The sequence below is a fragment of the Alnus glutinosa genome, chromosome 11, assembly GCF_958979055.1.
Source record: "Alnus glutinosa chromosome 11, dhAlnGlut1.1, whole genome shotgun sequence".
NCBI lineage: Eukaryota > Viridiplantae > Streptophyta > Magnoliopsida > Fagales > Betulaceae > Alnus > Alnus glutinosa.
Window position 1 is genome coordinate 27,039,202 of NC_084896.1, and position 142,525 is coordinate 27,181,726.

Here is a 142,525-nt window from a genome sequence, read left to right on the forward strand (position 1 = left end):
AAGAAAAGAAAAAAAAAATCTTGATTGGAAATTAACTACCATGCTACTTGAAATGTTGTAAGTAGCTTGTATAAGTTAGGATGTGTGAAGGTGGCATTGGGGCAGCTAGTTTTAATTTCAGCAGAAGTTTCTTGTGGCTATCAGCATGTTTGAAGGAAGATTGGTTTTCCGTGATGAGTGTCAGAACAGATTCTAACATATGACACCAAAATTCCAGGTTCATGCATTTTGCAGTTTATGACCCATATTCTGCAAAATGAGCTGCGGTCACATATTTCATTTGGATAGTGGCATGAGAGAAGATTATAACCACAGGTCACTTGATTGGCAGGATGCAGGTTGTCACTTGGTGATCTAGAAATTCCTTTGCCTTCCCAAGGTGTGAAATTTTAGCATCTATCTCATTTTGGACTGCTGCCATTAAATGATTTTTTTCCACTAAACTTTCTATTCGTCACCAACATATTAATTTCTACCATTTGAGGCTTTCCATGTGTCATTTTAACCATTTTTTTCCAACAATCAATTCAGAAGGCTTCTTAGATATTCAGTCAACTAACCGTTAGGCCTAGCAAACCTCTATGTTCTCTTAACCATCATCAAGACTCGCCAAATTTACATGAATGTCTAAGAAGTCTTCTTTGACAAGCCTCCATATATTAGAATCCTAGTGTTGTTTCGGCTCCATTGATATCTATCAATCTCATGCATCAGTATGGCCATAAAACTCTTACCATGAGCCTAAGCTGCATATCATGATCTTTGCCCTTTCAAAACCCAACTTTACACATCAAACACTTGCGATCCAGCCTCAGCACTTTTTATGTTCTTTCAGGGTTGGTATGCTAACACGTGCACGCGCACAGACATAGGAAGAGAGAGAGAGAGAGAGAGAATATAAGACTTACAGAATCAAAAGTCTCTAAAGGAAGATTCTCTAAATGCCGTCGAATGACAGCATTTCCCTCACGGTGTACGAGTTTTATGTTCTCTAATCTAGATATTTCAAGGCCACCATCAGTAAGCTTCTTCTCTCTCTCTTTCTCTGGAACCTCATTAAACATCCACAGTTCTGAACCTGGAGCCAGAAATGCCTCTAGAACCTGAAAAATGGCAGTGCAGACCTTAGATCAAGTTGGAGCTCCATTTTCAAGGATTATGTGGAGATTGAGCAATTATTTTTTCTTCTTCTTGGGGGGGGGTTGCTAAGCATGCATGAGCAAATTACCAGGATCATATCATCAATGTCTCGGCGCCAGCCACAAAACAATATCTTCTCAGGGAATTTTGGGGGGTCAGGTATTTTTGGAAAAAGCCCGCAATGTACCTGCAGGATGGAAAGCATCAATGAGATAAGGAAAGACAACTGAAAAATTATTTCTTCAGCAAACCATCAAACACGATGAGAATAAGACATTTAGGAGAAAATATAATAGAAATCACGCTCAATGGTTCCTGAAAAAATATTTTTACTGTTGATAGGAAATTTCAACCAAGAAATTTTCTCCATTCCACAAAAGAAAGGAATGACAAAGTATGTTCCATTTAACCATCTGGTTATCCATGAACCAATTTCTGTCAGCCTATAAATATACATGCCTATAGATAAATCACAACATGGAAAAGATCAACCTCTTCATATCAGTTTCTATCCTTATGATATAGAGATAAATCAGCAATAGAACTTAATACAAAAAATATCTATTACAAGCAGGTAATACTAAATAACGTGTAAATGGTGGGCATCTGCGCTTTTGAGTTTTTGATCGAATGCAATAGCAGCCCAAACAAAAGGGGTGCCCACCCTCACCCCAAAACGCTCTCCACTACCAGATTTAGATCCTAGAACTCCCCTCCTTAAAGGCAGAGACATAACACTCAGGAAGAAAGGCTAGTGATCATTGGTTCTTTTCATTTTTTCAACTGAACATGATGAAATTATCAAAGTAATTGTAAGTTAGTCAGGAATACAGTTTTTGTAACTTTCCCAGCTAAAGAATTTTTATTTTGAAAAAAAAACCACACACACATACACACAATTTGATGCTACACGGATTTAGACAAGAATAAGAAGGAAAAATAACCTCTGGAATGGGACCTGGAGCATATGTGTCATCATCTTCGGCTATAACAAGGACTTCATCCCCTTCTTTCAAAACATACTTATCATCTGGATTTAAGATTATCTTTCCACCATCAGCAGCCACCTTAATTCCACAGGGAATTGCATCAGGAAATGAAATAAGCACATCTTCAAAACGAAGACCATCCAATTGAGGCCACCTTTTGATATAAAACTCAGCATTCTCAAACCCCAATATATCCTCCCATATCTGCCAAAAGAAGGGAAAAGTAAAAATAAAGATTAAAAATCTGTAGTTTCAATTTATGAAATTAAAGTGACAGTACATGGAGCTTAAAATCGCAGAAGAGAGGCTGTATAATCCAAAGGCTTTATGACATGTAAGAAAAAGATTGTGCAGATGGAATGCAATATTTATATAATTAGAAACAGAAATAGTAAAACATAATATTTTGTCACCAATAATGCAAAAGTAGGGAGATCACACATAGTGTGAACAGCCTAGATGAAATGGAGTTCCAATTGATTTCTGTTCACAACTATCAAAACAGGAGGGACAAAAGCATAAGGCAGCTAGCAAAATAGCCTTGCTCCATTATACAAACTGTTGGGTTGTCAAAGAAATAACATGGTTATAGAGTAAGCATCGTCTAAACATGGATGTTGATGTGGATGAATGGCAAGACAAGAAAGGATTATCATAGAGACAAATACATACCTAAGAAGTTGGGAGTCAATAGAGAAGAAGTTAAAGAATCAAGTAAATTGGTTCAGACAATGGATAGTGAAGACCAATAACGATAATGAGTTACATCCTCAGGTTGGGGTAGTCTCCGTATTGTGGTACATCCTTAGGTTGAGGTAGTCTCCACATTGTGGTTGCTTATTGCACTATGTTTCCTTTGTGATACTTTGTTGAAGAATTTTTAACCAAAAATCAACTGATATTCTAATTAATCTTATTAATAATTACAATTATTAAAGTCACATCAATAAATCTCATTAATATTTCTAGATCTCTCCTCATGATCAATGGCTCTACTTGACTCTTCCAATTAATTGGCTCCTCCAATTATTTGGCTCCTTTCTCTCATTAAGGCTTTATCTAAATATGATAATAAACATAACACTACAGCTCGGTTATTTAGTTACAGTCGCTATATACCTATTTAATTTGTAGTTCATACTAAGAAATTGTTTCATTTGTACTTCAAAAAAAAAAAACATCCAAGTCAATGTCTTTTTTCATTTTCTTATTATTTTTATGTACAAACAATTTGCTTAAGGATTTAATATTATTACCTTGCATAACTTCATTACTATTTCTTTGCTTTTTGTTAGGTTTAAATAACATTTAGTTTAAACCGAATACAGAAAATTATAAAATTGATGAATATAGAACCTTGTGCATCGTCTGAGGCTACAACCCAGTTTAGAAAATAGAATGATGCTACACATACAAAATTAATTTCCATGGCCAACCCCAAAAAGAAATCCAAAAGCGCATACATCTATGCACAAGTGGCTTTCAACTCAAAGTAGGTCCTCCTATACAGGGAGTAGTTTGGTGGATTTTGAGGTATTGGATGTACTGGATATTAGGATTTTGTGCGTCCCTCACCTCCATTGTACTCCATCTTTTGTTAATCAAATTTCTCCCTACTCGTCTCCACTATTGGTCATATGCATTTGTGCTAAGCTATGGATTTTGAGGTTTTGGATGTACTGGATATTAGTATTTCGAGCGTCTCTCACCACCATTGTACTCCATCTTTTGTTAATCAAATTTCTCCCTATTCGTCTCCACTATGGTCATATGCATTTGTGCTAAGCCACATAAATATTGCATCTCCTAAGTGATTGATTTATTTTGCTCTCTTATCTACTTTTTTCCATCTAAAATCTTAACTTGCCATAACAGTAACAGAGTGATCAAGTACAAATTCTAATAAATATGGCTCCCCTTATGTATTTTCACCAAAAGATCATAAAGTTCCCACCACACAAAGCAGAGTGCTGGATCATAGGGAACTATGGGAAGGCAGCATCTTAAAAGGGTAAGCAGCTCATTTCTGGAAAATAAAAGTATCATAAACACTAGCCCTAATTACGAAGTGAACATGCAATGTCAAACTTATTATAACTTGAAAGTATTAGTGGAGCGCACTAAGCATGATTTCTCACACAAGACAGAAAAGTAGTTAAATACGGAAAACAGTGCATTTAAAAGGACACAGACCCCTCGTCCCCAAAAAAAATCAAAAGAGGGCATTGGCACAGTCAGGACTTCAATAAACTTTAAATTTGTGAGAGAAATGTAACCAGAGCTCATTAAGTAACCTGTGCAAGGCCAGGTTGCAGTGCGCATTGTATCATCAAGCGTCCAATCACGTCATGTGCAACTACTGTTTCAATAAGTTCCCCTCCAACTAACTTCACAAGGGGCTCATTGTCAAGGTCACTCATCTCCACAACAACATGACCCCTCAAACCCTCTTTCACTCCAGTGAGACTGAGCACAACCCTCAAAGCACGTGCATCACTCTGGTAACAAATATATCAACATAAGAACTGTTTCACAAGAAACAATATAAACCACAGAGAAGCATAAGAACATTGAGAATTGGAACCTGATCGGCATTTTCATCTGAAGCTAACACAATGATTGCACGAGCCTTTGAAACTGAGACCTGCAAATTGGGTTTTAAAAAAAAAAATAGAAAGAAAAAAATATCCTGAATGACATGTATAGTATTAAATAAAACAATAAAAGAGAGAGAGAGAGAGAGAGAGAGAGAGAGAGAGAGAGAGAGCAACCACAGTTCGGGAAAAAAGAAGAAGAGAAAGGAAGCATAGATACCAAAGAGTACCTTCTTTAAGTCATCCAGTAAGAGCAACCACCATTCGGGGAAAAAAAGAAGAAGAGAAAGTAAGCATGGATACCAAAAAGTACCTTCTTTAAGTCGGCCAGTATAAGAGGACTGCCACTTCTGCATATAATAGATGTCCCCATCAAGTCAAATTCTAGCTTTGCTATATCCATCTCCATTTCCTCCTTGTCTCGTTCCGCAAGTACAACAATGACTCCACCACCAATGCTCTTGTTTGCTATTGCTAGTTGCTTCAAGAGTGAACCCTATAGCCAACACATCATTTGTTAACTTTCATTTTGAGAAAGAATTGTTCAGTTAACCTAATTCATCAAATCAAAAAATGATCAGGTTTAGAGAAGCCAGGAACAAAAAGGGCCAACAGCATATGTGTTCCAGTTTTCACTTTCAAAGAGATGCATCTCTGAGGTTCACTTTGCACTTTCAAGAAGCACATAGATGTACCATTAGATAACATTAGAACTAAAAACACTAAAAATGCCATAATGGGGCACTAGCAACAAATCTAACCTCACATTTTACCCTGTCTAGATCTGAAACCAATTTTTGGACAAAAAACCTTTCACTTACAAGACGACACTTAACTATTCATATCAACTAATTCTCCTTTTTCAACTGATATTAAGAACCATAATAGCATACAATTCCATGGACAGCTAAGTTCATGCTTTCTACAAATCCTTAAGTGATGAAAAAAGTGCACCAATAAATTGTATAACTGACAATTAATGACATCCTAAAAGTTTTATAACAGCTTGCCAAAAGGAAGAATTATAAATCACTTGAACATTGCCAGTGAAAATTAAATACTTTTTTTTGATAAGTAATTGCAATTCAATTCATTGACAGCGCAGAGGGGCATGAAAATTAAATACTGGAGGTGCATCAAGATCAAATGTACACTAGGATTACCAATTTGTCACTCCATCCAAGAATAAGTATATGGTTGCTTTCAATGACTTCACTCTTCCCTTTCCGCAGTGAATCCACCTTCTCTGAGATAGCATCAGAAACAAGCCCAAGCATCATTGCAAATATCAGCATGCCTCCTGAAGTTATAGAGACAGAAACAATCCTTGGCCCAGTGCCAACCCTGTCAGCATGATTCCCTGAGTCAGCCACGAAAGACCAGGAAAGCCAAAGAGCTTCAGCAAAACTACTCTCACTGACCGCATACAACGCCAATCCACCAAATCCTATAAGAAATCCAGTTGCAAAGAGGAGTGCAAGCAGCTTTGCATAAGGGTATACAGAGAAACAGACATCCACCATGTATGCAATTCTCTTCTTCAAGGGAACCTCCTCCTTGTTAATCTTTGTCCTCTTCGAAAGACTATTGATTTGGGGAAGATGATCAAGATATTTGTACAGCAGAAATGGCATAACAAGTGTGAACACCACAGTATACAAGGCAACAGTTCTACTGTCAGCATTACCAAAATAAGAAATTGAATTAATATCTTCAAATGGCAAATCCTTGATGCTGCCATTACAACCATTTTTGTCACCGCAAAGTCTACAGAGATTACTATTCTGTTCCTGCAAGCGAGCAATACCAAATTATGAAAAATTTTGTATAAAATTGAAATACAAAAACCAAAAGGAACATTCAACTTTTGTTTAATAAAACACATACCTGAAGTTTTGCGACTCTGTTCTGCAGATAAACTGCATAAGATACAGATAATATAAAAGTGAAACTGAGCTGCAACAGAAATTTGGAACAAAATTATTAAGACCCCAATAACAAAAGAAATTGAAAATCAACTCATCAGCGCTATCCAGATACTAAGAAACTCAAAACAAGAAAAGGAAAAACAATTTGACATACATAGGTTATTGGCTGTCTAGTTTAAAATAAAAATGGAAATCAATTGTTTCTTTCTCTGAATGTGAATCCTAGTTTCCCTAGATATTTTTCCTCGGTACAAATAGAGCTTTCCTCAATGGGTTAATATTGTATTCTATTATCATATTCCCTGATAGTAATAAGAGAAAGCATTGTTCATGCTACCCGTGGAAGTGAGCAATCTTGTCATCACGATAAATTCTATATGTCTTTATTCTTGATCCTTTTCATTGTTATTATTTTTCTGATGCATGTACTGTAAATTATAACGTAACAAGCAGGTGATATATTTTTTTGATAAATAATAAGAAGCAGATAATATATGTTAGGGAGATAAACGGTTACGGAGTTTTACCAAAAGAGTACATTAATATACATATTTGGACACCACTCTAGCCCAAAAGCCTAAGCAAATGGGCTTTGAGTCCACTTAAGTATATTAACTACTCTTTTTCTTTATACTTTCTCAATGTGGGACTGAAAACTCACAAGTGCACTCATAACAATCTCCCCCTCACTTGTGAGTCTCTTCCACATGGACCAAACTCCCCCTCGCTTGTAAGTCTTTTTACATTTCCAAGAGTGTCCCGCGTCAAGAGTTTTCCCGAGGACCACATAGTGCAACTCCCAAACCAAACGCATCCAGACACTTGTCCCAGGAAGCTAACTATGGTTTTGATACTAATTGTTGGGGAGATAAACGGTTAGGGGATTTTACCAAGAGTACATTGATATACATATTTGATTATTTGGACACCACTCTAACCCGAAAGCCTAAGCTAATGGGCTTGAACCCACTTAGGTATATTAGTTACTCTTTTTCTTTATACTTTCTCAATGTGGGACTCAACACTCACAAATGCACTCACAAATGCACTCACAACAATATATGTGTGGGAAAATTGATATTATACATGGGTGGATCCATCCAATCACACACATCATTGTTTTTTAACTTAATTTTGTTCCTTGCTTTCTCGAGAACTAAATTACAAAACGCTCAAGCCCACTTTTTCAATGATAAAATTCCCGTGTAAAAAAAAAAAAAAAAATACATACGTACATATATATATATATATATATATATATATATATATTAATTAATTAATTAATTTGGTTAATTTGATCTTCTCCATTAGGCAACCAAAACGAAAAACACCATGACATTCAATCTTTTTATCATCATCCTCTCTATTCCTCTACTTTCTCAAAAACCAACCACATTCCAGCTGAAACTAAAAAGTACGTTAAAAAAATAACTCATTAGAAGATTAAAAAGCTCAACTTTCTTATCTTTTCATCCACTTTCTCAGCAACCAAACAGAAAATACATCTAATTTGACATACAATATTTATTATCACCTTCTCTATTCTTCTACTTCCTCAGAAACCAACCAGAATCTAAGCTATAATCAAAAAGCATACAAGCTAAGCTGACTAACTAACTAACTAACTCAGTAGAAGATTCATAGCATTCAAAAACTTAACTTTTTGCTCTTTTCATCCACTAGACAACAACCAAACAGAAACTACAGTTAATTCAAAAAAAAAAAAATGAACCTGAATAATAACTTACCAAATATAGGCTCAACAACAGCTTAAACTCCCGAGATCTCCCTACAGCGAGTTGACAAACTGAACTCGTCGAAGCCACCGAAACTTGGCGTCTCGGCTCCACCAACGGCTTCTTAGAGTCCGAATATCTATTATTATTGTCATTATTATCGGTACTATCAACAGGAGCTGTAGTACGGCGCGTTTTATCCGGCAATTTCACGTCGATCGAACGGCCACGGCGGCTCGAATCCGACGCCTCGGGCTTGCGCTGCTTCGGTTTGAGCGGGACCGCTCTGCCTCTGGCGGGATACGCGCCGAGGAAGGGAGGGTAGATCCAGTCGCGGTCGTTGGCGTTGTTGGGGTGGGGCCAGGAGGGATCGTTGCCGCCGGTGACGGAGACGCGGAGGTCGGACGGCCGTGGAGAGGCGTGGGAGTTGGGGAGCGTGGAAATGCGGCGGACGGCCGGGAAGAGTGGGCCCGGGAAGTGCGGCGTGGACCCCGCGTGCTCCGCGATCGTTTTGGACTTCTTGAGCAGCCGTCGCGTCTCTGATTTGTTCGGTTTCGGGTCCGGATCCTGGTCCGGGTTCAGAGTCGAATCTTCATTGGTATCAGTCATTCTCAGAGAGAGAGAGGACTGGTTTGCTTCTGCTGGAGCAGGTTCACTCGGAGCTTTGAGATTCTCACTCTGAGAGAGAGATTGGATTGTATGCGTGGAAAGCATTGTGCAAGTTAGTGGGGGCTGATGTGGGTGAATCTGGACCGTGCGGGGGGAGATTAGGTGGGTCCGGGAATGACGTAAACGGTGGTGATGGTGAAAGGGGAGTTTGTCCGTTGCTTTTCAAATTTTCAGTTTTCAGTTTTTATAGTTCTTTGTCTTACAGTTGTTTTGTTTTTCGTACCAATAATTGGAATGGGAAGGACTTGAAATTGAAGCAGCTGAAAAAAAGGTTGATTTGGGTGCCCACAAATTCTTACATTAACCCAAAGTACAAGGGCAGGAGAAATTACAAGAGGAATGAGAGGGCCTTACCCTGAGCGGACTAGGATCCGATCCAATTGAAAGGAATTGAAAATGAGCCAGTCTTTTATGTAAAATTACAAAATTATCCTTCAACATAAGGGACCAGTTCTTCTCCAATTGAAATCCAACTGGAGAGGATTCTCAAGGGTCCTGAGCAGGGGCTTCTTTGTTCGAGTAACTTTTTTGGACAGATAGATCCCTTTTCCCCTTTGGGATAGGAAGTCTATGTTCGAATAGAAAGGTTACATAAGGCTCAATTCTAGAAACATTGGAAATTTTGGTATTCCTAGGTACGTGATTATTGCGGTTATTATCTTCTATTCGCATGTTAGGTAGGTACTGAGCTTATTTTATTCTTTTGGCCCATCTTTTAGTTTCTATTAGAGCATATTTTAAACGATTTTTAAAATAATTTAAATCAACTTTTAGTATTTTTGACTTGTTTTAATTTTTTTTAAACCTTAATCTTTTGAAAATATATTGATTCCACATTACTTTTACTTTTTTATCCAAGTGTTACACGAGAAAGTAACACAGTCAACCAAATCAATGTAAACATAATCTATATCTAATACAAAACGACGTTCTTTTTATGAATTTATTAAATACAATACATATATTATACATAAAAGATATCTGGATGCGGTTCTTAAAACCGCGATCCGCATCCACACATGCGGATAGTGATTTTTGCTAACTGCACCCACATGCACATGTGCAGATAATTTTTGATAGCGGATGCAGGCATTTTGTTTAATATTTGCCTGCATGTACACCTTTATCTTAGAGTAATGTTTCATGAATACAAAGTATACACATTAATTGTGTCAAGTAGATTTTTTTAAAAAATAAAAATAAAAATTTGAAAACTATTTGCCACGACACACTTTGTGTGTAAGAAACATTACTCCCTAGCTTAGGAGGGCTTTATGAAAGTTATGGTCATGAAGTTTTTTACATGATTTTGCATGCAAGTCGAAGCCTATACTGTTTTGCATGATGGAGTACACCAACGGGAAATTTGTGTTATTAAGCTACTCGAATAATACAGAAATTCAAACAGCTTAAGAGACGGAGTTGCAGGGCTCCTTTGCCTGAGACAGCCTAAGATGCAACCCTAACAAACACCAACGCACATGATTTCACTATGATTGAGACAAAAAGAGAATTGGATCATAATGATCTTGCATTGTAGTACTCCATCTTATAAAAGTAGACATTAATTCTTCCCTTGAAATACATAATATTGCTTATATAGATGACGCTTTCAAACTCAGTCTTGTGGAAACTCATGCACATTTTTAAGTGCATTTTCATATTTGTAAAAATAAGATTTTAGGTCTAAGATATATGTAGGAAAATGTATATTACAACTCCTTTACAAATTGACGTGACCATCCACGTAATACTGGTAGGTAAACCACAATCAAATTTAATTATTTAATGGTTATAAGTGTTACGTGGACTGCTACGTTACTTGTAAGGAACTTGAAATAATAATTGCAGTATTCCTAGTACCACTCGTATATGTATTACTTCTGCTCGCGGCGTTTCGGTTACAACTAATTGATCGACCCGATTTAGATAGATAGTAATAATTAACATTCTGCCATAGAAAGCCTAAAATTGTGCTTGACAACCTCTATCGGCTGTATGGGAAAAAAAACATAACCTAAACGTGAAGGGAAAGGTGAAAGAGTAGAGCTATGATCTTGATTGCACCCACTGCCTATTGTTGCCTCATCGTCCTCATGTTGTCATAAGGAGATTTCTTTATTAGCCTGCAAACACAAACTATGCAAGTATTAGTGAGAGTGGTGCCATGCCAATTTGTAGCGTTAAATCCCAAAAGTTTAAACTGATAAAATTAAATGATATTATGCTAAATCACAATTTATTTTAAAAAACTAAATTTTTAGAAAACTGTAAATTTAATTATTTAATTAATATTCTAGCATATAGTGTAAGATTTGTTGAAAAGTCAAATGTAGGATAGGGATCGGGATCCCTTGAAATTTCTTGCCCGAATTCAATAGAATTTGGGTAAGAAATTAATGAGAGAGGGGGTCTCAAGACCAAGGTGCTTCGAACAAGTAAGTCCTGACACTCTGAATTGCTTGGAGCACCTCAGGCCCGACCGCCTCTCTCATTTCCTGCCCAAATCCCATAGAATTTGAGCAGAAAATTTTAGGAGGTTTGGATCATTAGGTTAGGGGTGAACTTTGATATGGTTTATGTGCTAATTAATTATAATCAGACATTTTTCTTAGTAACCTACACTTTTGGATTGGATATTCCAATAAAATTAATTGATGATAACATTCCCTTTTTTTTTTCATGATTTTATTAATCCAAATCTCTTTGTTTTGTTGATAATAACGACATAAATATGCTGCTTAATTATGGATGTGGAAATCATTGTTTTAGAGTTGAATTACCTGCCACGGCGCTTTTCAAGAAAACATTGGATAGAATACCTTCTTGCCATTGGAAGGCCTGACAAGGGCAATGATAATTAGGGTTTTTTAGATATAATAAGTTGTGAGATTAACTAAATATGTATTAAAAAACATAACATGCTTGGAAGGTAATCTGATGATATGCACCCATCCATAAATTTAAGTACAAGATTATGAAGAAAAATATGGTATTTCCATATGTTATAAGATCAATTATTTTCCAAAACTAATAATGAAGTCGTGATTTAAAGTAGAAAGTTCAAGCGCAACAGGAAATCAACATACCTTTGTGCTACAGAAAACATTTGAGTACTACAACTTTTATTATAATCTTATGCGGCAAACTACATTTTACGGAAATGAGTGTCACGTGATGGCCCACATTTAATTTAGTAGTTGATGTGATAAATGTATGCTAACATGTCAATTTGCAAACACAGTAAATGACATATGGACTATTGCAATCTACATTTTAGTAGCTAACGTGGTAAGTATCTCGTAAACTACCATGTTAGTTTGTAAGAGACTTATAATAAAATTTAGGGTTAAATACATATTTGCCCCCTGTGCTTTACGACCTTTATTTTTTGCCCATTTAGTTTCACTTTTTATCAAATTTGGTACCTGTGGTATATGAAAAGACGGAAATGGTACCTCCGTCTGATTTCCCGTCCAAAACTAACATCCACCTACGGCATTTTCTGTCATGTTGTCTGGATGTTGTTGGAAACGATGTGTAAAGAATTGGGTTCTGGGCTTCAAATTTTTAGGTACCCAATGACGTGGGTGGACATTAGTTTTGGACGGAAAATCAGACGGAGGTACCATTTCCGTCTTTTCATATACCACAGGTACCAAATTTGATAAAAAGTGAAATTGAAAGGGCAAAAAATAAAGGTCGTAAAGCACAGGGGGCAAATATGTATTTAACCCTAAAATTTATATATATATATAGTATTCCTAAAAGCATTGATGTGCTCAGGGTAGAATTTGGTTCGATTCTTATTGTTGAGCAATATGTATTTTATATAGGTTCTCTTTAAATTTTTTAACACATAAGTTATATATGGTTCAAAATTGATAGATTTTATTAGATCACTAAATATTAGTAAACATTACTAAATTGATAGATTATTGATGATTGTGCTAGAAAATTCAATATATACCTGCTTTTAATTTGTGAAGTGATGGTGAGTTGGATAGACAAGAAGGTGTTCTCACTTCTGTTGTGGGCATTTCTTGGACAATAGGTTTTGCCAAAGAGCTTTCACCAGCTAGAAGCATAATTGCTTGGGCCTGCAATGAAAATATGATAGCAATTAATTTATGTGTAAGAGCAAAAGCTTGTCTTAAACTAGTCACATTAATTAGATTTTATAATTACAAAAAATAAATAAATATGGATGTAAGTAGTAATTAAATTGAGGTTTTTTAATATAATAAATTGGGTAATCACTTTAACCTAAAAGATTAAACTTAATTGATCTAATTATTTTACACCAATTACTCACTCGTTCTATAATGGGAGGCTATCTATTGTGAGGGCATTAACATGCATGCTTTTATCCACTCTACCATGGGGAATACAAAAAGTAAGTTTGATCTTGATATAACATGTTGAAATGTTACTTAGACTTGTTAGTAATAGTTGCTTGATTTGGAATCTAACTTCTAATGCTTAGATACTTCGAGATACGATAGGTTGTAATGTTTTCGTTCAAACTAGGTTAAAAGAAATTTCTCTAATTCAATCTGTTAAATTGATGTATGTTTTTAGAACATGTGATTATCACATGCATTTTTTTTGTGATTTTCATATGTTATAAGGATATATGTCAATTTAATTAGACTAAATTAAGGAATTTCTTTCGACCCTATTTAAAAGAAAACTTTGTTTTATAGGTCCGGTTGCAAATTAGGGAAAGTTTTGGAATTCAAAAAAAAAATATATATATATATATATAAGTTGTGCACCTTGTCTGCAGGTACATTGTTGTAGAATGTAGACATTAACACTCCCTGCATAGAATATTGTGAGCTGTGACGTTGAAGACTTGTCATCCTGCAACTCTGATGGTAAAGCATCACACCTATTCACATCAATGAGCTAAAGAGATCATTTTTGCTAATGGATAGTGTTTAGGGGTCAATCCGGCCTTTATTATAGCAGTTCATGTAATACTTATCACGTCACTTACAAATTAAATGTAATTATTTAGTGACTGACGTGATAAGTGCGACGTGAACTTACAAACTAACGTGACACTTATCATGTCAGCTACAATCAAATTTAATTGTTTAGTGATTGATATAGTAAGCGTCATGTGAACTATCCCATCAATTTAAAATAGACTTATAATAAAAATTGCAGTGTCCCTAACAGCACTCTTGCATTTAACAAAAGTTAGTCAAATTTAATGTCACATAGATTGTATCAAATATGATATACCTAAGTGCTGGAAGTATGTGTTGCTCTAAGAGAGAAGGTGGTCGATTCAAATTATTACAACCAAATTTTGGTGGCAACAAAGGGTGGGCTGAAGTCCTCCTCTTGATAACTTGTGATTCTTCCATGTTGGTCTTGCCATTGTTATGCTTAGATCTTTTAAGAAGATATTTTCTAAACAAGCAAATAGTTTGAGACATGTTAGAATCTTCTATTTTTGTGAAATTCTTTCTCCTAGGACTGCTGCTGCTGCTGCTAGGCATGTTGTCCACCAAAAACAACCATTCTCCTGGGGAAGAAACAAAAAGATTATATAAAAAAAGGAAAAGAAGTGAGATTGTATAACTAATATAAAAATGAAAATTCATCCAACCAAACGTATAAAATTTGAATAAAGTTTTTCTTTAAATTGAGTTGGAAGAATTTTCTTAAATTCAGTCAATTAAACTGATATTTAGAGCATGTGATTCTCGCGTGCATTATTAATAGGATTAATAGAACATGTGATTCTCATATACATTTTTTTGAAAATGAACGTGAGAATTGCATGCTTTAAGGACATATGTTACTTTAATAAACCAACTCAATTGGGAGGAAAACTTTATCTATAAAATTTTCATTTGACAAATATTTAGAACTAATTCATTTTCATTTTTAATTAATTCGCAATTACTTGGGTTTTAATTCCATAGAGCTGATAAATCTTTTGCCTTTAAATTCAATATTCAATGGGATAAATTACGTCTCGATGATATTGAATCGGTGCAATTCAAGTACAAGTTTTTGCTTGCAATCGTGCCGGAATCTGTGTTTACATCTTTGTTGAGGTAAAACTAGCTACAACACCAATTTAGATAAACCTATGTATATGAAAAACAAAATGTGCCAAAATAATTATGAATCACTTTTTAACTTGACAATGGTTGGATCCAAGAAGCAATGTTAATCGAAATGGATCTGATATATTGAGAATTTAATGACCATGATTATTAGTTAAATGTGATTAACATAATAGTAGAATATACAGTATATAATGATGGGACACATCCTTATCATTATAGATGGGATCTCACCCATTTTGATACTCTTCTGTGAGATTAATTATGGATCAAAACCGTCCAAATAAATTTGATTCTTGTTGGTACAGTTTCCGGTATGGTGACGTGTCGCCTAAAGATTTGCTGTTGATTTCTACCGAATACCTCAACCCTGCAAAAAGGAACAAACAACTCGTCGGGGGTGCCGACCACGCCCACTCCGATGCCTAAGTCAGTCTAAAAAGTTTTCTGCAGAGTATTCTGAATATTAATCTCAGGAGCTTAGAGAATTCGTCCCTATACCTGATGTGACGGTCTTTATTTATAGGCCGGATCTTCTTGACACCTAATTGGATTAGGAGTTTGAGTCCTAGCCTGGTTGAACTTTAACTATATCCTCAGGGAATTCGAGTAGGAGTGTGAAGTCCGTAGTTGATCGCGTTTGTACTTCTTTAAACTTGATTCCATGTCAATAACCATTTTATCCCATAAATTATGGATCTGTAGTTTATCCCTGATCTTCTGGCATTCTATCTTTATCTCACTTTAAGACGGACGTGGCGCATGACACCTTTCAGAAGTCTGTAGCACATTTCAGCTAACCTCCGAGGCGATGATATTCGAGACGTGTTCGCTCCGACCCGGAGATCTCGGGATATATCTGTTCCACAACGGGGCTGTGTAAGTCCGAGATGTTGACACATCCGATAGATATCACCCCGAGGATATATCACACCGACTCGATATCATACCGAGACGTTATTACTCCGAGACACAAATATCCGAGATATGCTCGCTCCATTCAGACTAGGAGATCTCGGGATGTTCCATATACCGTAACCTGGAGTGTTAGGACCGAGATATCGTTTTGCCTCCGAGATGTATTTGTACCGAGATGTCGTTATATCTTCAAGATCTATTTATACCTAGGCAATCTTTTCTTCGCTGGCCGAAATAAATGTCCGAGACATAGATCCGAGATGTCTCTGAGTCCACGTGTCTCTAGGGTTAATTTTATCCCTAACAATTCTGATTAGTGAAAAAAAAAAAAAAAACACTTCTTTAATTTACTAGAATTTGAGTGATGAATATCAATATGCATAGGGGCAAAACCAGAGCATCTTTTTTTTCTACAAAAAAAATAAATAAATAAATTGTTATGTTCTAATTAATCTATTATCTCTTGTATGAGAAATGAGAATCTTTAATATATTAAATATCTCAAACTATTATCAATTTAGATTAAAATGGATAATATCCTATTAACTATTATCAATCTTTTATTATGAATGTATAATACAAAACAAGGAAATGCATCTATAGGATTTGAAGACTCACTAGCACTCTTTTTCCCTAAATATTTCCAAAAACAACTCTAAATTAAATTTGGGATAAAGTTTTTCGCCAAATTAGGTTAAAGAATACTCTTCAAACCCAATCCATTAAACTGATATATGTCATTAGAGCATGTAATTCTCATATGTATTTTTAATAGAGCATGTGATCTCTAGCAATTTGCGCCCAAATTGCTAGCGCAAATGTAAGAGAGCTCCAAGGAGCCTACTTATCCGAACATGTCTCAGGTAGCCCGCTTCTCTATTCGGATAGATGGACCCCAAAGAATCTCGCTCACATTTATTGTCTAAATTACCGGGATTCCGAATCCTTTAGCATCCAATACTATTAATGCCTATATGTTTGTTTCAAGTATGCCATGGTTCTTAAGAAGCCAATGAGTATGCATGAGCAAGTTAAAAGAAACAATAGAGGTAGAGAAATATGCACCTGAAAAGGTTGTTGGTGGAGAAGAAGTAGTCCCAAATGGTAAGTAAGAACTCAAGCTAAACTATTGAAAAGGTGTTGTATATGTAATGGGAGAAAGAGAGAAATTAATTAAGGTTGATTGGGAATACCGTCGAGGAGGGGAGAATGCCTTCGATGTATTCAAAATCAACTTTTTTTAACCCATATTCATGTCTGGATGTGGAGACTTGGTGTATTCACCAGTGAGAATCTGTTTTTCCATGTAATTGAGAGGGTAGCCAACAATAGAGTATTTAATATAAATTTTCTTTTTTTAAAAAAAAAAAAATCAATTTTCAGTTATATTCTTTGTTTATTACTCAAATCTGGCCTTGGCTAATAAAAAACGGAAGAAAAAAAAAATTATCTAAAAAGCATTAACAAATTGAACAAATAAACAAAGTGTTCTGATGTGACATAAATGTGAAAGTAGCTTAGAGTGTTTGTATTTTAATGTTTTTGTTTTGAAAAAATTATGCAAGAAAGTTGGAGCAACAGCATTGAGGTAAATTATATCAGATCATAATTAGTGAGGCAGCAGAAATTCTTTATCATTCTGCAAAAAAGGAAAAATGTACAATTTTTTTCTTGGGTTTATATTGAATTGGGAATCTTTTTTACCTGTTATGATGCAGCCTAAAATGGTTAAAGGGTATGTGGGCTTAGGATGATCTGTTGACTCGAACATCCTTATACACGATTTTGATGGGTGGAGTCGTGTATCCAAGGTTTACTCTCCAAGGGTGGGTATGGAGGGCTCAGCTTTGGTGCGGTTTCACTTCATAATTTTTTTTATAAAAAAATTATTTTCTATTCTCTTTTGTGTAAATTATTTGTCATTGTTAAAGCTCCAAGACAAGAAAGGTGTTGAAAAGAACATGTACACGTGAGGAAAGCAATTCACTTGTCATATTCTGTTGGTATTCTAGCGAGGAAAGCAAATTCTGTCTCTGTCCATGACAATAACATTTTGTTTCTCACGTCCATTTCATGTCCCTCTACAAAAGGCCAACAAGAAGACGAAGTACAAGGAATTCATGTTTTCTTCTTCTTCTTTTTAACCCTGGAATTATGGTAGATTGATCTAGATTTTATCACCTGCATATCTTTCACAGGTTATTCTTAATGCATTAATAATCTGAGCAAATGGTGCCAGCAGAGTCAATTCCCATTGAAACTACAAAAGTCAAAAGGCAATTACGATGCCCCCTATTGGCAATTACAGGCAAGGGGTGAGCATCGGAGATGGGCATGATGGCGGAGGCCGAAATGAGCTTTTCGCTTTCCGCCTCCGTCATTGTTAGAATGTCAAAATGACCTTCAACTCTTTTGCAACAGAAGTCATTTTCGTCCAGCCTCCGATTAAGAAATGTTAGAAGTGGAAGTGTCGAAAGAGAATATAACAAAGAGAGATGTCTGATCTTCAACGAGACAGAGAGAGACAGAGTGATACGAAGAGTTAAACGATGTACTTGGCGGCTGGTGCAAGGAAAGGAATTAAGGTAGTGTGTCTTATAATTTTGTTAAAAATTTATGTTTTTTAAAAAGTAAAGAGGTATTAAAGTTGGAATATTGTCGAAACAGAAACCAACCTATGTTAATAATTCCATTAGAGAATCTGTAAAAACTTAAAAAGGGGTTCAAAAGTTACTAATCATCAATTTTATTAGCTTTAGGGCTCTTCTCTGAATCCGAAGGATCCTTGTATCTCCAAAGGAAACCCAAACTGCTACCCATGACATTCATAATTACGGCAGACACAGCTGGAGGTACTGCAACCATTGGTGAGGTGAAATGGGACGATGCTAAAACCACGCCTAAGGAAGAATTTTGCATGCCAACCTGCAAAGAAATGTCACAGATAGAAAATTACTGGTTGTTATCAAATATCATCTCCTGCCATTATAGATCAAATGGAAGCATAGCATGGTCTTAAAAAAATTTGATGTAATTTTGATGTTTCAATTCTGATTATAGAAAGCCAAAAACTTCAACAAGACTTACAATGAAGTTAAAAGCTGAGGCAGTTAAAAAAACAAAGTAAAATATTGAGATTTCAAAAATTACTTCTGTCAATTTTGAGCAGGGCTCAAATGGAACATAAAACCAAGATTTTAAATGCCTAACCATATTCGAAACTGGTTTAACAATCTACCGCATATACCTCGATTGATATTGCTCGTCGCTGTGGTTCTTTAAACCCACCAATAGCTGCTGATATATACCTGCAGATAAAGACCCAATTGATTGTATGGAATAAAAAATTAGACTACTAATTTAACCAATACCAACACGAAAAATGCACATAATAAGAACTAGTAATTTTGGAAAAACCAAGTTTTAATTAGTCACAATCACTGAGAATATATCATACACCATATATTGCATGGAAAATGAAAATTTTGTATGTATAAAGAAGAGGGTATGGATATGCTATAGCTCAATAGATCTCATCTATGACGTCAAAGGGATGTGTGGCACTTAAGGTCTGGACCATCTAGTTTACTAAATTGCTGTACTCGAATGCAGTAAATGGTGGCATTTTTTCCCAGTCAATTTTGTACTCAATACAATTACAGTTAACAGGAAGATGAAGCAAAGTAATTGTATATAGTATGCCAAGAATAAAAATTAAAAAAAGAAGAAGAAAGAAACAGGTAAAAGATCAAAACACAATTAGACTTGCAGTCATTACAGACTGAAACAAAGATATCTATCACCATCAACTCAACGAATGATGTGCACATTAATGGATTAAAGTCATCAAAATGAAAGGTAAAACTCACCCAAGTACAAAACCAGCATAATGTAATAATGCCACAGCAAGCATTACAACCCCGAGTTCACCAGATAATAATGTTCGAGCATACTGCAGTGGAGAAAGATCGGATGCCAACGGTGCACCAACCATTGACTTGAGCCGGACAATATTTTCAGAAAATACACTGTCCCCAAAATAGTATGGATATAAGCGCGTGAGAGAGAAAGATTATCCAAAATGAACTATCTTCAAGACAAGTAATAAAGTGTAAAAAAAACCAAAACCTGCATGCAAGGAGTGATGAAGCCAAAACAGCAAAAAGTGGTGCGAAAGGCGTCACAATTTTCACCGCTGCAGGAACTGCGGTCTTTAGATAAGAACCTAACAGAATTGGTGCAACCACCACCTATACAGGATAGAATAAAGATCACAACATGATTTGTACATGATATTATATAACTGAAGCTTGTTTAGATTTGGTTCACCTGCAGGGTGCTGATAGAAAGTTGAATAGCATCTACAGGAACATAAGTTCCTGCTAGTATCTTTGTCAAAAGAGGAGTCAAAAGTACTGCTGCAAGAGTAGTGCACGACGTCATGACAATAGACAAAGGAACATCCCCTTGAGCAATTAAGGTCACCTGAAACACTAAACAGAAATAGGTAAATGGGAAATCTCATAAACTTCAAGACCTTGTGTTATATATATTAGCCAACTGATTTAAGTTTCTATATCAATTAGAAATAAAACCCCTATCCATTTAACTAAATTAACAAACTTTGATGGAGGCTCAGTTCAATTGGCTTCAGCAACAATACACAACAGTCTATCAAGCTTTAAATGTACCTAGATTTTGAAAGGTACAATTAACTCTTAAGTTATAGAGTAATGATTTTATATAAAAACCTTTTTATTATATTTGACAGAAATTGTTCAAAATTGTGGTCTAAATTTTATATCAGGCCAAATTGCACCATTGGCCACTTTAGTTGCTATCGAGTCTTAATTTTAACTCTAAGTTATGGAGTGATTATTTTGTATTATTTTCTTCTCTTCAGTTCTAAGTAGGTAATTCTATCATTTCAAGATTTCTGGACTGTAGGTTTCGTTCAATGGTTCTTATTATGGGTTTTCTGATGTTATTAGGCTTTTATGTGTGGATTTAATAGTCAAAGCCATGGAGTCCAAGTCCTGTTACAGTTGGGCTAGAAGTTTATAACTGAATATATATACTTCCAATTCAACAAGTTTTATGAGAATTTTCACAGTAATTATCTCTAGGAGTGCCGCTTAGGAGAATTAGGTGAAATTACCTTCGACTTCTTCATTTCTTTTAAAGTTCCCAGAAATTTTTTAATCAAATTCCAGCTAAGATTAGATCTGATTTTGCAACAGTCTTTTCCTAAAATCCTACTCATAGAAACTTAATATCCCTCATCCATTAAATAGCTTCTAAACTATCCAAGCAATTTTACCGTTCTTGAGTTCTGTTCATGGCATCAAAACAGAAGCCAAAACTTGAATTGGACCTGTTGTTTGCCTTCCAAACCCCACCCTTTCCCTTTCCCTATAAGAAACCCAAATTCTCTAACTTTTATCTGCCTTTGCCTCCATAATACCTTAGCCTGGTCCTTCATGAATCCTACAAAAGTTGCTGCCCAGAAATCTTCCAACCTTTCCAGCCCCTTAAAACAATCTATCCTACCATGATTATTACTTGCTTGTCCATCCTTTAGAAATTCAAAGCCACAATCTTCTCCCTAAGCTTTATCCTATTTACTGTATAGAAACTCCCCATATTGCTGTCCTATATCAAACTTGGTGTCCAAGCCCTTTGTCCTATGTCAATTTGGCATCAAAGCTTCTTGTTCTACATCATACGCAGTAAACTAACTGGATAAACATCAATTGCCTTCATGATGCATATGTTTGTCACAAAATACATAGTGTTATTGGCCCACTGTCCATTTAGCAATATATTTGAATCCCATTGCCAAATATGGAACAAAAATGGCTATCCAATCCCAAACAGTAAGGACAAGCTTTAGTTGAGCTAAAAATTGAAATTATGGACAACCATGAAGTACGTGTACAAACATCTGTAAACTTCTTCTACAACTGGCCAACATTATGCCTAACAATGAATCTTACAATCTTGTATAGCCCTAACTAACATTTTGGTTTTAAACTTGCATATGTATACTCATGTTCATGAAGTTCTCTAGGGGCTGAAGGTCAACCCTAACACAATGTCCAAATAATGGGGTAAATTTTATTAAAAGAACTAGTTGTGAAAGTACAATTTTTCTTTTAGCACATGAGCCATGAAGAGTACAAACAAAATTATATATATATATATATATATATATAATAAAAAAAATAAAAATAAAAAGTTGAAAACTCTTTAACGGCAACAACAAAAAAATCGAATCTACTTCTATGGTGGAGACCAACATGATAATCAAGAAGTTTGTGATTCTCATCCAAGTTGGAGCTGTTAAAGTATTGATAAAATGATTAAATTTACGCATTCCCATTAGCTTAAGCTTTTGGGATAAATGGTGATTTAACATGGTATCATAGCCAAACGTCTTAAGTACGAACCCTATCTCTTTCATTTACCTCTCATTTCAATTCAATATTCCATGTGTTGGGCATCACCAATTAAAATAGAATTTGAGCTCACACACGAGGGGGAGTGTTAAAGTATTGATTAAATGATAAAATTTACTTCTTTCTTTCATTTTAAGCTTTTAGGATAAGTGGTGATTTAACATGGTATCTGAGCAGATGTCCTGGGTTTGAAACCTGTCTTCGTCATTCACCTCTCATTTCAATTAAATATTCCACGTGTTAGGCCTCACCTATTAAGGGGGAGTTTGAGCCCACACGTGAGAGGAAGTGTTAGAATATAAATTAAATTATTAAATTCATCTTTTCCTATCGAAGGAGCTTGGTCAAGACTACCAGGAACTTTTGTTGCAAGATGGTGGCTTAAAGTCCACCATAATCACAGGTAAGAGATCTTTTGTGCTAACTGGTTCGCTAAAACTGCTCTCAACCATAAGCTTGGCTGGTGACTTACAAGTTACCTCCTAAAACCTAGATTTTCTTTTATCCTGTAATTGCACTAGACCCAAGGTTTATTGGTGGGCCTACTTCCCCTTAAAGAACCACCCTGTAGGCCCATGACCTAACAGTAAATATATACCTGGATAATGGAAAAGTGATAATTTTGTTGTGGATTACATTGCAGTGTTATCATTGACTAACTAGAGAAGTAATGAAGCCAATCCGATGCGGCAGTACTAGGGCCCATGAAGTCATTTTTTGACAAGTCAGTTGTCACAACAACTATTCAGACTAGCCCAAAATCTATTCCATCTCATCATCTCATAACCACCAGCCCTCTATCTAGCTACCACTCTGTGAGCTTTAAAGGATTAAAATTGAATTTCTTAATCATCTGTGATTAGGTATATAATCTTTAACATTACTAATTGGTAAGCAAGTCCCATGTCCTTCTTGAGACATAAGGCCTGCACAAGTTTTCTTGCCTCAAATGCTATCCATTGGAATCCGCTAGAACATAAGGGAAATAATAAATGGATAAGTGGTTAAACAAGATCAGGCATGTCTTACTCAATAAAGACATAAATGAAAACTCTGATAAATGGGTCTACACATAAAATTCCATATATAAGTTCAGAAAAAAGAACAAATGTAAGGGGAAAAAAGGTAAGCATACCACATTGGAGGCAGTACCACCAGGGCAACAACCAAGCAATATTAAGCCAACTGAAAGTGATGGCGTAAGCCCCAGGATTTTGCTAATAAGCAATGCAAAAGATGGCATAATCGTGTACTGAGCAGCACAACCGAATAATATCTGAACCAAAATTTAGAAACAAGAATCTCAACAACTGGAAGATCATGTTTAAGAACAGAAATCTATAGAACCAGACAGAAGCAAGTGATCCAACAAAATCTTGACCAGGCCAAGAGAAGATCAATGGAAGCCATCAATAAGAATGTATGAAAACTCCAAAAAATTTAGATAAATTATGTCATTCACCCTTTTGCTTTGGGTCGTTTATAACCACACCCCCACAGTTTTCAATTGTTCTAAGAATAATGCAAGAAACCACACCACTATCCTACAACTATCCCACCCAGCTAACATAACAAGGTCTAGTAGCCTTTGGATGGCAGTGTGGTTTATAGCATTTCTCTTGTTTTAATCACATGATGTCAACCAATTGATATTCAGTCCAATACCAAATTCCCAATGAATTGATTTCTTCAAAATTGTTCGACTTCACAATGGTTTATAGTAAGTAACACAATATTCCAAACAATCGCCAACACCATGCAATGTACTGCTGAACGATATTGTAGCAAAGTCCTTCACATTGATGATGCCAATATGTAATAAGGAGTTTACCAACATGACAGTTTCCAACATTAAGCATATCCATTATTCAAATTTCACCAAAAACCCCATATTATATGCAATTTCATAACACCATTCCTCAAATATCCATAACCATTTTGAACAAAATCAAAACTTACTGAAAGGGGCCTTTCCAAGAACAGACGGATCAAGTCCTTGAGCTCTAGAGTGATACCCATTGCCAACATAATCAAGGAAAGAGACAAGCTATACGATGCCGGGCCTCTCTTAACAAACCATGCAAAAGCAGACGGCTTAAAGCAAGCAACAAACCATCCAACAATCACATAAAGAGGGTACAAGCTCGCTGCAGTAGCTAAAAAGTTTTCCCATCTGGGTTTTTCTGGAGTTACAGGTGAATGTTCAGAATCTCCATGAACAGCTTTTATCATGGGTAAATTTCTGAGCTTTGTAGTATACAACAAGTTTTCCCATCTGGGTTTTGACGGAGTGACAGGAAAATGTTCAGAATTCCCATAAACAGCTGGGATAGTGAGTAAATTTGTGAACTTTGGTCTTAAAGAAATAACGGGTGTTTTGTGTCTGACGATGAAAATTCTTTGGCGGAGTTGTGGAGGTGAGGTGAAGGGACTGGGTCTTAAAGAGAGGGACATGGTTGATCAATGTAGAAGTGAAATACAGAGTCACATTCTAGATTTGCATGGGTTTCAGAGGTCCTTTAGTCTTTCCTTGAAACTGTGATCGACATGGAAGGTTGGATTTCAATCCGGTGCTGCAGTACCTCTGGGTATTACAGTGGGTACGATAGATTTTTTGCGGACCTAACTTAAAATGAATGGTTCAGATCATAACAGCAACAAGCAAATGAAAACAAAAACAAAAAAATGAAAGGACATTTTGGTGTTTATTAGCGGTGACCGAACCACCGTTCCAAAAGATGGTTCGAGATGATCGCAACCACCCCTAATCATCAAAGAGTGATCGCAGCCATCTCCAGCCCCGTTTGGGAGTGGCCGGACCCAACAATCATCTTTCAATTTTTTTTCTTTTTCATTACCTTTAGTGTCATGATCTATTATTGCACGGAATCCAAATCATGGAAGGCTGGCCTTTTTATCACGGATTCTGAATTTCTGATAGACACCATGACCCAAATCACATGCCAAGTACGGCAAAGGGAATCCAAAATGACAGATTTTGGCCGTTCAATGTGGCACCGTGTCTCAAACACAGTTCATGAGTGAAAGAGATATGTTGTCATATTTTTTTTTTCTTTTTTCTTTTTTAAACCTATTATTAATTTTATAGAATTTACATGTAGTTTTACTGATAGACAGAATTTTTTTATTTTTCTTTTTCTTTTTTAGTAGCCTAGGAGGTATATGTTTGAAAGAGTAATTTATTTAGTAGATTGTCGTATAATTATCATATAACTAGATGATGTACGTGCTAATAATTTGAATCAACACCTTTCGTTTACAAACCGCACGTTTTGAAGCTGTTAAATCAAACCGACACTAAATAAAAAAAATTATTACCCAATTTTATAGCTAAACTTTTCACTTAAAAATATAATGAATAGCGTCCTTCTAGCCTAATTGCCTAGAAAATATTTTGCAACTGATGTATTACCAAGCCATGGTATTTGGCCATAACCTTTGGAACAATTTTCTTGTTCATGAAAGATGATGAGATTGGGGTAAAGGGGAAAATTCCAATTTAATTTTAGGGACGACTCAAGGATTGTCGCAAGCTTTTGACATTGAGAGAAGTTATTCAAACTCAATACATAAAGCTACCCGTAAATAGGAAACATGTTACAAGTAAGATTCTTTTTCACTCTTGATTCGAATTGGAGAGAGTGGAATACCTTTTTAAACTAAACGTTTCAATATTCATGAATCAACCAAAATTGATCCCAAACATTAAGATCTAGAGACAACAAATTCCTTAATTACATTATCTGAGAGAGTAAAAGACCTATAAAAATAGGAAGGTTATTCAAAACGAAAATAACGGTGCAACAAATACATACAAACATTAAGAAATTGGTTAAAAAAATGATTCAATCCTCTTAATAAGAACCGCATAAAGCGCTGAAAACACTAAATCAGAAGATTCAGGCAAAGACATGACCGTCTCAAAAGCCTTCCACTTTCCAAAATTTCTAAGTATATAGACGGACATGATCCTCACAATAAGCACAGTCAAAATCCGAAAAGGCAGTTGCAAACGTTTTACTAGTCTCATGTGTATGACTTGTTTGCTTGAAATCTTTGGTTTCCTCCACTATTTCAAAAGTAAAACTTAGAGCAAACAAATCGCATTCCTTCTATTCTTAACCATGAATAAATCTTTACATATAATTTCCAATAATTCATCGCATTTTCCTATTCCCTTTAATGCTTATAGTTGTTCAAATAATGTGAGAGTGACACAAAATTGTCATTTACATGTTACACACGAATTTTGCTTGTTTGCATTTCATGACATATCCGTAGAATATTCGTGTGAGCTGTTAAAACCCATGTAAAAAATTGATTGGTTCAAAACATGATATGTAAAAAAAAATTAAAATTATTATTTTTTTTTTTTTTAAAAAAAAAGAAAAGTACTCAAATTTTACATATTAATGCAATTTTTTATTTTTTTCTGAACAATTCTCCTCTTTATATAAACTCTTCACCATCTTTTTGTTGCCTTTTCAACTAAAGAACATTTTCTCTTTTTCTTACCCTAAAAATTTATATAAAGGAAAAATAAACAGGACAATGACACAAAAGCTAATTTTTACTAATTATTCTACTCCCAGTCCATTACAAATTAACTTGGTAATCTACGTAGTGTCATGTTAGTCGTAATTAAATTTAATTTTTTCACAGGTAATGTGATAAGTGTTATGTGAACTTACAAATTGATATAACATTTCATGTGGCACTACTACGTCGGACACAACTAGATTTAATGATTGATGTGTTAAGTGTTATGTAAATTGTCATATCAATTTGTAATGACTTTGTAGCCATTAGATCAACTATTAAAAAAAAAAAATAAAAAAAAAATAAAAAAAAAAATCAAATGTCTACTAAACTATGCCAGGTCAATATAGCAAGATTAAAATAGAATAAAGGTGTAGCATATGTGTATAACATTACTCTTTTAATAATGACGGATACAAGAGTTTATTACACATTACAATATCAAAAGTGATTAAAAGCGTAGTGATAATATTTGAGAAATAATAAGCATATATCTTATACACATCTCTATATAATTAAATTTAAAATTCTCCTATTTGCAACTCATCAATTGGATGATAAATTTAAAAAATGAGATGAGAAAAAACATATTTATATCATTTTTCCTCTTTGCCTGATGTGACAGGGAAGCCAATGCCATGTCTTCTGGTGGGGAAAACCACAAACAACAAACTGCAAATGATCCCAACACCCAGAGGAACAATATCCAAAACCTCCTTAGCCTCATGTCCAGGCGTTGGATAAAAGCACCCCAACACATTCTTGTCTCTCAAAGCTACAGCACCAAACACAAGCACTGATAACACAGCATGAACCACATCGATGAACCTTACTTGATACTTCCTCAAATCCGGCAAGCCGGCGCCTGAAGGGTCTGGATAGTCGAACAGCCAAAGCCCTTTGAAGGTGGCGAATCCGTTGTAGACATGTCCGTCCGACGCCTCGACGGTGTCGGTGAAGCACGCGAGGAAGCAGGAGAGGCCGAGGAGGACGAGGAGAATGATTGTCATGGGGCGAGTGGCGGAGTCACACGCGCCGTTTTGGGTGAAGATCGGTATGAGAAGCTGGAACGCCAAGAGGGTGCCTGTGGGGAGATGTTTGGCAAGGTTTGCGGTGGCTGTAAAGGTTTGGGAGACTGCGCTTTGTGAGAAAGACTTCTGCCGTTGTAGTGGGGCTTTTGGGGTGTCGGAAATTGATGGCTGCTTCGTGGGTGTGGGTCTTGGCCTGAGATTAGACATTTTTGGTTCCCGGAAAAGATGCAGCGGTGGCGGTGGCGGTGGCGGTTATTCGGATGGTGGGTACGATGTGAGAGCCTTCGAATCAAAGGGCTAGAGATTAGAGAAGAAATTTAGGTGGCAAATGAGAAGAGAAGTTGCGTCTAGAGTTAGACTAGAAGTGGTTGTTGCTCAATGCTTTGCTTGGAAGCAATTAAATAAGGAAAAAATGTAAAATAAATCTTCCGTCGTTTATTTATTTGCAGTTAGTTTTATATGATATCAAAATAAATTTAGAAGTTAATAATTTAGTCATTACGATCAAATTTCATCAAAATAATTTAGTTTCATATGGTATTAAAATAAATTTAGACGTCAATAATTTTGTCATTATAGCTAAATTATGTTCACTGAATTACCAAATTCTGATAAGATATGATTCTTTATCAATTAAAAACACAATTTTTTAACGACTAGTCTACGTGGCAAGGAATCATATATGAGTTTTAGCTTATATACATATACATATATATATATATATATATATATATATATATATATATATATATATATATATATATATATATATATATATATATATATATATATTTTAAAGAAATATGATTCCCTATCACGTAAGTTGATCGGTGAAAAGTTGTGTTTTTAGTTAGTAGGGAATCATATCTTGATTTCGATAGTGTGACACGTCATAATTAATAAAATTATCACACGTATCTTATTTAAGTTAGTGCCATATTAACAAAATCTGTTAAATTAGTGGACGAAATTTGACCGTAAAAAATAAATTATTTTTTTGACATATTTCAGATAAATTTATTTTGAAGCTAATTGCAAAAAAATAAACCACGTATAAACCAATTTTATATATTATTTTTTTCATTAAATAAAGATAGGGTTAGGTTTGTTTGATTTCGTGTCCTGTAAGGTTGATATTTTTCCCTGAAGTTTCCCCGATTGTTTTATTTGTTGAAGATATGCTCATGACTTGGATCGATCTGTTTCTTGAAGCTAATATCAAATTTCAGTTGTCAACATGGGTGACGACGACGTTATGCAAGAGTAGGAATATGACAAGGATATACATGTAGATCAAAGTTGACTTTTCTTGGGTTTATGGGTTGGCAAGTCCACGCAACCCAAATACCAAGCCCATCTACCCTAAATCATGACCCACCTACCCGGTTTCACTACCGCACCACTTGCACAAAAATATGAAACAATCACAACATTTACTTTATATATGGAATGATTAAATTAATAGAGTAGCTCGTAAACAAGTTCAAGTTCGTTCGAAAAATAAATGAACAGAGCTTAAAGTGATTATCTAGTTCGGTGATAAACTCGAGCTCGACTCATGTTTGAAAAAAATTAAACGAACCGAGTTTGAACATTCAATACTTAACTTTGCTCGGTTCGATTACAATCATAGGTGCGCGTGCGCATCAATATGGACAAACGTTGAATGAACCACACCAAAAAGAAGGATTCTACTAAAACCGAAAGGAAGCAGTTAATAGAAGATTACCATAAAATGTGACTTACATCCAAGTAAAAATGATTATTGGTCTCTCCCAAAGCTCTTGCTCTAATTTGCATTCATCACATCTTCCTCTTATTTAAATACATTTTTTACTTAAGCATTAGGGTTATCTCTCGTCTATATGACGATACCCACGTAACCCACCGGCAAAGTCCATTACTTGCTTTTTCCCACTTTTGCAGGTAAGAATTGATTGATATTTGACATGGAAAAAACTGTTCCAACAATCTTTCCTCCTTTTATATGGCAAGAGAAACCTTATATGTTATGCCATGTAAGAAGGAGACAAAACTTCAAGCCTACACATAGTTTAGAGCAAGTAGGATTCATCCCTTTATGGTTGGCTGGTGATTTAACATAGTGTAAGAGTAAAAGTATTGAGTTTGAATCTCAACTTTATACTTTATTATTTTATTTCAGTTAAATATTTTATGTGTTATGTTTCACTTGTTACAGGAATGAGCACACTCTTCTATATATTCTTACAAGCCGGACTTGTAAAATTGTAACGGATGTACATAACGCTTATCAATTACATCATACATGCGTATTGATTATACGATGAATTAATACCTGGAGTGTTACTTTGGTTGTTTCTCCTCCCATATGGCGGTGAGGCTATATATAACCTCTCATTGTATGGGTTGGGGCATAAAAAAAATAGGTGAGCAATTAAGAAATCTAGAAATCATAGAACTCTCTCAATAATTTGTGCAAAGCTAATTAAGATTAGTGCATATGCTTAAATCATAATCTTTTTTTCTTTTCTTTTTATTTGTCTTTTCTCAATTTAATTAGTTTAGCCATATCCTAACTAAGTCAAATGACCTTTTAATGGTCTCCATAGGAATTGGCACCAGCAATATTCGGATTCGTTTTCATCTTTCAAGGAAAGACAAAAAAGTAGTCGAACAAATTAAAGTCAGCTGTCTTTATCTGATTGTTGAATTTTTGTTCCCATGAAGGACACTCAAAGGCTTTTAATATTTTAATCACTTTCCTTTATACGTGGCATCATATAATACATTGAATTATTTTAATTGAAATAAGTTGGGTAAATAGCAAAGTTGAAAAATTAAGAGTTTTACTTTAATATTATATTAAATTTTTACTTATCCTAAAAATTTAATCATTAAATTAATACTTTAATAAGATCCAACTCAATTCAAAAGAAAATCAGCACAAAATATGATCAATTTTGCTTAAAAATACATTTGCATAAGAAAAAAATTACATGGGGGAGTAAAATTCGTGTTCAAATAATCAAAAGTCATCAAAATTTACGTTCTAATCTTGCACGGTAGCCTAACTAGATAGCTAGCGTGACTTTTATAGTCTTCTAAAGAAGAATTGACATTTTCTTTTTTTATAGATACTTTGAGATAAACAAACCACAGGGAAAGAATTGACATGCTTGATGTAGAGATTTTTATAACTTTCACACCCAATATGGACTTTCTATAATATATTCCCTCAAATTTAGACTAAACACAAGATTTATGATCATAGTTTTAAGTCCGGGGTTGTATTTGAGCCGAACTAAGCTGAGCTTAGGGCTGTCGAATTCAGCTTAAATACACAAAATAGGGGCTTAAGCACGAGCCTAGTTTTGAAGGGTGTTCGAATTCGTCTTGTTAAGAGTCTAGCTTAACAAGCCGATCTTCCAATCTAGTTCGAACGGCTTGAGCTCAAGGGAAGTTTTATAATAATATTATTTAAAAAACAAATATTAGAATTTAGTATAATTTTAACTTTGATCTATATATATATATATATATATATATATATATATATATATATATATATATATATATATATATATATATATATATATATATATATTATGTTTACTATGTTAATATTTATACACTATAATTATAGAATCTTATATTTATAGAACTTATTTTTATACATATATATTAATAAATATGAATACTATATATATACACACACACACAAGAGCGAGCGAACGATTCGAGCCGGACGAGTCGAGTCAAACTTATACAAGCCGAGCTTAAGAGCTTTGTCTGAGTCAAGTCGAATTTATACGAATATGTCTCATTTAATATACGAGCGATTATTGTGTTCACAAACGGTTTATTTATTTTTTGAATATAAACCGAATCGAGTTTAAGCAAACCTAGTCGAACTGAATTCACGAGAAGTCGGGCTCATCTAGCACCCCTAATTTTAACACATAAACAACTATACACCTCATCCAAGGATAGCACATTGATCATAGCTTATTATAATTAATTAAGGTTTATTTGATACATTTTTTTAGTATAAACATCAACAATATCTAGGAGTAGGCATCAACTTAAAACTTTTGTTCTGATGCCATGTTAAATTATTACTTATTAGCTCAAAATTTTAAGCTAATAAGAAATTATGAATTTAATCATTTAATCAATAATATTTTGACTTAAATATGAAAAACTATGTGTAGAGGATGTAATCTTCTAGGTAGGATGGCCTCCTAATTGCTCTCTTAGATTTCTGACGTGAACCACCAGAAACTGCAGCAGTATTAAAGGATTCAGCACTTCCTGAGCTAGTACCATCAGATTGATCTGTATCGCTAGATGTAGCATCCTTTTGATCAAAATCACTACTGCCAGAGCTTGTACTGTGGGATTCTCTACCATCAGATGATCCTGTTGTTGAAGCTAAGGAGACCTCTTGAAGTTCAGTTGAATTACCCCATTGCTGAACTGCACGATTCAGATGCATATATACCTCCTATTATTCAAACGACAGGCTAAAAAGAAGCTACAATGGGAAGGAACAATGCAGCATCTTTTTCTAATTCTTAACCCCAGTTGTCTAAAAAGATTGACGAGTTTATCAAACAATGAAACGTGTGTTCAATCTAGACAAAAATTGCCTCGATTCATACGAAGTTGTTACTGTACGTCTTATTATTTTGGATGAGGATATCGTGGAATGAAGCTGCCTTATTGCAGACTTATTCGAACAGGTGATCAGAAAGTCCGAGTAGGTAAAATTTGGACTGTTTGGACATTTGCCCAAAAAAGTGGGTCCTTATTGATTGAAAAGCCAAATATGATAAAGGAAAAAATATATGGCAAGGACAAGAGCACCACACTTGAATTTTCAAGGAAATTCAATTGATTAAACTAATTTATTATGTTGTTGCTGATGAACCAAATAATCGTGTTTCTTACACTTTCTTCCAACAAAAAATGAATGGGCAAGAAAATCAAAATACTTGAAAAATGAAGAATCATTTGCCTGATGTGATAGGGTACCCAATGCCATGTCTTCTAGTGGGGAAAACCATAAACAAGAGGCTGCAAATGATCCCAACCCCAACTGGAACAATGTTCAAAACCTCCTGAATCTCACGCCCAGGCTGTGGATAAAGGCACTCCAAGACATTCCTATCCCTTAAAGCCACAGCACCAAACACCAATACAGATAAGACAGCATGAATCCCATCAATCAACCTTATTTTTAACTTGCTTAAATCTGGAAGGCCGGCGCCGGAAGCATCTGGGTAATCAATTAGCCACAACCCTTTGAAGGTGGTGAAGCCGTAGTAGACCTGTCCGTCTGGTGCCTTGACACTGTCGGTGAAGCTTGCAAGGAAGCATGAGAGGGCGAGGATTACAAGGAGGATGAGCGTCATGGGGCGTGTGGCAGCGTCACATGTACCGTTGTTGGTGAACATTGGTGTGAGGAGTTGGAAGGCCAGGAGCGTCCCGGTGGGAAGGAGGTTCGCTAGATTGGCTGCCGTGCTTGTAAGGCTTCGCGACATAGTCGGCTGACGTTGTAGAACGGCTTTCGGGGCGTCCACTGCTGCGACGTCTCCATTGGCGGTGGGGATTGGTGTGGCTTCTGTATCTTTTATGGATGGTTGCTTGGTGGTTGTGGATCTTGGTCTAAGGGTAGACATTTCTAAGGGTCGTTTAATTTGGTGATCCTTACAAAAACAAGACGGCCTAAAAGCGAGAGGATCGATCAACACAAGATATTGTGGTGGCGGCCGGCGGCGGCGGTGTCCGGCGAAGGTATATATGCCAGAAAGTGATGATATCTTTGCCGATGGAGCTAGCTAGAAGTGGTTGTGGGGTTGCTTGGGGACAACTAAATAGAAGGGGTTTGAGATTGGATGTTGAGAATATATGCATATATATATAGAGGAGGCCATGTGCATGCCTCCTTGTTTCCGTGAAGTTTCCCATTACTTCAAGCATGTATAGGTTGAAAGCTTCGTCGTTCGTGTGCTGGATTTTCTTTCCTCTAAGCCAAACTCGTTTTCACATGCGTTAACGTTACGTTAGGTTGTGTTTGATTTTATGGTAATGGTAAGTCTTGCACGTCAAATTTGAAATTTTCAACTGGCCTTCGAGGAAGAAAAAAGAATTGACCGAATCCCACTGTGATGGGAACCTTCCGCAATAGGAGAACGCGCGTGCCAAAATTCATGGAATATTTAATAGGAACATTTTTTTATTTTTTATTTTTTCTATTGTAATATGAACGTGTTAGAATAAAAACTTCATGACTTTAGTATTCAAGAATGAGTTTGGTTGAATTAATTAATTAAATGATTGGATTCAAATCCACTAGACATATAGTTTAAGCTTTTGGATTCAAATGATGTTCTAATATTGTTTTAATTGGTTATATGATCTTAATTGGGAATTATTCATCATTGTTAATCATTTGTGATTTAAAGATATACGGGAAATTTCATAATTTTTTTTATTTTTTGTTTTTTAAGTTTTTAACAAAGGTTTAATAAGTTTTTAAAATAGTTTTTCAAAACCCAAAATAAAAAACACATTTTCAAATTTAAAAAAAAAAAAAAAAAAAACACGTAGCAAAAACATTATGAAAGCTACCCAAAAAGATTTGATAATAGACTGTTGATAAGTTTTACTTTAATTAATTAGGAGTGGTTTTGTCGTTACGAAACATCTTAGAAAATTAATTCCTTTAGGTGATGTGAATTATCGCCCCTCAATTATCCACTGCAGGACAGAATAATTTAAGAGGAATTAATGAATATTAAATTGTTTCTGCAAAGCTAAAGATTCGCATATTCTAAGATGCCCATGAAAATACTCCCATATATATCCTTAAATCCAGGTGGCCTTAGGTTTCCCAATTAATTTAATTATGGCCAAAAAATAGAAAAAAAAAAATGGTTTCTTATTAATTTGTTAAGACCATTTGATATTTCTTAATGCAGGCACAGTTATGCAATTCTGTCTTACCTTTTACACAATGCTAACTGCAAGTTTGTACGTATTTAAAAGTACATAAAAAATTATTGTATATTTACGCAATGGATTATATTCATAATTCTAGTTGTGTTAAATACTGTTAATAATCAATATCGTGTAATTTGTATATATGAACTAGCTCATGGCTTGGAGGGCTTCTTAAGCTATTTTAAAAAAACAAAAAAAAAAAAAAAAAAAAAATCAAATCATATTTTTTTATGAGATAGATCATTAAAAATTAAAATTCTTTTTCTCTCAATTTTTATTTTTTTTTAAATTCTTGGTCCCCCTGGATACATGCATACAGGCTCAAGCGTGGGCTAGACTCGAATAATTTTGATTTAGTCTCGATTAGTTTAATAAATAAATTAACTATGAACGCAAAATTTTGTTAGATTATTAAATAAGACATACTCATATAAACTTAACTCGACTCGTTAGTTCGTTCGTATATAACTCACCATACTACACAATTATTCTCTTGAGATTAGCTAGGTTTACGACTTAGTAAGTAAATTGCCGTATTAAACGTAACCGTCAAGTGAGACGGCTTTTCTCTTGGCAAGTGAGACAAGGTTCAATTGGATTAAGTCAACTTTTTGGCTCATTCTTATTAGTTTCAGAATCTTTATCCACTGAATAAATATTGGTTGATTCTTTAGATGTTTGTTGTGTTGCCCACCTTATTTTGTGCCAATTGTTTGATGTATGCATTAATTTTATCTTCTGCTTCCCATTCTCCCTTTGTAATTCCCTAGGAAATAAAAAATAAAAAATAAATCATGATCTCATTGCGTATTAGTGGTTGAGGGAGTTAAGAGAGTAATGTTGATTAGCCAATTAGACGTAAAATAACTTATAGCTAAGGGGTTAAAGGATTGGTCATAGTTGGGTTTTTTTTTTTTTTTTTTTTTTTTTTTTTTTTTTATTGAAAAAAAAAAAATTAAGGATTGGCCATAGGTTGGTGGGAGGGTTTTAGACGATGTAAAATTTTTCTCCAAATTTGATTAAAGGAACTAGTCTTTAAAGGCTTAAAGTTGCCATATACCCTTTAAGCATGTTAAAAACACATGTTTTCTTATTAATGGTATTAAAAATAAAAATAACATGTGAAAAGTTCATTAATTAAAAAGGTATATATATGTTTCTCACGTGTTAATGAATGCAGTACTTTTAGAGACTAAGTTGGAGGAAATTCTACCAATCCAGTTTGAAGGAAGTCCTTTAGTCGATAGACAACAATGCTTGTTGAATAGTTGGAATTTCATCTTCAAACCAACAAATTAAGAAATGGGGATTTCCCTTTTCTTTGGTATGCCAAGATGTGGATGATACTTGATAGTCACGCATACATGTCACATACGTTATGCATACATGTCACATGATTGGACCTTATTTATTTTAAACAAATTGATTTTGTTAGCACTTAATTCACATTAAACATATGACAAAATGATGTAATTTAGCCGTTCAATCATCCTAATTTTGTATGCAATTAACTTGCACGTATGTGGGGGGAGTATGCGTTAAGGTTTAGAAGAAGCCATTTTTTAATATTAGCCCTTGAATGCCTGACCTCGGCATTTGAATAAAATATGAACAAGAAAGATTAATTACTAGATTTATCTATAACAATTCATTAAAAATATATAAACAAAAAGATGAATTGTTAATTATATCAAAGTTTAGGGACAAATAATAATTAAGGAAAGCTATATACCACACTAATATCTTACAAGTATACTATTCTACTGATATTGATATTGTCATGTCAGCATAATAGGATAAAAACCTGATATTATGCGATCGATTTCTCTATAACGTTACTTATAATAATTTTAGTTTATCAATAAACTAAAGAGTAGCAACATTATTGTCCATATTATACCTCGACATAACATATTCACCGGCTTTTTCAAATAAAAAAAAAAACAAAAAAAAATATCAAAAGCATTATGAAAGATAGAGGTTTACAAGCGAACGTGCGATTATTAACTGTTAATCATTAACTGCATAATCGTTTTTGTAGATGGTTAAAAAAAATTATTAATTTTATGTTAGATTCGTGCCATATTCGTGAATCGTATAAAAAATTATAAACCTTACTTAACTGCATAATCGTTTTTGTAGGTGGTTAAAAAAAAAATTGTTAATTTTATGTTAGGTTCGTGCCATATTCGTGAATCGTGTAAAAAATTATCAACCTTATATTTTTCCTTAAAGTTTTTAAATATATATATGGTTAAATACGTTTTTGCCCTATATGGTTTAATAACTTTATATTTTGCTCCCTGTGGTTTTTATTGTAGATGGTACCTCATTTATGGCTAAAAACGGAGAAAGTACCTCCGTCCAAACTTCTGTTCAAAAATTGACGAAAATTCAAGTCAACACCTCTAAAAAACTGACACGTGTTATATGCCTAATTAAAATTAAAACTTAAAAAAAAAAAAAAAAAAAAAAAAAAAAAGAAAAATAAAAAAAAAAAAAAAAAAAAAAAAAAAAAAATAAGGTGTCTTTTTTTTTTTTTTTTTTTTTTTTTTTAAAGCTTTTAATTTTTTTTTTAAGTTTTTATTATTATTATTTTTTTTAATTAGGCATAAGACACGTGTCAGCTTCTTCTTAGAGGTGTTGACATGGACTTCTGTCATTTTTTTGATGAAAGTTGGATGAAAATACAATTTTCGTCTTTAGCCATAAACATGATACCATCTACAATACGAAATGAACTACAATGAGCAAATTTCTTTTTGATAAGTAAGAGTAATATCATTAAAAAATGTAAAGCGCAGTCAAGTACATATGAAGTATACAAGAGAAGCAGCTAACAATGAGAATAAAAAAGAAAAATAAAATCATTAAAGCTAATCACTAATAGAGTTAGGAACACAACAATTCAATAGTACAAAGAAAAAAAGAATAAAAAGTGTATATATAAAGTCATTAAACCACGTGAGGTCGAACGTATTTAACTCATATATATATATATAGTAATGTTTTTTGCACAATTCTAACAAAAAAAAAAAAAAAACTCAATTAATTAGAGTTGTATAAGAGTTATAAAAGAATCATTATCCATATATATATTTTGCTACCCTAAAACACAACTGACCGCATTGTCCATGTGACAATGTGGACCCCCAGTTAGCTTGAGATATGATCTTTTGCCACTCCAAGACTCAACTCTTGACCACCTTTCCCATTTGGCAAGGTGGTCTCCTAGCTAGCTTGAAGGTTTTTTTTTTTTTTTTTTTTTTTTTTTTTTTTTTTTTTTTTTTTAATCTAAAAAAAATAAACAGTAAAAGTAAAAGTTATCACGTGAGCAAAGGTGATCAAGAGTTATGTCTTTGGTAGCAATGTATCATGTCTTAGCTAGCTTTAGGGTTTTTTTCAAAAAATAAAAAAAAAAAAAAAAAAAAAAAAAGTAAAAGTAGAAGTTGCCATGTAAGCAAAAGTGGTTAAGAGTTGTGTCTTGAAGTGGCAACGTATCATATCTCAGATATATAATAAATGATTGGATTAAATACCTTTTTGCCCCTTGTGGTTTAAAAATTTTATTTTTTGCCCCCGAGTTTTTATTTTTTCGTAGGTTGTACCTGTCGTTGACGTGGAAAATCGTTAGTTTTAGACAGAAAAATAGACGAAGGTACAATCTCCATCTTTTCCATAGCAAAGGTATCACATTAAAAAAAAAAAAAAAAAAAAAAAAAAAAAAAAAAAAAAAAAAAAAAAAAAAAAAACTTCATAGGTAAAAAATAAAAATTTTAAACCACCTAGGGCGAAAATGTATTACCCATAAGGATTTCTTGATTTTGTTTATACCCCACGTCCCCACCGCTCTCTCTCTCAAAAACAGGCAACAGGCACAGGCTCATAAGCTCATTCGTAGTGGAAGAAGTCTCAGTTCCCGCTCCGAAACTTATATATATATAAAAGACAAGAGAGAACTACACTGACAACGTTGTCGCTCAGATTTCTCAGAGGTACACATACTCACTCTCTGTCTCTCTGTCTCTCTCCCTCGCTCTCTTCGTGGTATTTAGAACCGACTGCCATTCTCTCTTTCTGATAGACCAATCAGATCTTCAATAACATCTACAAGAAATTAAATTTGTGTTTTCTTCGCAATCAGAAAACTTGGATAGAATTATGATCACTATTCTAAATTTAATTCGTGTTTCTTTAATTTTGTGGTCGATTCTAGGGTTTCTATGTTTGTCTTGACAGATAATTGTTCTTGGAAAAAATTTGAGTGGAGATGCACTTTTTCACTGAAAGGTTTAAAAGTTCTAATCTTTTTATGAATTGGGTTCAGAGAAATACTATCTCTTGATTCTCTTCGCATCTGTAAATTTACTTCTTTCAACTCCGAAATTTTCCCTGAAAAAAATGCACAGTGGGTTTCACTTTTTGGTTTTTTATGGGCGAAGAATTTGTACAATATTTTAGCTTTTTAGGGAAAAAAGTTTCGGTCTTGAAGTTTAATTTCTCTGAAACAAAACGAATATATTTTCTTTGGAAATTTGTTATTTCTTGCTTTAATTTTCTTTCCAAGAAAGAGTTGTTGTTCGTACTTCGTACCAATCAAAACAAGAAGTTTTCTAGTTCAGCTGAGTGTTTCTTTGCGTGAAATGTAGAAGAAAATACTCTCTCTCTCTCTCTCTTTTTATTTTATTTTTTATTTTGTGTGCGCACGCTTTTGGATTATGAAATTGGAGCTGGTGCTTCGTGGTAAATCTGCATGGTGTAGTCATAAAGAATATGTAATCTTTGAGCTTATTTCTTTTTATAGTCTGGGTTTGAATAGTCTTCGTTTAGTGTGTAGTTCTAAAATTTCTGGGAATCATTCTATTTACTGTATTACTGAAATGAGTGCTACTTTTTGTAGTTCAATTTATTTTTAGTCGCTTTTAGTGGAGAGTAAAGTGAACCATTTGTGGGGTTAGAATATGAAGCGCAAGCGTGGGCACAAGAAAGGAAAGCCAAAAGGGCCTCCTGTGGTGGTTAAGAATGAGGCATCTGTAAGTGCTGTGAGTCTAAATACTGAAGATAATTCGGGTTTGAATGGGTTGGTTAATGATACCAAGTATGACTCTGGAATGGAGGTTGATACACCTTCTTCAACGGGGACTGACCAGCCATACAATGTTGCAAGTATTAATCCAGACGGTTCCATTGATAAGGCAGTGGGGAAGTCAGTTGGGCATGTAAAAGTGAAGCTGAGGACAAGTAAGATGTTGGGATCTCAGCATACTTCCTCGGATGCACCCACGCAAAGTGATACTGATAAGAGTAGCCAGCAAATGGGTTTGGAAAGACAAGGTGTGGGCATGGAGAAAATGGAAGATAGTGCGAACTCATTGCCTGTTGGTGTTTTGGGAAATCCGGCTAAAAGAGCTGGGAGCATCAAGATTAAGTCGTCAAAGGTCTTGGGCAATTCAAGTGCTTATCAGAGTAGTAGTGCTGTAGTGGCACAGGGTGAGAGTCCACGCCAGAGAGAACCAAATCAGGGTGCTCGATATAGTAAGCAAGAACTAGATGCTGCCTTGACGGTATGTTGGAAAGTTTAAAATGGATCTTTGTTTAAATTTTCTGATTATGCCAATTTTAAGTATCCTGTGGTTTAATTTCCCCATTTGAGCGCATTTTTGTATTCATTTATCCTTCCATAGGTGATAAAGAAGGTAATGAAAATGGATGCAGCTGAACCCTTCAATGTCCCTGTGGATCCAGTAGCTCTGGGAATTCCTGTAAGTATCTGTATATATACAGATGCTTAAATACACGTCTTTTTTTAGAGGTGGCTAACTAAAGTTACTTGTAGCCCTTAAGGAAAAATAATTTGAAACCTCTGTTCACTTGTAATTGCTTGTTTTGTTCGGTCCTGGTGAGTTCTTATATTTTTAAGTTATCAAGAACGCTTGGAAGGGATTGCTAGTGAGGGAAGATCTCTGGTAATTTTTCTGGTATTGTTTGCCAGCAAGAGAAACCACTGCTCTTTTGTCCTAGCTTGTTTGTTTGGGATGATAAACTATTCAATACTTGGATTCTTTTATGCATGACCCGATGCTTATCTTTGTTCAGTTTTTTTTTCTTTTTCTTTTTTCTTTTATGTGTATGAAAAAGAGCGAATCATATGTATATCACAGGGCTTGCTCTGTTATCCTGTCGGAATTCATAAACAATGTAGTGCATTATGAAGGGATTATTGTTATTGTTTATTGCATATTAGTCATCTCATATGCAGAAACCTGCATCTGGGAGTGTGTTATGCCACAATCCTTTGCTTTATTTGTTACTTTTATTTTATGGGCTGAAAAATGATCCTTTTTCTTTTGTTTTTTCTTTTTCTTTTTTGGGTGGGGGGTTGTTTGATTGTGAGTTTATCATGTCTTAAGTTATTACCATCATGTTGTACCTTATCTGTTTTGTTTGACTACTAAAATTCTCTCCCTGGGGGTTGGGGGTTGTTTGGAACCAGGATTATTTTGATGTCATAGATGTACCAATGGATTTTGGAACAATATGCAGCAATCTTGAAAATGGTGTCAAGTATATGAACTCGGAGCTTGTGTATAAGGATGTGCAGTACATTTGGGAGAACTGTAATAAGTATAACAATAAGGGTGACTACATTTTGGACCTTATGAGGCGAGTGAAGAAGAATTTTATGAAGTATTGGACAGCAGCTGGGTTATACGGCGAACAACCACATGGAAGTAAGGGTGAGACTTTTGTGGTTATGGTATTTACCAGTTAATGCCTTTTGATGCTGAATTTTGCTTGTGCACTTCTTATTTTTTGGTCTTGTAAATGTATATAAAAATTTGAGGGCAATGCTATAGATTAGTCTTTCTTATCATGTGGATGTTATGATTGTGGTCATTTGGCAAAAAGGTTGCCCCTGTTATATGAATACATGTCCCCTCTTTTGGGTATTCTGGAATAATTTTTCTTGAATTATATGTTTGTAAATACAAAAGACGCTCTTGTCTGAATTTTATAAACAATATACTCAACGCTGCTGAATTTTTTGTTTGTGTGCATCTTTCTCTCTCTCTTACACACGCTCGAGCACGCACGCAGGCACATAGAGATTTAATGGTTTTGTTCACTTCTTGATGCACTAGCTGCCTAAGTGTATGTCCTTTGTCTTTCTTCTCTTTCTTACTTGGTTTTTCTCTTGTATACTTTTTGTGTACCTGGGTTGCTCTTTTTACGCTTTTTATTGATATTTCGATTACTTGTAGATAAAAAATAATATTAAGTGTATGTTCTTTTCACAGTATTGCCCTGGGCTCCAATTGTATTCTTTTAACAAGAATAGAGCTAAGTGGTATTCCTAGGCACCTTATAAGTTTTAGAATTCTTGGATTTTGGCACTTTAGAAGAGAAGTAAAAAGTTTTCCTTACAAGGAAAAAACCATCTTTGTTATAATACAGAAAAATCAACCTTGACAATGGAAATGAATTCTTAATATTAGTAACTTGTTCCTAATTGAGACGCAGAATTTAGAGCTCACAATTAACAATTGTGCAGGAATTATGCAACAAATAATAAATATCAAACCACTAGAAAACAGAAAAGCATTCACACATCAACACACCAAATTTTTGTTGACGAAGTGGAAATCCTTTGAATAACACATCAAAGGTAAAACCACCTAGGGGTAGCCAAACCCAAAAAATCAATACTAAGAAAGATCAAGTACAGGCAAAACACACTTACAACCTTTTGTAACAGTTTAGGCAATCTGTACGCTGACAAAAACCCCCACTGGCCTCTTGTCGCAGCAGCTTTAGCTTCTCACTAGCCAATCTTCCTTCTTGATCTCTTTACCAACCCTCCGATAGACTTCAAATGGTTTGTTGATGAAGAACCAACCGTGCTTTGATCACTCCAAGAGATTGTGACTCATTCGCACATACCAACAGTATCTCTTGGCACACAATAAATTGGCTAATCTCTCAGTGTATGAAATCAATCTCAATCAACCTTGAATTGCACTGCTTAGCTCTATAGAAATCGTGCCTTCAAAGTCCTTTTATAGACTTGTGAAAATCAGCCTTGAAACTTAAAGTCGATTTAGGTTTTTTGTGGTGGCATTTGGACAGGTTAATGAGGCGTCCGGACATCCTTAGGGTTTTAATCCTTAAAACAGTATCTTGTATGGACACTAGTGAACGCCATAGCAGACGAGAGTTAGTCTCTCAAATCCGTCCGGACAAGTGCGAACACCCCTATAGGCGAAACTTTTTGTTTCTCAATGTTGTTCGGACATGAGCGAACGGGCCAGTAGACGAAACCTTCTGTTTGGGAACCGTCCAGACATCAGCAGACGACTTAGCAAACGAAACTCATTGTCTGAGCATGTCCTGACATTAGTGGACGAGCTTGCGAACGGAGCTTCATGTACTTGATTTTCTTGAGTAATTTTCAACCCTAATCCAGAGTACAAAAATCTGCCCAAGCCACAAATTACAAAGGCACTTGTTTTGGGCATCGAGTAGGCCAATAAAAAACCTAACACTAATGTTCAGATTGTAAAAACATGTGTACTACTTTGATTTCAGACTTGAATAGCATTGTGACGTACAAGGAATAGGCTTTTTTTTTATTGCAAATTATGTCATTAACAAGAATGTTAACATAAAAGGTTTTCTTCCATAAGTTAACCCTTTGAAATTTAAATTTTTTTTCTTGTTTATTTATTTATTTAAATTTATCAATATATATATATATATATATATATATATATATATATAATGTTTTTAAATAACTGGAACAAAGATGAACATGATGACATTTCAGAAGTAAATTTCTGATGCTCTATAAACATATTTGGTACGTGTTTTGGAATTTGTTGGTGTTGATGGGAAGAGTTAAGAGTTCAATCTGAAAGTTAAAAAAATGTTTGTCTTTTTTCCCCTCTTTTTCTCCATATGGGCTTTTTTTTTTAGAAAAAAAAATAAAAAAAAATCCCCCTTTCTTATAAAAACTGGTGTAGGGCTGCATCTCATTGCCTCAAAAACACTTGATGTTTATGAGTTCTTAGAGTGTTTTATTAACCATCTTAATCTTGTCAAGTTGGTCTTTAGGTTTTCACCAACTCCTCACGTTATATTTTTTTAAAAATAAGTTGTCATACTCATGCATTAACTTCCATAAGTATTAAAGAGTGATTGAATATGAATTGTTGAAGAAGATCCTGAAGGTGTAATAATTATATAGGAATTAACTTCCTCAACTATTAAAGAGCATGAGTTTTGTATTTGCGTGTATATATATATATTTTTTTTTTTTAAAAAAAGGCCAAAAAGACAATGCATTACCATACTACTGTGGTGGAAATGCAGTATGACTTGATTTATATGATTTGATGCTTGGTGAAATAATATTATGGCTGAATTGCAACTTCTTGGTGATTAAGGCAATGTCTTTATTATTGGCCTTGCATAAACAGCTGATAAATACTTTCTTTTTTGTGGTATGCATCTGCTGATTGTTTTATGCATATATCTGCTTACTCGTGCATTTCGCTTCTGGTGTCTTCTGGTGTCTGCTTTTCATAATATGCTGCAATGTAGTTATTTGCTTGCCAGATTAATATGATCTTGAGAATTATGTATATCAAATGGTGGTTCATTGTGGCATCATTTTTTTGATAAGTAGTTCATTGTGGCATCATCTTGCTCTTTTGTTGCTGTATAAAGATGCTAGCTTTTATTTTCCTGACTGCAGTCTATGCATTATATTTTTCCTTGGTGTTAGGGGTTGAAAGCATCTTAGTAGAGGATGTTGCACCGTCCAGTCAGGGAAAAGTATATGTAAAAGGTGGTCAATCAAAGCAGAAGACAGGAAAACGCCATGGGTATATTATGCTAGTAACTTTTTGTTTTTTTTGATAATGTAGTCGTTGTTATATACATTACAGAATCAGTATAGTTTTATGCTTCCCAGATGCCTATGGGTCCAAGGAAAATTTTCATATGGAGTCACTGGTAGAATAGCAACATAGAATCCTAGAGGGAACAATGCATTAAATAATATTTGGGTCTTTTTAGTTTTTGTGCGTATCAAGTGGTTTATTGAGGGGAAAGGAGAATTAATTTTACAGTTGGGTTAATATTTAATAAATGGTATGATTTGAGGTGGTTTAGAGGTTCCAATTGTACCCAAAAAAAAGGAACAGGAATTTCAGGTAAGTGATGGGACCTTACAAAATTTTCAAAAACTAGTTGGAGATGAAGGCTAAAATTGGAGTGGAGCACTATATAATAACGATAACTTAATCTCTGAAGTAAGAGCTTCAAAGCGGCTACATGTAATTCATGGATTCTATTGTAGATTTCACATATTACTAAACTTCCGGTAGTTTTTTCATAAATTAGAAGTGTAACCCAAAAAACGACAAAATCTGAAGATTAAAGGTACATTTAATAAAGTTATAGATTTGACATTTTCTTTATTTTGTCAGGTTCTGATTTGGGTTACTTAGTATCTAAGTTAGTTGATAACTAGGTTACCATCAGAAGCTTGCCACTACTAGATGATGCACCATGTAAGGTCTAGAATTTGGTAAGAGCCTGTTTGTTTTGTATGTACTTTTTCCTGTAAATTCTCATCCTATGCTACCCGGGAATTTTAAAAAAGCAATTATGCATTTAATGAAAAAAGGATAATTCCGAAAAGGAGGCTGGGTTACTTTTTTGGATTTTGAGAATGAATACTATATTCATTGTCAAAGACCCAAAGAAGAAGTAACTCTGGGAGAGAACCCCAAGAAGTAAAAGGTGGTAGCAAGGACCTTAAAGCATAGCAGGTGCTTGATATCATTTACTTCTTTTTGGGGTAACTCTGGGAGAGAACCCCAAGAAGTAAAAGGTGGTAACAAGGACCTTAAAGCATAGCAGGTGCTTGATATCATTTACTTCTTTTTGGGGTTATCTCATTGTCATCACCTTTTCCTATTGCTTTAAGCTTCTTGAAAGTGATGTCAGGTGCATCTGGATGCTCCCAATTGCTTCTTCCTCACAGCGGGTTGATAAAAGTGTGGCTTGAAACTTAAGTGGGGCTTGGTAGTAAAATAGAACGTTTAGGGATGTAAAGTAAAAAAGCCCTATGAAATGTTCATGGGGAGATTCATTTAAGTTCACTTCATGGAAATCTTTAAGAGCTCAATACAATATATGCATCATTTTTTATTGGGTTTTCTTTTTCTTTTATTTGGCTTGAGTTCATTGACATGGAGAATTCTGTCTTATTATTCTTACTAAGAAATAGTTTAAAACTTATCTTATTTCCTGAAGTTCTCATTTGCAGAAGGCGCCATAAAAGCGATTGTTTATGTGCAATATGTGTTTTAAAGCGCCGCAGGAAGGAGCGCGAGGAGAACGCTCGACTTGCTAAAGGCCTTACAGGAGCTGGTGATAATAATTATGCTCAGGAGACCAAGCAAGAGGTACAATGAAGTTTGATTAATGACTTAATTGAACCTTTTTTTTGGCTAACTGATTAGACCTTCACCTTGTATCCTGCGAACGACATGTATGGGTGAAGGGAAGTTTTTACTTATCAAAAATAAATAAATAAGTAAAACAAAGAATAAGTATATGGAAGTTTGAAGGGATCCCAGGAAATAGCATAGCTTGTTATGTCTATTAGAGGGAAAATGAAAAATTAACTGGTATCAGATATTTTTGACAGATCTGATACGCTCTTTGATGATTACGCAGTATCTAATACTCTTGGTTTAGAAAAGAAAACCAACTTTTTACTTCTAAAATGCTTCAAGGGTCAACATATATGAATATTTGTTTTATTTTTTTTAATATTCTTTTAATTATTGTGTAAATATATGAACACATTTGTTTGCATTTTCTGTTAAAGGAACCTCTGCTTGTAGAAAGTCCTGATGCTGAAGATTCGTCATCAAATGATGAATCCCTAGACCCAGATGCAAATGCTGAGGTAGAAGAGAAAGTAGAGGAGGTGAAATTGGAGAATACTGAGGAGCAGCGTAGGCCTTTGGAGGAGAAGCATGGGGAGGAGGAAGAGGAGGAAGAGGAAGAGGATGAAGAAGAAGAGGAAGAGGAGGAAGAGAATGACATGGAGATTCAAAAGATAGATGAGAGTGAAACTCCAGAGCAGCCACAGTTTGGTGATAGATCTGGGGAGGAGCTTGATAGACAAACTAAGCTAAGAATAGTGGATAAATCAGGTGTTGGAGTTCGAATTGATACTCGGAAAGAAGATGCATTAACAAGGCATGAAACCAAAACTGCAGAACTTCAGCAACAGAAACATAAGGTATTTCAATTATTTGTCTTTGGCATGACAGCCTCGTTTTCCTTCATTTTACCCCCAACCCACGTTGCCACCCTCCTATTACTCCAAAAGTATTGACTTTGTTACTATATGAGTAATCTTTATCAAATCATTTCAATGATGTGCGTATATTGGAATGTATGGAAGAATTATTGGGTACTCTTCGAACTTATTGGGCATGCTTCAAAAAGAAGCTAAGTTCTGCTCTTAGTTAATTGCTCTTCACATTGATGCTACTAGTTTTAAGATTGATTCTACCCAAAATTTTCTGAAAAATTCTACCTCTATAACAAAAGCAAATATGTTAATGGGAGCGGATCTGTAAAATAGCAACACAAGCTTATTTTAGCATGGTCAGAAAGTTTTGTTTCTGTGTGTATTGACTTTGACCTAGAAGTGAAAGGAAGTCTTAAAACTTTGGAGTCATGTAGGAGCTTTGTCAAAATTCTCTGAAACTTTTGCACAGCATGCAATGGAGCTTCCTTCAAGCTTGACTTGAGCTCAAGAGGGATCCAAGGGTTTGCATTTTATTATTTACTTTCATTTTGATGTAATCACAGGAATCACTAGAAAAGCACAGAAAAGCTGAAGTGTGGAAGAACTTCCATCTGGAAAATCCCATGCTTTTGGACTTATGTGGAATTCTCTTCCCTGACAACTGTAATTCTGTCTGGAGTGGGCCCCATTCACTGAGTCAACGGCCCCGTTCTGCTCGTACTAGTTCCATCCATACAGCTATGGAGGCGATCATGAAGTAGGTGCTTGTTCTAATGCATGTACTTCTTATGTACCTGTTACATCGGATGCATAGGTCTGAGGCAAGTAATAGAATTTTTTATTTTTTATTTTTTATTTTTCTGTTTTTACATTAATAATATTTTATTGTCATTGTTACCTACTCCAAGGTCATTGTAAGATTGAAAAATCACAAATTTTCTGTATGACATGGATGCCTTTTTGCAGTGTGATGGTAAATGTAAGTGTTATTTGCCCACGGATTTACCAGAGGATGGATGTTAGTGTCAAAGGAGAATGAAAATGCAGAACTATATGAAATTGAGTCTAATGATTGACAAGGTTTTGTACGTTTGGAAATGTTTATCATGTGGTTTCATGATCTTTTAGGGCAGAATTACATCTCTCACCAAAGCTACGGGACAAATCATTTCAAATATAGATTGAGTCATCATTGTAATTGCTTTTAGGAGTACTTGGCGGAGAGATGTTAGTAATGTTTCTTACTGTGATATTGTATATGATCTAGCAAGAGTCAATAATTTGGTTCTTCAAGGTGTATCTGCAAATGGCAATTCTAACTTGTAGAACATAGATTTAGTTTTTTCCTTTCTGATATTTTATGGTGAGTTATATTATATTGCAAGAGATCTTATGACGATGGCTTAAATCTTTTGCTCTTTCATCAACCAGACAATCAGACCAACTAATGTGCTTTTAGAATAGTTCATTCTTTTTACATCACAACAATTCGTGTTCTCATATCAAGTCGTGTCGAGTAATAAATATAAGACTACATATGTAAACTCTAATTAAATCAATTTAATTAAACGGGCTACTCCTAACTCTTAACTCAATAATTTTTTGTCGGGTTCGAGTGTCGTGTAAAAAGTTGTCAGTCTTAAATGTCGCGTGTCAGGTTCGAGTTGTGTCAACATATGGGTATAAAAGACTATATAAGTCAATTTTAACCTGACACATTTAATTAAACAGGTTAGACTTTTTAACCTTAACTTGCTGATTTTGTATTCGGTTTATGTTTGGTTTACGGGTCATGTTAAAAATTGTCAATTCTAATATGGATGCAATAAATCCCCCAATTTAGGATCTGTAATCTCTCCATGCTCGTGGTCAAAAATTCTTTGCGAGGCTAATTGTCCATTGGCCCTGCTATAAACCGAAGATGACAGAACAATCATTTTCGCTTTCCTAATCTCATTTTTGGATTTTAATTGGAAATGCCATTAAGGATTGTAGGAAACTTAACTATGGCACATTTGGTTGTGAAGAAGTCAAATGAGAGGGGCATTTTTATTTTTTTTTCTCTAAATTGGGCTGGAAATTTTTTTTCTAACATAGTCTATATTAAATTGATATATATCCTTGTAACATGTAATTTCTTCTAACATTGACAGATCAAATAGATTAATTCTCTTGACCTTGCTCATGTTGAAGAAGTGAATTATCGGGCTCAAAGTTTTGTCATTCTCTTTGACAAATGAAAGGAAATTAGAGAAACTCCCATTGATAGATTCATGGTAACAGATGGTAAAAGAATATTTGTTATTGAAGTCCCAAGTGATTACACCTAAAGTTCAAATCAAATCAAGCAAGCTGAAAAATGCTTGAAAATATGGTAACAAAGAAAAAATCTTGATTAATCGTATGATTTGGAATTACTAGCAGATTACATAGAACATCTATGCTAGATGATAGTCAAAGTCTCGTCTCTTCATCTTCGTTAGACAACAAAGAGTAGAATGATCTTATCAACTTGATGGAAGGATGAAGAGTATGCAAGAAGTTTGGTAAACCCATTGCAAAAGGCAAATTTGCAGAAAGAAAAAGAGAATTTGTCAGTTTGCATTCTACCAGCCAAAAAGCAAAAGAAAATTTGTCAATAGCTGCAATAAAAGAGATAAAGCATGTGAGAAGCCTAGTGGAACCATTTATAAAATAAGTTCTCTATCAACAGACATGCCAACAACAATAAAGGCCAACTCTTTAGTCAAAAAGGGTAAAAGACAAAAAGTCAAGAAGCTATAAGTCTTAAGTCTTTTTTGTTGTAAAACTTTACAAAAGCTTATCTCTAGAATTAAGTATTCCTTTGTCATTTAGTCTTTGAGTCTCCTATAAATTAGAGCATATGTCTTTTTGAGTTGCCCAACCCTAGTTTAATGTAATCTCTTTTCAAGTATCTATAAAAATAAGAAACAATAAAATTTTAAAAAAAAAAAAAAAATCCTTCTTGGTATTCTCTGTAACCTTTTTGTAACTGGTATGTATCAAAGCCAATAAAGCCCTCTAAGAAAACGTTCTCTCTACTGTCCTTGTAAGAGCCTGTAAGATTTTGTAAAGAATACAGCATGTTCGTGCATTTTTACATGCATTTTTTAAAATGTATGTAAGAATTAAATGTATTAAGGACAGATCTCATTTTAATGAATTTGATTGATTTTTTTTTATTTTTTTTTTCCAATCTGATTTAAAAGAAAACTTTATCGATATGCAAGGACTAATCATAGGATGAAGGTCGATGAGAGAGGGTGGTCATAAGGTGTGATTAGTTGAAAAACACATTATGAATTGTTACCAACCCTTAGATTAGTCTTTGCTAAATAAATAATCTAAGGGTTGATGATTAAGACTGTCACCTCAACATTTCAGGATAATTGTGTGGATAAAAAGAGTGTTATATAACATTTCTCTAATAAGAAATATAAAAAAGCTGAATTAGGCTATGGAGAAAGGGAGAGGGAGCAGAGTGTACTTGCTCAAAAGACCAGAAAGAAACCTATAGAGCAAACTGAAGAGTAAAGAAGATGAACTCTCTAAATTAAGCCAATGTCATCAGTTTTGGAGATCCAAGCTTCATATAAAAAAAAAAAATGGTGCGCGTTCATCACAAATTCCAGACAATTACATTGCAGTATATAAGTTCCACTTGCTTCCCATGCCTTAGTGATCAATCTGTCAAAGGCTCAGTGCAACTGGGTCAACTATCACATGGATACTGCTGCAGCAGTCAGTCTTAATAAGATTTTCCACTTCTGTCAAAGGCTCAGTGCAACTGGGTCAACTATCACATGGACACTGCAGCAGTCACAGTCCATGACAAGTCTATATTGAAACCACATTCCTTTATAGTTTATACTCCTCTCATGGCAGATCATATTTCACATGCCCAAGGTAGAGTCCACATGAGGGGGCCATGGGACTTGCAGCAGTCACAGTCTTTGCATTTAGGATTCTTTCAACTGAAATTATTCAATATGTGAAAGACACAGAAATCAGTCAAAACAAAGACTTAAATTAAACAATTCGCTATCTGCATGCAAGTATACGATAATATTAATAGAGCCATAGAGAGGTAAATTCACCATCTGAAATTGTTAAATCTCCAGTTCCAACAGCTTTTAGAACACCAACAAGCAGTCTAACCTGAGGAATTACAACAATTTCAGTCAACTGGTCATGATAAACTACAGCTATTTACCGAAGAAAAAGAAAAAAAGAACCTAAACTATAGCTAGAAAAGATGGGATACTATAATCAGAGAGAGAGAGAGTGAGAAAGGAATATTTCTAATCACTTTGTTGTACTAATTCACATTTTCCAGCATTATTTGAAGGAAAAAAAAAACTATCCAAAAGTATTCTAGTGTTAATCAAAGGCATGGTAACAATTTAAAGGTTACACTTGAACAAACCCCTCAAGTTACATCAGCATCTCAATAAAATATCTAAAAACTTACAAAAAGTAGAAAAAAAAATGGAGTGCCCGAGTGAAGTAGACAATGTTACGGGTCACATAAACCTCTGTGTCAAATTTTATCCTTTTAACTGAGGATATCACATGATCTATTGGGCGCCATCTAAGCGTAAAATACTTTTAGAGAAGAACAGAAATACAAACTCAAACACTCTGGAAAACTGGAGGTTTATGACAGTTTTAAGTCCATATGAATACCAACTTACAGAGAACAATTAACCAAAGCAATGAATTAATAAATACAGTGTATAAACAGCTAGTGAACTGCAATAACATGTGGAAAAGGCAGCAAACCTGGTGGTAAAGAAAAGAGCGTGCCCGCGCTGTTACCACAAAGCAACGATGCCTTCTTCTTATGCCAAACCCAAGATCAGTTCCACCATTTAACCCTCTTGCCCTATCATCAATGGAAATAGAACTAGGAGACAGGTCAGACTCAGACTTGTTGGACCTTGCATGAAGATCTTCCAAGGTCAAATTGGTTTGTCTCCTTTCGGTAATTGTCGGAAAATATGGGTTTGAAACTGCCTCAAAAATATTGAGTTCATCTAAAGTTCTCATGGGTGATTTTGCCTGCAAATCGCAGTCATTTTACAGCAATTAAGATAGGTAAGAGAACTTTTATATTGAAAGACTACCGAAACATTAGCTGGATTAAAAAAGAAAATCAGTATCTGCGTAGTATCTTGTAAATTAGGAACAACCTGACAGCCAGCTGCTCTAAAGGAACTAAAATCATGATGACCAACAAGAACTTTGCTTGCTTCCTGCATGATCAAAGATTTTCTTTAATCAAATAAACAGACAAACGGGTATCACTAGGAAACTAGAATCCATTGATATTTGTTAATAAATAACCTGCATAGCAAGAATATCTAACTCCCCAGGAACATGCCATGCCCGGTCCCTCTCAAAGGTTGACAAAGGCTCTGGCCCAGAGAGCAAGCGGTAGAAGTACCTAAATGAGATATTTAATGACAATTCAAATATTTATTTATTTTTTAATGTTCAAGTAAATGAAAACAGCCATAACACTAAGAAAAACATAAGAACGTATATTCAGGCAGGGACAAACCATGGTGCATTTCTAACATTAATCCAGAGTTTGATATTAGTAATTAAAAAACTAATCACAAATAAATCACTTGAACTTTACGAATGGAAGATATACCGCCAAAATATTCCCCCACTTAGCAATTCCTCTCTTTTTGATACCATCATGAGCCAAATGGCATAGGCAGCTAGATCCAACCCAGTTTTACATCCAACAGAAAACTATACAAGCTAAAAATTAATTGAAAGTGAAGTAAAATTCTCAGGGTCCACTGTTAGCTGCAATTACTATGAACACAATTTCGATTAATGACTACCTACGTGCGCTCTTGAGCTTTGTATCTAGCGTGAAAATCAGCTGGAACACACTGAACATCAGTCACCATTATATCACCTTCATTCTTCTGACAAAAACCAAAATGAAAATTGAGTCAGAATGTACTTCTAAAAAAAAAAAAAAAATTGAGTCAGAATCTCCTAAACAATGATGCAGGAGATGGTTAAAATGACCATGATTCATATATGAAACCTGAAATATGCAGGTTGAATGTGTTTCTGATCCACAATTTCATGTATATTCCACCGGGGACGAGGTTTTATCAGAACATGTTAAATGGTTTCTCCTGTGTCTTGCAATCTAAGCAGGCTACACAGTGAGTTGAAACCTTCATCTACTGATGAGGCAGTTCAATGAAAAAAAAAAAAAAAAACTATTGAAAACAGAGTCATCCGCATAACAGATTGGATTTGGACAATGTTTTGGACCATACTTAATTCATACAAGACCCAACATAAGGAAAATGGAATTAGAATGACATACAATAAAATTTGAACAAAAACTATTGTAACAGACACAACAAGCATCAGCACCTCACTGCTGCAAAGTTTTACGGTTAAGAGAACATTATTGTAATACAATTCTTGACACTAAAAAATTTAAGAGATAAGTGTATAATTTGGCCAACCTTAACAATACTGAATAAATTTTGAAACAACACAAGATATCTGCGACAATCAAAACTGTCTACAAAATTAGCATCCAAAAATGTCACATAACTAACTGACGAGAAAATCTTGAGTCTATCTAGCAAAATTTCTTCATTTGATTACATGTTTCTGGTTACAGAATTAATTTTCTACACTCACAATTTAACATTTTTTGACGACTGTTTAACAGGGGAGGTAAGTGGAATATTTGAAATAACCAGGCCTCGATATCCAATTCCAAAACCAAAAGGTAGGTAAGTATAGAAATTGGATTTCTCAAGTCGACTTAAACAAACCAATTAGCTCTGCCATAGATCTTGGTCTCTGCAGGACCCACTTGACATCTTCCCAATAATGAGATAATAGGCCTATTTTCATAAGCCAACAATTGCAAAAGCCTACATTCAGCACTTACTATTAAGTGCAGTAACTGCGCACTGCTTGGAGCTACCTAAGCTGTTTTTTATTCCTCAGAGCCCATTTGCTTGCAAATTGGCCATTTATTTTGCAACAGCCTTTTTCAAAATTACCCAAAGCCATTTAAGCCAATTGATGGGATAATCAAAACGATTTTAGCCATTGACAACATATCTCCAAAATTAGGACATGTAAGAACTCAGATTTATTACAACGCCAATCAATCAGAACAAGTGAGGAAAGAAAGGTGATGCAAACACCAGCTCTCCTTGTGGCTTTGCTTGCTTATAAAGAGCAAAGAACAAGGTCAAGCAGGGCCTGTAGAAAAGAGAATCGAGAACAGGCATACGGCCACAATCCTTAAAAGAAAATTGCGAGATATAAGAAACAACACCTGTAAGAAATGGTTCACAGCTCTTCTGACCACCACAGGATCATGAGGAGGTAACTGCATTTGAAAAAGAATGAAAAAGCAATTTAGCACTTAATATTAAATTCAGATATTTTCATAGCTCTTAATTTAACGTAAACAACAAAACTCATGACAGAAGGCATTAGGTGACGAAGTCCTCTAAGGACGACTGAAGTACTTTTGGCCCAACCAATGTCAATACATGAGCACCTCTCATTATGACCTTCCTCAAAACAAGGTGCTTTTCTTTCTTTTGGTGTACCACAAGGGCTCAGATCTCTTTTACACTACATAGCCTCATGTCAAAGGCATACATACTTGCACTGAAGATGATTTCCCTCTTCCATTCCAGAAAAGATAGAGGACCTAAATTGCCAAGATGACATCCACCAGACTTCAACTTTAAGTTCACTTAAAGAAGGTAGCTTCCAAGAAAGTATGATAGGCCTATAGTAATAACTCTAATGGAAGATGACCTTCCAATCTCTATAGAAATCACAAATTCAATGAACTTCATATTCATAGGCCAAAAGGATAGCATCAAAGTAACACTATCGAAAGCCACTTTTACCAAACAAAATCAATTGAACATCTATCAAAGCCTCTTCCACTTACTAATGTAGATTTCAATAATCATCAGAATTTTTCTCCAACTTAGCAAATAAATTTGATGGGAGTAAAATGTGGAATAAGAAATTGGTTCTACAACCACATCATTCAGGCCTGTAAAGGTTAAAAGAAAACCAACAACACTAAATCTCAACTTATGGATACATTTTTACAAGTTCCTTACCAGCCCCACAAATTTATAATAGCCCTATCATCAACTTATGGGTACTTTTTCCCTATTCATTGCTACAAGAAGCACAAATGGGAGCTCACTTCAAGTTAAATTCTTATCGGCACCATAAGAAAAGCACACATTCTCTAAGAAGAGACTTCTGTAATAACTGATTGGTGGCATACCACTTCAACAGGCTTCCTTTTGCTTATGCGTTCGACATCTACATGACAAACATTTGATAAGGCATGCACCCCTGCATCCTGCAGTAGTAAGAAAGTAAACATCCCTGCACATCATGTTCTATATAAAAATAGCACATGCTAATAGATAACGAGGACATATTTAAAAAGCTGAAGAGCATATTTGTGCTGCATGCAAATGCATTATTCAGCAAGTAGAAGATAACATAAATGCACAGAAAAAGTAGTTACAAACAAATAAACATAAGTCTCTAGATCTATTATTAAAAAAAAAAAAAAAGTCTCTTTCTAGCTAGGTGTTTCTTTTGTGTACTTTTTGTGTACTTGAGTTGAATGATATTTCGTTTACTTATCAAAAAAAAAAAAGATAACTACTATGAAGCAAATTATGATACATCTACCAGAAAATCCTCTCAACAATTGTATCACCTTATGAGTTGCAACGCATACACAAAACAGATTAGTCAGTTTACAATGGGTGTAAGTAAACTACGTGTACTGTCAATCGTCTATTTTAAAGTCCTTGAGTGTGGTTTTACCTCCAATTTTCATCAAGCCTGGATCTTGTTAATTTACATAGTAAGTGATCAAGAGTCAGAAAGCATGGTGTTTAATATCAATCTACCAGCTACTAAAATCATTATTACCCTGTTAGATGTAAAAATACTCCTTTGTCCACAAAATGATGTCTATTAGTGGAGTCAATTCCGTAGAAACCCATAAAAATGGTTGCAAATAAAACTACATGCAAGGAGGTACATCAACATTGCATAGAATGTTCGAACAAAATTTTTTCTTCCTAATATGTAATCAATCACATTAAGATGAGAAGCCAGTTAGTTTTACGATTCAATATGAATGTAATATTAGTCATTAGGTTAGAATCAGCCTTTAAGCAGAAGGAACACTTAGCTGGAAAATAAAGATTGTTCACCAGAACAATTTTCTCAATCAAGATAAGCAAAAATTTCCAATGGTAACTTTATCACTCAATTAAGCTTTACACATTGACCTAATAGTAATTCTTATTCCATATATAAAACCATATTGTCAGATTGTCAGCAAAAAAAACATGATTTGCTACAGAAGAAATAAAGAAGATACTTCTAAACTTATTGCATGACATAATTTTTATGATTTTAATCCATCCCTCAAGCTCCATACTCACATTCATTTTGTCCCATGCAGTTGAATTACGACTTTTGAGTAGTGAGGTGGCACAAGCCGAATGACACATAACATGCAAAATTTAGGGACCAAAAGTGTATTTCAGTATTTTTTTATAGATAATTTATTGATAAGAATATCTTCTTTAGATCTTTTATATTCTTTTTTTTTTTTTTTGGAATTTTATAAGCATAAAAATTCTGTCAATTGTTTATGAGTCGAGGAATGTAAATAACCAGTCCGTCTGACAGCTCACTCGATACCCGCCCGGTTAAATTCGACTCGAGCTCGACACTATAGAAACCCGCTCGATTAGTAAGTGATACATACCCAACTCGCTCGACAAAACTCAATAGAGGCTTGCGAACCTAACTCGTTTAAAGCTCGACCCAACCCACTCACCCGACTCGTTTGAGGGCTCGGGAGCCTAGCTAGCTCGTTTAATGTAAACCTATATATATATAAGATACTTAATCAATATTATTCATGTAATATAATAGGATTATAGGACTATATGATCATATAATAATATAACATTGTGCCATATGACATGTAATCACTTTATTATGTCATAAGTAATATCATTAGATATTTAACAATTATTACATCATTTATTTATTATTGTAAGTTATATAGTTTATTTAGCGTACAATATAAATATATATTGTTTAAATATAAATATATATTGTTTATATATTATATAATGTAATATTAATTTTTACATGAGCTCACCTCTTTTTTGGTATGTTAAATAAACTATATAACTTACAACAAACTCAGCCGAACTAAACTTAATTTTTAAAACTCGTCATGAGCTCGAGCTCGATTCGAGCTCATTTAGCCGTATTAGACCAGATATATCTTTATCTTCTGATAAAGATAAATCTGTCAATAATTAGTTCTATTATGTTTCTACTACTACAAGTTGTATAGTTCTATTATGTTTCTACTACTACAAGTTATAGTTCTCTTATGTTTCTACTACAAGTTGTATAGCTTTAGGTTTCTACATTATCTTATGTTTCTACTACTATAAGTTATATAGTTTTAGGTCTCTTATCTACAGGTTGTACAGTCCTACTAAAGGACTTCTCTATGGTTTCAAGATAGCTTTGTATAGTCCTATCCAAGGACTAACTCTCTTCTTATAAATACAGTCTCTGACCTACGGTTGAAGTAGGCAGAATTATCCAATAAATCTCCAAATTACTACAAACCGACTTGAACTTAATTTTTAAAACTCGTCATAAGCTTGAACTCGGCTCGAGCTCGTGATGAATGAGCTTGAGCTCGGCTCCGGCTCACTCGACTCGACTCGTTTACAACCCTCAACAATTCTTAAATACATGCAACAAGATATTAGTGAAAAGTTCATGGTATCAAATTCCATAATAGCATTTATAACAATGTCAAGTTTATCAAGGTAGGATCAGAAACAGATCTACTTTAATTTGATTAGATCTTAAGCAATTATATTATACCCATTATTTTCCATTTAGATTGTCCTCTTGTTTTCCCTGATCTGGAGAAGGATGCCTATCCATCAATTGACCAATACCAATCAAGATGGAAGCACTCTGTGACGTTCAAAATCCAACAAAATCTGGTTAAAGATGGAAATGAGGAATCCAAACAAATTGCTTGATAATTGCAAAGAAATTTTGAATTGAAAGAAATTGTTCTATCCAACAAGTTCATTTCAAAAAACAGCATTCAGATCATATGTGAAGTAAGGACATTCACTCACAAATCCTAATCTATCTTGAAAAAGTGAAACAAATGTCAAATTAAAAGTGACCAGCAATTTTCTGTTTTTATATTTTATAAAACTCAATATGATCGGGCAGCCGAAGGGTATATACTTACAGTTCGACTTGAACCCAAAATCGAAACTGGCTGGCCAATAAATTTATGAAAAGCTTCCTACACAAACCATAAAACACCAACGATCAGGCAAACAATCAATATGAAATAGTAGTTAGCATTCTCATCCAAGTATACTTTTTGTGTACGAGGGTTTTGCCATTTTCTTTAAATAAAATTATTGTTATTCATAAAAAAAAGCATTCTCATCCAATTATACCCATGAAAAGAAAATGCAAGGACTCTACCGGTTAATAAGGAAACATCACTCACTCTTTGCTTGCTAAGAAAAACAATAACAATAAAAAGTAAAAATAACAGATAATGTGCATAGATGAAAATAAAAGAAATAAGAACATGCAGTCATGAAGTTCTCATTATTTCAAAGCCAAGAAAACTAAATCGTCCACTCAATTCAACCTTATAGAACTCCTCCATCTGATATGCCGATTTTCTTCATCAATTAAATAACAAAAAAAAAAAAAAACCTTAAAAGAACATAATTTTAATGTTTGAATATAGGATAAAGAACATAGAATGTCACTATTTGGAGCTCCTGAAAAAAGAAAACTTCCAGTCAACTGGGCATAACCCAATTGTGGATTTTGGCGAGTTGAGGATTTTATAAATTTGGGCACCCAAAACTAATGGCAGAACACTCAAAATTTCTTTTATTTTCTTTTCTTCTGAATTCTCATCATCCCAATTATATGTTACTTCAATTAATAAAAAAGCTCAAGTTTCTTTCTTTAAAACCACTTTCTCAACAATCAAACGCAGAATTAGTCTCATTTTTAGCAATCACAAATATAAAAGCTGCTCCTTTTATCATTTTGGCAGTAGTTTTCTGTTTTCTAGACCGAAAAGAATGCAACTTTTGCTTACAAGCAAAAAGTACTTATAAAAAAAAAACAGAAACAAAAAACAAAAATCTCGGGGAGCACCTCAAGAACGCCAACGACAGTACGACAATTAGGCTGCTTCTGAGACCCAGAGAAGCGAGTACCAATGTACTCGATCGCCACCAGATAACGTTGGATTCTAGTGTTTGGGTTCATGGGCTCTTGTGCTGGTGGTTGTTGTTCCTCTTCGTCGTCGCTTAACTCTTCGACTGCGGTTTTTGCGATTTTGGAAGGCCTTTGGGAAGACTCTGAAACACTGTCTAACAAGTGCTTGGGATTTTCCGTCATGAATCTTAACTTTTCTCACACTTTCTCGACTTCCAAACAGGAAACAAGTGGGTTTCTCTGGTTTTGAACGTTGGGAGGCACAGGGTTTAGGGGTTTTACCTAGTGTTTGGGTTCAAAAGGTTGTGCTCCCCGATCATGGGTTAGAAAAAGTAACGGTGTGTTTGAGTTTGTGATTTCGTATATAAAAATTCCCATTTTTGTAAGGTTGCTTGAAATGCATGCAATTCAAAGCAATTAATTATACAAAATTCTTATTTGTGCCGAAATATCGCAGAAGAGAGGATTTCATAACATTTCAGATAGATTTTCTTGTCTTTTCTAGTAAGTTGTTTAATAGGTTGTATGAATTGCTGCATGCTTTTGTTTTTCCTTGTTTTTTATTTTGATCCCATGACCAAATAGGTTCTCTTTAATACTTTAAGGAGGCCAATTTTGTTCCTTCATTTTCTTTTCAAAGAATTGAGGATTTCATGCCACCCATAACTCTTCATTTTGGAGGAGCAAATTACAGGTTTTTAGTTTGAAGTTTACCAAATAACAAAAAAAATAAAGAAATAAATATACAACGAAATTTTCTTCCAAACCCAAGAAATTCCTCCAATCCAATTTATTAAAATCATATTCTTCATATGCCAATTTAATACACTGGGCCACTGGGGATTAAAAGAGCTTTTCCAACCCAATTTGATAAATAAAAAAAAAATAATAATAAAAAAAAAAAAAGAAAAAAAAAAGAAAGAAAGTCCTCCGCAAGATCCTTTAAGAGCAATCCACATTAGAAAATGCATTGACCTAAAAATTGGACAGGATTTAGAAAGGATTTTCAGTCCAAGCAAGCCCCTCAGAACCTTTAGGGTTGAACTATTTTAATTACATTTATGTTATCTTTTATTTCTCTCCCCCACCTCTTTTGTCTTCTTTTTCGCAATAGGGAAGATGCATTAGACAGAAAAGAACAAAGAGAGAATACAGCAAAGAATAATGAAAGTCCAATCATCAACTGAAATGCTTCTTTTCCATTAACTTAAGAGATTCCCTGAGCCAACTGAAAAATAGAATGCTAAAAAATAAAAATCATCTCTGTGATGAAATCTGGATTCAAGCACAAAAACAACTACATATACTTGTAGAAACCAAACAACAACTAAACAAAACTTGAAACATCACCGCAGGACTCCAAAAACCCACACAGGAAAATAAATAAACGCAGAAGCCAACAAGGAAAAAAACAATGAAATTAAAAAGGGTACACAAGAGGGGGGGAAGCTCTAAGCCTACTGCATGGCAACTAACCCTAAAACATCTAAAATGCTGATGTTGCCGAAACTGAAGGAATTGAATTTGCTATCGGAGGATTCTTTACAGAACTACTCTTCAGAGGGGAGGCATTGAGGGAGAGATTCTTAGTGAGATTGATAAGTGAACTGGGATCTGAACTTCTCTTGATGCCCCCAGAATTACTCTGCAGGAAGGAAAAAAAACCAAAAAACAAAAAAAGCAAAAAAGATGTCACAGAATTACAAAGCTAGAACAGCTGCAATAGGTGATAAAAGAAACAGAGAGACAAAATAAATAAAACCTCAAGGGCATAACACTAATGCTAGTAAGAGAAGCAAGACACAGCCATAAACCTTACTTAACTTGATTCAACATGATTCGGTGAAATTTTTAGCTTTCACAATAATTCTAAGTAACCTTGCAAACCAGCCGCAGCATCATATGACATAAAGATTTACAAAAGAGTAATGTTATAAACTATATTTTTATCTCATAACTATCCAACAATGTTTTTTTTTTTATATAAGTAATAATAACTATCCCATAATGTTGACGTGGCAGTCTCAACCAACTTTTGAATCAATACTTGTAAAATAAAAAATTAAAAAAATAATAATAATCTAATAACTGATTAGGACTGCAACATCAGCATTGTAGGATAGTTGTAGTATATAGCATTACTCGTTACAAACCAAAAGAGACAACATTGTCGACTATGGTTCTAAGACACAGAGGTCAATGTAAATGAGGAGAAATCAGCAGGAGTTGTTACTTATAACAATTGATTTTTTAATTTCTTTTTGTGAGTAATTTGAGGAAAAGAAATTGATCTCATAACCCACCCCACTCTACAAATTCCTTTAGGCCCCATTTTTAAATGGTAAATAATTCCTCCATAAATTCCATCATGCGTGTAAGAATAGTGAACTAGATCAGTAGATTAATAAAAACAAGCAAATCAAAGCATCAGCATACAGGAGGCCCCATTTTTAAAAAGACTTAAAAGATACTTATACGGCTCCACTTGGTACAAAATATGAAATACACTGATCTCCACATAATTCAGCAACCAATACCACCACCTAATAATGTGCGACGGACAGAAAAAGTATGCAAATACAATGTGAAAATCAGGCGGCCTTCCTACATCTTGATTTTCATCAGTGACCATGAAGGCATAAACTATGTTCTTATATACAGAAATAATGAATTAGAGCTGCCACTGCATAAAAATATTCATAGAAAAGGTGGTTCTTTGCTCAGGGAGTAATTGTAGCATTGTTAGAGAGAAAGTAGAAGAAACTTACAGAAATATTGCCGTTACTGTACATTTCCATTTGTGGAGTTGCAGGCTTACTGCTTTTGGAATTAAGAGACTTCACCCGATTTTCATAAAAATTAAAATCATCTAACAAAGATGTTTTTGCTGTGTAACTCTTAAAAATATTCAGCATTTCCAAACCTTGCTTGAGTCCAATCTGCAAAGTATAACAACAAAAACAACAGTCTCAATAATGGCTAACAAACACAAAATGTTGACAATTGTCTCAATTCTGAATTTCTTCAGGCTATGAGAAGCGTTTCCTTGCCTTAATCGATGTTATCTCAAAAACCACAATCATAATAACTTTTATTAAAATTTGGTAGAAGTAACTCATCTCAACTCAACTGGATCCTGATTTCAATTACAATGGGGTTAGGGTAATGCGGAAATTTTGATAAAACCAAAATACATAAAAATAGACAATTGATTTCCAAGTCATTTTGCTCCCAGCAATGTCTCAATTTTAAAACGGAGCAAACAAGGAAAGCAGAACAGGATGTTTCATAGAATATTTCTGGTAAGTGATGTTCAAACTAGATTATATATCATAAAATGCCAAATCATTCCAATCTAGACGGCTGAAGCAGCTTTTCTACTTTTTAGACACGTTTGGCATAAGTTTACAACACTTTTTCCAAAACAAAATATTATAAGGACGTAACCAAAGGAAAGAGAAACAAAAATCAAAGACCAGCCACACTTTCTAACTAGCGATCGCAAGTGGAGTGCTATAAACAAAGAAAAATAAGTGATACCTCTTGAGTGTCCCGGGTAAAAGTCACAGGCCTGTTATCATTGTTTTCAAGGATAATGTGCCGCAACTGAGGGTTAGGAACATCTTTAATTATATGCCACTTTACTGGGAAGAAGCCATTCCACTTGTCAAGTTGCCAAAAGTCCATGTCTTTATCAAAGTCCACCCGCCCAATCATCTCAGCAACACCCAAAAACTGTCCACTTCCATTAACCTGAAATAATGAGTTAGAAAAGGATAAGTATAACAGTAATATAACTTTAGACAACACATTAAGGCATAATCATCATTAATAGAGTACGCATCTGTCCACCACAATCAGTGTCTGCAAAACTATTGCACATGTGTGAATAGATAAATAAACACACAAAAATCCCCAGCCATGACTATAACATCTGCTATTTCTTTTCTATTCAAAAAATTATTTACCCTTCTTAGCCTAGCCTTTATCTTCTATCTACTCCAAGCATCATCAACAGCACAACCATACTATCATAATCATCTAGCCAGCTCTTTAGCAAATAAGTCTCAAATGAAATTAAAAATTAAGCAAAAGAATAAAGCTAGCTTATTTGTACTCTAGTTACAAAAAATCAACAATAATTCTAGCAGAAAAATGTACTTGAACTCACCGAGAAGAAAAGGAAGATTGGATACTTGCTAATTTTCTCACATGCTTTTGCTTCGGCATCACGGAATGCTGCATCTAGCTTCTTATTTCCATTTGGGGTACTGGACCAAACATTATATTTAATGCTCTTATGAACATCATCTTCACTGTAGGACTTGATGATATAGAACTTCGCATCTTCATAATCAGTTTGGAAATCTTGAAGATTGTATTCATCTCTGCAGATTGAGAACCCCAACTCTGCCTTTTCTCCTGTTGAGTCTGAAGGAGTGCTTTTGTTGTGGGCCCTAGGACCACGAGTTAGCTCAGTCGGGGCTTCAAATTCTCCATTCTTGTTGTTGTATCTGTCTCTCGACTTACTTCTATCATTCACATTCCATTCTCTCCCATTTGGTCTGTAGTTCATTTGACCATTATGGGAGAACAGGCCTTGTTTTTGGTAAGTAAATGACGACAAATTTCCTATTGGATGATAACCCTTCAAAAGGCCTTTTGAGACATCAGAACGTAAATGAGGTACCTGTAACATTAAATGTGCACACAATCAAAACACTTATATCACATAAGAGATCCCATGTTCAAAGGTGTAAATGACCAATGATAACACCTTCACAGATCAATTTCAAACAAAAGTATTTCCTCTCTATAAATAGAAAAGAATCTTTGATGACTAACAACAGACATATAGCATGTAGAAACACAATAGACTTCTTTAACTGCAACTAATAAGTAAATGATTTAAATAAATGGGACCCCAAGAAATCAGATAGGCAGAGCAGTTATGCAATACACACACACACACACACAAATACCATGAAACTTCAAAATTACTATGAACTTTTAATGAGGTTGCTTCAAAAATGAAGTACCTTGTTCAGTGTTCGGATAGGTGTTGTATGAGGAATAGACTTTGAAAATTTGCTAGCAGCGTTGCCGTTTACTTTCATAGAGTTGAAGCCATTTGACTTTGCAAAAGTAGTCGAACCTGGAGCACATTGTGTATTTACAAAACCGGCAGTGGTTCCATTTGGAACATCCCCAACAAATGTTGCATCCCATGAATAACAAGGCACAGCTTCTGATCCATAGGAGACAGGTTGCTGAACATATCCTGAGGAAGGAAAATATTGTTGTTGACCAGCACACTGCCCATCAGCACCCACAAGAGTCCCAGAAGCATATGGGCTATAGCTAGGCAGGTAATATACCAGTGAACCATTGTCAGATTGCATACCCTGGAGTACCATCCAATGAAGAATGTAAGAGTCACCAATTTCAATTTGTAATGCCACATTTGTAGGTAAACATTTGCAGGATATATATCAGATTTATCAGAAATTTCCACAAAGTATATGGAGCAGAACATACTGTATGAGAACCATCCGCATGAAGATTATAATGATCATCCAACTGAGAAAAGGATCCATTATATCCTGCAAAATGACAGAATAAACAAAATTTTCCCTCTAAAAATGAATAGAAAAGCTGATAATTCTAAATTGTTAAGTTTTATACTAAAACTTTCCACATCAAACAGCAAATTGAACAATCAAAATGAGAATTCCAAGCAAATCTCCACGCCCAGATAAAACTCTAATAGTAGAGAATGTGGAACAAAGGGGGAAAACTTCTTTCTGTGCATAGATCTTTAATGAGGGGGTTCAAATGTTATATTTGGGCAAAGTACCTAGCTACCAAAATAGTATCACAAGGGTGCAGAAGCTGGTCTAGTATTTGCCCCAAACTATGGGAAGATGAACTTTTTTATGTTCCTTTGGTAAGTTTTTTTTTTGATAAGTATGTTCCTTTGGTAAGTTAAAGAGTACTTTGAACAAAACTGAATGCAACCAGGTCATCCCTTCACACTAGTGCAACCAAAGTCACTTAAGAGCTATTGTAATTGACATCAGCCTGAAAAGCCCACTGCCACTGCATCACCATAAAGATAACTGCCACACTACCAACACCTCTATAAAGGCCAATGCCCATCAACTCAGATTTGCATTTTGAGGCCTAGCCTGTCTCTCCCACTTTAAATTCAATAAAAAAAGCATTCCTGTTGGTAATCCAAGTCAAATTCAAACTCTAAAATAGCTTTACTACCCACAATGTAACCAGTCCATATAGCAAAGTCACATTGATGTTTTTTTAGTTCAACACACTTCCAAAGTGCCTCTGTTTGAAATATAATCACACAAGATAATCCTTTTCTATTTCAACAATAGAAGTTTTTTCAATAATTCATGAAGACACTTTAGAGAGAGAGAGAGAGAGATCAGAAACGCGACTTCATCAAACACATGACTTGAAGATAATCTAAGGCATCAAAGTCTTAGCTAAGTCAAATTGAATTTAGCTGTTCATATTACAAGACATCAGGGTCTCCTTCAGAGAAACCGTCTAACAAATTTGATTCTACTTGATCTACTATCTGAGACAAACCAAAATTAAACCTTCAAAGACGAATGCAAGTCCAGCAATACACATCTTATCAGCTATACTAACGGAGGGCCACAGACAACATTACTGTCAGCAATCCAAGAATCTACTATTCAGTTAATCCCATAAATGAAAATGGGCAGATCCTTATCTCACCATAGCCAAACCAGCCTCAGTCCTACTCCTTCACATCTAACCAGCCTCAGCCCCATATTTCAGCAGCTCTAACTATATTTCACCAAAATTAATTATGGGTGGCAAATTTTTTGAATAATGCCATTGATTATTAACTAAAAGTTTGGTTCACTTTGAGAAAGAAAATAATAACTCAACTGCATACAACAGAAATGCATGTTCCTGCATAGACTGTGAGTAATGAACTTCAAACATTAAAAAAAAAATCTCAACATAACAAATCAAAAGTAACTGCCTTTCTATTACATAAACATTCATGTTTTTGTTTTCCTCTTTCTTACATAAACATCCATGTTTTATTTGATAACTGGTACCCAACATATATTTAAAATCAGAATTACATAAAAATATTGAATTTAAATATTTAAGCAAGTAATAAAATTATTGCTCAAGATTTCTGCTTATCTTGATAGATATAATATTACAATGAACAATTTTTTATTTTCCGGAAAAGCAGAAGATCTGGTTCTGACCTAATGACAGTGGGATTTTATAATCATTTCAGAATTATGTAAGTAGTTTTATAAAGGTGGTATTATGTGACTGAGACATAGTATAAAGAAAATATATCGGTCTAAACACACTATGCAACTTTGTATACGCCCCATTACTTTCCATTCAAACCATTTTCATGAGTTTCTAGTAAATCAACTTTAGTTCTATCAATAGAGATCATGTTTGTGGACAAAGAACCATTTTAACATCTAACCTGGGTAATAATAATTGTAACAGCTAGTAGGTGGATGGTAAACACCATGCTCTCCAACTGACCCATGATCAGTCTCACCTTTGGAGCTAGAGGTAGCATCCACTAACGAGGATAAGGAGGAGGTTGAATCAGTCGGTACCCCATCTTTTCCAGAAGCCTGCAATAAACATGAGAACAGTTTCCAAGTGAATACAAGAGTGATAGAAGTGATAGTAAATGCATCAATCCGCCATGCATAAACATCAATAACCCAACCCCACAAAAAGAAATGTTGAGAAACCCAGGAATAGGTTTCTATAATAACGCATCTAGTAAATCTCACGTTACTAAGGCTAAAGCAGTGAGACCAATAAAACGAGTTAACATGCATTTAACACACAGCATAATCTTATTGCAGTCTAAAGAACGCAAGTTAGACAAGGCTTGATGTTTAAGCTCATAAATACAAATGATACAAGAAACAAAATACAAATGCCTGCTTCCACAAAACACAGAAAAATCAGATATTTTATCAACCCTCAGTATGCTCAAGAAAGGAGAAAATACGCAATTTTATTATTAAATACACAAAAACACTACAACCTGCAAACTGAAAATCTCCTCTTACAAAACAAAACACCCAAAAAAAAAAAAAAAAAATTGGGCAAAGAGTGATCAATTACAGACAATATAATATGCTGCCAACTCAATGATAAAGGTTTTGAAACCCAATGATCTTATTTGTAGCCAAAAACCAACTTAAAAGAGAAGCAAACATACAGAATTACGAAATAGAAAGCAAGATAAAATGGAAATTAAGAAGGGCTAACTATGACGTACCACTTCTTGCTCACCCAATTCAGCAACAGATTCTGGCTTCAATCCTGTAGCCACAGGCTCAGCTGGAATATATTGTTAAGTAAACCGCAATAACCTAAATGAATCTTTCCCATAACATACAAAGAAAAAAGAAAAAAGGAATCTTTTCCATAAAGCCCGCAAAAATGAAATTGAATTGGTTCTGGCATGCGATCAATTCCGATAATCAAACCCATACGACCAATTCAGAAAATCAAATTCACCCACTGTGGTTAATTTACTACCTTAAAAGTTATCACTAATCCACATTAACTCCAGACTAACCATTAACACTCAGAAAATCAACAGCTTTTTCTTTGGGCCTGGGGAGGGAGGTTGGGGGTGATTCTTTCAGTCATCAGGGTCATAATTTAATTCTACATATGAAAAGGTTTAATCTTTCAGCACAAGTGAAACAGAATTGGTACGACAAAGACAATACTATTGCAGTATAAAAAACCCAGATCATATTCTTTATTTATTTCACACAAATATGCAGACTTAAAAACTGTTGCTGCTGCAGACACTTTAAAAACAGCACAAACGAACAACCAGATTAAACTTTACACTTAGAAAATGCACAATATGATCATCAAACAAAAGAACATAGGATACGTTTCTCGATTTTCTTTTCGCCGGCCATTTTCAGTCTTCAAAAAACGGAATTCAACCTACAATCAACAAGAAGAAAAGAAAAAGAAAAAAGGGTTAGCCAAGAGAAAGCTAGCCGCGTCTACGTTCTTATAGAAATCCAGCCTCGCTTTTCCTAACATAACACTGTTTCCAATAAAGGAAATCCTACTACAGTTCCTAACCGGGACATTTTCATAAAAAAATAATAAAATTAGATACTTACTACCAGTTGAAAGCATCAAAGCTAGATATTTTAAGAAAAAAAACGGAATTTTGGTCAATCTTTAACAGTTATATAACGACTTTCGTGAAGTCCGAAATTGTCATTGCTAAACGTGCAACATAATTTGATTCTTTTACGACAAAACTGTGTTTGGCTTCCGAGAAACAGTGAGAAAATAAACGAAACTAGCACAAACCCTAACATGTAAAGAAATTATAAGCTTTATTTGGCTCTATTTTCAGATGTTTTCCGGAAACCAAGCAGAGTAGGCAGAAATCCCCCAAGAAAGTAATGAACTTCACTCTCAAATTCATATTTTTAAAAAAAAAAAAAAAAAAAAAAAAAAAAAAAAAAAAACCTTCATTGCGTAACTCTTAAGCTTTATGAAATAAATTTTTTAAAAAAGAAAAAAGAAAAGAAAAGAAAAGCTCGAGTTCGATCTCTCTCACACGGTAACACTTCAGAGGGAGGGAGGGAGAGAGACAGAGAGAGACAGAGAAAGACGTTGAAGAAAAGCAATAACCGGAACCGTTAAACGAACCTCCGAAACTCGGATCGACTAGGCCAGTCCCGATCTGTATGAATCGGAAAACCGCTTTATTTGGTCCCGAAAAGCAGTTTCCGATAAAAATACGTATATACTGAGAGAGAGAGAGAGAGAGAGAGAGAGAGGAATGACAGAGAGAAGGGGAAGGGGAAGAGGGAGAGGAGAAACCCTTAACGGTGGAACGGACGGCTGTGATCTTTTCCAAGTTTCGAGTGGGATGGATGTGGGCCGTTGGATGAGGAGGTCAAAGTTGTTTGTTCATTCAGATCTTTGTCGTTGAAGACTTGAAGAAGGGGAAATGGGATTTCAAAAAGGTGGGATTTATTGGGAAAATAAATTTAATGGTTAATTTAAAAAAAAAAATTGTTATTTGTATAAAAATTATGTCATAAATTGTATAACAATCATTTTTTTTAAAAAAAGTAAATATTTTTTTTTTCTTTTCGAAAAGGTGTTGTGACTAGACCTGAAAATAAAAAGTGTTTTTGTGCTTTTAGGAGTCTTTTGTATTTTAAATTATTTATTAATGTATTGATCTTTAAAATTAAAAAAAAAAAATTAACAAACATTGCCCAATGTGATTTTGAAAATAAGACATATGAAATGTATTTATGTCATTTATCTTGCCCAGATGTTTAAAATATTACAATGGTTTATTTTGTCATTAAGAATTTATTACTCTTAAGGTGAAACTATATTTTCTCTCCTCAATTTATCACTTTTGGTGTAATGTTTCCCAATATTTCAATTTAGTTAATGTAACCCACCAATTTATTAGTGAGGTTACAACTTACAATATCTTTTTAGGATAATTTCACAAAAGGGTATCAAACTATTCGTCGTTTTGAGATAAGGGTATTGAACTAGCAATCATTTTAAATTGTAGTATCCATGTTTCCAAACGTCTCACTTAGGGATGCTCCATTAAGACTTGCTGTTAAAAAAAAAAAAAAAAAAAAAGAGAGAAAAGGCTTGATTCAAGAGTTGTTAATTGGAAATATCACATCAACATTGTGGAATAATTGTAGAATAAAAGTGTAGTTTTAGCATTATTCTTCTAGAAAATATAGCTAAGTTATGAGCATGACAATTATGTTTGGGAACAAGAACAAAATAAGATTTTATCTTACTTTTTCAAAAATAAATCAGATTTTATCTCACTTTTTATAATTTTATCTCAGAAAGTCAAACTATTAAAACATATTTTTCAACTTTATTTACCTCGAAATTAGCGAACTGAATTATAATTGAATTTAAATTTCAAAAAATCTTAACACTCAAAATGTGTAATAGCGCTCCGATTAGAGTTTGAAGTTGACCAGCTGTGAAACTTGGTTAACAAGTCAAGAATGTCAAAAATCAAGGATTAAAATCCCCTAAAATATGTGGTGAGGTGACTATGCTAGATATAGCAAGAACAACTGTGAGTGAATTGCCTTCTAAAATGGTGTCATCCAAATTAAGTTATAAGGATGGGTTGATCACCAAGTAATAAGGCTGTCAAGACTTCAACATTTAATTTATCGGTGGATAGATAGAAGTCTCTATAAAAAAAGTGTTAAATCATCAATTATTCTAATATTCTTTATTATTTCTTGGGTCAAACTTTATTTCAATAAGTAAAGGCGAACACAGGAAATATTTCATAAAAATGTGAGATGAATAACGAAGACAATATTCGAATTCAGAACCTTTATTATAATATTACGTTAAATCACAATCTATCCTTTAAATTTAATCCAATAAGAAGGATGGAAATTATTATTTTAATTAATATTTTTTAAAAAATAAAATATAGCCATCGATTCATAAATCATCATTTATTATTCTTATTATTTTTCTAATTGAATGAGAAAAATAGGTTACAGATTATGATATTTCTCGCTCAATGGAAGAGGGAATGTAAGATTTTATGGGAATACTTCAAAAAAATAAGATAGAAAGCGATCTACTTAATTAGCTAAAGCACGTGCACGAAAATTAATAAATCGAGACACTTTATAGCATTCAATATTTGAAAGGATGATAATTCCAAGTTAATATCATAACCACAATTAGCATAGGACAAATAAGAAAAAAGAGGTAGGGTTGTTGATAGCAAGTACCATCAAAAGAACGTCGCCCATGAGCTAGAGACTACCACGACAAGAGGAAGCAGCCAACCGAAGAGCCAAAAGAGCAGTCAAAGCTTCAACTTGAAGCGTCAACATGGTGAAATTTTTGAGTAGCCGCCAAAATAAAGTTGCCCAACCGTAAAAGAGTCCCTAACCGCAACATCAAAATTACGTTTAATGTTATCCAATCAAGGAGGAAGACAAAGAGAAGGCAAAGCAGCATCAGGCCAGACAGAGAGGTGATGAAGATCCAAAGAACTAGAAATCATCAATTGAATGTTATACATACTTACATGGGGTTACATAACTCTCATTAAAGTCCCATTGAACCAGGCTTGCATGGATAATTTTGAAAATGGAAACAAGAATCTAGATGAGATATGTTAGCCAATCAAATAATATAGAAGTGGGTTGTTTTTGGTTTCTTTTTTTGGATGATTTATTAAAGATCCAATCATATATTATAGACTTATAGTGGGATATCCTAATAAATAATAATTATAATCATTCTTTCTTTCTCCTTTTGTCAGATTGCGTCCCTGTCAAGATGGGAGAAATGGTGGACTATAAGTTAGTCATGATGATTGTTTAATTTTCAAAGTCTTTGTCGTCCTGCATTAATTCCATGCTGTACTGAATTTTGTCTTGGCCTTTGTTTGCTGAATCACCTCACTTTTGTGATGTCGTTTTGTGCTACAAAGGTATTTACTAATATAGTGATATCAATAATTTAGGCTATTTAGTACAGTTTATTTACAATTTTAGAGCTCGTTTGGGTATGTAATTTTTTTGAAAAATATTCAAAATTATAAATACCGAGAAAATTTATTTTTTGAAATTATGTTTAGATAGTTTAGAAAATTTGAGACAAAATTAGAAAAAAGTAGGTAAAATATAAGTAGAATTTGAATTATAAAAAACAGTATTTGAAAAACAACTGTCACCCAAACATGCTCTAAGGTACGTATCATAGTGTGATTGAAGCAACATCAATTATTATTTTTTTTTTAAAAAAAAAATTAATACCCTAAAATTACATGTTTTTCAAAAAATTGTAAAAGAGTTATAAAATAATTATAGGTTTAACATTTTCCGTTAGCAAATATCAACATTTAATTTTCTCGGTTACATTAATAAAAATAAAAAATCAAATATTTTAAAAGGGAATAGTAAAAGTGAATAGCTAAAATGTTGAGTCGGATGTAGGTACTGTCAATACTTTAACACTCTCCTTCACGTGTGAGCTCAAACTTCATTTTAATATGTGAGACTCAATACGTTTAATATTTAATTGGGAAGTAAATGACGGAGTTAAAGTTCAAACTCATGACCTTTGGCTCTGGTATCATGTTAAATCACCACTTGTCCCAAAAGCTTAAGCTGATAGGAAGAGGTAAATTTAATCACTTAATCAATACTTTAACAAAATATTTAAATAAAATAGAAAAATTTGATAGTTAAAATAAATAGCTGGATATAGGTGATTAGTAGAAAACTTGATCGCTAAAATAAATATTAAAAAAAAAATTGCAATCTTTTTCTCTCTCGTTAAAATAGAAAGTAAATTTACTAAGCCAGATTCATCTACTGCTAATAAAAAATAAAAGGAAAAAATGGGCGTTGGGTATATGAGTATAAGTGATCATGCCAAAACATGAAACGTATAATTGAAATGAAATGTGAATAACGAAGACAAGATTTGAGCTTAAAACATTTACTCTAATACCATATTAAACCACAACTTATTAAAAAAAAATTAAGTTGAAAATGAATGTTTTGTTTACATTAATTTCTCTTCATCTAAGTGTTCCTTCTTCTCTTTTTCCTTCTTATTTTGCATGCCCGGCCAAATATTGTGACCCACTCTTGTCTTCTTCGAGTCATTTTTCTTTGATTCTGATTTCCCTCCCTCTTCATCGGTATCAGTTTTCAAAGAACAACAAAATGTTGTACAGAAGAGCCAGACATCCTCGTTCTTCTTCTTCTTCTTCTTCTTGGATTCCTTTTTGGTCTTCATCCTGAAGATCTCTTCACTCGACAAAGATGGAGATAGTTGGCAAACATGACAACAGCAGAAGCAAGCTGTCTCATCATCCTGCACCAAGCTAGCTAGACATCAATACCTAAGATCATCACTACTACTTTAGTGACAATTTTGTGCCAAATTTAGGGTTAGTTAAAACATGCTATTTTAAAAATCGTGATTTAAAAACGTGCAATTTTTAAGAATGCAGATGAACGTTTGGTAAAATTCTGATTGGGCTTTTAAACTTATAGATTAACTTTTAAAATCGCGCGTATTAAAAAAATGCACCCCTTGCCGTGATTTTGAAAAACTCAAAGTTTTCTATGTTTCAAAGCCGAAATTTTTCTTAAAAACTCACTCCCAAATGATGAACATTTTAAAATTTTATTTAGAACAAAGATTTCCTCCAAATTGGATTTGAGGAACTTCCACAAACCTAATTTATAAAAATGACATGTGTTTGTGAGAATGTTACGAAAGTAATGTGGATAAGTTAGAAGCATAATAGAGTAGAATTGATCTATTAAATAATGATATCATGCAGTAATTATCAATTTTAGAGTCAATATTGAAGTAGTTATCTTTGTTTTATCTCCAAGTCATAGAGTTAGTGTGGTTTTAGTTATCATTGTTTTAGTAGAAGTTATTTTTGTCTAGTTTATTTGTATTAAAGATTTATCTTCAAGTAGAGGTAGGAGTTCATCTCATATTTTATGTCTTTATAATTCTTTTATTTATAGGTGTGAGTGATTAATAAAAAGTGAACATAATTTTAATTCCAAACCTTCTGTTTGAAAAAAACTTTTATCTGATTCTCTTATAATTAAAAGGTCTGGTTCTCTCAAAACCCAACAATATATCCCGTTACGTGTTTGATAAATCATTTATGAAACAAAGTTGAGAGAAGCACCTGCTTTTTTGAACCTTTGGTTTTATGTTCTCATAACAAATACACACTGAAAACCGTTTTTACCTTTACGTTATATCAAAATATTTTTCAATCCAAAAATAAAACTATCCCCAAAATACATTAATAATAATCATACTAGGGGTATGTTTTGGTAGCAATTATTTTTTAATTATATTTTATTATTTTTCAAAAACATGTTTAGGCTTTTTTTTTAAAAAAAAAAAATTTTGTCTCAAGTTCTCTAAACCATCAAATTTTTTCGTATTCACAATTTTAAATAAAATAAAATAAAAAAATAAAAATTGTACACCCGAATGAACCCTTAAATTTGCAAAAACAACCTGATACCAATAAAAAATAGAATACAAAAATATTCACAAGGAGATTTTTTTTTTTTAAAAAAAAAATACAAACTCACAAAATTTGTCTGAGTTCTCACCAGGTCACAGCAATCGTCAACGGAGTCGCAGTCTGACATTGGTAAAACAGATTAGTTCTAAAAGATGATTATTATTATTATTATTGGTTGAAAAGAGAGATATTTCTTATTTATATAGAAATGATAACAGTTATAAATAAGTTGATTAATTACCTGAATAATAATATTATATTAAAATCTGTAGCACGTTTAAATTAAGTACCACATGATGATAATATTAATTATTTACCATGCCATAATAAAATGAATGTTATTTATAATTAAGGAAAATGATAACAAAATTGTGTGAGAAGCGTGAAATAAAATTTAATTTATTTCTAATATAGTTGAAAGTGGGAAATTAATAAGCGTGGTGTTTGGTTCACATGAATGAAATTATTCCTGCATTTGGAAATGATTATGAATATGATAAAATTATTGAGAATATGAAATTTTTATATTTGGGTTAAATATAAAAATTTCAACCAAATATAAAAATTTCAGATTTGTTGTTGAGAATCTCGCTTTGAGATAGTTAAGGAAAGAATCTCAATATGGAAGATAGAGAATTCCTAGTCAAGGCCTTAGTACAGTGAGGGTTCTCATCATTCAACTTATAAATAGGACTAAACTTCAGGTATAAATGAGAGACTGAATTATTGTTCAAAAACATATTTTTCGTTAAAATTCTGACTTAGACATCGGAGTGAGGAACACTGGCCACCTCGATATGTTCTCTTGACATTATCTGTATTTTACAGTGATATGAAGATGTAAAGAACATCGAAGGGTGTGCTGTCAAGGCCATATTGGAAACTGTATCAACATATATAAATTAAGGGATAATTACATCATTGGTCCCTGTAGTATGCCATAATTACAAGTCACTCCATATGGTTTAAAAAGTTTATGGGATGTCCTTGTGGTAAACTATAATTACAAATTGATCCATGGAGTCAAATTCCATTAAATTTTTTGATAGATTCTGTTAAATGTCACGTCAAGGCCACATCAAACCAATAAGTTTATTAATAAATAAATAAATAAACTTATTTTTTAAAAAAATAAAAATAATAATAAAAAAAAAAAACAAAAAAGGAAAGGGTGGATGAGGGTGGCTGTACCAGCCAAAGGGGTGGCTAAGCCACCCCTTCCTTTTTTGTTTTTTTTTTTTTTTTTTTAAATAAGTTTATTTATTTATTTTTTAATAATTTTATATTTTTTTTATTAAGATGAACACGTGTCGCCATTTTATTGGTTTGATGTGGCACTGACGTGACATTTAACAGAATCTGTCAAAAATTTTAACAGAATTTGACTCCAGGGATCGATTTGTAATTATAGTTTACCACAAATACTTTCTGTGAACTTTTTAAACCATATGAAGTGATTTGTAATTATGGCATATCATAGGAACTAATTGTGTAACTATCCCATAAATTAATAAATGTATTTTGGTGGAATTTTTTTTTATTTTTTTTATTTTTTTTATTTTTTTTATTTTTTCTAATTTAATGGAGAAAAAGCTACTAGGGATGACCTTTTTCGCTTTGGATTCAAATAGAAGAGAGAATAAAAGATTATGTGAGAATACTTACAAAAAAATAAAAAAAATTGGAAGCGGCTCACTTATGAAACACTTTTCAAAGCATACCAGCATTGAAAGTAAAATAAAACTTAGATAATATCATAGATACGGATCCGGCTTCAACTACCGCATGGGTGATGTATTCCACTTAAAAAAATTTGCAATTTTTTTAATAAATTTAAAAATTATAAAAATAATAATAATTAAAAACAAAAAATATAAAAACCTAAAAAAACTAAAGGGGTGGCCGGCCACCCCAGTCGGCTTTGGGGGTAGTCCGGCCACCACCAAAAGGCCAAAAAACAAAACAAAAAAAAAAAGTTAAGGGTTTGGGGGGTGGCCGGACCACCCCCAAGGGCCTGGGGGTGGTTTCGACCACCCCATACGGCCGATCTGGGGGCGATCCGGCCACCCCCAAAATCCAAACCTTTTTTTTTTTTTTTGGTTTCTAGGCCTTTTAGAGGTGGCTGGACCACCCCCAAGGGCCTGGGGGTGGTTTCAACCACCCCATACGGCCGATCTGGGGGTGGCCGAGCCACCCTCAAGGCCTTTAGGGGTGATTTGGTCACCGGTCACCCCCAAAACCCAATTTTTTTTTTTGTTGGTTTCTAGGCCTTTTAGGGGTGGCCGGACCACCCCCAAGGGCCTGGGGGTGGTTTCGACCACCCCATACGGCCGATATGGGGGTGGCCAAGCCACCCCCAAGGCCTTTGGGGGTGGTCCGGCCACCCCCAAATCCCTAATCTTTTTTTATTTTTTGGCTTTTTGGGGATGGCCGGACCACCCCCAAAGCCAACTGGGGTGGACGATCCACCCCAGATCGGCCAAGGGGGTGGCTCCAGCCACCCCCTTGGGCAACGCCGGCCACCCCTTTAGGTTTTTTAGGTTTTTATAATTTTTGTTTTTAATTATTATTATTTTTATAATTTTTAAATTTATTAAAAATTTTGCAAATTTTTTTTAAGTGGAAAACGGTACCGTTTTCCACTACAGCACCCATGCAGTAGTTTTAAACTACCGCATGGAAGCCGGATCCCATAGATACAGTTAGCAAAAGACCAATGAAAAAGATAAAGAGAGGAGTTGTTGATGACAAGAACAACAATTATTGAAAAGTATTATAATGTGATAAAGAAGTAACAGTTGTTTATATATATATATATTCATAAAAGAAAACAAAGATACAGATAGGCTTGGCAATTCGTGCATTCGGGTCGAGTTCATGTCAACCCGACTGATCCGATTACGTAAACGGGTTCGACATGAACACGACCCAATTAATAATCGGGTAACTCGAACACGACCCGATGAACACGACTAATAATCGTGTAACTCGTTAACCCGACACGACCCGACACCAATTTCACATGTTTCAAGTTTCAACCTTCAATTTTAGTTTTTACCTTCATGTCTTCAATTGCCGGTTTCTTTCTTTGATATTTCTTTTCTTTCTTCATTTTCCACCGGTTCGTAATTGATCACCATCATTCTTTCTGTTACGGATGGGAGAAAGAAGAAGACAAGAGGAAAGAAGAAGAAGAAAATCAGAAGGGAGAGGAGGATGATTCTCTCTCTTTTCTATGCTGCGTGTTTGAACAAGAAGGAAGAAGAAGTGAAGAACCGAACAACTGAGAAGGGAAAAGAATAAAGAAAAGGGGAGAAGAGGGTGAACCGTGAAAGTGAGGCGTGAATTTTTTTTTAATCGGGTTATAATCGTATTGGCGGGTCAACCTGCGACCCGAACCCGATTATAACAAACTCAAACCCGGTTTTTTCGTATCATGTTTGTGCCGGGTTCGCGGGTCGTGTCAAAAATTACCAACCCTAGATACAGACAGACATATCCATCAATTCTTTAATGCAAACAAAGCTAGTTGACTGACAGTTAGTCAAACCAAAAAATTGTAGTGCATATTGATAAAGAGAATTTTATTCTTTTATTGAAAACCATAACAATATGCATAAAAAAAACATATTGTAGCCTTATTAATTAAAAAAAAAAAAAGAAAAAAAGTATGAGATGTGAGCATTCTCTTGGATTGAGAAATGTTATTTTATATTTTCTCATTTTTTTTCATTTTTTTTCATTGATGTGGTATTGTCAATTTTTTTTTTTTAAATAAAAAACAAAAAAATATCTGTCTTATGAAAATATAAAAGTCCTAAAATTATTAGGAAAATCCCAAAAGTTTTTTTTTAAAAAAAAGTCTAAAATTACCAGGAAAAAAAAAAACCTTAACGCCGAATCGCCCATTGCCATTCTCGCAATATTTCTGCTTATACTAAAAGGAATGTATGGGCCATAAACAATTGCAAGCCCAAATGCTAGCATAAGAAGGAATAGGGCCAGCAACAGAAAGAGGCCCAAATGTTTAGTACTTCCTAGTAAAATTTGTAGAACACTTAATTTTATTACGAAAAAGCTTTCTTCCGAACTGAATCAATCTATAAAATTGTCATATGTTTTTTAATTATGTGAGAAATACATGTTTTTCTAATGAATAATGCTGAAAACCACACTTTTATCCCACCATTATCTCACCCTTTTGACGTTCAAATAAGGGTTGATCCAGTGGGTAATTGACACTGTCATGTCAGCATTGTGCGATAGCAGTTGAATAAAAATATGGTTTTTAGCATTACTCTAAGAGTAATGCTAAATCTACACCCCCATCTCATTAGACTATTGTGCATTGTCACATTAACCCAAATGATTAGAGTGAGATAGAAATGCAGTATGTAACATTATTCATAGCATTAATGAGTAATGTTACTTCGTAAACTGCTATACGACTATCATACAATTAGATGATATGGCACTGAAAACTAGCATTTGGATAAGTACTTGAAAAAAAAATAATTTAATGACTTAGTTGTATTGTTGTTGTATAACGTTCTACTAAATAATATTATTCTATTTTAATGAAAGATACTACATTAAATAAAGTAATTACTTTACTTTACTTCTTTTGGTACAACATACATGCCCTTTGTCATAATTGCAGTGATCGATGGTCAAATGTATGGGCTCCAGCTCATGCTCTCTACTTACAATTTGACTCATGTTTTTGAAAAAGAACACAAGTAATGAGTTGAGATCTTTGAGGAAGAAAAATTGAAGTGACATATAATAAAGCAATCAAAATATAACATGTATTTATATATATAATAATTAAAAATATAATACAAAGAGCCTGCATGCATGGCCCCCTTAATTAAGGTAGCATGCTCTCTCTCCACTAAAGTTGCACCCCTTAAAAGAAGTGCACCCATTAAAATTATTCCTAGCTACTTCTATTTGGCCACCAAATCCCTATGCCTAAATCTAAGCCAAAATAAAAAATCAAAAGAAAGATATATTTTTGCAGATAGTAAGGCTATAGCAGAAACAACCCAACTCAATACACCATTAAAACTCTAAAAAAAAAATTAAGTCTCTTAAACCAAAAGATCTTGCTTGAACTTAGGGCAACCCTTCTCTTTTTCAACTACTTTATTTGTTTGTTGGTCATGAACAAAGGAAGACGACGAAAATTGACGGTCCGGTGACCGGCGCGGAAACTCCGAGAGCATCTGCACCACCTCTCTCATTGTTGGGCGCTCAACACTGTTTTCTTGGATACATAAAAGTGCAACAAAGAACAAGTGCATGGCTTCATCTTTGGGCACCATTGTCAGCCTTGGATCAACAATGCCCATGACCTCTTCCTTGCGACACTTTGTTACCCTTCTGGTCCACTGTACAATATCGACGCCTTCGCCAAAATCTCCCACCGGACGGCGGCCCGTGAGAAGCTCCAGGAGGACAACTCCAAAGCTATACACGTCGCTCTTCTCATCGACCTTCAAAGTGTATGCATACTCTGCAAGATTGTGTGATGAACACCATGTAAATTTTGAAGTACATGCAATATAAATATACAAAGACAGAGCATCTTGGGGCTGAGGTTTTAAGGCTAATCAACTATAAACAAGGTGATCATACTAAATAGGTTTGTGAAAGGAGGCCCAATTAAGGAAAAAGCAATACATTTTTCGTCATTTTTCCAAGAGATCATCATTTTCTATTACATTCCGAGCACAATCATAAAGTTTAATAGATAATAATTATTATCGCTTGGTATTTGGTGACCAATAAGATGATTAAAAATTGTTGGGCATTGCAGTTTTTACTATAATTTTTTTTTATTTTTTTTATAGAAATTTTCAGCAATTTTACTTTTCAGATTGCAAGAAATTCGGACAACAAATATGAAAGAGCCTTTATGAGACTCACTTGCCCGAGCAAAAGCAAGTTTTGAACAACAATACCGATAAAGATTCTCCCACATCTGTTGCCCAGAATATTGCTAACAATCCAAATAGCAAATTGCTAAAAATTCGGACCCTACAAATTGATATAGTAGTCCACTTGACATTTACCATGTCAACCATTGTCAAATTTAATTGTTTAGTATTTAAGGTAATAAATATCACGTGAACTGCTAAAAAAAAAACATATCTTCGAATCGAGAGAAAATGAACATATATTAATGAGTACACCATCCTAAGGTAAGCATGATGTTCTAAATTGACTAATAACATTATAATGAGTAGTTTTAATTGGTAATGATTTTGTGAAGAAAACAAAGAATATAATGTAATATTCAAGGACAGTCAAATTATCACACATCTAAAGAATCAATGAGTAAAGAAAAGAAATTAGGGTTAAGACAAAAAGAGATTCAGCATGTTTAAAAAGAACCCAAAGTGGGCAAAAGAGAAAAGAAAATGGCAAGTGGGAAGCCTTTCCACGTAAAATCTGATCTGAAACAAAAACAAAAACAAAAACAGTACTGCTGGTGGTGTGGGCTAGGGGGCGTGTAAATAGACGTGCATGTCGGTTAGCTTTCACGCCACTCAACGCCTTGTTACGTTAAGCATCACTGTCAGGGACTGATCAGATCAGCAGCACTCGTGTTGGTGTGTGTGTCAGATTTTGACATCTTGGATTCTGATTTCACACAGAAATCTCAGTGCGTCCCAACAACCTCTCTGCCACTGAATTTAGGTGTGTCTACCCAAAAAATTCTCATGCATCTTTCTTCTTTGTCTCTTACTTTGGGTTTGGATTCGGTGCAATAACACTGCCCATATAAAAATTAAAGCAAATAAGCTTGTGTTCTGGTAATTCAAACTGTCCGAATTGGTGTGACATGGACTGTCTGAGTTGCTTGAACACCTACACGAGCAGGGCGGGACTTACCTCAGCTCTCACATGGAGCTGTTCTGAGTAGGTGGGTCTCGCAATACCCCTGTTTTAAACTGTTTAAATTTTTGTATTATTCAGGCTGCCTGGTTTTGAATCACAACAAGGCCACAAATTTGGGGAGTTTTTGACAATTCACAAAAAATACTAACCAACCAACCATCCTAACTCAGTACGATAGTACGTAAAAATAGAGATGTTTATATACGAGGAATTAGGGAAAATGGCACATACCAGGCGCAATGTAGCCATAGGATCCTGCAATTGCTGACATGCACTCCGACGCGCCGCCGTCGATCAGGAACTTGGCGAGCCCGAAATCGGCAACGTGTGCTTCGAAGTTGGAATCTAATAAAATGTTGTTGGACTTGACGTCCCGGTGAACGATCAAGGGTGAGCAGTCATGGTGAAGGTAGCATAGGCCTCCGGCTGCTTCAATGGCAGCTTTGTACCTCAAATCCCAACCCAAGAATGCACCTTTTTTGCCGTGCAGCGCCTCGCCTAAGCTCCCATTTCTCATGTACTCGTAAACCAGGAGATTTGTCTCCTTGTTGGAACAGAATGCGAGTAGTCTCACAATGTTTCGATGCCTAATGTTTCCCAGTGTTTGAATTTCAGCTCGAAAGCCATGGTCATGGCTGTTTGAGCCAAACCCAAGAAGCTTTTTGACTGCAATTTCCATCCCATCTGGCATTTTTCCATGGTAGACAATCCCAGCTCCGCCTCTTCCAATCACGTTGCCATCTTTCACACATTCGAGGATGTCAGAGACCTTGAATCCGAGCTTTTGGAATGTGGTCATCTTCCATGAATCCGGGCCATTTCTTTTCAATGACTTGGCCTTGATCATGGCAGCGGCAGCGAACACTAGAGAGCATATCAAAAGGCCAAGCGCGAAGATTAGCTTGAAATATGCAGGGCCTCTTCTCGGTGTGCTTGTGATTGTGGTGAAATTGCAAGGATTGTTCAGCAGAGAGCCGCAAAGATGAGGATTGCCCGCAAAAGAGGAGGCGTTAAAGCAGGAGAATTGGCCGGATTCCGGTAGCTTACCGGAGAGATCATTGAAGGAGAAATCAGCAATTGTGAGGCTTTTTATGGTGCCAATTGATCTGGGTATTGTCTGGTTCAAGTGGTTTCTGGATAGGTTTAAGTAATTCAGTATACGGATGTTGGAAATTTCTGGTGGGATTGAGCCGGAGAGGTTGTTTTGGCTCATGTCAAGATATGTCAAATGGTAACAATTTCCAATCTCAGGTGGGATTGAACCGGAGAGTGAATTCCGACTCAAATCAATTTTTACTGCTTGAAGGAGTTCTCCTATGGAAGATGGGATTGGACCTGAGAATTGGTTTCCACCAAGCGAAAGGAATTGGACTGAAGAGAAATTTGAAAATGAATGAGGTAAAGAACCGGAGAGGAAATTGTTTGATAAGTTAAGTTGGCCTAACTTTACCGGCTCCGATGAACTGTTGGCGTTCTCCGGCAAGGTTCCCGATAGGTAGTTGTTCTGCAACTCCAGTAAATTCAGTTGAGGCAAGTATAGGAACCCATCTGGGATGCTGCCATTCAAGTAGTTGTACTTCAACCTCACTCTCGTGAGACTTGAACATTTCCCTAGCCCTTCAGGAATCGGCCCAAAGAGGAAGTTTTCCAAGAGAATCAGTACTCTCAGTTGATTTGACAAACACAAGTTCCGAGGGATTGTACCAGTGAGCTTGTTTGTGGACAAATCCAGCAGCTGAAGCTTTCCATTCTGTCCGAGATTCTCGGGAATCATGCCGGTGAAGTTGTTCTTCCACAGCTGAAGAGTTTCCAAATTTGGAAAGTCTGCCATGTACTCTGGAATAGACCCGTGCAGCCTGTTCATGAACAGGTTCAACAGCTCGAGCTGCTTGAGATTGCAGAACTCAAATGGGATTTCACCAGTAAGTGCATTGATGGAAAGATCAAGGTTCTTCAGGTTTGTCAAGTTGCCTAATTGCTTTGGAATTGAACCAGAAAGCAGGTTCATATGCATGTAGAGAGTGTCAAGCGCCCGCAAGTTCCCCAACTCACTGGGTATTGGCCCATCCAATTCACAGTTGGAAAGATCCATGTGAACTAGATTCACCAAGTTCCCAAATTCCACTGGAATCCCACCTTCAAAGACATTGTAATAGCCCAAGTAAATCTCTCTCAAGTTGGTGAGATTTCCCAACTCCCCCGGGATTTTTCCATGCAGATTATTTCCAGCAAGAGAAAGATACTCCAAGCCAACCATATTTCCATAGCTTTCTGGGATTCTGCCAACGAAATAATTGCCGCCAAGATCCACGTACTTGAGCTTCTTCAAGCTCAAAATCCCAAGTGGAAGAAAGGCAGTGAAGTTGTTGTTGTAGGCATCAAACACTTCCAAGTTGGCAATGCTAGAGTAGTTCCAATCCAAGCCGCCATTGAACTCGTTGTTCGATATGTTTAGCCATCGAAGCCTGCTCAAATTCACAATCTCAATGGTGCCTGTGAAGTTATTTCCAGCAAGAGAGAGCTTACTAAGCCGGTCGAGTTTCGAAATCAGAGGTGACACAGAGCCGTAGAGATTCAAATCTGTTAAGTCCACTGAAACAACACGTCCCCTGGAGCATTGAATTCCAGCCCAGGAACAAACTGAGCTAGGACTGGAAGAATTCCAAGTGCTTAGAATGGAGTCAGAGTATTGAAATCCTTTTCTAAGTGTGAGTAAGACATGGAAATCAGTAACTAAAGAAGAAGCAGAACAAGAGGTAGCAAGAAGAGAGATAAGTGTCAAAACAAAGAAAGGGACCATGTTTCTCTCTGCAGAATATGTTCAACAAAATTGAGTTTGGAAGTACACGAAGCAAAGAGGACAGGATTTAAGCGCTCGGGCAATAGTGGATTTTCTTGGAAAGGAAGGGAAAGTGAGAGGAATCTGAGAAGCTGCAAGTGAGTATGGGCTTAAGGAATCAAACATCTTCACAAAGAGTCTTCAAATACAAGGAAGAAGCTAAGCCTCTCCTTTTCTTTCTTCTCTTTTCTTTTCTCTTTCCGTTCTTTGAGAGGAGAAGATGATAAGAAGGTTGATGATATTCTGCTAGAAATGGTTTGGTTGTTGTCTGTATTTCTCTTTGTTAAGCTTCTTTAGGCAAAGCTAAGAGGGCCAAAAAAAAAGCAAAAGATAAAGAAAGGGAGAGGAGAAGGTTTGTTGAAATTAAAAAAAAAAATTGCAAAATAGAAAAAGCCGTTGGATAACAGAAATTTAAAGTTTAGATTAGAGGGAGAAAAAGTAAAGTTTGATGCTCTCTTTCTTTATTCACATGACAAAATTGCCCTTTAGCTTTAATCAAAGGATGCTCTTTATTGCTTTGAATGAGAGAGGTAATGGGACTGCACTTTCAATCATTCAAAATGGCTCAATTGTCCTCATGCTTTCATGGATGACTATCATGCAATCCTGTTTTTTTTTTTCTTTCCAATGAATAAATGATGCGGAACTGAGAAAAGGCAACTATTATAATGTGTTGTGTTCATTGCACTATAACGTGACTCAAACCTCAGGTTTTATATTGCATGTTTACTTCTTGAGACCAGTACAGCCAAATAATTTCTTAAGAACTTATGCGGTGGAAGCCATGGAAAGATCTGATCAATGTATTGAAGCACGCTTGCAACTTTTTTCTCATATCCTTCTGCAAATACAGAAACTAAACTATTAAAGTACCAACTTTATTTGAGAAATGCATTTGAAGCAGGGCAGGTTTCACTGAGGAGCATAATTCTTCTTAGTCTGAGATAGAGCTTGCAAAATATGGTTTGCTTGTCATTACTAATTGTCTGGACAACTCTAGTAAAATAATTGAACAGCATATTGAATAGAAGATCTAAGCAACAGTACAGCTAAGATATGTTATCTTTGCCATGACATTAAAAACTCTTATATGCATGAAAAGCATATCAGCAACTTGATTATGCATGGAGGACCTATGGAAAAGCACTATGATATACCCTATAGCTGCTGTCGTCTCTCTGCCGTCATGACACACTGTCACAATAACACGCACCCTTCATCAATTGGTTGGATCATTTGAGGGCATACCATACCATTATGTATTCTGATGTATTGTATATGGTTCATACTCACATTCTTAATTTTCCATCCTAACCAACCAAAAGAGGGGTAAATATTTTGTACTGGCCAGTGTTTTTCTATTCTTTCTGTCCCCTTTTTTTTTTAATCTTGAGTTGGAAACATGTGCCTGCAACAAACAGAGGCTGTAAGAAGCAAAAGATGATGATTATTAATATATCATTACCATGTTGTTGAATGATCAATATATAATTATGTTGGATGAATAGGTTGCATGGAAGAAGGAACCAGTGGAAGCTTTTTTTTTTTGGCCTTCAACTTTATTCCTTCTCCTTCCTCGCCCTACAGGGCTGGGACCAAGACTCTATGTAATGCGGCATTTGAGAGCTTTATTAGAAGATGGAATAGTCTTAAAGAGAGGGCTGAAAAGTAAAAGCAGAGATAATCTGCTTTTGATCTTCCACTTCAAAAGAAACGCAAAAGAAAAATCCATGACCCCCCCTCCTCACATGGAAAAGAGTGCTCTTGTATTAACTTGAACTCATCTCTCCCTCAAAAGAAAAATCCATGATCCCCCAAACATGGGAAAGAGTGCTCTTGTATTAACATGAATCCCCCCCCCCCCCTCTCTCTCTCTCTCATGTGGGATTTGTCATAGAATTGTTTTGTTTGGCTCCACATATGTTCGATGCCTCTCATGGCAAGTGACTTGGCCAAGGGCTGCTCTTTTTTTCAGGTGTCTCTATCTGCGTTATTGAAGGGCAGGCCTGCCCTTTTGAAGGGTCACTATCTGTGGCCTGGCTTTCTCATGCGCTGAAAAACCCTTGTGCGGTCACATTATGTCTAGTAATTAGCAGTCTCATGTTGGAGGTGAAGTCCAAGGGGGAACATCTCAACTTCACTTTTGTCTAAATCTTTCATGCCCCAGCATACCAAGCCACCTTACCCTACTTTAATATTTATTAAACCTTCATTTTAAATGTAAAGATAATTAAGCTCAAAAGAGGGTGAAGTGATTGGTAATCCTAAGATATGCAAATGAAAAGAAAAGACATTTGTTGTCACAATTATCTTGCATTATGAAGGGTTTTCTTAACAAAGAGCAGACTGTATAATAATCCAAAAAACAGTGGGTCCATTGTCATATTCCCAGCATCATATTTTGGTGAAAATCTGGTACTAGGAATACATATAGCTCTGGCCAAAGAAGGAGAGCCAATTATTTGTAAAGATTAGTGAATATCTGCCATTGTTTGTTTCTTTAGAATTTTTTCCATTCTGGTTTTAATTTAATTTTTATTATTATTTTAATGCTGTGTTGCCATTCTGATCAAAGCCAGACACACGAAAAGATATATAAAATAGATTTCTAAGAGCTCTGCAATACACCAAAAAAAGAAACATATTAAGAGCTGGTCTGAAAAGTTCTGCATTAAATAACCAAAATAACATGTGCTATAAGGGGGACTTGTGTCTTCTCAAATGCTAAATGACTTTTAAAATTACCATTGAATTTGAGATGATCATTACTAGATTTTGGATCCAATGGTAATTTAAAAACTACATGACATTTGGGATGACTCTAGTTTTCCTTATAGCATTACTTGTGAGAGCAGCTCTTGGTGTATGGAATGAATTCCAGTAAAGAAAGCACCTTCTTTCATTCTGGATCAAAAGATCATATTATCCAAGAAGATTATAGGAGGCTGGAGAATAATTATGCCAAAAGAAAAAGGAAGAACAACAGCTGACTTCTATCACACTAACCATAATATTGTACAAAAGGAAAGAACCAGATTCACTATCTTTGTATGGAGTTAAAGCAGCTTTGGATGTCACAAGCTGTGCCATTCTTTCCTTCACATGGTATTACTGATCCAAGGTGAAAGAATATGCATTGCTTGTAGCATGTGATTTCAGAAGTGATAAGTCAAGAATACACCATTTTCTTACTAAGACAGCAGGGAATTTAACCATTCTGGTGGAAAATTTGGTAGAAGTATACCAAAGATTTAGTTTAACCAATTCCTTTTTCCTGTCTGCTGAATATAATATGTGCTAATGTGATGCATGACGGCGACCCTCCCCCCCAGGTGCAAATGGACCTCCCAGGAGTCTGTGACAAATCGTCCGATCGTACCCATGTTCAAATGGGAGTGCGATCGCGACAGTCCAAACAACGTCGCTTGAGCATATTTTCATCCGGTCTTCTCCAATAAAAGTATAAAAGGAAAGAATTCTCACATGGTTTCAAGATCCAAGACGATTTTCATCCACATTTGATTCCAAATTCAGCTCTATTTGAATTGCAAATCACATATGGAAACACGATATTCAAACATGGAAAATCAATCTTTGGCTTGTGGTTCTTTTTCGAATAGAAGACGTCGTTGTTTCCATTTTTTTTTGTTCATATCACTTTCGCTAACAATCCATAGCAATTCAGACAGTAAATGTAAGAGAATTCCTATAAGGCTCACATGCCCGAGCATAAGACGGGCTGTCTGAGACTTGCTCTGACAAGTAAACCACATAAAAACTCTTTCACATTTAGTATCCAAATTACTAATAATTGAAACGGCAAAATTGACGAAATCTCTATCCTCAATTATATGCAGTTGCATTATTGGTTTGATGATGAAAGAATTCCTAGTGTCGCCTTCAAAGACATAGAAATAGATTAAAGTTGCTGAGGAAAGATTTACTCTTTGATCAGATGGATAGGGCAGGGGCAGCAGAACAAACTGTACAATTGTCAGGCAGTCTTTATTGTACCAGAAGTTTCTAATACAAAATCATATAATATCATAAGCTTTATAAAATACCACATGGGAAATGCACGGCGCGTGGATGCCACGCTCCACTCATGAGGGAGGAAGTGCAATACATGTCAGCTGGGTCCAAACTCTTCATTATCCCCATAAAAGTTCACTGACTACTTATAGAGCCAAATCAATTACTGCCACAATTTATGTCATTCAGTATGCAATTGTGATTTGTCTATTGGAAGTATTTTTGTTGTTTTTTTAAAAAAAAAAGTAAAACCTTCCTACCTTTATTTTATTTTATTTTATTAAGTAAAAGGGTAGATGCCAGATGAGGGCGATTATAATGGTTTTTTTACCGGGACAACTCCATAGCGGCATCTATTCACTGGGACCTCAACAGTAGCGGCCTAGACGGCCTGCAAAAATAGGGAATTACAGACGCTCTTTTAGACCGAGGTGAGTCATAGCCTGACCCCACCCCACCAGGACATCAGTGAAACTTAAGTCGGTAAGCTAACAAAAAAATAGCTGGAATTCTCTTCTAATCTTACAATCTTCACCGGTAATTTTTGCACAGAAAATACTGCAATAACTTTTCACCAGAGATAAACCAAACTATTGAGAATTTGAGTTGTTTGAGCTCAAATTATCTTAACTTGAATTAAAGCCATTCAAGCTTTAGCAAGGCTCGAATTTGATATAGGGAATGATCAGGACTACATGATCGGTTGGCCAGGCAACCTGCTAGAAAATCTGGCCCTTTCATGAATTTGGGGAGAAATATCTTCTCAATTCTCACAATAGATGTGTTAAACAATATTTTTGGTTCAGCTCTTGTAGTCCATGAGAAAATCCTTTTATTAATTAATGCTTTGTGAAATAAAGTTTATCAAATTACCATAATATTTGGATCAAGATTTCTTTAAAAAATTTAGGTATTCTATGAGCAGATTTTCTCAAATGTCAACTATTAATTTCAAGTTAAATGGTTGAGATTTTGTCATATCGACAATGATAAATATTATAAATAATGAAAATACTGTTATGGCAAAATCTCCACCATTTAATTTGAAAAAGAAAAACTTCATTTATCCCTCTAATTACCACATACTTTTCAATCTCCCCCATCAAGTAGAAAGGGGCTGAAAAGACAAACTCAATTTTAAAATTGAAGTAAGCCAATCTCAAATCGAATTTTAGACATGCTTGAAGAGCCTAAGAACAATTAATTTGCATGCTTTTGTATTAGAGCACTCACAATGAACTATTTATATTTGGTTTTTCTCTAAATTTTTAACAAAATCCACAAAAACTACCATTTAACAAGCTATTTTCTCAAATATTAAGTTTAACATTTGTTAGCAATGAGCTCTTTAAATTTTTTCCAAATTAAAGCTACTTTTACTGATTTAACTAGCCACTTTTTAAAACTATTAAACAACAAACTCTCTAAATGTTTCACTATTTTATATAAACACTATTTTTTATTGATAAAGTTAACTGTCTGGAGAAATGTTAGAGGTACCAAATTTTTTACCAAGAGATAGGTACTAAGATGATGTGAAGCATAATCATTGGTACCCGTAGCATTTCTTTTTATTAATTGTTTTGATCATCTCTAATGAATAAGTTTCACATCATCTCGGTGCTCATTTTTTGATAAAAAAATTTAATACCTCTAGCATTTCTCAATTGCCCAAAGCATTCAATGCACTAAGTTCAATTCAAGCCATGCGTTTTGAAGCATTTAATGCAAAAAAATAATAATATTAAAAAGTGGCTAGCTAAATCAATAAAAGTAGTCTTTTAGAATTAAATTTGGAAAAATTTTAAAGAGTTCATTATGAACTCTAAAGCAATGGATGACAAAAAGAGGGAAAAAAAGAAAAAAAGAAAAAAAAACAATGATTTAAATGGGTAAATTTTGAATATAAAAAGGGACAAAAGGGAAGGCAACCCACATTTATGGGCGCCACCCTTAATGTAATTAAGGGTAGTAGACAACATAATGATTATTCCAGATGATGAAATCAAGACTGGGGAAGGAAAGAAGATGATTATCCATTGACTGGTGTATGAAAGCCAAGCAGGCTCTTCACTCTTCAGCCATTCACGCTTGAGCCCCCCTTTGAACACCTTTAATTTCTTTGATTCTTTCAAAAGATGGCCGCCTGGTAGCTGCTATTTTTACTTGTTAAAGGATAAAGGAATCAGCTTTGGAAGGTGGCTATATATGGTCCTTATTTTCAAGCATCTTCCCTTGATAAAGATAAAACAAAAGAAAAGGAATTATAAAGCAATGCTTTCACCTAGTCCCACCTACTATAATACTATATATTATAAGCACCGCAAACACATACACAAACACGTAAGCATGATCCGTATCTTCAGTAATTTGTTGTACAGATTGCTAATCATTCAAGTAATAAATGTGGGAAAATTTTTATTAGGCACACTTGTCAAGTGAGCAGACAACCCACAACTTATTTGGACAATTAAACTCATCATTGCCCTCTCACAGCTAAAATGATGGGGGCTCTATGCCCTCCAACAAACGCTCTTTTCCCACTTTACAGTTTGTTCTATAGCTAATGTCATGTACTTGGGTTCAAGTCCCTTTCTGAGCTCTTTCCTTTTTTCTTTTTTCTTTTTTCTAACAATTTTGCACTAATTGAAATATATATATATATACTGAAAGAAGGGGTGGGGCATTCCAGAATAGACAATACGGAATAAAGCACATAAATAATAATAATTAAAAAAAAAAAAAAAAACCCTTATTTCTAAGATTGAAGATACTCTTAATCCATTTTCTGATTTCTCCTATGTTAAGTTTTATGTTGGGTAATTCGGTATTTAAAACTAATTGGTGTAAGTCTAGTTTTTGTTATATTAGTTAGTACTTAGACAATCGGTCATCAAATTGGAGAAAACTGATTAACTAAATGGCTTGGTGGCTGGATCGGACCACGTCCGAACGCTTCCAATTTGTAAACTGCAAAACCCTAGCCGCATCCGAAATGGTGCCTTAAAAATTGTCATTTCAGTGTTTTAATTGCACCAAAACACTGTTTTTTTCTCAAGGTCTATATAAACCTTAAAGTACATACACGATTTTCTAGAGACCCAAATGCCATTATTTTGTAAGCCAAAAGTCAAAAGAGGTTCATTCTTATGCTTTCAAGTTCATATTAGAGACTGATTAAACATGTCATTTGTTGGGGTACACTTAAGGTTTTGTTACAAATGTTAAAATGATTTTCTCCCAAAATTGTCTGTTGATGGGGTTCTTTCATAAAAAAAAAATAGAACTAATAACAGAAGCAATTTTCCTTCATAGGTGAGATTCAATCATCCTAACACCCATTTGAATGAAGAAAATGGTGGGGGCTGAAGCCCAAGTGTAAAAACACAAAGCAATTTACAACCAAAAGTGATGGCTTTAATCTAGAAGTGAGTGCTTCACTCTGAACAATGAAGTTAGCCCCTTGACTAAAGTGTGCACAAACTACCCCGCAAAGCAACCTTAGACGACTGATAACACAGAAAATGGAAGCACTCCTGCCTCTCGATCCCCCTTTACTGTTTTCTTCCTTTGGCACTTCCATGGCCACTGCCCAGTACACTTTTTAAAGTTAAAAAAATATCACTTCAAAGTACCACAACTGTTGCAAGGGAAAAAGTGAACCCTCCCGGCCCCTCTCTCTCGATCTCTTTGGACCACCCTTTTGCTTTCCTAGCTAATTTCTACTGTTACAAATATATATAATATTATTCTACATTGAAAAGTTAAGGACGGTTAAATTACCCGTCCCAAATGCTTAAGTTTATTATTTAATTAATATTCTAATACTCTTTTTACATATGTGTTCAAACTCTTCCTTATTAAGTGAAACTGATCGATACGTAAAATATTTAATTGAAATAAAAAATAAATTTCGGAGACAAAGTTCGAACTAATAAACTTTGTTTTAACTCAACAGCTATCCCAAAAGTTTAAAATAATAATAAAAAAATTGTTGATTTATCATTTAATTAATAATACAACATAGTTTGAACATTATATATAGATATATATTGATGTGATACACCTTGGAGCTAGTTTTGGCCTAAGTTTGGGGTTTTGGTGCGAGGTAATAATTTTATATGGGAAGTAGTCTGGTAGTTAATTTGAGGTTGAAAGATACATGCACTAATGCATAGAATATTGTAACACTCAACCCGAACATGTGTCAATCATAATTCAAATTTAATTTGAGGGCGTTACAGATATAGAATGTTAGAGATATAAGATATTTGTCTAAGTGAGTTGAGAGATAAAGCTTTGTTCATTGTCATTGAGTACATTGAGGTTTTGGAATTGAGATTAGGGTTTAATTATATTGGACTTGTGATGCTCCATCATCTTCAAACCTTGCAAGACTTGAATTATATATAAAAGCTCTAATTTATCATTCTTTTTTTGTTGGCTAGAAAAAGAAAAACCCTTTAGAATAATTGATAATTGAATCCATTGTCTCAAAAGTGCAACTCCACCAACATGAAACTATTAGACAATTATTTAGGGATGTATAGATTTTTGTATCGAATATATACATGTATGCAACAATCGAAACCTCATAATTTGGAAAAACTTTGTCCTTTATTTGACTTCTAATATTTTAAAATCTTACCTTTTGTTTCATTGCAAATACTTCCAAGATCAGTATCACCTTGGAAGATTGTCTAGGAGAGAGAGTAAAGCAAGATTTGTGTAACTAAAGTTCTCATATTGTTGAATGACTTTATTATAAATTAATTTGCAGTTTTTGTCTATCTTAAACAACACTTACCTTAAAAAATTAAGCCGATAATAAAAGATTGATTTAATTATTTATTTAATATTCTTAACACTCATCTTCACTCGTCTCTTTATTACTAATCAGTGATGTTTAACACTTGAAATAATATTTAATTGGTGAATGATAAGTCGATGTTCAAACTCAAAATTTTTACTTTGATATATATACTTATAATATTAAATTATTAATTATCTCAAAATTTAAACTAATTTATATTTTAATATAATTCTACCTTTTGCTTCTTTATATGCAAGGAATATCCATTAAAAATAAATAAAATTATTTATTCGAGGCTTCTAAACTTTTTAAATTGCATGTAAATCTGTCTGACATTCGAGTGGAATTCCTACACCATTAATATTGTCTTTTCTTTCACCATTTTGTTGTGTAGACTATATATATATATATATATATATAACATGCTTTAATTTTATAAGAAATATGAAAGCGAAGTCCACTATATATATCTACCATACAAAAGCTATACAACGTGCATGCAACGCAGATACCATTACCCAAATATATTCTTTTTAGCATATATATTGACCCAAAGAAAGATTATCCATTGTCTCTTCAAAACATCGAAGAGATTCAAACCTAGAATCAAGCCACATATGTCGTTGGAACATGTGACTAGTATATGCATTTTTAAATTAATATCAACTCTAATTAAGAACATATATCAATTTACTGAACTAAGAGTACGTTTGGTACATTGGCCGAAATGATAATTACTTGAAAATAGAAATGAGTTTTACAAAAAATGCAACAAGTTAGAATGGAATGATAATTCATATTCGTTCATTTGATAATATAATAAGAATAACATCCCGACCTCCTTTTCTTCTGCATCACTCACAACTAACTTGCGAGGGTGGATAGACCACTCAATTTGGTGGTGGTGGCCACCACATGACACGTCGGGGGTGGTCGCACCACCCCAGAGCCCCTCGGAGTGGCCACACCATGGAGGTTCTGTTAGGGTGGCCGACCACTCTAAGGAGTAGTCATGTAGCAACCAATGGGAAAGACCTAAAATGAAAATGATGAATTTTTTTTTATGGGGGAGGACCATGCTATTGGGTGGGGGGCTTTATCCCCCTAAAATTTTAAAATTATCTTAAAATATTTGTTTTTTATAATTTATATCTCCAACAATTGTATTACCCCCCTCTCCCCATTTTTTTTTTTTTAAGTTTTGCCCCCTTACATTAGGTTTCTTTTACTCCGCCCCTTTTGTTGGATATTATTTTTAGTACTATTCCATTCCAGGAGAAATACCCATTTCCTATCTTGTTAAGGACAATAATTATTCATTTTTTTAAGGAGAATAGTTATTCAATACAATACAATTTAGATCAACGTACTATATCTTTGGCACATTAGTGCAAACGTGAGAATTGGGTGCAAAAATTAGGAAAAAAAAAAAGAAAAAAAAGAAAAGAAAAGAAAGAAGAAGAAAATGATAAAGATAAATAAAAAGAAAGATAGCGACTTGATGACCTATATTGACATTGACGCAACAGATCACGTAATTGTGAACAATAATTCCCCCCCCCCCCCCCCCCCCCCCTGAAAAGTGTGATAAATTATTCAGGAATCAGAAGGCGATAACACCAAAAAAACTTTTCTTTTTTTTAATTATTTTCTGGTCTCGCATTAGAGGCAATATTAAATTAATAAATAATATAAATGTAATTAAAATGTTGACTCTAGCATATAGTGGGGTTTAGTGGATTCATGATCTTTGTAGCTTTTAATTAATTTACATAATATTGCTCATCTAGTAAAGTTGTATCCTTGGGTCAAATGCTTTTATTATATTTTGTTATTTTTAATATATAATTACCAAAATAAAGTTGCTTATGCTACATTATTTAATTTTGTTTTTTTTTTAATTAAAAAAAATCTTAAAGAAATTGAAACATTACTTCCATTATACCATCCTTGTAAACAAACCAATTTTCTTCCTTCAATTTGACAATATTATTTCCGTTTTTTTTTTTTTTTTTTTTTTTTTTTTCTTTCTATATATTAACTTAAATACCTTGTGTTATATAACCCATGCATAGTATAAGTATGTAATTTTAGTAGATTATCTAATTCTCATGTGCATATTTAAGACTTAAATCATCGTATTGTTTTCAAAACGGATTCTTTTAACAGCGTAAAACACTCTTTTCTAGACAAGTTTAAGGCTTAAGTTTAGTGGGCATGATCAACTCCTCTCTTTTAATTAATAACCGAAAAGAAAAAAATCAATTAATAAGTGGTCTAAGGTCATCTTCTCTCTCAACTTTGGAGGGAAAGAGGGAGGGAGGGAGCGGAGATTTTGGTAAATAGTAATACTATTTAGTAGATTGTTATACAACTTAATGACGTGACAATAAAAATCAGACATTGAACCAACACTTTGAAAAAAGAAAAAAAACTGATCACTAATTTTTATTACCACGTTCCAATTGTATGACGCTCATTGTAGTAGTATACTAGCATTAAACTCATTGGTAAAATCTTTCATATCATGAAAAGGGCATCTAAGAGAGAGGTAGGGGATTGAACCTTGGAAGATAGAGGGAGAGTGGATGGTACATGGACACCCAAGAAAAGAACCCTAACATTGAAGGTCAGTGCCTAGGTACATAGCTTACAATCATAGGCCCTATTTGACATCATGGGTTTGACCTTGAAGTGGGGTTTCATCACCCTGGCAATGGTGGAAATCCAAGTCATATTCAAATGGGTTTGTCCACTCCATGTCTTTTAGATATCATTGTCACTCACAGTCACAGACTCACAGACTCACAGTCATCCTATCACAATTTAATAAAAAAATTATCTTGATGCTTAAGGAATATATTCACCATTATTCTCGATCCTTTATATTATTATTTGCATGTCCTGGTTGTAAGGCATCCATGCTCTTTGTATAGTGCTTCGAGAGATCAGGAGGAAGGAGTACTCACTACTCAATTTCTCCTTTGAAAGTTTTTGGTAGTGGGGGCATCTAACTAAAGTACTCTTTTGTATTTTGCATCTGTGGAGTGCAAATCCTTGCTTTGGTCAATGATTCGCACATTTGCACATGCTAGTTAACCCACAAAATAATCGTCTCTAACTTGATCCTTGTTGTAAATAAAAGCTTTCCATTTTATTGCTCGGATGTTATGACCTTTTCAAGTGTTTTGTATAGTTTAAGTGCAATTTTAACGATTTGTATATAAGTTATTAACCACATTTATCTTGCAAGTTGGTTTTTAAGGGTGAATTATATATAAAGTTTGTACCATTTCATATCAGAGCTAAGCAGGGACGGATTTAAGGGGGGGCTGGCAGGGGCCATGGCCCCCCTGAATTCCAAAAAGCAACAAAAAAAAATTAGGTAAAAAAAAATTAAGGTAAAAAAAATAAAATTTAGCCTATTGGCCCCTACTAATAATTTTTTTGGGCCCTTGGCCCCTGCCCATAAGAGTTTCTGGCTCCGTCCCTGGAGCTAAGTACTACGTCTCGAGTTTGGGTCACGGAAGGAGGCGACCTATGGAATAGATTGGGCTGCCGTAGACATCATACTCGAAAGCGTTCTGGTATGTTATGATCATAAGCAGGGGCGAAGCTACTAAGGCCCAACCCCCCCCCCCCCTTCCCTTTTTGTTTTGCCTCCCAAATCTCGAATGCTAGCTCTGCCTTGATCATAAGTGTCACATATAATTTAATGCAATCATAACAATGTATATATGAGTTATACATTATATTTGCATAAGTATTCTTTTGTATTGTGCATATGTGGAGTGCAAATCCGGCCTACATTTGCACATGCTAATTGACCCACAAAATAATCATATCCTTTGGAATTTTGTCTGATGACTATAACTTGTCCCTAGTTTTAAACAAAAGCGTTCCATTTTTGCTTGGTTTCCTCTGTTTCTTTTTTTTTTTAAGCAAATAGAAGTGTGTGGTTGATGACTTTTTAAGCGATTGTAGAACTTGCCACTTGAAAATAGAGGTGCAGCAGGCAAGAACTACAAACCCTTATTTCTTTAATTTGTTAACATTTAGCCATTACCAGCCAAACGGAAGAAAAAGTTATAAACTATTCACCATCTTCCTAATTTTCTTTATCATAGTTGTTGATACGGGAACGTTTTAGAAGACTTGCAAAAAAATTCAAGGGTTAAAATGGTACGCCGAGAGTGACAACAGAACCACTTCCAATGCTTAAGTTAGTGAGAGTGAGATTGAGATGATAAATGGACATAACGTAAGCAAAACGGGTGAGAGGGCTTGCATTCGTGCGATGTGCTTTACCTTTAATCGAGGTTTTTTGTCCTTAAGTGACAAGCGGGCTCAACTAGACAAGTGTCGAAAGTTAAGGGGACCAATATGAAAAGTCACACGTCCTCTTAATTCCCTTCGGATTACGTCTCCAACAGTTCCTTCCCTTACCAAGTGGGTTCAAAATAGGTAAGGCAATTAAGGCTCATAACTTACTTTCCTTTGAGGGAGTGCCTCCAAAGATTCCTATCCTTGTCGAGCAAGTTTAGACTAACCGATTCAGTAAATAGGCAGATACTCCTTATAGAATTGTTACAGTTTGGAGCGTATGCAAGGGGGAGGGTTCTAGTGTGCTACCATCTTTACAACCCAGAAACTACAGCACAACAAGACAACACATGCAAACAGAGCAGCAGCATCCCATGAAGGCTGAAGAAGAAAAAACCAGCACTTCTCAACTGCTACAACCATTACCCACAGATGGAGCTCCCAAACCAAAACAAATACCCCACATTCTCTTCATTTCCCTAGACCCACAATTCAAGTTCTAACCTTCCAACAAATGTTCTACAAGATTTTTTACATGCTCAGTTAATAATTACATGCTTTAAAAGTAAATAACAATTTAATAAGCTGAGTTTTATGAATTTTCTCAAATCCAGTTTGAAGAAAAACTTATCTTTTGTTTTTATTATCATTGTCATTGTTTTGGTTCTGTTGGGTCAAAATTAAAGTTAGGTTTGGTCATTGCTTCTGTTTTTATTTTAGGGCCAAATTGGGCCGTTGTTTGACCTATAAGCAGGAAGAATCGAGTTGAGCCCACACCTATGAAGATCACGTTTTGTTTGTTCGTGGTGTTGGCCCTGTTTGAACTAACTTCATCCCGGCCCATGGATAGCCTTACAAGTCATTTGATAATTTGATTTATTTATTTATCATACGGGAGTAATTTTTTTTATATAAGTTATCATATAGGATTATTATTAATGAATGAAGGTATAGCCTACACAATTTATCCCTTGTCACAGGAGATTGAGGGTGTGTTTGGTTAAACTTTTTGAGGTGTTTTTTTTTTTTTTTTTTTTTTTTTTTTTAATTTTTTAAAAGGAAGGAAAATAAAAAAAATAATAAAAAGTGATTGATATGATATAAAGTAGAAAGAAGTTTTGAATTTTTTATAAGAAAAAATGAAAAAATTATGTTTGTAGTTGGTTTTTTGTTTTAATATTAATAAAATGTTATTAATGTGATATAAAAAGCGAAAAAAAATGAAAATAAAATTTTGAAGTCAACTTTTTTAAAGAAAAGTGAAAATGGGCAAAGAAATTGCCAAACACACCCAGAGTTAAAAAGGAGGGATTCCCTCCTCCTCCCCTCCATTTTTGCTTTTATTTGTCTCATTTACTGAGTTTCTTTTTTCTCTGAGAGAGAAACTTCATTTTCCTTATAGAGTTTTCTCTAAATATACCGGCTGTCGTCTTTGACGATTTATCCTTGACTCTCATAAAACTGCATCCTCTATCTCCTCCAATCGCTGGCCGAAACATCCACCTCGTCACTTGTCTTCTCCATAGCATTGACTGTGTAGTTTCAAATATTGATTTTTTCAAAACCAGATCTTATTTTCTCCGCTAGTTGTAGCCTGCAACGTGCCATTCCACCGCTCTCTTCAACATCCCATGTTCCACTCACAATCAACCGTTTCTCCCTCCAACATCCAAGTGCCGGCGCGTGGTCCTCACGCACTAGCGCTAACGCCATGTGATGGACAGCTTTCTCACACCGCCTTCCTCCACCTCGCCTAGCGTCGAAGCTGTTGTTTTATGGGTTTTTTCCCGCTATATTCTATGTTTTTATATTTGATGTTGTTGTTTACAACTTTACCTTAATCATTTGGGCTTCAAACTCTTTTTCATTGTTATTTGTCTTCTTAGTCTGTTTAATTTTCTTGAAAGCTAGACCATATCTAAGTTTATAGGGACTTTCTTACTCATGATGGTTTTATCCATCCTAGTGAGTCGCAGCTTTTACAGGCTACATTTCTAAGTGACTTTCATTTTCCTGAATTTATTTGAGGGCTGTGAAGTACTTATAGTCTATCGTGATTAGGTTATTGAGTTGTTAGCTTGATTTTATTTTGTCTTTCTTATATCCTGTTTCTATAATTTGTTTTTGCAATATCTAAAAAAAAAAAAAAAAATCATAATTGATTATTATAGAATTGCAATGCAGACCGGACAAAGTTTTTCTCTAAATAACTTTGACCTCGACGGCTCGACCCAGCCCATTAATGATACAAAAACCCTAAGTCATATACGGATGGATCCAACGGATAACAGAAACAGTCAGAAGCCAATCGTAGCCGTTCACTCCTTACCGAGACCACTATAAAAGCCGGAGCTCTAAAACCCTAGCGATTACGTATCAGAGCTAAACCAGTGCGGCTCTTAGCTTCTTTCACTCGCGCATTTCCCCCCTCTTTTTTGCCGATCTCGAGGTAACATCGTTCAATTCTTGGATCCATAGATGTGTATTTGGCTCTCTGATTTTGTGTGATATAAGTATATCTGTGCTCATCTTATTGTGATTTTTGAATTTTCTTGATATGCTGTTTGGACTCCGAGAAAGTATAAATTGTATACTTAAAAAAAAAAAAATGAGATTATAAATTGTACGCATTTTTCGTTTCGTTTTTCTAATGTTGTGAGTTTCTGCGAGTTTAGATCTGTGCAGTTCTTTTTGTGACTTTTGAGTTTCCTTCGTATGCTGTTTTGACTCCATAAAAGTTCAAATTTTATGTCATTTTCGCTTCGTTTTTACGTGTTGGGAGTTTCTGTGAGTTTAATTCTGCTGGATCTATATTTCTGAAACGTAAATCTCAATCTTGGAAGAAGATTTATTGAGACTGGTACTTGTTTTCGAAGAAATTTGTTGGTATAGTTAGATTAACTTTGATTTGGCATATGCGAATACGTGTGTATTGATTTATATTTATACGTATATATGCATGTGTATCCATATGTATTTATCTATTCAAACAAAATCCATTAATTTATGATCCGAGTTGGATTTGAGTTTCAATGTAAAAATATTTGGTTTTGATGTTTCGTTAGATTAATTTTATGCTTTATTTATTTAGGTTTTTGTTGCTTTGGAATTTATTTTTGGGTGCCCTTGACGTTGTGAACATTTTGATATTGCCTATCTCCATGTAATGAATGGAATGACTACCCCTTAAAAGATGGCTGAGTAATCAAGGCTGGAGTCTCAAAGGGGCTCTTTTTTCCCAAAAACCCTGTATTGGGAATTTGGAAAGGAACACCAATGAGCCCGAGAATTGGCATTGTTCAATGCCATAGGCCTGTGGTTGGGGAGTTTTCCTACTCGTGCTGGAGCTGGTGCTAATATCTCGTGTTTGTAAGTCTAGGGAATATAGCTAATTTATATATTTTTACTGCAATGATGAAAAATCTTTGATTTGAAGTACTAAATAGTACTTCATCAAATTAGTTTTGAAGTTCGGAATTTTAATAGTTGAGAAACTTATCCTTTTTTCCCTTGTTAGTTCTCCTGGATATTGGGAGAGTTAAGGATTTTAAGTTGTCTTAGAATTTTAGAAGCTTTACTTAATTGTTACTCATGCTTCTACATTATAAACTCTTACCTTTACCCTTAAGCTGATTTTACCCTTGAGCTTGAAAACCACAGAATTTGTTTAAAGGAATTGTCAGATTAGTGGTTTTTCTGAAGTTTGTATTAACAAGGTTGATAAAAGTAATCTGGAATGTGGCATCATGTAAATCTGACGTTAATTGATATATCAAATTTCTTTTTATTTTTTGGTTGAGAAATCACTTATTGAGTTTAGCTAGCTTTGCAGATAGAATTTGCTAGAAGAAATCATGTCTCATCGCAAGTTTGAACATCCAAGGCATGGTTCTCTGGGATTTCTCCCAAGAAAAAGAGCTGCTCGCCACAGAGGAAAAGGTTCCTACTGCTATCTAAGATATATTATTTTCACATGTTTGCACTCATGTGATGCATTATTCCATTCTTTCACTTATGAAAATTTGTAGTTGTTTATTGTCAAAATTTTGTGGTTTTTTTTTTCTTGCCTGTTGTCGTTGTGCTGAATGGAATTTCATTTGGGATTTGTAAAATTTTTCCCATTCATTATTTTTTTGGTTATTATCAACCAGACATAAGAGTTTCAATGCATTTAATGAATCAGATAATTGGTATGCAATTTTATGTATAGACATAATTGCGCATTTATTGTAATATTGGGGGACTTCAGTGCGTCAAGTATTTGTTTTGTCAGAAAATGCTTGTAAGCTATGTAAACTATACCTCCCTGTCCCTTGATGCCTTGAGGATTCTATTTATTATTGATAACACTTGTAAACCCATAGCAGGAGGCTTGCGTTTTATTTTGTTGTGGCTTGCCCAAAACCACTTCTCTCTGCAATTGTTTTTAAAAATAAAAAATAAAATTCAATCTATTATGGTCTAATGCAATTATTGTTTGTGCGTCATTTGGGTGTTCATAAACTGCATGGTTTATTCCAACTTGTTGCATACTGAGTTGTGAATTACAATTTATTCTGGTTTCTAGTAATTGATATCCCCTTGGATTTTTGCAGTGAAGGCTTTCCCCAAAGATGATGCAACCAAACCCTGCAAATTGACTGCTTTTGTTGGGTACAAAGCTGGAATGACTCATATTGTTAGAGAAGTTGAAAAACCAGGATCAAGTGAGTTTTTGTGTTTGTTATGTTGGATGTTAGCAGAATAGAATGCGGGCATGTGTTTTCTTTTTCATACATTTTTATAGTTTGACTATTTTAAATGCAAATCATACAAAATTGAAATTTTGTAACTTGGTTTTTTTAATATGGGAAATGGTTTGAATTTGTAATTGTCATTTTTCTATGTCTGTAATTTAAGTTGGTAAATAATATTTCATTTATGTGAGAAAGGTGACAACTCGGTGATTACAATGCTTAAACTCATCTAATATATTTGAAGTAATTCCATATTTTTTTTTATGTACTGTCGCTTTCAATTTCTTTATTGGTTAGCATGTATCGCTAACTTCTTTTTTCTCCTTTTTCAAGAAAAAAATTGTTTTCTTTTCTTGTTTATGCTTCTTATCATTTTCCTTGTATTCTGTTCTGTATATCATTTTATAATTGTATCTCCAATATATCAAACCATCAAACTGAATTGCTAAAACAAAGTTCATGTACTGTGTGGCAATAGATTATTTTTGTTGATACTGTATTACCTATTGATGCATGCCTTTCTTTCCAGAGCTGCACAAGAAGGAAACATGTGAAGCAGTAACTATTATAGAAACACCACCTATGGTTGTAGTCGGTGTTGTTGGTTATGTCAAAACACCACGTGGTCTTCGTTCTCTGAACACTGTTTGGGCCCAGCATCTTAGTGAGGAGGTGAAGAGGAGATTCTACAAGAACTGGTGCAAGTCCAAGAAGAAGGCTTTCACCAAGTATTCCAAGAAGTATGAAGATGGGAAAAAGGACATTCAGTCACAGTTGGAGAAAATGAAGAAGTACTGCTCTGTGATTCGTGTTTTGGCTCATACACAGGTATTTTATTTTTTTCAATCTTGACCTGTTATGTTATAAAAAAATCTCAAACTCAAGTTGCTTGGTATCTATCTGGGATTGGTAACTTTTTCCCGTCCGTTTAATTTGCAGATGGTTTACCTTACCCAGAAATGATTTGCTCCAATTTATATGTTGGTTTTATTTTTCTAGATTTAAATGAGTTGATAGTTTTCTTCCCTTTGATTCATGAAGTTAAATTGCAATGGATCTTTTTTCCCTTGAGTTTTACAGTCGTGACGTACAATGTAGATCTCATCTGCACTTTGTGTTCTCACGGCTGTTTCTAATGCTGGTGTTTCTTTATTGGTTTGATCTTGTAGATAAGAAAATTGAAGGGACTGAAGCAGAAGAAAGCTCATTTGATGGAGATTCAGGTGAATGGTGGAACTGTTGCCCAGAAGGTCGACTTTGCTTACGATTTCTTTGAGAAGCATATTCCTGTCGATACTGTCTTCCAGAAAGATGAGATGATTGACATAATTGGGGTGACCAAGGGGAAGGGGTATGAGGGTGTTGTGACCCGTTGGGGTGTCACCCGTCTACCCCGTAAGACCCATCGTGGGCTTCGCAAAGTAGCTTGTATTGGTGCCTGGCATCCTGCTAGAGTTTCGTTTACAGTTGCTAGGGCTGGGCAGAATGGTTACCATCACCGCACAGAGATGAACAAGAAAATTTACAGGCTTGGGAAGTCTGGCCAAGAGTCTCACTCTGCCATGACCGAGTTTGACAGGACCGAGAAGGAAATTACTCCAATGGGAGGGTTCCCCCACTATGGTGTGGTGAAGGAGGATTATCTTCTAATGAAGGGGTGCTGCGTTGGTCCCAAGAAGCGTGTGGTGACCTTGAGGCAGTCGCTCTTGAAGCAGACATCTAGGGTTGCCTTGGAGGAGATCAAGCTCAAGTTTATCGATACATCCTCCAAGTTTGGCCATGGTCGGTTCCAGACACTTCAGGAGAAGGCCAAGTTCTATGGGCGAGTCAAGGCTTGAGATTATCCAATTTTCATAGTTCCTGAATTTCTGCAGTCTTTATCCCTCATCCTTTGTTTGAATTCAATTTTATGTCTGATGACTGGGAGTTTCTTATTTTGCCACCCTATAGGCTTTTTATTTTTATTTTTAATGGACATTGAGTTTGTTTGTTCTTGGCATAATTGTGCTATTTTTGTATGGTACAGAGAAGTTAATCTGAGGTTCAAAATGCAAGATAATGGCTTTTAAAGTGAAATGGACAATCAAAGATTTTGTTTTATTGTATCTTCCGAATTAGGAGTTGGCAAAATTTCTTACCACCGCATACTGTCTATACCGAGTTCCGGTGGTGGGTCCCATAAAAAAATCCGGTTATCTATATTGAAATCGGTTCGGTTAATTAGAATAATTTTTTTTTGTCGGTTAAATGAATCGGTATCTAATTGACCGAGCTGAAACGAAGCATTACAATTGATGTGAATTAAATATTTACCGATGACCTAACCGGTCGTTTATTAACCGATTTAACAGGTTTATTCGATTTGATTGAAAATATAGAAATTAGTAAATAATCGAAAATATAGAAATTAATTGTGGAGAACGTAAACGAGGTTGTTTCTCTTAGGGTAGCTTCCTAGACGTTCTTGTCTTTTGTCTTTTGGGCCAGCAGGGAATCGATGGTTAACGCGTTGTTGAAGTCCAGACTAGAGGCCATGGATAAACCTGACACTTTTGATAGTGGATTCTCTGATTATATTCTGTGTTTGGGTTGTGGTCGTGGTGGAAAGAAACACGAATGAGGTTGCATGGTACTGATACCTTTGTCGTCTAAAGCTTTTTCTATGAATTACTTCATGTTAAAATCAGAATGGTATCAGCACATATTATACAATCTATCACAAATGGTTTTAATGGGACCACAGAAAAAAAACCATCACAAATATGACAACGCATGAACTCGCAAAGACACTCTTAACTAGGTTTTCAAACGGCCGGGGGGGGGGGGGGGGGGGGGGGGGGACTTGGGAGCTTGATACTAGGGTTAGGATAGTAAATCTCAAATTGCAGGTTCCATGAAGGCCAACTCAAGGGAATAAGTACAAGGAATAACTCAGACAGTTCGACCAATCATGTCAGCAAAACGGTTACTTAAAGGATGTTGGGATTGAAGCGCTGAGGATAACTACTCCACCCGCGATTTCAAGCATAGAATTTGGCTAAGGCTATAACCTCCCACTGCGCTAATCTGGCACGGGACTTTATTAAGGGCATAACCCGCCAGTGGTATACTTACGTTTATTCTCATACACAAATTCTAAGAATACCCTAACTCTTTTAGAGTGTCGTACCATTTCCTTTGCTATATCTTAAGCATTGGAGAGTTTTTCATACGACAATTTCTGAAAAATCTCCAACTGTGTCTACTCTATTTGCATGCGTCCCTTTATTGAATTTGGCTATACGATCAACTCCATCATCGACATCAGAAATATAAAACTTGCTATAATCATTACTAAATCAACCAATATCTTCTAATTCCATTACTATATGCGACCCTAGAAAAAAGAAAAGAAAAAAAGAAAGAAAGAGAGGCAAATAATTAAATAAATCCAAAAACTTTTCATGCTTCATTTATTCAACCACAGCCATCATTTCTTCCAGCAAAGAGAGAGAGGGGGGGGCACATGCATAAAAAGAGTGGGGTCACTGGCAAGTGAGCCAAAAGAGAAAAGGGAAAGCCATGAGCGTGATAAAGAGGTAAGTAAATCATGGGCTTTTAGTATTACTTCCGTTCATTTCTTTCATGCAATCTCATCTACTTCATATTCTTTTGCTTGGAACTCTGAGAATTTTGGTTGCTAAATTGGTTGGGAAAGTAAAAGGTTGCTTAAGGTGGAGACTTGGGTTGAAAAAGAAAAGGAGAAACAAAACATATGCTTCAATCAAATCTATTTTCAACCTCTTCTTTAGTGTGCTTTCTTGTCATGGGGGCCCTTCTCTTTTAGAAAATGTCTTATATGGAAATGGGGAACAATCATCTTTTTTGAGGCGACCCTTTTGCATGAAATGGGTATTCTTTATTTAAAACTTGAAATTAAATATAGGTCCATATTTCTTTTATATGCAATTCTTGTTCTTGTATGTAGACCATATATGAAGAACATGTTCTTGTATGCTCCTTTACAGTGAATCAGGACTTTGTTTGAGGGGTAGCTGAAGAGTGAAGTCGTGAAGGAAGGGCCTCAATTCTTTCTCCTTCTCTTATGGCTTTGGATTTTTATTTTTTTTGTTTATTTTATTTTATTTATTTTTTGTTTATTATTTCTTTTTTTGGGGGGTAGGGGGGAGAAGAGTTGAGAGTGTGTTGATATGTTGGTATTAATTTGATTTATTGACTATTAGGTTATTAAATTTCCTAGATTGATTATCTGATTGATGGAGGAAATACATGGATTTTGTCACATGAGATGCTTTTTGGATGAAAATGATGTTTCCTTTCAATTGTTAAAAACTTACTGTTATGGGGGTAGTTCAGGATGAGCTTTCATATCATTCTCTCAGACATGGTGATTGTCTTGTTGACGAAAGAATCTTACTCAATGCAAATTAGGCAAGGAGCCCCTCTCTCTCTCTCTCTCTCTCTCTCGCTATAGGGTGTTTTTAATCATTTGTGTTGTAATTATTGCCCATTTCTTTTCTAGAATACTCGGATTTTTGTGGTAAAGGGATGCCTGGCTTAAGTGTGTGTGAGAGAGAGAGTGGCAGTATGGTTTTTATTGTTAATTTGCCAGAAATGAAAAAAATTCAAACAATATTAGAGCTACTGGCTTTAGTGTTTCTGACAAAAGTTATGGGTTCCTCTCAACAGGTAGTTTTAAAAGGAATATGAGGAATAAATGTGGTCTACACCAGACCCTTTTCTATAGTCACGTTCTTTTTGCTGCAGACCCATTTCTTTCTTCTCTTGAATCATGGCTTTCTGGTACTGCATAGCTGTAAGGTGTCCAACATTATTCTCTCTCTCTCTCTCTCTCTCTCTCTCTCTCTCTCTCTCTCTCTCTCTCTCTCTCTCTCTCTCATATAATTATTTGCTATTTTCTTTCTTGTGCTACTTTGATTGTCTTCTTGTTATATGTGTACGCATTGATTCAGTACCTCTTAAATGCCCATGTCAAGGAACTCTATATGTACAATTATACATGCATACACCTGTATCCCTTGCAGAAGCCTTTGAGATTATTTTAGTCTTAAATATTACTTTGCAGCTTTTTCCTTCCTTTTGTCTTCTTTTTCTTGTGGTAGATTATATGAGATTATGTGAGATACTGTCACCTTTCCCATGATTACATCTGAATGGATACGTTGGATATGAATTGGCTAGGCACTAATACTATCAGATAGACCTGTAGCCCTAATCTTGCCCGAGTAACCCGTGCGTAGTCCCTCATATTATGTATTAATTCTTGGTAATGATAATTATAATCATATTTGTCATTAAAATAAAGCAATAATGCATATAATAATGTTTTTCATGTTTACTTTAGAAATGTTGTTTATAATGGAGCGGGCTGAAAAATCATTACATGTTTTAGTCCCTACCAAGAGTTGGATGGATTCATGTGGGTCGATGGTTTGAGATAGAAATTGCCACCCAAGTGAAATTTAGCACTTAAAGCTGACAACTTTCAAAAGCACACATAGGCCACTCTTGTTTTGGCTCCCTAGACAGCAAGGCCCATTCTTTTGATTTCTTTAAGTTTGCTTCTTCAGACAAGGTATAGTATTCATTAAGTTAGGCATCAGGATCATGAACATCAAAACACAAAAAGAAAAGTGTACCACTGAGATTATCATATAACTTTGTCTTTACATTTTCTATTGGGTATAAAGGGTATAAAGGTAGCTGGGTTGAGCTGCGTTCTTTAAATAATGCATTGAGAAGTGTGGATGTCTTGTTTTTCCATGGCAGATTACCTATAGAGTTGGAAGACTAAAGTAATGGCTACTCTTGTATCACAGGACCAAAATTGAAGGCTTTCTAGCTCCTAATAACAGGTTAGTTTGCATCACCAGGGTTATGATATTGTATTCACATGCCACTGCACCAAAAGAGTAGTATCATCCAGTGTCCTGTTGCTAATTCTTGGTAAATAATCATATTCTTGCCTACCTGCCATTGGCATTTTTGTTCCTGCTTGTGATGAATTTAAAATTAGATCCTCATATTCTGCTTTCAAGTTTATTACTCTGTTACTTTAGTTCCGGATTGTACTCTTGCTTGTTTATAGCATCTCAAAACAACACATTGGGGACAAGAAGAGGAAATGGCAGTGTTTGAAGTGATTATCTCATTTGGAATTCGTTAAACCTTTCTGATCTTCCGCAACTTCTATTTTCCGGTGAATGTCATTCTCTCTGGATGTGTTGTATGCGCATATGAGCAGTACAGTTGATCAGATTAGATATGACCTCACTCACTCTTTAGCAACTGCAGATGTTCCTTTTGTTTGTTTTTGCTTGTGTTACACCAATCTTCATAAGTAGTAATTGCTGATATCACCTGATTAATTAAGTGCATCAAATTTGACCTTTTTATTTTTCTGGGAGCATTTGAAATGAGTATATCTTGCCATTTACTTAATTAATATAAAATTACTTTAGAATGGCAAGAAATGTATTTTTCACACATTTGTGTTGATGGTTACATATTTCTAGTGTTGGTGACTTTTGTGCATCTAATAGCAATGAGAAACAATGTGGAAATTTTTGAAATTTATGTGTTTATTTGATGGTTTCCGACAATTAGAACTTGCTGTTTTTGTTTCTTCATCTTTTGTGTTATGAAGAACCTTCTAGGGTCTACTGATGCATCTACAAATTTAGATTTCTTAGTGTCACTATACCTTTCAAAACTAAGATTTCTTTGCCCTAATCTTACAATAAATCTGTGGCTAATATTACATTCATCTGAGTGTTTGTTTTAAGGAATAAACTACTTTGGGGAGTCAAGAATAGAGACAGCATGTGAAACACAAGTGGAACGAGTGAGCCAAGAACATACTTAGGAAGTGTGATAACAGTGTCAGTCTTAAGACTAGAGAAAGCAGTTTCACTAAACTCCTGAGTGGTTTCTATTTCATTTCAGAAATGGGTTCCTAAGTTATATCCCTGTAAATGTGATTATGGTTCATCATAATTTTCCTACTCATCTGAGGGGAGTTTGATCATTGCATGAAAATAAAATTCTGATATTATTTTCTGCACTCATCTTTATCCCAAAGCATGAAATATAAGCCCGTGTGGCTCATGTGGTAGTGTCATCTACATTTATATTATCATTTCGTGGAGCTGGCTACATTTCCCTTCTATAAAATTCGTTGTTGTTTTAAAATGATTCAGATGATAAATTATTTACTCAAAAACAAGTGGAAATTAATTTGAAAGTTTTATTTTCTTGGGAGACCCATGTGGTTCCTTAACGAATGTAACAAGGTTCTTCTGTTCCTTGATTGAAATTCTGTCCAGCATATGTGATATGTTAATTTTATTTTATAGATGTTGATAACTTCTTTTTATCATTTCTTTCAGGGCTAGTGACTATCTGCAAATGAGCAAAGGTACTTTTATCGAAGAATCAACAGTTTCAGCCATGTTTGAATTAGCTTCAAGCATTTACTAGACAAGTCACAACAATTTAGTTCCTTTGCTCTATTCACTGCCTCCTTTGCCCCCCCCTTCAGAAGGAAAAAACGAAGAGGACACAGAAAATCCAGTACAGCACGACTATGACTGACTTTGGTTCTGAAAGATCAAATCCATGGAACATATATGGAAGTTCAGACCCAAGTCCATCTCAAACCGGAGTGAGTCAGGAAGCTCCATGGAAAAACTTTGGGACATCCATGAATGCCATTTCTTTTGGTTTTGTTGCAACAGCAATCTTGATCTCAATGTTTCTTATCATGGCCATCTTTGAACATCTGTTCAGGCCAGGTCCTCCTTTTTCTTCACCTGAAAATATGGCCAATGGTTCTCCTGAATCCAGAGCAATAGAGAAACTTGGCAGACAAGCAGTAAGTCTCTATTCCATCATGTTCTTGAGTAAATTTTATGCAAAGGAATTCTTTCATGGTGAATTCTTGTTCTAATGCCTTTATCAAATCACCTGCATTTTTTCAGTCTTTTCTACATAATCCTTGAGTCAGAGAGGTTCTCTTTAGAGGTTTATAATTGTAAACTTCTAGCTACGCTAGTGCCAAAATAACCTAAGCTCTACTGATGTCTAATCAAACTACTAGTCATCCAGAAGATGCCCAATATATTTCATGTTCTCCCTCATTGTTTGATAGCTACCAAGATAAAGAAAATGCATATCAAGACTCTTGTTTTTCTAGTTCTGTTGTAGAAACAAACACGATGGCAAAAGAAATCTGTAAGAACACAGATTTTCTTACCATCTTATTTCAAGAGATTCACAACTTTTTAACTCAAAAACTTTTTTCCCTAGAACAAGAGATTGTCGGAGAGAAATCAGTTTCTTGCACAAGTAGAATCATGATTCCTGCAAACCTCAGATCACAGACAAAAAAAGAGAATTTACAGTTTAGCCTTTTTCACCTCTGTCCATTTCTCCAATTCCTTTTTAAGATTCCAAAATGATGAAGGTACCTGCATAGTAGGAGATTTTTTTTTTTTTTTTTTCCCCCTATGATTACTGCCTTTCTCAAAGAATTGAAGGTGATGCAACGGGGATAATTAACATAGTTACTCTATTTAGTAGACTACTGAGATAACGTGGTAGTGAAAATTAATTCTTGGATCCGCACTTGCGAAAAAAAAAACTAAGGTCTGACTTTCATTGCTACGTCATCCCAGTTGTATGTCATTTGTATAGCAGTCAAGATTATTGTATTAACAAGTAATTCTCATGAGCTAGAGGAAACTCAAAATTTAGTAGTTGGTATATTTCTTTGAACTAATTTAATTTGGTCACTTTCATTTCAGGTGACAACACCATATGCACCTGATTTCTCAGTGTTGATGCCAGGACAGAACTGTCCCACCTACATTGCACAACCTGCTCCACTCCCCTGCACGAGGGAAGGGGTTTATTGGCCTCCCCATGAACATAATTTTGTACTTCCATAGTGTATATTATACCTCTGCTCCGAAGCATCACAAAGGCTCAATGTATATTCACAGAATGATCAACTTTCATCGATTCATTAGTTATCTAAGTTTAGATATTGTATCTGGAAGCATATTCTTTGCGGGAATTGGCTATCCTGTTAGGGTTTGGTAAACCTTACGAGGAATGTTAGTGAAGTCGGATATTTCTCCTCATGTCCATATCTTGGGTCATGTCATTAGTTTGCATTCTTTGACGAGTAATGTTAGAAATCACACTTTTATCCCACTTTGTTGATGTGACATTGCCAATCAGTTCTTGTTAAAAAAATAAAATAAAATAAAATTTAAGGACCGATTAGTAATACCACATCAATAAAGTGAAATGAAAGTGTAGTGTATAGCATTACTTATTTTATAACCAAACTTTTACCCCGCATTGGATACTTTTAGAATACCAAATGATCAAAAGAAACAAATGACGATGCACAAAATTTAAAGAAATGTTATACAACACACATGTATCTCACTTTTATCTTATTATGCTGACATGATAGGGTCTAGTAATCATTACATCAACCCTTGTTAAAAGAAAAAATAAAAAATAAAAATAAAAAAATAAAAAAATAAAAAAATCTAATAGCTACTAAACCCTTTTATGCTAGCATATTAGGACAAAAATGTAGTGTGTAGCATTGCTCTAAAATTTATGGTGCGTGGACATTTGCATAGTTTTGCCCACCTCCAACCTCAACCAAGTTGACCTATGAAGTATGAACCATGGCATAAAATGATGACTTGCACATGTCCATAATAAATGTATATGATATTGTGCTTTGATAAATGATTTCTACTAGTTATTATTTTCGTAGTGCATGGTGGTGCCCTGCATATTGTTTGGATTTTCAGGATTTTAGTGTCCCTTCAGGATTAGGTTCAAATGGTGATGATTTATTTTCCGTACATCATGTAGCACTGTTTAAAAATTTTAAATGACCTAATATATACACCATTAAATATGTAAAATTTAATTTAGACTATTTCCTAATCCATATTGTTTGAGATTAGGAGTTTTCAACAATTTGATTTCAAAACAATGGTTGAGACTTGAAGAAATCTACTCTTTAGAATACCCTAAGAATTCGAAGAATTTTAATCCATTTCTTTGTGGAGCATGGTGGGCTACGTTTGGGGTGAGAAGACCGAACTATAGAGAGAGGTTCTCGCCGCTTCAACTCTCATGGAGGGAGTCGAAGTTTGCATTCAGCAACATAGCTTGGAACTCCGTTATGGGGGTTGAACAAACTATAGGATGGGGGTTGAACAAACTATAGGATGGGGGTTGAACAAACTATAGGATGGATCGGAATTGACTGCAATTCACTGATCGAATTACGACCTGTCCAACCCTTGCACGAGAAAGGGCAATAATGGGGCCCTCCTGCCCAGATTGTTGGGAACGGCAGAGAAACCCGGTCCTAAGACCGCAGCAGAGTCGGCCAGATAAGCTCTTTGTTTGGTCTTTTCAAGTTTCATCCGCCAAGCTCTGCCCTGAGGCTGCCACCGTACCCCAGGATGAGCTCTATCGTGCCTTTCTGTTATAAAGATTGGCCTATGAAATTGGGAACTTGGAAATCAGAGATCTGAACAAAATAACGAGTCAGACCGAGAAGTCAAAAAATTATCGTCAGTATGACATTCCTAACTGTCGGACAACAATTTCAGTTTGTTCACATTGTTAGGTGATGATTTCTACTCCTCATCGTATCCCTTCATTTTCCCAACCCTATCTACACGAACATGGGCAAGCACACACCCAATCAACACCAAAGCTGGCAACTTCTGCAACACCTAAGATTCAACATTGAGCCGTTTATGCGTGATATGCCATATTGCAGTAAGAATCTACATTGAAAAGACAACACCTCACATCATAGGTGGAAAAATTAAGGAAAATACAGATCGATACAACGACCATTGATCTCACCTTTCGGCTTCCAAGCTCACCCTGGCCCTCCCTCCACTTTCCTTTCTTCTTCCCCTTCCTTATCTTGGACTTCATCTATTTCCCAAAATCGATGGTTTTGGTTTCAATACATCCTTTTCTTTTTTCCGCCTTTACGGATCCACTTCTTCATCAGGTAATATTACAGTCAACAAAGAATACTTAACCCGGAGAGAAATCCTGCCCTTCTCCACAAGAAGTCTAGCCCCCGAGACAACCCAATAACCAGGAGTTTCCTGTGGCCCCCTCATCATTTCCGTTGGATCAACAAACTTCAGAAGCTTAGGAGCTTGGATGGGTACTGGAGGGCCTCCGGGGTAAATGGCAGAGTTTATGTTCACATCAGCTGGCCGTGGAGGTGGCTTCTGAACTGTTGTAAAATGATGGCTGATCAGTGTTGATATGAGGCCAGATTTAGCAGCCAGCCCTGGAGATCCATCCCACTCGGGATGTTTCACAACTGTAGCTCCCAAAACAGTCGAGAAGCGGAGTCTCAAGAAGAGAATATTTTTCAATCCATGGTTTTCAATCTGAAATTGGGCTCCAGTTACTATAGACAAATCCTCATCCGACTCCACAGGAGCAGTGCAGACATGAGAGAAGTACTTCGATTGAACTTTCTCATAGTATTTACGATAAAAGGGCTCTTGGCAGAAGTTGCCACTCGGATCATCTTCGAGTTGGAAGATTTTGGGAAGAGATGAGAGGTGCTGCAAATGGATAGCCAAACAGTTACTCCTTTTACCTTCTAGATAAAGCCGGAGACCAGTCACTGGCCTCTTGCCGACATCAACCTGCCATGAAATAAATAAAGAACAAGTTACGGTTTCAGCAGAAAATAACGAAACCATGCCGAATACCCATTGTATCATCAGAACTTTTATGCCCAATTTCCTGTAAAGAATTCTAGGTCTTGTTTCTAACCAAGCATAGAGTAATATGGATTATCTATAATAACCGTCTCCAACTACTTTGCCACCTAACAAGACAACAATCCAGATTTGTTCATTCCCTTGGATTTAAGGATAATATACAGCTAGAACTCAAAATTGGGTGGAAATTTGAATAGGAGACAGATGTACATCCTGGGAAAATGGAGATGGGTAGTGTGAAACCTATGAGTATAACACCATTATAATTAAACTTTCAAATGCATCCAATGGAAAAACAAAAATTTGACAAGAGAAGAAGCTTTACCGGAGTGGTGTTCACATAAAGCTTTGGGCCCATTAAGCTAAACTGCAAAGATGCACAGCTTTGCTGCTTCCGTTGTGGACCAAGTGGAAGTTCACTGAACACAGGTGCCCATTGCCGTGGCAGCTGAAATTCCAAAAATTGGTGGAGCTCTTGAATTGGAGGTTTATCTGCAAGAACAGAAAGCCAGAGGATTAAAATTTTACAAATTGTTGGCTAATTGAGATCATCTCAAATATTTTGCACTAAAAGGCCAAAGAATAGGAAAAGAAGGACCAATATGAATGATGCGGTTGGGCAACCCAACAAAGAACTCCAAATTAAATTCATCAATGCAGGTAAACAAAAAATAAAAGGGAATGCATCAAATGAATGATGCGGCCCAATATTTTCTTGGCACGAAGACGAAGAAAAATGATCGCCAATTAAGGAGGTTTGGCAAGGCGCACCATGAATGGCACAACCGAGAGGCACCATGAATGGAACAACGCTTTCTTAGTTGTCATAATACTGTTGCCAGGAATAATTTATTGTTTACTGTATCAGTGTGTACCAATTACAAAAAAAAAAAAAATATGAACAATTCTTATTTGATTTATTTCAAGAACTGCGGTGAATTGCTCATTCAATTGAAGGTGTAGCAGAAACATCTGTAAGCATTTTTTTCACAACCTAAGTGACAGCTCCCACCAAAGCAGCAATAAATGGTTTTGGGAGGTGGACTTCATTTCAAGAATGGTTAATAATAATGAATTTTGTTATGATGTGTTGCTCAATAATTATAATTAAACATGCATTTCAATGTTACTTCTGCCCAAAATGCTGCTGTAGTAAGATGCATAAAGATTCATCAAAGACGGAACATTCTTCTGATATGTTACATATGTAATCTCTGTGTCCAATAATTTTCCCCCTTCATAGCAACTAAGAACAAACAACTCCTCGTAAGACATGGCATTTATGGTCCTCTGAAGTAGAAACTTAGACAGTTTATAACTTAGTTTACATAGCAGCCAATTGATCAACATTACTTGGTGAGGATTCTTGGTTAGGTATCTTAGGCTCCAGACTATCCAATTGAGACTTTGGCAACCAAATAGAAAATTACCCCATGTTTCATATTGGCAGAGGAAAGTAATGGGTAGGTTAGATCTCAACAAGAATGGTGTGTCATTTAACAGACTTAAACAATTTCATATGAGCAACAACTTGTCAAAGAGAAAAGAAAGTCCGAAGAGTGAGTTATCATGAAGTAAACATACCCTTCTTTGAAACAATAGGCCATAAACAGTAGAGAAATGGCATGAAGTAATGTGATCCAAATTTCTTAAAAGCATTGATGCAAAAATAAATGCACTGTATATACAAAAGATAAGAAGGCTCATGCTCACATCGTAAATAAAGATTGATGGCATGACTCAAGAATCCACTCCCTGGGACTCCATTCAATAGAGAGGTGATTGGGATGAAGGACATTGAGATCACATCAGGCTCATACTGGACAGTTTGTAACCACTCATTATGAGATAGGTGCCTATTATCACTTCCGCCCCTCCTCTTGAAAATGGTTAAAGTATCCTGCAATTAAACTAATTCAACAAACACATCCAAATTTAAACAATATTAAAAAGATATTGTTATTGAACCCTTTTTTAGCAGAGTTCTTCAACCAGGTTGTCAAGAGCATTATATAGTAATACCCACCTCCTTGTGTGAATAAGAACTTGATGGACTGGTATCTGCGAACCTCAGCCGCTGCTCCCTGATTTCAAACTGAAATAAAAATTATTAGATAAGATACCTTAAAGAAGAAGTCTACAAAATAAGCATTTTATTCCCCCAAATGGCTCAAAAAGTAGTTGGCAAAGGAACCAGACCACATTGCCAATTTAAATCAGGATTTTAAAATGTCAGATAACATAGAAATCCTAGCAACAGGACTATTAGGCACAGACCAAGAAGGACCAAACTCCAGTTATGAAGAAGAGTATTACAACCTCATACATACACAATTCGTGTGTGAGTTTGTGCACAAGGGGCGCCTCAAGGAGGGGGTGGGGGTTTATGATGATGCATAATTATATGGTTAGGGGGCAGCATACAGATAACCTGGCACAATATTAGAGCAAAACTGATCAAATCCCAGCTCAAGACTGAGAGATTTCATTACTTCTAAAATAATAATAACCAACAACACATTTGAAAATACAAAAATTGAGTTTGAAAAGCATCTAATTGACAGAGATAGCCAGGATAAAGGTACAAATTTTTCCCATTGTTCTGAAGGGGTTATAAAAACTCTTTAGGGCTTTTTAAAAGCTATTATGATGCAGGACAGATTTAGAAATCTATCTACATGAGCTTATGGTGGGTTTTATGTAAGAAAAAGTAATGATCTTGGTGTTTGTTATGCTAAGGAGAGGCTTTGACTTAGGGTTTGAAAAGAGTGAATTTTAGTGGCTAAAGGATTGGAGTTTATGGGTCACAAGTGTTAGTGTTAAGGGAAAGACTGCGTTTTGGGGTTGCAAACAAGGAAATAAAGAGAGCAAGGAGGTAAAGGGAAAACTTCTTGTTGTTCAGGGATTATAGTAATGTGAACGGTAACAGTGCACCAAAACATAAGAGAGAAGAAAAAAGAGCCCTTTTTTGCTGTTCAACAGCTGTGTGAACAGTAATATGAACAGTAACAATGTGCCAAAGAAGAAGAAGACTCTCCCAACAAAAGGCGCTTAACACTATTAGAAATTCTAGATCTATACCAACATAATCAAGAACATAACCCTACAAATAAAATTACATGCAGGAATTTATAAAATTTTAGATCTGCAACTGCACATAAAAAGGTCCTATTAGTCATAAACTAATGACTCAATTTACAAATTGTTTTAACCCTAGACTCCTAATGATGATCTTCAAAACTATATAAAACTTGTCTCAATCTGATGTAACAATTGAATCCTGCACAAAAGTTTTGAGTTACCAAAATTGAAAATTGCTTTAAATACAGCAACTTATCTTTATTCCATGACTGTCATATTATCTTCAATAGTTGGAACTGGGAGCAATTTGACCAGAATAGCATGTTTGCATTAAAGATGTTTTGTTACATTAAATGAAGTAGGTATTTGTTGTCAATAATTAAAATACAGTTCATTGTTTGGAGGATATCCACAATCATTAGGGTTAGGTTTTCATGTGAGATTCTGGAAAAAGAAAAAGAAAAAAGAGAAACGTGATTTAAATTATTGTGGTGGGGTTCGGGTCCAAGGGGCAAGAGGATAGGCTGTGGCTTTCCTCTCTGCCCTTGATGAGGAGCATATATAAGCCAGTGGGTCGAGAGCTTTAGGGGCTTAGGGGTTGGTTTGTTTTGTGGGATGTTGTTTGGGGCAGGTCGGTGTTGAAGTGTTTGTTTCTCGTATAATTTGTGTGTACTAGGGGCGCCTTACGCTGTTATCTATAAAATTTGCATTTACTTGTCAAAAAAATATTATTGTGGTGCTTTTGCCAAGTTGCTAGGCTTTATTGTGGTGCTTTTGCCAAGTTGCTAGGCTTTAGAGATTGGCCATTATTCAGGTATTAATCTAAAATATTTCCTTCCTAAAATTGAAGAGGAATCTTCTTAGCCCAAGAAGTGTTTTGTTCCCATTTGATGAAGCAGCTTTGCTGCGTCTATAATTAAAATGCGGAGCTTGTCAATTGCCCTGGTTTTCTATCATGACAGAACAATACATTAAGCTTTACTGATAGCCATACATCAATTGGTTAATCTCCCAATTTATTTGGTTTTCCATTTCACAAGTCTTTTCTTTCTTTTTCCTTGTATTTTTTTTTTTGGTCTCCCTCCCTCCCTCCAAAAGATGGAGAGATAAACTATGTAATCAATAGATCTCAGTAAAGCCCCAAGTTGTATTGGACAAGGAAACCAGGAATCAGGACAAACTCAGTATCTAATTCTAAACCACAGAAAGCAAGCCTCATACAACTGTTATAGATTATCTTAATCAAAAAGACATGCACCTCCATACAAGTCTAACGTATTCCTTTTCACTCTTTTCTTTCTCATTGAGAAAAAAGGAGTTAGGATCCTAGAAAGAATTCAAAAGATACACCTTTTCTATCCACCAAAATTATCCTGCCAGATTTCCTAGAAACTTCAAAGACAGTACTCTTCAAAAACCTTCATGATCCCTTATTCCCTTTTGTACCATAGATGCAGGTGAAAACTACACCTTTCCATTCTGTGAAAACTACACCTTTCCATTCCAATCTATCGTTAACAAAGAACACATGCCCAGTTACAACCCTCAAAGAGATTTCATCTGCTCATCAAACCCAATTTTGTAGACGAGAATTTATTAAACCAGCATTTTGCACTAAAATAAATGATTTTATTGTAGAAGCATTGCAAGCCCGATTTTCATTTCTATATAATTATTTTTTCATATAGATCATGAAATCCATTAAAAGAGCACAAAAAGGGCTGCAACCCTATCTACGGGGAGTGTACAAGAAACACCTACAGCAAACCAAAAACAAGACTAAGATCTAAGATTACAGAAACTATCTAGATAAATGTTAGTGTGTCAATTGGATTGAATAATAACTGGAATAATAACGGAAGCAAGAAAGAGAGAAAAGACACAGGATTTACGTGGTTCGATCTGTGACCTATGTCCACAGGGTAAAGCCCAAAGGGCTACATTATACTCTTATTCACTTTGTTGTCCACAATACAAAGATCCCTATTTATAGGGTTTAGAGTAAATACTAATATGGTAATCAAATCATGGATTCACTGTAAATAGAGAATATTACAATATCAACCAAATAAGAAATATACGGAAAATATAATATATTTTTCATATATTCTAACAGTTAGAAACAATCCCAAACCAGAACTTTTTTTTTTTATATAGGTAATCAAAGAAATATATAAAAAAAGCGTAAGGCAAACACGCCCAAACCAGAACTACCACAAAGAATCAGATTATAATGGTCTGAGGAAGACAAATGATTTAGTGATGCCTCAAATATCAAATTTTTAGAATTAAAATTTACTAGTATAGCCAAATTTATAACACACCTTCTCATTCTGGTACACTTTTTCAGAAGCTATGCCATTTTGTCCACTGGCATCTAAAAACCTTTTATCTGCCATCTCCTTCAATCTTTTCTGTACATCAGCAGGTTGAAGAGTTGATGAATGCTGCTGCTTCACATATATTACATCCCTCCCTCCCATCTTCACACCAACAATAATATGGGTACCAAATGTGTCAATAAACCTGGAATGATGAAAAATCTCAAAAAAATCAAGCCAGTTCTTATTCTAATATATGGTGCAATAAGATCAAATAAATATGAACATAACTAGTAGTATATTGTATATTAATAAAAGCTTCAAATCAAATTTAGACCCCTTGTTTACTCTTCCTCTTTTTTCTCCTTAAAACAATTTTACTAATCAGTAAGATAAAATACTAATCAATTGCACAGCAAACCTTTACCCTTTCCACACAGGATACTTGTATCAACCAATAGAAACAACAATATAAAAGTTGGTTAAATTGTTATCCTAATGATAGCATCATGTCAAAAAATGCTGAGGTGAAAGGTGATAGAGCAAATTGATGACTCGTATAACCTCTAGTTTGCAAGCAACAACTATCAGAGAAAATGTTACCATAGTCACCAACCTGTAGCCAAGCCTAGTAGGATGGGCTGCCGGGGCCTTGATACAAGGAAAAGAATAAATTTGTATTGCACTGTATACTAATTCTGAAAGTCCAGAGTGACATGTTGAACACTTTAATTTCAAGACGCAACCCAGAAGTTGCGCCTTTTTTGAAAAAGCAAAGGCCAAAGATTTAAAGAATAAAAAGAAAATAGAAACTAGTTTGGACGGCTTTTAAACAGGATGGTCCGCCAACAAACAAAAAAAAAAAAGTTTGGAGATTTCTGAGACGACATCATTGGTGTGTTCTAGCCATAATGTGTTTGTCATGAAATTTTAGATCTGTGGATAACTTATTATTTCAGAAGAACTATGCAAGATGTCATAAATCCACAAAGAAAAATTTCTTTATTCTTCCATGTAACTCAGACTAACCAAAACCATCCATCAATTTATTAAAGTGTCAGTAATCACTCAAGACAGGAATATGGTACAATAATCTCCCGCTAAAGATGATGCTAATGAAAATTTTGCACTTCATGAGTAATCGTGTTCATGGTCATAGGGACAGAGGAGAGCGAGAATGGCTAAATTTAGCTCTAATATGTATGTATGAATACTGGACAAACATATACATTTAAAATTGTTCATAAAAGCAAAACATATTGCTAGAAAGGAAAACAATGAGTAACTTCATCAAGAGTTCTCCTAAAAGAGGAAAAAATATGCCAACGCATTTATGACTTTAACTGGTTTGACATTGGTAAGAAAACGCAAGTAGGATTAAGGCTTTCTCAAGTTATTCTACCACCAACGAAAAGGTGAAGGTGAAGCACACGCAAAAACAAATTCAGAATATTTAACCACCATATATTGAAATCACACGTGAAAGATGGTTCCTATCCAATACTTTTTCTTTGACCATTTCATAGAACTCCTACACGAGAATATATGTGCATCACAAGAGACAAGACATTAAATTCAATAAACTTCCTCCTGAATAACCAAGAAATCAAATGCTAGTATTTGGAGACAGAACGCTTTCAAGAATGAGATTGGCATCAGAGCAACAGCAATGTCGTTGCTTGATTGAGAACACATTCACAGAAACTCTATATTTCACCTTGCCAGTGCATCAGGTTCCCATGATGATGGAACAGCTTTCTTAACATGATCACGGAGTACCATCTGGGATTTCTCCAATGCAACTGTATAGAGCGTGATGAACACCCCATCAAAAGCAAGGGTCTTAGTGTTGGCTGCATCTTTCTGCCAACAACTTGAGAATTCGAACATGGTATTGAAGAGGCCTGAAGGAATTTTGCCGTTCAAATTTATTTCCTGATTGAACTGCTCTGACATCTGCAGAAGAGAGAGAAAAATGTCAAAGCACCCTAAAATTGATTAGAAATTTGTTCTGCTTCATCACTCTTGTTGTCAAACAGATGCACATTAACGAAGATACAGAAACATTCAGTTCAGACAACTGAATACTTGTAGTAAATATTACGCAATTAAAAATCCTCATTAAAAAAAAATTTCTTATTCAATAAAAATTGAATCCCAAACCCCAACCACTCTGAATCACCAAGCAGTAATAAGGCCAGGATTTTGAACTGAGGTTGAAAGGGAGACTAGTTAATATGAATTGTGCAATTAAAAACCAAAATAAATTAGTCAAAAAAAGGAAGAAGGGAGAAAGGGAGAGGGAGAAGAATATTGACAAATACAGATCAGAATAAAGTTAATTAAAAAAAATATATATTGAATTTATAACAAAATTCTCAGAATTAAGAATCAATCTACTACAACCATGCGACCAAGGAAAAAAGTATATTACACCCACAACGAAACTCCTCAATTCCACCAATAATCCAAACTAAAATTGTCCACAATTCTCAATAAATGGTATAACATATTTAAAATGTATCGCACAAATGCTCAAATTCAAGCAACAGTCAACCTAAGGAAACTGAATCGACAGAACTCAAGAGCTTCTCACAAAGCCTGGCACTTGTCCTTGTGGTTACCGAGCTTGTTCTCGAGCTTCTCAAATGTGGACAGAGCAGTATTAATCTTGGATATTTCGGAGGCAACAACTTGTATGGGTGTTGATCTAGAAGATCCTACATGATGGCAAAGAACCAGATGGATAGCCCCACTTATGCCTAATAGCACCGCTTCAAGACTTTTCTTTTTCTTGAATAGAGGAGGAGATCTGTTTAGAGGAAATTGAAAAATGGAACAACTTGAAGAAAAGGTGGCAATAAGAGATCTGGGGATTTCCCTTTTGGTTTATTCCTCTTCAAATGCCCTTTTTTGTCAAATGCCTCTGCCAAATCAAGCCATCCTCCCTTTCTCTCTTTTGTTAAACAATTAACTTAACTTTTGCAATGTTTTTTAAACTAAATAATATGGATGCATACCAATGCGACTTTATTTTCTCCGATCATGTGAGTACCATATCACAGTTAGTGGTACCAAATTGATGGGAATAAATGGGAGGATGGAATCAACAATAACCTGAAACTTTAGGGTTTACATTGCTCCAGGACCAAGTTGACGACAAACATAAACTTAAGAACCAAATTGTATTTTACCCAAGATTTTATGAGTATATATGCTTCAAGATTATGAGCAACTGAACAGTGAACTGAGGTTAACAAAATCATGAATCAACTAGTTTCAAAAGCAATGCCAATTTGTCAAAAATTGGTAGGGAAAGAATACCTGTTGGAAAGAGAGGACATCGGACCTGAACCGGGTACGTTCCCCTTTATCACATTTTATTGATTTGGAGACATTTGGGATCAAAATTCCACCAGGTAAAACAATCTCACGACCCCCATCTTCATCAATCTCAATCAACCGCGAAACTTTTGAGTTACCTTTACAGTACTTGAGCCTTAGATCTTCTGATATATCGTATCCACAACCAATTGCCCTAATTGCGATCTCAGCAGCTTCAGGAGCTGGAACCTTTAGTGCCATTACTCTATCATCACTCTTCTTCACCCAAACCAGATGCAAACTCTACATATGGTTCAAAACACGCATACTTAGCTCCAATTAAAAACTTTGGTAAACTTTCCACAAATAAGCATACGCTTTATAAAGCTCAAATAAGCATATTCAGCTACAATTACAACTGCCATACTATTTTCCACAACAAAGCATATCCATACTGCACATAGAGTTTAAAAGCATTCAAATTCAGCTCAAATTACGCAAATTTTTCACAAATGAAGCAGATCCAAACTCTAGATGAAGTTCAACTTCCCAAATCAGCTCAAATTACACAAATGTCAAACATTTTTTCAACAGAAGCGTACAACTGCACATAGAGTTCAAAACATTCAAATTTAGCTCAAATTACGCAAATTCCATACAAGTTACACACATTAGGCAGATCCAAAACTCTAGACATGGTTCAAACTTTCCACATTCAGCTCAAATTACGCAAATTTCATTCGGTTCTTACAAAACGGAACAGATCAAGCTCTACGCTTAGTTCAATAATCGCATATTCAGCTCAAACTGCGCAAATTACACACATTTATCACACACAAATCAGATCCATACTCTTTTACACAATCAAGAAAAACATGCATATCCAGCTCAAAATTCAAGCAAAATTGCATACATTTTTTCAACCTCAATCTGTTCTCTCGGAAATCTTCAGCTCCAAACACTGAACTCAGAAATTCAGCAAAACTTGCACAAAGTTCGGCCCGAGACGAAGCTCTTCGATCCGAAACAACTCGAATGGCGATACGAAGCTTCGAGACTTGGAAAATTCGAGACGATTTCAGAAAGAGAAAAACCCTAACCTCAGAGAGAGAGAGAGAGAGAGAGAGACGTGCGGAATGCACGCGTGAGTGAGGGTTAGAGAGAGAGTAAATATTGAGCTTTTTGACCGAATTTAAGAAAAAGATTTTGTTTTGACACGTAAGAGGCTGAGACTTTAAAAGGGATTCGGCATCAAGGGAGAGTCAAAGAGGTACGAGTTTCAACGTAGATGAGATGCTATCATGGCGAGGTGTTGAGGAAAGTTAAAAAGACTGCCCAATCACAGTGGGACGATGACATTTTTTTTTACCACCATGGTTTCTTAATAGATAAGACCAAAGTTATATATGTGATATTTTTATGTCATAATTATTTTATAATATTTACATGTCGGTTTTAATTAATTTTTAATTTTTTTTAATAAAAATTAAGTGAAACTGATCGTAAAATAATTATGAGATAAAAATATTATTTTTAATATTATTTTCTCTACAAACCAATTATTTTGACAAGCAGAATGCTATGTACATGCAGTTAAAAATACTATCAAGATTCTTTATCATTTTTAGTGTATTTTACCATGTAAAATTTTTTAAATTATTTTTTAAAATATTTATGATAAATGTTAAATTAGTCAACGGTGAGTTCGGTCCATGACCACTGCCAGATCAAACCCTCACTTTACTAACGGCAACAGTTTATCAAAAAAATCTTCGTCCGTCTGATCCTCCACCTGAAATGGAGGATTTGAAGCCACTTCCCAACCCCTAATCCATCACCATCCCTCACGAATACACATAAGTTCATAGGTGTAGCCAATCTAACAAGAGTGAAAGATAGTGCATGAGAGAGAGAGAGAGAGACCGAGTACCAGGGAGCTGCAGATGATGGTGGAATGGAGAGGAAGAAACCACGTGCGGACTTAATAGAAAGAAATATGAACAATCAGCTCATACGAAGCTTCGAACTCGAGATCTGAAACTGTGCCCATTACTATAAACTTAAGTTCGGGAACGATTTCAATGGATTTTCTTTAGAAACAATAAAATTGTTTTCAAAATCAAGTTAGACCCGTTTCCTTAAAATGTGTTTCAGGCCAAAATTGTTTTCTGTCATTTTTGTTTCAATACTTGTATTTAGATTTTATATATATAGTAATCCGATGCTATACGGCAACTCTATTGTGTATTTATGAATTTGTTGGCCATCTCGTTGACATTGAAACTCAATTTGCAGGGGAATTAGTTACACATTCATTCTTCTTTTATTGGTTGCTGTCTTCACTTGCGTGACTGACTGGGAAACTTGATTAGACATTTACCTCTTAAATTTGGTAGGAATCGGTTTATTTACCATTTTCATGGTAGTCCATTCACGTTTATTAAGCATTAATTAGTTAGTTTCTCAGCAAATTTTTTGTTCAATACTTCAATTAATGCAGATATAATTATTGATTGAGATTGATGTAGGGAAGTCCAACTGCTCAAGCTTGTTATGATATGATAAGGCCATTTCCGGTAGAAGCTCTATTTTAACCAAAAAGTTAAATTAGATTATTTTTATCTTTTTTTCTTCATCCAATAGAGTAGTTATCTTAACTTTTTTTTTTTTAACTTCATCTACTGGCTATTCACTGTTCATCGGTTGTTTTATTTTATATTATATTTTCTCTTTCTCTCACCATCTCTCCACTTCAGCCTCTCTCTCACTCGCTCATTTCTCATCTGCAATCCCTCTCTTTTAATCCCGCATATCCCCCACTTCCCCGCTTAGGGTTCGACGAAGAAGGGAGGAGAAGAATCAGAGAGAAGGAGATCTGAGAAAGATGGGCCGACCGAGGAGAGGTGCCGATTTTTTCTGGCAAGCAGAGGTGCCGATTTCCGTCGAGCAGAGGCTCCGATTTTCTTGCGGGTCGCGAGTCATCGTCCAATGGTTGAAGGGTGATTTCAGGCGAAATGAGATTTTATGTGGATTCTTCCTTAGTTGGTCGATTTGGTGTGTTCTCTGTGGTGGCGTTAGTAATTTCAATTGTGTGTGTGTTGGCTGTGTTGTGAACTTCCGGCTGTGTGTGTGAATCTCTTGTTGGATTTGTGAATTTGGGTTTGATCAATTCTGGAGATAATTGGTGTTTGTTATTGTTTAGGCCGGAAGTTAATTGGGTGTGGAATTCTAGTGAACCCACCGGCAAGGAGGAGTGACCGGAGAGTGTTTTGGCCAGAAGTTGATTGGGTGTGGAATTATGGTGAACCCACCGGTGAGGAGGAGTGACCGGAGAGAGAGAGAGAGAGAGAGAGAGAGAGAGAGAGAGAGAGAGAAATAAAACAATAAAACAATATTAAAAAATATTATTTAAAGAAAATAAAGTGTGGAATAGAGATTATTGTTCGAGTGATTTTAAGAAAACCAGTGGTTAAAGTAGAGATTGATGCTTTTTTGGTAGCTATTTTAACTCTAACTGCTGAAGATGGCCTAAGAGAGTGTTTTCTGTTACAATATAATATAAAGGTAAATATAATTTTAAATATTTTTGAAGTATTTTGTATTTTTCAGTGTTTATTAATATTTTTTTAAAAAAAATTATCAAACAAATCCAATTATTAATTATAAAGAGATCAAAGAACCAAATCATAGGAGGAATGCTGAGACGATCAAGAGAACATGAAAAGATAAATTTTTAGTTTAATTCTTTTACATATCTTTTCAAGTACTAGAGGAATTTTATTTTATTTTATTTTTTTTTGGCAAATGACATTCATTCAATACAATATAGGAAAATGTTTACTTTCATTTTCTTACACGTCTCGTCTATTTCTGTATAAGAGATGTGCAAATTCACCATTGAATTTATGAAACCACATATACGTTCCACAGAGATTCAATTGTATATTTGCAAATAAAATAAAATAAATAAATGTACAAGAAAATGACATCAAATACATCTCAACAAGGGTGGAGGCACTTAGAGGGTGGATTAACCCTTAAAAATTAATTTTTGCTGGGGCATCATATGATTAACCCTATTTTTGCCGGGTCCATGACCCCCCAAAAAATTTCAAAACCCTTGAAAAAATTAAATTAAATTTAAAGGTTAATCATATGATGGCTCTGGCAAAAATGAAATTCAACCCCCCTAAAAAATTTACTCTGCTAGTAAAAACTAGTTTACGTAATAGAATGAAATATGTGTTTTTGACAGATCATTTGCTAGTTTATATTGAGAAATAAATATCTAAGGATTTCATTACATAAATGATAATGCATGGATGAATTTTATTTCATGAGAGACCGTCATTGAACACACTTCGAAAGAGATACAAAGTTCTTTTTTGGTGTTTTTTTTTTTTTTTTTTTTTTTTTTTTTTGTTGTACATGTCTATAACAAACTATAACATTTTTGTAATTCGTAAGAAAATTTATTTTTAAAGATATTTTATAGGCATGTAACTTTTATATATAATACTTATGACTTATGACTTAATATGAAATTAAGTTTAAGACTTGTCTATTTTTATTTACATGCGTGCACATATAGAAGAACTACATATTTAATTAGGTTCAGACCCACTAAAAAATTCCTTGTTCTTCTCTTCATCTCAATACAATAAGAATAAAAATCACATATACAATATCACTCAAAAATAAACAATATAAGATAGAACTAAAAATAGGCCAAAAACTTCATCAAATAAAAAAGTCGCAGGAGAACCTAACGATTTAAGAGAAGTAACAAATCAAAGCTAAACATCAATGGATTGTTGGAGGAATGAACTTGTATCACAATGGATCTACTAATACTAACTCGTGTGCACTTGCCAATAAAAAAAAATTACCCAAAACAAATGGCCGGACGTTATTCATTCTATGGTGATACAATAAATAATCACCCTAGCTAGGTCCATTCAAGCGACTTCTACATAAAAAATAATAAGAGAGGTATAAACCCGCTATGGAGAGGTATCTCCCGCTCTCTCCATTAAGTTCCCTCTTATATAATTATTTACTGACTTAAGCATTGGAGGCTCTTTCAATCTTTTGAGACTAGTGGTTTCCGGTTTCTTTTTATCTTGTTTTGCAAGAGCCCCGTTGCCAATCCGACAATACAAAAAAATATGCTTCAACATTTTATGATCTACGCTCGGACTTTGGAAAATTTATTTTGAGCTGAATTTATAGTGCTTTAGGTCAAGCACTTGGGAGGTCTTTACCTGCTGGTTTACTATTTATGTTGGTTAGATCTAGAGTTAGAGCTATATCTAAGTCTAACATGTGAACAAGTTTGACAATATTTTCACTATGAGCCACATCATTGGTGTGAACAATGAATTATGCACAAAAGTATATAATTGAACAGATCGTGACTTGTTACCCCACATGCATGTTCACGACATGCACTATCGTTATCAACTATATATGTACATACACAGGATATATATAATTTATTAATTTTCAAAATAAAGAACCCCACAGAGATTCATATTTGAATCTTGGGTTAATTGATTCAAAATTCAAAGAAGAAAGCTGTTGCGGTCCTGGCAGCCATTCAAAAGCAATCACGAGATGTACGTGTAAGACTTCAGAATATTGACATGTTTATAAAGAAACTCAAAATTTGATAACTGTGATATATATGTCGTAATCATGCCACGCACAAGACAATATATATGTAGATTGTACAAGAGATAAAATCGACATGTTATGCACTTCCTTTTCCTAATCAACATGATATACATTTTTTAATGTTACACGTACAATTCTATTGGAGAGGAAGCAATTGTCATAATAATTGTCATGCTGATGCAACCAAATGAAACTTATAACTGTCATTCGTATTTATATTATTGTTCCGTTTGTTTCGACGTAAAATGTTTTTTGTCGTAAAATATTTTCAATAAAATTATTTTTCAGAAAAAAATGATTTTCTTAAAAAATATTTTTCGGCGTTTGACTTGTACGAAAAAATACTAACGGTGTAAAATAGAATTTGGCAACCGCCATCGAAATTCGACGACGTCTGGTCATCATCGCCGGATTCTGGTTCGGCCGGAATTCGGCAAAAATTTATGGATTTCGGCCGTACTGATCATATTATGGCCAGTTTGATCGGAATTCGATCCGCTAGAATCTGGCAACGTCCATGGATTCCAGAAGAAATTTTCAGGTTTCTGCCAAACTGGTCGGAATCCAGACGATACGGTTGGAATTCAACTGTACTTGTCAAATTTCGGCCAATTTGGCCTAAACCTGGTCAGTGCCGTTGGATTTCGGCAATCGGATACCAAAATTTGAGGATATTCAACAGTAGAGTCGGGCTACCAATAAACTCCAATACTCGACGACAGCGGATTCCCACAAACGTGCGTGCAAGAACGAAGAGTTTAAATCCAGAAAACGATTTACGATTTTTCCAAAAATTAATTAGGATTTTGCAGTCAAACTGAAATTAAATGATTTCTGTTGACCATTATTTTTGCCCGTACCAAACACAAAAAAAATGTCAAAAATATTTTACACCAAAACAAACAGAGCATACAACTATTATCACAACTTGTTGAATACAATTAGTAAACCCATTTCTACCAATCACCCTCACCGCCAGATTTCATGCACCATTGGATTTTTTGAAAGCTTTGTTGAAACAATAGCTGCCTATCCACTATTCACACCATAAAAAGTTTTTTTTTTTTTTTTTTTTCATTTTCCTTTTTTTCTCTTTCTTTTACTCCATATTTCTTTCACATTTTTTCTCACACAAAATAATATTTAAATGCAAATAAATAATAGAATATAAAATTCATTAGAAAAAAAATAAAAAAATAATAATTAAAAAAAATAATTATATTTTTTTAATACTACTTTAACTATTATTGTTGAACATCCATGCCATGCATGCTCTAATGCTAATGCCTTGTGCCCTTGCACATTCAATGCTCCAAGTCATACTTTTTTATTGCGATATGTGATGTGACGTATAATCTCAACAAAAACATGTGAATTGAGTAGTTCACGAGTGGGGAAAAAAGAAGTAGGGTTAAATTTGGGCCATTAACAAATAGTCTTTTGGTTTAAAAATTTGAGAGTTGTTACACATCATTTTTCGGTCAATTTGCTGACAATCTATTTTGCAAATTAATTATTAGATTTGTTGTCCCATACAAGGTTTATTTAATAATCTAAATTAAAAATAAAAATTATCAAATACAATTTAAAAGAATTACCGTTGCTCTCTTAAAATTGCTTTCTATTTCTAATTTGATTAGGAGAAAAAAAAAATACTACTAAAATTACGTATATTTGGGTATGTTTATTAATAAATAATTTAAAATATAAAACACTTTAAATTGTTATATCTTTTTGTCATGTTTCAAACATTTTTTCAAATCAAAAACCAAAAACCAAAACACAAAACAACAAACCGTCCCACCAATCTACCGCATTGCAGGTACACTCATCCACGTCATGTCTCTAGCACGTTTCCAACCAACAGTTTGGAATGGAATAATTCCTATTCCAATTGACAGTAATTTTTAGGCTTTCCGCAATTTGGATTGTCGTGTCAACTCATCGGATTAGCGTGTCAATCCATTTAACTAATTTGATAAAAAAATGTGTAATTATCACGTTATAAATATGTTATAAATTGATTGATGGGTCATAAACGGATCATAAACGTATTATAAACAGGTTGGTAGGTCATAAACGGGTTGACGGGTCATAAACGAGTTATAACCTAAACCCAAACTCTCTATATTCATGTCGTGTTCGTGTCAAATTCGCGGAATGTATCAAAATTGTCAAGCTTAGTAATTTTGTAAAAGATTTATATTAGACCCACTTATTCAAATAATCTTAGACCGCTTGAATGCTTGATTATTTACTCAGGCCCGATGCTAAAGACTTTTTTGAAATAAATTAAATTATGAGAGAAAAGTATATTCAATGCATAAAATAATTAGTCTATCATTTATATTTGAGGTATGAACCTATTTATAGACAAAGAAATAGAGTCAAACTTAAACTAAATTTACTATTTCTACTTGATCTATGAGTGCTTGAAATTTGATTTGCTTTTAGAGTTCTATCTCTATTTAACTGGAAGTTAAACTGTTAGACCACATTCTTCTTAGGATTATTCACAATATGTACAAATAAATTGTGGCATGTTCAGCCGTCCGGCCACTTATTCAGACAATTGCTACCGATTCAGACAGAGAATCTTATCCTTATTTCCGATCCCATGCGGCCGGGCCCTTTCTGGCCCCTCATCATCAGTGCCTTTTGCATATTTATTGCTCTCTTCGTCATGCTCCAAGCTGTACCTCTGACTCCTCAATAGGCCAGCAGCATATCCCCTCGACATTGAACCAACGTCACTTTTACCAGCACCAAAGCAATGAATGGTTATTCAAAGATCAAAGCCATTAACACCCAGAAATCAAGATCCATGGATTTCTCGGATGTTTTCTCATTTCCTCAGACCCCAGAAGCCACCAAAGAAACTGACTCAGACCCCAAATCGAAAGGCCACGAAGGCAGTCAAATCAAGGAGTCCAAAACAGAGAAAGAAGATGGAGATGGCAATGGGGAGAAGTTTGGCTCTGTTTCTTCGACTTCTGGATTCCAGTCTACAGTGAAGAGGGCATTCTCTGTGAAAAGATCTTCCTCCGTTTCAGAGAGGTACTGTAGGATCTATGATCAGTCTGTGACACTAGCATCACCCATTGATGCCGATGATGATGGTGATGAAGGTGGGGACACAATGAGGGAGACAAGAAGATCCATGAAGAAGAAGCATAGAGGAGGCAAGATCCTCAAAGCCTGTAAGCGCCTTTTTGGACTGTAGCTTAATAGCTTTCCTTTTTATGTAAGTGGCTTAATGAGTTGCAGAGATGCCAGCTGCTCAGGCTTTTTATATAAAAACTTTTTGTTAAGCTCAAATCATGGGGTGCTTAAGCTTTTGCTTACTTTCCTTTTTTACTGGACTTTGATCGGGGGAAAAGAAAATTTTTGGATGATTAATTTCTTGTTTGGATGGATTTTAGATTAGATTAAACTATCTTGCTTTTTGTTGCAGAGGCTCTTTGTTTTTTGGTTTTTTTTCCTTAAATTCTGTAGTAATTTTAGCTTGGAAGCTATGACATGTTGGCTACAAGATTTATATTTTGTTATGGAGTGCTTTTTTATTTTATTGTTTTCTTGATTGTGTTTGATGGTGAAAGGGCTCAAGAAGAAAATTAGATCTTTAGATGTATTGAGTAATTAATTATAATGGTGTATTTATTATGTGTTTGATTAGTGAGTAAAGCTTTTTTTTTTTTTTTTTTTTTTTTAAAAAAAAAAAATTGTTACAGAACTTAAAAAATAAAGGTATTTCCAATTGTGGGTAACTTACGAATAGTGAATTATCCTAAAGATTGGTTAACATCTCTCTTTCAACACTTTTTAAAGTTGTGTTCACAAAGTTCATCAAATGACAATCATTGCTGCAATGTTTTATGATGCAAGTATCTTACTATTCTAAGCGTGTTTCAAATGGCGTAAGTGTAATATTAACCATGTATATATAAATTATTGGATACCCTTAATTTTCAACTAGTTTTAAGGGTGAGTTCTATCTAAGATTTACATCATTTGGTATCAGAATCAGGTTCCATGTCGAGTATGGATTCGAACATAGTTTGTCAAGTATGAGATTGAATGGGTTGCGATTTTGTGGTCGAGTTACAGAGAAGACAACTTATAGGTTAATTAAAATGTTTTAGTACTATGGATGAGCATAGTGTTTAAGTCGTTAAATAAGCCATCAAAAGAGAAAGAACTACTCTCCCTTTGTAAGTCGATTTTTCAGGGTGAATTTCACTTAAAATTTATATCAAAATCCTTGGCAAATTGATGATAATAGAACTGATTGAATGTAAGGAAAAGCACATAGAATGTGTGCCTAGTTTTACATGCTTAAAATCATTCAGGGTATTATACACAGATCGTGATGAGGTGGATGGGAGCATTCTCATCATAGTTGGGCTCTTTTATTTTTTATTTTTGTTCTTGTTAGTTCTAGATCCATGCGATATTTGCTAATTAATCACAAAATTTATATATGGTACCATCCATTATGGAGGAGTGGTCACCCTGCAATTATTTTTATTCTTCAAGTTGTATAAGAAGGAATATATCAAGATTGAAAATCCATTACTTAAAAACAAAGACATAAGAAATTTGTCGTCCTGTAAAGATGATGATATATGAAAAACTAACCAATAAAAAGCAATAATGCGAACATAAAAAATTATTACTATTACAATCCCCATCAAAATTTTATTCTAAATTGGGTTGAAATAAATATTTTCAACCCAATATATTAAATTGACATATATTTTTAAAAATGCATGTGAAAATCAAATATTTTAAGGACATATGTCAATTTAATAGGTCGAATTAGAGTCTGTTTGGATTTGTGATTTAAAATAGAGATTTTAAAATGTATGATTTGAAAAATACAATTTTTAAAAACGCAGTTAAGCGTTTGATAAAATCGCAGTTTCTCATTTAAATCGTGTGTTCTTAAAAGACACACTTTCCTACTATTTGAAAAATAAATTTTTCTACATTTTTAAATCTCTTTTGTTTAATAAAAAATAAAAATAAAAACACACTTACAAACAATACATTTTTTTTCCTGAGCAAGGAGACTAAAGATATATCTAATTAATATCTAATACTGTAAATTTAGAAAAAGATTCCAATAAAAGCCCCTCCCTTTAGTTTGTAACTGTGAATTGAATATTAATTAAATGAATAAAGTGAATATTGAATGAAGAAAGAGATGAAATCAAGGGGAAAAAAAAAAAACAAAAAATGCAAAGAGAATGGTTTGGAAAAAAAAAAGAGAAAGAAATGGAAGAACAAAAGTCATTTGGATTCATAATCCATATAAAAATAGAAACTAAAAATAAAAAAAGAAAAAAAAGAAATATCGAACTAGTTCTGATAATGGGCCTTTAAGGCCCAAAACCTCTTCGGTTCTCATTCTGTATCCAAGTCCTGCTGCAACTAAAGCTGCATGGAAGCCATCTAGTAAAGCACGTGTCATCAGTATTAGCGGCCAGGTGCATCTATGATTATTTGAATCTTAATACGCCTAAATTTGAATTAAATGACTAGATATTATGTATATTGTATTTTTATCATATATATATACTAATAAAATTTTAATAGTAAAATAAATGTCCCCAATTAGTCAATTTTCAAGTTATTCCGGGTTAGAATTCTTAATTATTATTTCTAAATTAAGTAGTAGACATTTTATCTTATCAGCATTTTCTATTTTATTATTTTCTATAATTATAATTTTCATACACAAAATAATAAAAATAGGAATCCATATATTAGGAAAGCGTAAGATAAAAACACGTGGAAAAAGAGAGATAGAGGGATGGAAATCCATTGAAAATATAGCGGCGGAGACGTATGCAGCAGAAAGAGACGAGTAATGCTACATATCACCTTTATGTTTTCCTTTTATCCTTCTAAAATTGATGTGACTCTTAAAATTACCACTGAATTTATGATAGACCACTGTTAAATTTTGATCTGATGGTAATTTTAAGAACCACATCAATTTTGAGGGATAAACGAGAAACATAAGGATGATATGTAACATTACTCGGAAAGAGACAGGGAACAACAGAGAGGTGTGTACGTACGTGGAAACAGTAAACCTTGTTTCTTCTAAACAAACACCCCCACATCCGTCTGTTTTCACTTCCTATTTTTGGGAAAATCTTCTAAATTAATCACCCTCAAACCTCTCTCGATTATTCTCGATCTCCTCCCATATTTATCTTTTTCCATTTAACCATCGTTCATTCATTTTAATCTCTTTCTTTTTCTCCTTTCATCTTCTTCTTCTTCATATTTTCTGTGTATATATATAATTAATGGTGGGTGAAGAAATTCAAGGGGGCGACAATGGCGGAGTGATGGATGAAGGGACGTTGTCGCCTAAGAACAGGGTGAAGTTCCTGTGCAGCCATGGCGGGAGGATCCTCCCTAGGCCCACCGACGGTCAACTCAAGTACATGGGTGGTGAGACACGTGTCATCGCCATCCCTCGTGACATCACTTTCTCAGGTTAATTTTGTGCATAGATTGATGGAGGATGTATTTTAATTTACATGCAATATTATACGTACATATATACATGCAGACTTGTTTCATATTTATCCGACATTACACATTTTTAGGTTATTTAATGGCCTCTGTCAACGTATATATGTGTGTGTCTATATATAATTATGTTTTTTTTTTTTTTAAGAAAAAATATCTCTTATATATATTAGAGATATAGGTTGTATTTGTTTTGAGGAAAATATATAACTCCTGTGCAAAAAGAAAAAAAAGAAAAGAAAAAAAAAAGAAAAGGAAAGTGAATCATATTTGTGTATTCTTTTTCTTTTTAAGGGTATTATTAATTAGAGATAGAACAAGATACACCCGTGAGGATCATGGTCCTCAAATTTTAAAATTTATACATAATTTGAGACGAAACCATGAGGTCCTTAGCCTTGGGACCCCTTGGTTTCGTCTCTAAGTGTATGATGCTTTGGATTGGCCTCACACGATCTCAAAATTTGTGCATAGTTTGAGACGGAACCAGGATGCCCTTGGCCCTGGGACCCTTTGGGGCATCCTGGGACCCTTTGGTTTTGTCTCTGGTTATATATATGATGCTTTGGATTGGGTTGAATTGGATTGTGAAAGAGTTTCACGAATGATTTAAGTTTCATTTTGATCTATATATGCTAGCCACTAGGTAATCATATAAATGATTAAAAAATTAGAACTTCAATTGTTATTAGTCTTTTTGAGTGTTAGTATGTTCTTGATTTTATTACAAATGGTATCAAAGCATAGAGACATGTGTTAAGAGTCAAACATTGATTATCTACCAAAATTTAATATGGGTGTTTGTCACACGTACGTAGTTGTCCCTTAAAATTTTAATATAGGTCCGAATAGTCTCTCACATAGGATTGTTCATTGCATATGCAATAGACAACTTCATTGTACCGGATCCCAATTCATTCTTCGGACCATCAAGTTGGTTAACTCAACCAAAAAAGAAATGGAAAAGTTCATGAAAAAATATAGAACACTTTATTTTCTCTGTCTCCAACTTTTATTTGGAGCTTGAGCATGTCCTTTTGAATGGCCAAAATTCACTAGAACTTAAGCAACTTCTTGTCTTGTGCACCATGTCATTCAGAGTGCTGTCATTATATATAGTGTTTAGCTTCAAGAATTGTTTAAAAAAAAAAATTAAAAAAAGAAAGAAAGAAAGAAAGAAAGAAGAAGAAGAAGAAGAAGAAGAAATCTTCACTTACTACACCTAATCTTTTATTACTTTTGCAATTATACTTTTAAAGCTTAAAAAGTGTTAATTTAGGAATACCATATTTCATAAGTTTGCAATGTCAACACTCTCATCCAAATTCTTCATTAAATCAAATGATTGATTAGTGAAATCCTCAAAATATTCCTAATATGTTTATAAAATTACAAAAATACCTTGAATTTTGATGGGAGTAGTTTGGGGATTTCATTTATTTCGTTATAATTTAAAAGTTTGACATTACAAGCTTTTGAAAGACGAAAACCTTAAATTAATACTTTTAAATTGAGGATATGATTACAAAAGTGACTAACTTTTGACATTTGCTAAATGCAATAATATAATTACATTGTCATTTTCCTTGTGGTCTCTTCTTTGTTGTTAAACAGAGCTAATGAAGAAGTTAACTCCACAGTTTGATAAGGAAATGGTCCTCAAGTACCAAGTAATCCCTGAGGATCTTGATGCTCTTGTGTCCGTCAGATCTGAGGAGGACCTAAAGCACATGCTCGATGAATACGACCGCCATGAAAGCCAAGGAACTCCAAGGCTCCGAGCCTTCTTGTTCCCGTCCATCAACCCGATCATAGTCGAGAACCAAGCAGCCGCAGCCTTCATCGAACCACCCCATGCACTAGATCAGCAGCGCTATATTGATGCCATCAATGGCATAACTCGTACAACTTCCGGTCGTTCTAAGCTCACTTTCAATGTCTCATCCGCCTATTCTTCTCCCCACTGCTCTTCCCCAAAAGCCCAAAATGTTGATAATTCTATGACCAATGACACCAACTTTATTAATGGTCGAGTTCCGATGCATAAAGTCCGGAGCTCTCCTAGCCTCCGCAGCCTCAACAACTTCCAACACCACGGCAACGGCGTCGGAAATGGCAATGGAAACCACCTCTTTTACCAGTACCACCAAAGCCGTCAACAACACCATTTCCATGGCTACCATTCTAGACCACCATTGGATCCTCACAAAGGTGTTGACATGGGGAGGAGCTTAATGGGTTATGGCGGCGGCATAAACCATTATCAGCCATCGAGTAGGCAGCACAGAGAGAGTGGATCGGCCGGCTGTGGGTATTGCAATGAGTGCGGGGTGTCTGTTTGTGGCAGTGGCGGGGTTGATAGATCAGGAACTGGAAGTCTTCCTCGGAGTCCAAGAAAGGCCACTTGGGAGTGAAGGCATGGAGATATATATTCAGGCTATCAAAAGGAGTAGCCAAATTAAGCAAGAGATCAACTTGTAAAAGATGGTATAGATGATTGTTTTTTTGTCATTCTATACCTAATTCTTTGGTGTTGGTTTTGTGCGATGTGTATGATTGTTGTGCAGTGTTAAAATAGATTGTACCTATCAATTTATGCGTGTTATCTGTGAAGAGATCACAGGCAAGTATATATATAGAAGTATAGAACAGAGACATTGAATGAAATCTTTGGTTTCTTAGAGTTCAATTTGTACTTCTAACTAAGGATTGAGATCTTACCCGAATTGCTAGTGATTCGGACAAGTAGTATGAGAAAACTTTTATAGGGCTTACTTGTACTAATAGATATGCGGACAGCCCAAGACTTGCTCGAGCAGATGAGCCTCATAAAGGTCCTCTTATATTAGCTGTCCAAAAGAGTTTAAATGAAAATCTCAAATTTGTTACATAAACATAACTTTTCAGGATCGAGTTTGTCTACAATTTGGCTCGAACTGCCCCATAAAAAAATACAGGTGTAGGGCCTGCCTACCTACCCCAAGCAGGTGAACTCCAAATTATAGTTTGCCCAATACTGGTGGACTTCGCATTCAAAATTTCACTCCAAATTACTTGAAACATTCACATTTGCAAAGTATAAACAAACGTGCTGCATCCTTTTTTGGCTTACATATCTATTTTGCTATTTCAAACATTTTTTCCATTTAGGGATTCCATGTATCGAGAAATGCTGGACTTTTTCCGTTCAATCTTTGGCTACAAAACAGATGGATTAATCAACATTTCAGTAATATGGCGTGGAAGATCCATAATAAGCCAAAAAAAAGTTGAAGAACAAGCCTATTTTCTCCCCTCCTGTAAATGATGTTAATTTATATCATGAGCCATTTTTCAATATTCACCAAAAGTAAAACATTTATTTTCTCACACTAGTTCACCCTTTTGTAGCAAATTGTTTATGGGGAAGTGCTCTCCAACCGATATCCCGCCTGCAGAATCCGCCGTGCCAGTTGATTTCATCAACAGCCTGGTAAGCTCGATCTCGTGCCTCTTCAAGGTCTCTTCCCTTGGCTGTAACCCCAAGAACACGTCCCCCAACAGCAATGAAGTTGCCTTCCGAGTCTTGGGTTGTTCCAGCATGAAATATCTGAACACATGGAGCAACATGCTGTGCATCTTCAAGGTTCCGAATCACAGTTCCCTTCTCATATGCCCCAGGGTAGCCCTTACTTGCCATTACCACCACCATGGCAGACCCTGGGGACCAGCTCAAGGATACTCCACTTAGCTCTCCTCTACAAGCTGCAAGCAGAACTTGTGCCAGATCCGACTCCAATCGAACCATCAAGACCTGTTTATCATTAAGGGCATAGAATACCCCAAAAAAATCAATTTACGTCATCATAATATACACACATATATGTACTGATGAATAACAAAGGTTATCAAGAGGTGCCAAAGAGGTGTGACTTGCAATCTAATTTACAGACTGTTATGTCAACAATTTTACTCATACTGTTGTTACTTCTTGGTTCTTAGTAAAATAAACATGGCCATGCAAGTGCAGTCAACAATACCAAGCGGCATCTCCACACATCGCACAATTGATTGTCCCACAAAATTATCCTCTTTGTTCTTCATTGTCGGTCCCTTTGTGTCTTACTTTTTCCTTTTGAGAAATGTTGTTTAATAGTCTGCTATATAACTATCATACAATTAGGATGATGTAGCAGTAAAAATTAGGCCTTAATTTTTCTTTTTACAGGCCTTTACTGATCCAAATGCTGATTTTCACTGTCACGTCATCCCAGTTGCATGACATCCGTATAACAATCTACTAAATAGCATTACACTTTTTTTTTTTTTTCTTCAGTGAAAGGTATTTGGACCATAATATAGAAGTACAACAGAACATATAGCTACACCCATAGAAAACACAAGGATCTTTTACACCAGATCCATCAAAAGGTTTTAAACAGGTAGAAGTATATAATTGAACCCATGCATTTATTTGCGCATGACATACACCACATAGCTCATCTCATGTAAGCAATATATATACTAATTTCAAAAGAGACAAACCAGAATTTGGCATGAAAAAAAGAAAAAGATACCTAGAAACAAGGATAACTGATCTGGCTTTGACTTATATATTCTGCTCTCCCCTATCTCACTAACTTGGCCCCAATATTCTCATGCTACATGCTACTCCCTCCATCCCATATTGTTTGTCCTATTCAGAAAATCCAACCTTTTAAGGGTACATCAACTAATGCTCTGTCTTCAAATAAAATGATACCAGTTTCCATAATTACCATCTTTAATTAAAAGAAAAACAGGGTACTGACTTTTCAAATAAAGTGATTAAAATTGTGTCCACTGAACTTTTAAAGTGGACAATATTTTAGAACATCCTAAAAAGTGGAATAAAGGGCCCATTGCGTAGGATGGAATCAGTCAATGCTACAACTCTAGCCTAATATGTAAGCATAGATCTACTCATGACACAACCAAATCGTTCAACATGTCAATCTTAAACACAATTGATTGTGGATCAATTTTTGCAAAGACTTCTTAAAGGACTAAAAGAAAAGAAAACTTTCAAATGATAAAAACACAATACCAAAACTGACCATCAAGTTAGATAGATGCATTGGATTGAGTTTTGAACTGAAAATAAATGTTACATTCAATTTCTTACCAAAATTTGTGGCCTGCTATTTTGTTTCTTGAAGATCAGCAGGGCCATTAATATTTGTATTATTTGCTATATCATATAGCATAAAATATCTACTTAAAGCCAGTTACTGACCTGACACTCTGGATCTCCAAATCGCACGTTGTACTCAATTAGCTTTGGTAAGCCAGACTTTTTCTCGATCATGAGGCCAGCATACAAAACCCCAACAAACTTGCACCCCTCTTCAGCCATTCCTTTCACTGTAGGGAGAATTATGGATTTCATGACCAACGACTGAAGTTCCTCTGTTAAGATGGGTGCAGGAGAGTATGCCCCCATCCCACCCGTATTGGGCCCTGTATCACCATCCCCAACTCGTTTATGGTCCTGAGCAGACTCTAAAGGAAGGGCATTCTCTCCATCCACTAAGGCAAAAAAAGATACTTCTTCTCCTTCCAGACACTCTTCAACAATGACACGGCAACCAGCAGAACCAAAAGTGCCCTTTACCAGCATTGAATCGACAGCTTCATATGCTTCCTCCACAGTCATAGCAACGACAACTCCTTTTCCAGCTGCCAATCCATCTGCTTTGATAACAATTGGTGCCCCTTGCTCTTGAATGTATTGCTTTGCTGTAGATGGATCTGTAAATGTTTTATACTGCACAATTAACCAATGCATTAGCAAGAAAAGTTGATCATAGAGTTTAAAATTTTACTAGAAAAAAAACAGGAAAAGGTAGTAAATGTAACAATTAAAAGGGTGAAAAGGAATGCTGATTAAAAATAAGACCCAGAATATAGGGATGGGAACGGGTTAAATGGAGTATGAGTTCTATGTCATTTTCTCAGTCTAATTAAGAAGAATAAACCGTGTTAAACAACAATCACATACCAATGCAACATTGCTTTTACCAGTACAAAGAATTTTTGAAAATGAAATTTATAATAATGCAGTAAAGTTCTCAAAAACATCAATCAAGGAGACGAAGGTGAGACAAACCTTTGCAGTAGGGATTCCATATTTGTTACATAAATTCTTCATGAAGTTCTTGGAACCCTCCAAAGCAGCAGCCTCGGCTGAAGGACCAAATGTAGGGATTCCAGCCTTAACTAGATCATTTACAAGGCCTGAAACAAGAGGAGCCTCTGGTCCCACAACAACCAATCCCACACCCCATTTGCGGCAGAAGGATATTACAGCTGCACTATCCAAGATGTCAAGGTCCGAAATACAAGTGGCATTTCCTGAGTTGGATATCCCGGCATTACCAGGCGCACAGAATACTGCATCACAGGAGGGAGATCGCTGCAAGGCATAGCAAAGTGCATGTTCTCTTCCCCCTCCACCAATGACCAAAACCACCACCCTCTCTTCTTCTGCAACATCAGTAAACAAAGAGTGTCAGTGAATCACCCACACAGAAACAGGTAAAAAAAAAAAAATACACGTTTTAAATGGTTCAAATATTGCCACTTCAACATACAACTTACTGACATATAATCAGTTAGAAAAACATTAAGGATCCTCCAAGATGGTGAATGCTGAGGTGATAAAATTTAACCTATTTAATTAAGAGTAATAGTTAGTGTTTTAAGAACTCAAAATCGCAGAATTACCCTAGAAAAATCTGATTTTTTTTTTTTTAAAAAACAAAAAAATTATAGTTTAGCAACGGTTTTGAAAACACTTTCCAAAAACACATTTTTCTTAAAACCCATCTTCAAAACATAAGACACTATTCAAAATATAAAACACTTTTTAAATATGGATCCCAACAAAAACGCTTCTCACATTTATATCACATCAAAATACTATTTCAAATCAAAACCAAAAAATCACTCTTCAAGACCACTCTCAAAACCAAATAACTTACCAGTTATTTTGTTCATAAACATAATATTTACAATGAGAATGCAAAAATAAAAACATAAACCCGCCTACAATATAGGCTATGCTAAACTATTCTATCTATCTCCTAAACTA

At 34.9% G+C, this 142,525-nt stretch overlaps 13 protein-coding genes across 21 annotated transcripts in view; 4 read left to right on the forward strand and 9 right to left on the reverse strand.

Moving 5' to 3' along the window:
* Positions 1-9,071, reverse strand: part of LOC133881736 (ion channel DMI1) — a 10,951-nt gene extending 1,880 nt beyond the window's left edge. For both annotated transcript variants that reach the window (XM_062320752.1, XM_062320753.1), the window contains exons 1-9: positions 8,400-9,071; positions 6,611-6,679; positions 5,887-6,513; positions 5,037-5,219; positions 4,714-4,773; positions 4,424-4,627; positions 2,085-2,333; positions 1,229-1,327; positions 909-1,103 (exon numbers count right to left, since the gene is read on the reverse strand). In XM_062320752.1, the coding sequence (XP_062176736.1) occupies positions 909-1,103; positions 1,229-1,327; positions 2,085-2,333; positions 4,424-4,627; positions 4,714-4,773; positions 5,037-5,219; positions 5,887-6,513; positions 6,611-6,679; positions 8,400-8,996 (2,283 nt within the window). In that variant the 5' untranslated portion in view covers positions 8,997-9,071. The remainder of the gene's footprint in view (positions 1-908; positions 1,104-1,228; positions 1,328-2,084; positions 2,334-4,423; positions 4,628-4,713; positions 4,774-5,036; positions 5,220-5,886; positions 6,514-6,610; positions 6,680-8,399) is intronic.
* A 9,564-nt stretch (positions 9,072-18,635) lies between these two features.
* Positions 18,636-25,260, reverse strand: LOC133882225 (probable sodium/metabolite cotransporter BASS1, chloroplastic). The gene is made up of 7 exons (XM_062321347.1): positions 24,481-25,260; positions 23,657-23,797; positions 20,393-20,548; positions 20,192-20,313; positions 19,933-20,091; positions 19,311-19,371; positions 18,636-18,988 (listed from the first exon to the last, which is right to left on the reverse strand). Exons 1-7 carry the CDS (start codon positions 24,973-24,975, stop codon positions 18,797-18,799), a joined length of 1,326 nt encoding a protein of 441 aa, XP_062177331.1. The 5' UTR covers positions 24,976-25,260; the 3' UTR covers positions 18,636-18,796.
* Positions 25,261-27,599: 2,339 nt separating this feature from the next.
* Positions 27,600-28,494, reverse strand: LOC133881870 (protein DMP3-like). The gene has a single exon (XM_062320924.1). The coding sequence runs from the start codon at positions 28,317-28,319 to the stop codon at positions 27,678-27,680; it is 642 nt and encodes a 213-aa protein (XP_062176908.1). The 5' UTR covers positions 28,320-28,494; the 3' UTR covers positions 27,600-27,677.
* Positions 28,495-32,970: 4,476 nt separating this feature from the next.
* Positions 32,971-33,978, reverse strand: LOC133882828 (protein DMP3-like). The gene has a single exon (XM_062322050.1). The coding sequence runs from the start codon at positions 33,773-33,775 to the stop codon at positions 33,104-33,106; it is 672 nt and encodes a 223-aa protein (XP_062178034.1). The 5' UTR covers positions 33,776-33,978; the 3' UTR covers positions 32,971-33,103.
* A 4,973-nt stretch (positions 33,979-38,951) lies between these two features.
* LOC133882613 (uncharacterized) lies at positions 38,952-48,729 on the forward strand. 2 transcript variants are annotated; one of them, XM_062321822.1, is made up of 9 exons: positions 38,952-39,094; positions 40,000-40,663; positions 40,784-40,861; positions 41,593-41,836; positions 44,884-44,983; positions 46,435-46,573; positions 47,002-47,421; positions 48,000-48,257; positions 48,403-48,729. In XM_062321822.1, exons 2-8 carry the CDS (start codon positions 40,061-40,063, stop codon positions 48,195-48,197), a joined length of 1,782 nt encoding a protein of 593 aa, XP_062177806.1. In that variant the 5' UTR covers positions 38,952-39,094; positions 40,000-40,060; the 3' UTR covers positions 48,198-48,257; positions 48,403-48,729. The 2 variants fall into 2 exon arrangements, with proteins under 2 accessions (XP_062177806.1, XP_062177807.1); XM_062321823.1 differs by having other exon boundaries at positions 41,593-41,830.
* Positions 48,730-50,981: 2,252 nt separating this feature from the next.
* Positions 50,982-60,251, reverse strand: LOC133880960 (uncharacterized). The gene is made up of 10 exons (XM_062319930.1): positions 59,773-60,251; positions 58,832-58,888; positions 55,781-55,858; positions 54,797-54,850; positions 53,320-53,402; positions 52,804-52,903; positions 52,650-52,712; positions 52,240-52,518; positions 51,555-51,615; positions 50,982-51,431 (listed from the first exon to the last, which is right to left on the reverse strand). The coding sequence occupies exons 1-10, from the start codon at positions 60,016-60,018 to the stop codon at positions 51,334-51,336; spliced, it is 1,119 nt and encodes a 372-aa protein (XP_062175914.1). The 5' UTR covers positions 60,019-60,251; the 3' UTR covers positions 50,982-51,333.
* Positions 60,252-61,014: 763 nt separating this feature from the next.
* On the reverse strand, positions 61,015-69,796 carry LOC133881629 (YTH domain-containing protein ECT4). Of its 4 annotated transcripts, none has more exons than XM_062320597.1 (10): positions 69,583-69,796; positions 68,801-68,856; positions 68,168-68,229; positions 67,427-67,505; positions 65,374-65,438; positions 64,875-65,240; positions 64,007-64,525; positions 63,376-63,588; positions 62,604-62,774; positions 61,015-61,480 (listed from the first exon to the last, which is right to left on the reverse strand). In XM_062320597.1, the coding sequence occupies exons 2-10, from the start codon at positions 68,826-68,828 to the stop codon at positions 61,322-61,324; spliced, it is 1,662 nt and encodes a 553-aa protein (XP_062176581.1). In that variant the 5' UTR covers positions 68,829-68,856; positions 69,583-69,796; the 3' UTR covers positions 61,015-61,321. The 4 variants fall into 4 exon arrangements, with proteins under 4 accessions (XP_062176581.1, XP_062176583.1, XP_062176580.1 ...); XM_062320599.1 differs by having other exon boundaries at positions 64,875-65,116; positions 65,373-65,438; XM_062320596.1 differs by having other exon boundaries at positions 67,349-67,505; positions 69,583-69,795.
* A 9,979-nt stretch (positions 69,797-79,775) lies between these two features.
* Positions 79,776-85,031, reverse strand: LOC133881711 (leucine-rich repeat receptor-like serine/threonine-protein kinase BAM1). The gene is made up of 2 exons (XM_062320718.1): positions 82,127-85,031; positions 79,776-80,507 (listed from the first exon to the last, which is right to left on the reverse strand). The coding sequence occupies exons 1-2, from the start codon at positions 84,693-84,695 to the stop codon at positions 80,083-80,085; spliced, it is 2,994 nt and encodes a 997-aa protein (XP_062176702.1). The 5' UTR covers positions 84,696-85,031; the 3' UTR covers positions 79,776-80,082.
* A 15,163-nt stretch (positions 85,032-100,194) lies between these two features.
* Positions 100,195-104,640, forward strand: LOC133881855 (large ribosomal subunit protein uL3-like). The gene is made up of 5 exons (XM_062320900.1): positions 100,195-100,351; positions 101,735-101,841; positions 102,498-102,608; positions 103,168-103,466; positions 103,808-104,640. Exons 2-5 carry the CDS (start codon positions 101,757-101,759, stop codon positions 104,474-104,476), a joined length of 1,164 nt encoding a protein of 387 aa, XP_062176884.1. The 5' UTR covers positions 100,195-100,351; positions 101,735-101,756; the 3' UTR covers positions 104,477-104,640.
* Positions 104,641-107,327: 2,687 nt separating this feature from the next.
* Positions 107,328-111,802, forward strand: LOC133880878 (uncharacterized). Of its 2 annotated transcripts, XM_062319835.1 has the most exons (4): positions 107,328-107,459; positions 108,429-108,514; positions 110,048-110,532; positions 111,464-111,802. In XM_062319835.1, the coding sequence occupies exons 3-4, from the start codon at positions 110,245-110,247 to the stop codon at positions 111,605-111,607; spliced, it is 432 nt and encodes a 143-aa protein (XP_062175819.1). In that variant the 5' UTR covers positions 107,328-107,459; positions 108,429-108,514; positions 110,048-110,244; the 3' UTR covers positions 111,608-111,802. The 2 variants fall into 2 exon arrangements, with proteins under 2 accessions (XP_062175819.1, XP_062175820.1); XM_062319836.1 differs by lacking the exons at positions 107,328-107,459; positions 108,429-108,514 and adding an exon at positions 108,748-108,858.
* A 1,457-nt stretch (positions 111,803-113,259) lies between these two features.
* On the reverse strand, positions 113,260-124,371 carry LOC133881704 (MACPF domain-containing protein At4g24290). Of its 3 annotated transcripts, XR_009902579.1 has the most exons (9): positions 124,103-124,371; positions 123,190-123,492; positions 121,583-121,821; positions 119,869-120,070; positions 116,490-116,558; positions 116,177-116,363; positions 114,789-114,955; positions 113,574-114,385; positions 113,260-113,491 (listed from the first exon to the last, which is right to left on the reverse strand). XR_009902579.1 is itself a non-coding variant. In XM_062320709.1 (8 exons), the coding sequence occupies exons 2-8, from the start codon at positions 123,448-123,450 to the stop codon at positions 113,705-113,707; spliced, it is 1,806 nt and encodes a 601-aa protein (XP_062176693.1). In that variant the 5' UTR covers positions 123,451-123,492; positions 124,114-124,371; the 3' UTR covers positions 113,260-113,704. The 3 variants fall into 3 exon arrangements, 2 of the variants coding, with proteins under 2 accessions (XP_062176693.1, XP_062176691.1); XM_062320709.1 differs by having other exon boundaries at positions 113,260-114,385; positions 124,114-124,371; XM_062320707.1 differs by having other exon boundaries at positions 113,260-114,385.
* A 10,819-nt stretch (positions 124,372-135,190) lies between these two features.
* Positions 135,191-137,828, forward strand: LOC133881332 (uncharacterized). Its single transcript, XM_062320254.1, has 2 exons — positions 135,191-135,378; positions 137,029-137,828. Exons 1-2 carry the CDS (start codon positions 135,228-135,230, stop codon positions 137,826-137,828), a joined length of 951 nt encoding a protein of 316 aa, XP_062176238.1. The 5' UTR covers positions 135,191-135,227.
* A 454-nt stretch (positions 137,829-138,282) lies between these two features.
* LOC133882258 (phosphoribosylamine--glycine ligase) overlaps positions 138,283-142,525 on the reverse strand; it is a 4,925-nt gene continuing 682 nt past the window's right edge. The window contains exons 2-5 of the mRNA XM_062321387.1: positions 141,542-141,918; positions 140,669-141,199; positions 138,785-139,207; positions 138,283-138,612 (exon numbers count right to left, since the gene is read on the reverse strand). Of these exons, the coding sequence (XP_062177371.1) occupies positions 138,791-139,207; positions 140,669-141,199; positions 141,542-141,918 (1,325 nt within the window). The 3' untranslated portion in view covers positions 138,283-138,612; positions 138,785-138,790. The remainder of the gene's footprint in view (positions 138,613-138,784; positions 139,208-140,668; positions 141,200-141,541; positions 141,919-142,525) is intronic.

What these genes read in the sequence shown, in the direction of transcription:
- LOC133882225 (XM_062321347.1), bottom strand. Translation starts at nt 24,975, where the DNA reads ATGTCCCTCTCTTTAAGACCCAGTCCCTTCACCTCACCTCCACAACTC. An exon ending in TCTTGGAAAGGCCCCTTTCA is followed by an intron (nt 23,798 to 24,480) that starts GTAAGTTTTGAT and finishes ATTTTGGTTCAG; the next exon opens with ATATTATTCGGTTGTGCTGC. An exon ending in TATGCTGGTTTTGTACTTGG is followed by an intron (nt 19,372 to 19,932) that starts GTGAGTTTTACC and finishes CTTTATCTGCAG; the next exon opens with GTATATATCAGCAGCTATTG.
- LOC133881870 (XM_062320924.1), bottom strand. Translation starts at nt 28,319, where the DNA reads ATGTCTAATCTCAGGCCAAGACCCACACCCACGAAGCAGCCATCAATT.
- LOC133881332 (XM_062320254.1), top strand. Translation starts at nt 135,228, where the DNA reads ATGGATGAAGGGACGTTGTCGCCTAAGAACAGGGTGAAGTTCCTGTGC. An exon ending in TCGTGACATCACTTTCTCAG is followed by an intron (nt 135,379 to 137,028) that starts GTTAATTTTGTG and finishes GTTGTTAAACAG; the next exon opens with AGCTAATGAAGAAGTTAACT.
- LOC133881704 (XM_062320709.1), bottom strand. Translation starts at nt 123,450, where the DNA reads ATGGCACTAAAGGTTCCAGCTCCTGAAGCTGCTGAGATCGCAATTAGG. An exon ending in ATGTCCTCTCTTTCCAACAG is followed by an intron (nt 121,822 to 123,189) that starts GTATTCTTTCCC and finishes TCTCTTCTGCAG; the next exon opens with ATGTCAGAGCAGTTCAATCA. An exon ending in CATCAATCTTTATTTACGAT is followed by an intron (nt 114,956 to 116,176) that starts GTGAGCATGAGC and finishes CTGTTCTTGCAG; the next exon opens with ATAAACCTCCAATTCAAGAG.
- LOC133880878 (XM_062319835.1), top strand. Translation starts at nt 110,245, where the DNA reads ATGACTGACTTTGGTTCTGAAAGATCAAATCCATGGAACATATATGGA. An exon ending in AGAAACTTGGCAGACAAGCA is followed by an intron (nt 110,533 to 111,463) that starts GTAAGTCTCTAT and finishes CTTTCATTTCAG; the next exon opens with GTGACAACACCATATGCACC.
- LOC133881711 (XM_062320718.1), bottom strand. Translation starts at nt 84,695, where the DNA reads ATGGTCCCTTTCTTTGTTTTGACACTTATCTCTCTTCTTGCTACCTCT. An exon ending in CTATGGCTACATTGCGCCTG is followed by an intron (nt 80,508 to 82,126) that starts GTATGTGCCATT and finishes ACAATCTTGCAG; the next exon opens with AGTATGCATACACTTTGAAG.
- LOC133881855 (XM_062320900.1), top strand. Translation starts at nt 101,757, where the DNA reads ATGTCTCATCGCAAGTTTGAACATCCAAGGCATGGTTCTCTGGGATTT. An exon ending in TGCTCGCCACAGAGGAAAAG is followed by an intron (nt 101,842 to 102,497) that starts GTTCCTACTGCT and finishes GGATTTTTGCAG; the next exon opens with TGAAGGCTTTCCCCAAAGAT. An exon ending in AGTTGAAAAACCAGGATCAA is followed by an intron (nt 102,609 to 103,167) that starts GTGAGTTTTTGT and finishes CTTTCTTTCCAG; the next exon opens with AGCTGCACAAGAAGGAAACA.
- LOC133882613 (XM_062321822.1), top strand. Translation starts at nt 40,061, where the DNA reads ATGAAGCGCAAGCGTGGGCACAAGAAAGGAAAGCCAAAAGGGCCTCCT. An exon ending in ACAACCACATGGAAGTAAGG is followed by an intron (nt 41,837 to 44,883) that starts GTGAGACTTTTG and finishes CCTTGGTGTTAG; the next exon opens with GGGTTGAAAGCATCTTAGTA. An exon ending in CTCAGGAGACCAAGCAAGAG is followed by an intron (nt 46,574 to 47,001) that starts GTACAATGAAGT and finishes TTTCTGTTAAAG; the next exon opens with GAACCTCTGCTTGTAGAAAG.
- LOC133882828 (XM_062322050.1), bottom strand. Translation starts at nt 33,775, where the DNA reads ATGTCTACCCTTAGACCAAGATCCACAACCACCAAGCAACCATCCATA.
- LOC133881629 (XM_062320596.1), bottom strand. Translation starts at nt 68,828, where the DNA reads ATGGCCGGCGAAAAGAAAATCGAGAAAC. An exon ending in AATTGGGTGAGCAAGAAGTG is followed by an intron (nt 67,506 to 68,167) that starts GTACGTCATAGT and finishes TGTTTATTGCAG; the next exon opens with GCTTCTGGAAAAGATGGGGT. An exon ending in ACAGTAACGGCAATATTTCT is followed by an intron (nt 61,481 to 62,603) that starts GTAAGTTTCTTC and finishes TCCTTCCTGCAG; the next exon opens with AGTAATTCTGGGGGCATCAA.
- LOC133880960 (XM_062319930.1), bottom strand. Translation starts at nt 60,018, where the DNA reads ATGACGGAAAATCCCAAGCACTTGTTAGACAGTGTTTCAGAGTCTTCC. An exon ending in CTGTGAACCATTTCTTACAG is followed by an intron (nt 53,403 to 54,796) that starts GTGTTGTTTCTT and finishes GGTTTTTGTCAG; the next exon opens with AAGAATGAAGGTGATATAAT. An exon ending in TTAGAGCAGCTGGCTGTCAG is followed by an intron (nt 52,519 to 52,649) that starts GTTGTTCCTAAT and finishes TGCGATTTGCAG; the next exon opens with GCAAAATCACCCATGAGAAC.